Source organism: Columba livia, chromosome 13 (genome assembly GCF_036013475.1).
Source record: "Columba livia isolate bColLiv1 breed racing homer chromosome 13, bColLiv1.pat.W.v2, whole genome shotgun sequence".
NCBI classification, from domain to species: Eukaryota; Metazoa; Chordata; class Aves; order Columbiformes; family Columbidae; genus Columba; species Columba livia.
The window spans coordinates 19375206-19518917 of NC_088614.1; the positions used below are offsets into that span (position 1 = coordinate 19375206).

Genomic DNA, 143712 nt, shown 5'->3' on the forward strand with positions numbered 1-143712 from the left:
TGCAAAGATCTGATTTCAGTTTATGAGCTCCGGACTCTTTTCAGGTGAAAAACGAAAAGCTTTTTCATTTTGCTTTATTTCAGATCTCCCCTACAGTATGTGTCTGTATACACACACCCAGGGATGTCTGGGAGGTTCGCTGTTCGCCCTCCGCTGTTGCCGCTTGCAAGGGCGCAGCCCGGCACGGCGGCGGGTGGGTGCCGGACAGCGCGGCAGCGCCCGGACCCTGCGCACGGTCCCTGCGGGACGCGGGGGCGACACCTGCCGGACAGCGCGCGGCACCGCGGGGCCGCCCCGGGCCCAACGCACCGCCCTGCTCCGGGGCGCCAAATGAACGAGACCTGCGCACTTTCCAGCTGAAAAGGACAGCGCGTCCCTCGGTTGCTCAGGACGCATAGCTCAAGACTCGCCTTGCAGTCACAACGGTACCACTGATTACTGGTGATAACTCACAGAATCAGAATCACCGAATGTCAGGGGTTGGAAGGGCCCTGGAAAGCTCATCCCGTGCAATCCCCCCATGGAGCAGGAACACCCAGATGAGGTTACACAGGAAGGTGTCCAGGCGGGTTGGAATGTCTGCACAGAAGGAGACTCCACAACCCCCCTGGGCAGCCTGGGCCAGTATCTGGCACCCTCACTGGGAAGAAGTTTCTTCCCATATTTAAGCGGAACCTCTTATGTTCCAGTTTGAACCCATTGTCTCTTGTCCTATCATTGGTTGTCACCGAGAAGATCCTGGCGCCATCCTCCTGACACTCAGCCTTTATGTATCTGTAAACATGAATGAGTCCCCCCTCAGTCTCCTCTTGTCCAGCTCCAGAGCCCCAGCTCCCTCAGCCTTTCCTCACACGGGAGATGCTCCACTCCCTTCAGCATCTTGGTGGCTGCGCTGGACTCTCTGCAGCAGTTCCCTGTCCTGCTGGAACTGAGGGGCCACAGCTGGACACAATATTCCAGATGTGGTCTCCCCAGGGCAGAGTAGAAGGGCAGGAGAACCTCTCTGATCTACTGACCACCCCCTTCTAACCCACCCCAGGTACCATTGACCTTTTCATTCATTTCCAGAAGGCCTGTAGTTATGTGCAATAATGTCAACCAAGGAGCAGATCTGAAGGAGGAAGGAACAGGTCTATAAACTCCCCCCGAGTCACTCACGGACACATACAGCATGCACTGTTGCACTGTTGCCTCCATCTGTTGTGGCACAGGTGGCTCTGGTCACAGTGCAGTCATGGAGCTGTTGAGTCCACATTTCACTGTGCAACAGACAGGCTCTGTCCCCACACCCCCAAATGCAAACTGAAAATCCTCTCAGAAAATCATAAGCAAAAATCTTTTTTGGCTCACCGTAATATAATTTGGAAACTCACAGCAATGCCTCTCAGTTCGCCCAAGCTGGCAAAGCTCATCGGGAGCTCAGGAGACTCTTAAAATTATACTAACCAGAGAGTCAGCCACAGATCTAAAATACCGCTTGAAAATATACCTGGGTTTGGGATCAGTGTCCAGTAGCTGTTGAGCTATGGCCATGCCTGTCTCTCCACACTGAGCAGGATGAAGAGGAGGAAGCACAGAAGGACTGAAAATGTGTTCTCTTTGCTGTAGTGTATCAATACCTTTCTGGCGGATGTAATGCCTTTCCCAAGCACTTAGAATGAAGACAACAGGAAAGAATATGACTGTCACGCTTGGACGCAAAGGTACACAAACCTTCTCTCTCATTATTTAAGTTAGAAAGCCACTCTGGTCTTGATAGCTTTCAGAATTGCTATGCAAATCACTAATTCAAATTAATAATAAAAATAGTGAAAAGGTATCCAAGGAAGACTATATTAAAAAACAACAAAAAAGATAATACAATGACATCGTTAGCACAGGGAGCTGGCTAATGCTGTATCCACAGAGAAAAATGAAATCTATCAAGCTGAAGCCTCGCAACTTCCAGACAAAGTAAGCTAGTTAGAAAAAGACAAAGCATGAAGAAAACGGCCCAGAACAGTACCAGCAACCAGAGATCCATCACAGGCTGTAGAGGGGAGGAGACACAAGGTTCAGAAGCAGCTCACATACATGTCACACCCATCTTTGAGGAGCTCAACAGCTTGTTCTCTAAAAGCAGCCACAAATATCCTTCATCTTTTTCAAGGGATTCCAGTATAGAAGTTACTGTTGTTACCAGTAGCAAGAGCAGTCAAAAAAGAAAGAAGGCAATATGTATACTTTGTTTGCCTTTTGGATATGATGGCACATAACATCTTTGACTTGCTGTATTATATCATAATTTTCCTCTTGACTTCAGCTGTCAACATGCCAGACTGCTCTGATCCCCTTTTAGGCTTTCGTGACAAAAGCCCCCAAGAGATTAATTCTTTTCATTCATCAGTTTTCTACTTTAAAGTCTTCCGTGCCTTGAGGGAAGGAGAGCAAACACTAGAGGGTCAGTAGGGGGTTAAACATTCTTTGACCATATGAAACAAATGTGCAGGCCTACTAGTTGTCATAGGCTGGTAGTGGGGAAAATTGATTAGCGAATGAAAGAGACAAAATGGCTAACTAATTCTGCACATTTATCTGTGAAAGTTCAACACTTTAAGCTACATGCTTTCTCATAAAACACTTCTATGAGCTTTGCTGGTTTTCGCTGCTTTGATAGGCTTTGATTTCCAGCTAAGTGATTTCCACTTACTTGAAGAATCTATCCATATGTAGAAGCAGCAGGTGTTTGTTATTATTTTCCATGCGGTGACCTGCTGGATAGTTTTCTTTTGACTTCCACGGTATCAATGCCTCAGAAGTAGAATGCTTCTCGCAGTCATCAGTACATGGAAGAAAACAAAAAGGAAGCAGGATCCGAGAGTTCTTGCAGTTAAAACATTGAGTTTTAGAGAAACACATCAAAATATTCTAACAATCCAAGTCCTATTTTAAACTCCTCTGAAGGTTTGACTTTGCGTGAGAAATATTTCACACGGTTTCTTTCGGGAATGTCAACAAGCTACAGAAGCTCGGAGCAAGAAAACTCAAGGGAATATCCTTTACTGGCATTGCATTAAGAGCATTTTCCTTTCCAGATGACTGCAAATGATAACAGTCTGTATTTGGTCTGAGCTCTTGTACCAACTGAATGTCTTTTTTTCAACTTAGCAAGACTTAAGGAATCTCTAAAAGCTGGTACCATTAGGGAGTGCAGCTTCATGCAGGTTTCCACTTCATTTCCATTGGACCCAGGTTTAGATAAGATCATTGCTGTGATCTGAAGAGTACTTGACTCTCCAAACTCTGTCTTGAAGCATATATGATCTTAGAGATACATTCAGTGCATGGCAACTTAACATCCATTTTGAAGCGGAATCTACTGAAAATTTTGAAATATCGTACAAAAGTAAAACAAAGTGAAAGTGAAAAATACCCCTAGGTAATACATAAAAGTTTACGCAATATAACACAGCCTGCCCACATCAAACCCATTCCCCCACAGTACCTACCCAAACAGCAACTCAGCTGAGGCTGGTGTGCAGCAGTGAGTGCTCCTGACCCGCTCAGTCTAAATATGCAGCATCAACATAGTCTATGAACACGTGAAATCCAAGCACTCCAGCTGACATTTTCACCTAATTTATCTCATCACTCCGGTACCTTGCTTTCACCTTCTCTGCTGGTCCAGTTGATCGATAACAAGTATTACCCATAGAGAGGGAAGTTGTACTCTGAGCTGCTGCTGGAATTGCCCCACATTTGGTGGTGAAATATGGCAACCTCACCCGGGCTGTGGGACTTCAGAAAACAAGCGTCTCTAACCTTACAGTGGTTATGGCATTCCTGCTAATTCTTCCTAAGATGCCACAAGAATTCTTGCCTATTGATTTCAACAGTATTCCAGTTGAAAACTTCTACAGCAACACTGCAGCAGTGAACTGGAGTTAACCAGGGCCGAGCACCGCTCAGCCATTCAAAGTCTCCAGTATATCTGAATGTATACTTAATTGTAAGCAAATGAGTAGTTTCGTGGATTTCAAGGCTTAAGTGTGTGCTGCAGTGAGGTTTCATTTGTCAGGTGAATCCTAGTTTTATTTACAAAGAAGGGAGTCTATAACTATGCTTATTTTGCACAAAATTTCCAAGCGAGTGCACAGCAGTAGCAGCATGACTTTGTAACTTCCATCTTTATAGAAACACATCTGCTATGTACCACTAAGAGCTAAATATAAACACACACAATACACTTATTCAACTGTCAGTACGGAACAAACAGGCATGTGGGAACGCACTAGGCACTCGGCCCCCAGGCAGGCAAAGCAAGCTCTGTGGACAGCTGCAGCACACTGGCTGCAGCCTTTGATTTCTGGACCATCCTGCGGCTTGTTCTGCAAACTGCAGCACCACTCCTCAAGACGACACGCTTTAATGAGGTTTTGTCAGTATCCTGAACTCTCTGCATGTGTAAATTCTTTCTTGCAAGTCACGTGATAGGTAATAATTTATAAATCATGCTTTTAGCGCAGAAGTAGGATGTTTTCTTTCAATTAGAAGCTCACCAAAAAGGTCACAATAACTTTTCTTCTGTCCTTAGCAAATCCTTAAAATTCCAAGAAAGTTCAGCTTGGTGAAATGTTTATCTGTAGGGAAGCCTGTGTTTCTTGCATCCAGGTAAGTCAGAAGCCCGCTGTACTCTCATGCACTTCAAACCCTAGAAGCTGTCTGTCAGATTATGTTTTCACTTATAAGGATTCCTGGAGAGGAAAGAAGATGGAAGCTCATTCCCTGGTTTGGAATAAATGACGAGCTAACCTCTGTCAGAACACTCCTGGCTCCTTCTGGGCAGAGAGCTTGGCAAGTGGATGTTTCGGTGTATTTTTAGATTCTGTTTGAACAGCTGGCAAAGACTAAATAATTGACAACAGATGCAAAGTTAGAGAGAGGTAGAACTGAAAGACTCAGCATATGTCTGGAAAACATCTAATGGGGAGTTGGAGGAGGATGGGCAAAAGAGATAGAGCTTGATTCCTGGGACTGAGTTTCACGTGTATTTGACTGTTATATGATTTGACCTCAGACTACTTTTATTTCCATTTAACATCATATGGAGTGCCAAAACTGTAATATTTGCTACAGGCTGAATACTACTGGTTTGTTAAAAGGCTAAAATTCAAAGCCTTGAGTGGATGCTTTGAGAAAACCAGCCATTTTACACATGTGGACACAAGCTACGTAAAGACGTCTTTAGGAATTTAAGAGCAGGTCAGACTGAGTGACACAATCTATATCAAGCAACCTCACTTGTTCTAAAGTCTACGTATAGAAGACACGTTCAAGGCAGACGGACTCCATTTACTCGAGAGGTTCAAATGAAATTACTGTGGTTACTTTTAGTCTTGGGAAATTCCTCTTATGCTGTAAGCATTCATAGAGGAATATTCATACACTGATCTTCAGTTTTAATATATTTTCTGGCAGATCATAAATGAAATATATAGTGCCTAAACATGTATAGGTTTCTAATAGCAGAAGAGCCTATACAGATTGCCTACAGCTGTCCTAACCACATGAAACAATTGAACAAGCTCCAGTAATCTTATTTTGCTGTAAATTCATTCATCAAATGTTAGATGTTAGGCCATAGATAATGAACGGTTTGGCTGTGCAACATTGGCTTTTGGTACAATTTTTATCCTCTACAGCAATACGATCCTTCTTATAGGATGGATACAGGGAAATATCTAAGACTTGTTTTCTTGTGCTGCGATGGAAGTTCACAAGTGCAGATCATGTTAGGAACAGACTGTTGAAGAAATTGCCTTTATGTGGATTGATCTTCTGGTCGTCATGTAACCAAACTATAAGATCTATCAAAGCCCATCAGAGCAAATATTAGCAAGTATATTGTCTACACATAGGAATTGACATTGTCATACTTAACTGATAAGTTAACAGCTTGCTTTGTTTGGGACTGACCCCATACAAGTAAGTTTAATCTATGCAAGAATTTTAACTGACTTTATACAGAACTCACTCAATTGTGTTAATTATTAGCGAAGTGATTACTGAGTCTCAGACTCGAAAACATTTCCAGCAATTCAAGATTTCCAGAGTCTTGTGTCAAAACCAAAACCAAACTGAAAGCTAAATTTATTCTGATGTAATTCAAATGGAGGACAAATGTGGTCTCAAGATTCCAGATGATGCTTTGAGCAATCTTGGAAATGTCTCAACTTCTTTTTGTTTTATGATGACGGGTGTCTACGAGTGGCACCTTTTCCAAAATGTCTTCAGAATCATTCTTAATATTTGCCAAACACGTCGGTCTTTCAGTGAAAGGTGAAATGAAATGCCATCTTATTTGTGATTACTTTTCATACCAACTCGCACAGGGACCATGTAAGGCATAGAGCGCACTGGCCTACCCTGAGTCTGATTCACCATTTCTTCACCGGGCTAATTCTACTTCTGCCAAGTTTCACACTAATTTAACATTCATAGCAGTGACAAATTGTTAGAATAGAATGGTTTTCACCTGTATTAAATGGTTATAATGGACTGGTGAAGTTGCAGAAACAATTATATGGTAAATATGCATAACTTGTAACATCACCTATAAATGCAGACCTTCGTATTTTTTTGATTGCTTTATAAGTTTGAAATTAAAAATCAATGGGCAACCTTCCCTTCTGTGATCTTGAGCCTGCTGTTACGTACACACCTGTCTGCGGAATGGTTAAAACGTTAACCTGGCATTGTGCTTAGGCCAGTCAGAAAGTATTTCCCCCCAAACCCAAAATGTGCCAAGATGCAAAAGCAAAGTGGATTGTCAGCACGTCCACGCTGCAAGAGCAGGAAATACCAAAGCAGCGCACTTGTACTAGACTCACAGGGCATTCTGGTCGTGTTTTCTAATTGCTGTAACAGTAAAGTCAATTCACCGTGTTGTATGTATTTACAACTAACACACACACACAAAAAAAAGCTATCTTGCTTTCAACCATTTCTTAACCGTTCTACCTATTTACAACAGCTCCAGTGAAACAGAAATGCTAAATTCTTTGTAGCCACCACAATTTGTAGCAAAAAGGGAGAGGAAAGGAGGGCCATTTTTTATCCCTTATTTCTCTGTAACTTCAATGAATAATTGAAATTCTCTTCCTCTCTGCTATCCAGAAGTGTCCAACAGGTACACTTAGAAAGTGCTAGGAATTATTTTTCAAATGCTATATCTCACTCACACGTGTACATTATCCAGACTCACCTTTTTTGCAAGGTGAATCAAACTCCTTATAAGCAAGCGCTTGGCAGCCAGTTTCTGTTCCTGACTTCCCAAATGCACTTAAACAGCATTTCACTTATGAATTTGAGTAATTCAGACCAAACTGCAGTCTTGAACTTTCTCGCTTAGACACGTGCAAGCTCTGCTGTTATCATCAGGAGTTCCAGGGGCTTTTGACGCAACTGAGGTGGCAAAGACAATGAAACTCTTCAGACAAGACATAATTAAAGATATATATATACACTGTACAGCCATATGTCTATCAAAAAATGGGTGATTTGGCATGGAAGAATTCCTCATAGTATTGCCTTGGGGTAAAACGTTTGGGGACCCTTAAGTTGAAAATAATTCAAGAGCAGACACAGGATGGAACATTCGGAGGAGGCAGAACTATGGAAATTTCACAAAGGGGAAGAGGAAACCTCCTGTCCTCTTTGCTTGCTGTGTAAATCCACATAATACAGAAAAGCCCCTGCCAAAAGTTGTCAGGTGTCTTTTATTTCACCATTAAATTAGGCTGTCATTTAAAAGTGTTTGCTTTTTCTAAAATGCCCTTGTTATTCTTGAGCTCTTGGTGTTTGTTGTTGCAAAAGGCAATTACATCTCTCAGAGACAGCTTCGGAAATCAGTCCCATTCGGAGCTGAAAATGGGCACTGAAGAGTTCATCTAAAAGCAACCTCCCTCCTGGAATAAAGATGGCACAGCCAAAACTTGCAGAAGAGAAAAAGGACAAGTTTTGAGAAGGGAGATACTAGTTTTAAAGCTAAAACTACCTCTCACTAGCAGAGTTCATGAAACCGCTTGTGCAAACCCCTTCAGCTGTTCTGAGCATCACTAGGCCCAGGGAGAGCACAGATTTAGTCTAAGGATCAAGCAGATAGCTGTTGCTCAATGCCTGCTACTGCCCACTGTGCGAACAGCCCCTGATCTGAGAGCTGAACCTTATCCTAGGTACCTCTAGTGATAATATTCTGGATTAGTTGGGCAGGAGCTTTCCTGCAGGGTCTGTGGGTAAATGACTTAACTGGTTAAGAAAAACCAAACCAACCAACCAACCAACCGACAAATGACAGAAAACCATAACACCTGAAAAAGTTACATATAGAAAACCACATTGTCATTGTTTGTATTAACAGATAAAGGGGCCTAATTCAGGAGACTCCTTTGGCTCACTGTTCCTACATTCACGTTCTCACCACGCCACTAAATACATATCCCTAACAGCAAGTCACTTCACTTTGTACATCAGTGTCCACACGTTAGAACTGAAGTGGCCAGGCCATACCAACCCAAATCACATTTTGCAAAGCAAATAAAAAAAGCTGAAAAGTGCTTTGAAGTCTGGGAATTAAAAACAGAAAAGGAGAGGAAATATATACGGGCTTTGGCTCTCAAAGACACTGAAAAACTGCAATACATCTTAGCATCACATGTCATACCTACAAGAGGTGTAGGACAGGTAGGGTGTACATTTGCCCTAGGCAGGAAAACTATTGAAGTGATTGTATTCCAAACATTATTATAACTAGGTATCTGGAAATTAAACTTCTTTTTCAGCCAATCAATATTTATGAATGTGAAAACTGGGTACGATCCCATTCTCCAGTTTTCATGCATAGCAAACTGAAAAAGGCTCGACTGCTGTGATAGCATCTTCTAACCACTAAAGCTCATAATTCAGGGGTTTGGTCTATTTTTTCAGCTTTGAAGACTAGAAGGGGGAGGGGGTGGGTTTCTTCCATTTTCTCATCATTTGGTTGCAATTGCAGAGGTGAAAAAAATGTAGTGTTTTAGATGTAGCTCAGTCACAGCGTGTGTGTGAGCCTGCAATACCACTTCTGCGGTGCAGTGACGATTGCAAGCGCTTGGAATAAGCCCCTACTCCTCAACTGAGTTTCACAAACAGACTATGTGTACTCCTAGTCACCCCCAGTGCTAAAGTAAAATTTGATAGCTTAAATCATTTTGGCTTACAAACTCATTAAATTTGGGTAACTTGATGGGTTGTGAACATCCATACACATTCTATGTCCCATTTTCAAATATGTTCCGAAGATAATTTTCAACAGTGGTTAGGCACTTGGGGAGGCGAGTGGAAACCAAATGTGATGTTCAAATGCATGTTAGTAGATTGAATGTGTAATTAAAATTGAGAATAGGCACACTCAAAAAAATTTACTGTCTACATCCTAAAATGTCTGTAGCTGTCCCTGCTTGGACACAGGCTCCTACTCCAAATGAAAATGTTAGTCCCATCCAGCTGGACAAATAGAGAGTGAACGTTTCAGAGCAGAGTAACAGCAGAACTGAGGATCAACCCCAAACCAGTAACATTTTTTAGCATGAGGCTGTTTTAATGCTATATTCATACTAAATGCTTTACAGCTGCAATCCCCGAGTACGGATAAGCATAGAGAAGCATGGGGAGAGAGAGACGAGTTAAAATTCATTTCAGATAAACTGCTATTTCTCCAAAGGAAAAACGAATATACCTTATCCTGAACTCTCTGCTTTGCAGTACATAAACAGTCCTGTTGAAATATCTATTAGCAAACTAAGTTCTTTCTTTACCAACTAAACTGGTTTGGTATTGCCCAGCAGACCTACAGCTGGTGCACCTTTGCTTATATTGGTGAGATTTCTCTACCCAAAGTGGGCTTTAATCTACGTTCTGTCTCGGTTTGCTTGCACACCTTTGTCCTGCATGTCCACCTGCAGTCATACTTCCTGTGTTCATCTATCTCAAGGAAATCAGAAGGGTCACAGAGAAATCAGAAGTATAAAGATAGTTTTTGCTCTTCAAAGCTAGAACTAGCCTTTGACATAAGGAATACTAACAAACTGCATGAGTAGGTACATTGTGATCAATATGCTTGTAAAGAAACATATTGCTTAACAAGAAAAAAACCTGAAACATATTGCTTAACAAGAGAAAAGTCTTATTCCTCTCCCTAACACACTCTAAAGTGTGTACCACTGTTTTATGTGACACGACTACTTCTCACCATTCTTTGTCACCATCTCATGGACAGACAACACACACCCACAATACAGCAATTCATTTCAGTAGTTTGTGTCTTTTTCAAAGCCTATGGACATACCACCAGTCTGATACAGGAGGAAAGTAAACGAAATATACGTGATCTACAGCTGGGAGAGTATTTTAGCATTTTAAAGTGCCAGAAAATAGGGGACAAACCGGGGGGAAAAAGTGGCACAACCAACAAAATATTTTCAAATTATTAATTCAAAAAAACTCCCCCTTGAAAATTGTTTTGCAGTCAATTTTAGTGAACACAAACCTCAGAGTAGACAGGAATGGTAAAATCCTGACCCACTGTTCTTTGAAGAAAGTGGGAATCAAGCCCTGCAAGACTAAAGAAATCAAGGATGTGGGGGGGAAGCCCAAAATGTATATTCCTGGACTTCCTATCTGAAATCCAAAGGCTGCATTCCAGCAAAGAGACACTCATAATTGTTAAAGCACACTTTACCTCTATATTGTTCTTCCTAAACGCAAAGCAAAAGGCCAGGGTTTCACACCCGGCTCCATCCTGTGCTTCGCTCCTGCCCTGCAGGAGCCACTGCTGAAGCGCCGTGCAGGAAGAGAAAGCCAGAGCGTACTTCAGTCCTCGTGTGCTTCATTCCTCTGGGGCAGAATGGGCTCCCAGAGTATTTGACAGGAAGAGAAAGCCAGAGCGGCAGACAGAGCAACTGCAGGAGACAATTAAGGAAGAATAATGGAATTGAGTGGAAGATGAATGCTATTCATCTTTTTTTTAATCTTATATAAAATATCCTGTTAGTTCTGAATGAGGTCAAACACAGTTTGGGATGGAATACATATGACTGGCTTTCCTTTGTTTTCTGAATGCAATCATTGTTAAAAGAGTCGAAATATTTTTGCATAAAATGATTATGAGTTTTAAGAGGTGACATTTGAAAGAAGGATATAAATTATAGAGCAAACATCTAAACGTTTTCATAATGTTGAAATGGTTATTGTAAAAATGTATTTGATGTAATAGGAAGCATATGTTTCATTAGGCTGAATCCACAGAGAACGTTCTTTACAGAACAAATACATAATCATTTAGACTAAATCTATGCTGCTCACCTCACAAAAAAGTGCACTGTAGTCTCTTCCACACAACAAACACTTTGCTGTTGTAAGAAAAAGGAACTTGGAGCCAGATGTTTCTGAAAAGCTTTTGACTACAGAAGGGAATCTGCTGTCTATAGCTTCAAAAGATGCTTACATGAAATGCGCTGAAATAGAACTGTATGCCAACATAGACTTCGAGGTAGACATTCTGCATGCTCAAAGCTCACTTAAGCCACTGAATTCCCCCCCTTTATTTGGAATCCAAAAATGCCCAATGGCCCAAATTGGAAGCCTCTCCATGAAATTCATTGGACTTTGTATAAGCATCAGCTCAAGTCAACTAATATGAGCTTGAACTCACAGCATAATAAACCTAGGAGGATATTTTTTCAATAGCTCTTACACCAGTCTATCCTGATGGTTGGGATGATTTACAATCAAATGTTGTTTGCCTCAACCATGTAATGCTCTCATCGACGTCACTAGATCAAGATAACAGGGCTTGACCTTTAAAGATAATTTCATGAGGATGATGATGAAAGAGATTTTAATGAGTTCATGGTATATACTATTCCAGTTGCAAACAAAGCATTTTAATAGCTATTTGAAATATGCTGTCTTAGAAAACCATCATCCACAGAAAGAGAAGTACACTGCAGCCATCATGGCTTACTGTGCTTTGCCAGCATCTGGATTGGATGTGCACCAAAACCCTCAAACAAAACCTATTCATCTTTATTTTTAGAATTATACATCTTTCCAAACATGAACATTAATATAGGAAATGAATTTTCTCCTTGTGTAATGAATAATAAGCATCTAATAAGGCCAGTATAATGAAATCACAAAACCTACAGAATTACATACCCAGGTTAACTGCCCAAATGACCAGTGCTAATACAGCAATTTTCACAACAAATAAACTGACATCAGGGACAGACTATGTGGTATCTTTCAGGTTTTAGAAAATGAGGAGAGGAGAAGAGAAATCATCATAGAGATGGCAAATGTGTGGGCTGACTCGGGCTGTTCACAGTTCGGATGACTGAAGTTTCAGCAGAGGCGCCTGATGCTCAAATAATCATTTGTGTCAAAAACCTTGCAGAAATGAGGCCCTCTTGACAATTAGCACAGGATCATTTATGGCCCCCTGTTCAGGTAAGCATCAGAAACATACCATAAGTGTACACCCTTGTGCGACCAGCTAACAATTTAAAATGTAAGCACTAACAGAAGATTCCCTGTTAATGGCTTTGTGAAATGAGAACACGACAACTTCTTCTTGCTCCAACGGTGGGAGCAATCAAATGAAAAACAGAGGGCTCATGAAGACCTTAAGAAATACATAGACCTGGTGCCAACTTCAAAAGCCCTACACTCACCCTGAAGACACTGCCAACAGCTATTAATTGATGAGGGAAGGCTATCATTTAAGACTTGGTCTTGCATATTTCTGAGCAGTTTGAACTGCATTAGCACGCAGACAGAAAAAAGAAGGGATCCTAGATACTAACTAGAAGCACTCTACTGGACATGAAACTACTGACCCAGCCTTTTTCCAAGAAGTAGAATAGGTTTTTAAGTCAGAAATAGTTTAGACAGTTGGCCATGACTTTTCAGGGTCTGTATGACAAGCCCTGTAACTGCATCTCCTACGTGAACGTTTTAGTGGGTTCTAGAAGAGCACTTTGATTGTTCAAGAGAGACAAGTGCTGTGAAATCCCTGTAGCTGACATTCATAAGCACAAGTAAGCGACCACTGGCGTCCCGTCACTTACACCTGCCTCAAAGGACTGTCACTGAGCACTGTTAGTGAGGGCATCCACAGCGGCACCACAGCCTCCATCCTGCCTACCAAAGGTGTCCAGAGCTGAACGTATGAGCTGCCCGTGTTTAACTAAAAATACAAGTTCTGAACACAAATGGGAGTCAAGCTGTAATTTCAGTCCTCTGAAAATCAGCACAGATAGAGCCTGGAATGGACATGTCCCAATGGGGTAAACAGGCCCTTCTACAACTAAAAGCAGAACAGCCCTCCAAGTACAGGAATAAAATGTGACAGGCATGCACAATTTGGTATTACTCTAGCATTACTCTGACCTACCATCGTACTGCTCAATATTTTATTGTACGCTACCTCTGAGCCAAACCGAAAACCACACTGATTATTTTACATTAAAGAGTTTGCTTTATTAAAAAGCAGTTATGTGGGTAATCTGTCATTTTGTTAGGGATATTTTTACACTGAAAATGAACAGTCCTGTAGTGGGAAACAGTTTGTGGGCAAGAGTTAGGTGAGGGTGCTAAGTGCTACTGAAACCCAGTCAGAGTTGAAGAAACTGCCACATCACATACTGAAACTAGGTCACCCTTTGTATTTGGAATCCGATCCACCCCACAGCCAGACATCAGGAACATTTTTTTTTCCAAGAATAACTGTCTGCTGAGAAAATATGGGGAAAAGATGATCTGATACTCAGAATTAGAAGCAATTAAAACTGGGAGGAGGCAAGATAGGTGGCACATATGTGCAGAGTTTCTGGAAGAAAGAAGGCAGGACTTGCAGGCTAAAAGGGATGTGCTGAGCTAAGTTTTCAGCCAGCTAAGATCCAGGTCAATAGCTGCTTCAAGACATGGTTCCAGGCTGCAAAACTTGCCCAGAAAGAAGGCTGCATCCTTGGGCCAGCATTGAACATATTGCTCTGCAGCTGAAGTACGGCTGGCAGTGAGGTATCCATAACTTGTGCAGTCCTGCAGGAAATCCTCTCAGTATGGGCTGTTCAAAAGATGCCCACTCTGATCCACTCTGCCCACTTCTAACTCCATTTCCAAAGGCTATCTGCATTGGTCTCATGTGTAAGTTCTTCCTAAGAGAGCCCTCCAGAAGGTTCTCACAGAGTCTGCCCTACCTTCAAGGCTCTAAGATTCCTGCATATAAAGTTACATTTTAAATCTATGTAATGAGGATGAACTGGAAGTTCCATCCTAAAGGATGCAGAGTAGAAAGGAGGAGTTCCGTGCAATGGGTTGTATTTCTATACTTACCCGTAAGATCTGAGAGATACCAAGAATACTGCAGCCTAAAATGTTCCCAGGACTCAGCTTCACGTGTTTTTTTTCACACTGTCAAGCAACCAGAATGCAGACTTTCTACAGATGTCGTATGTCCTTCGGGTGAAAAATTCTGGGGTCTCTTTAAGAATGACATTGTGTCACCTTAGGCCTTGTATATTTGCCATTTGAAAGCACTGCCAATCCAGACAGGACAGATCAGGTCACCAGGCAAGGCACAGTCCTGACAGCAGGTCTCTACAGTAAAGGACTCCCTCAGTTCTTTCCTCTTTGGAGTACCAGCAGGGTCCTCACAAAGCCAATCTAACAGGAATTTCTGTAGGTAAATTACGTGGACAGATGGAAAAATTTGAGCTTAATCTCAAACTCAAGACTGCCTTTGCACAGCAATACCATCATACCATTTCATAAATTATCCTAGTTCCGTTGATTTCAATTTGTAGCAGTCAAGAACCTAACTTGGTGCTTTGAGCAATATCTGAGTGATTTCCTGTGTTAAGATAAGGGGCAGGAAAATATACCAGAGTTGTTAATTTCCACACATTGTTGGAGAACAATAGCAGCACAATCATCAGACTAACAGACTGCCTCATGGAATTTCTTGCCACAGGATGTTGGGAATTCTGGAAGATCACAAAGGTTTGCAGGGACTGAAAAATTAATTGAAGAAACATCAAATAAAGGCTTCTAAACACAAAGGTGATCCTCTGGCTCAGAAAGTACCTGAATAGAAGATTGTATCACTACGCTTGTTCTGTTCTTCAGCATCTACCAGAATCTTCCAGTTGCTGCTGGTTTTCTTTGAAACCATGAGTAAAAATAATAGATGTGAAAATTCTCATTGTAGTTGTGATCCTTCCACTAAGAGCTGAAGTTCCTCGGGAGGCTAAAAGCACAGGACAGCCCTTGAAGGGCTTGGGCCAGGGCAGAGCCCACGTGTTGGTTCAACTCAAAGGCATTTCTGGGTCTCCAGTTCCTGAAGTTACTGCCGTCATTTTAAGTTCACTGAGATGGTGTGTAGGGCTGGGAAGAGACGCCACCTGGCAGACCCCTTCCCAGCACAGGGGTTTAGAAATTAAGGCAGCTTGGACTTCTATAATTCTAATTTAGTCCTACAGAGGGCAAGAGTAAATGAAGCCTAGCGGGCTTTTGGTCTCACCTGACCGGAGCCCACCACACCACCACACACATAAGGAAAGGAGCTTGCTTTTTAAACCTGATGTTTGGAATTAAAGGGATATAGGAACAGTCTTGATTTATGCCATTCCTCTGGTGCTTCCCCCAGTGCTCAGCAGCACTCTTCCAGAAAACCAGGAAAAAGCCGTGAAATCAAAATAAAAATTGCATGGGAAAGTGATACCACGTCTCAGTTAAACAGTACGAGTTCGTGTTCCAGAACCCAACAAAGTGAAACAATAGTTTGGGTTTGGCATGGCAAAGATCACACCAGTTTTCACTGCCCTGAGGTTTGCTTTGATGTAGGGTTTTTACTAGAAAGTACAGATTTACTTTGTGTTCCACCATCCTTCATATCACATCCCTTTCCAAAGGTGGCTGACAGTCACTGACCCATGTAATGCTGAAACAGGCCACGTGTTACAGGTCTTTTCCTCAATTTATATACTACTTCAGATCTGGAGTTGACGTAACTGTTTTCAGCCAACTTGTTCCTTCTCATGTCCCCCTACTGAATCTTCTGAGAGGTCTAAGAAAACACCAAGCAACGTCACTTAAAACACTCTGTGGTATGTTACTACTTTTTCTTATTTGGAAGATTTGCAAGAAGATTTTTTAAAAAAAAGTTTTTCTCATATTTTCAGAAGAATACATTTTATAGTCAGTTCTTTACACATGGGGAATAATGCTTTCTGCCGTTCTGAAGGATCCTGAGCAAGCTTCCACCCTGTGCCTCTATCGCATTCAAGGCACACCATTCCATATTTTTATTCAGTTCACTGGAAAACTAACATCTGGAAATGTGAGGAAATTAAACTTAATTCAGACTTGAATCTAATTAAAGGGTTTACTTAAATCAAACTGTTTGAATAAAGAGCTAAGTAATATGTACTAGTTAAAAGCAAAAAATCAGCAAAACCAATGGCTACTATGCAATCATACGCATGATACCACATGTTTTCTTACGGTTATCTGAGACAAGCCCGGCAGTTTCCAGCTCTCAGAGGCTGACGTGGTTTGGCACTCACAGCAGCAACTCCTTAAATTTCACTGTCATGATGGGAGATTTTATTATGGCTTCAATTCTGTTCCTGAATATGGCACACAATATACTGTGCTAGCAATTCCATTCATTCGGAGGATTAACTAATCAACTTGAAAGAGTAATGAATTTTAAGAATAACATTGCAGCTTTCTTTTGGAGACTTACACATTTTATGAATGAGTTGTGCTCAGCGTATCATCCACGTTATGTCAGGGGCACTTCATCTAGTTTCGCATGATGATAAAGCTAAGCCATAAGATGTATTCCTCTACAGACGGGTTTTTATCTCTCACCAACAAGTCAAAATTTAGAAACTGAAGAAAAACTGAAGTCTGAAGAAAACACAGATTGGGCCCAGCCCTGGGCTTATTTATGTCAGCTGCCAAGTGGAAAAGAAGAAAAGAATCAGTGGATCACTAACCCTTTGGAAGGTTTCCCTTAAAACTGCACAGATGTTCTGAGCTGACTAAACACAGAGGACTGTTGAAAGGATGAAGTCTGCTTCTGAACTTACGTCTCAAAATCCCTCATTTTGGAATCAGCAAAGGCTAAAAGGTTAGAAAGGTAATGAGAAATTAGACTCAATTGGAGACACGTCTAGTTCATGGTAACACTTCCAAGAGGAGAAATGCTGCCTCTGATAAATGAAAGGTAACCTCCTCCCTCGCCTGTGAAGAGCACACTGAAAGGAGGCAAACCTCGATTTTACTGCAAAGGAAATGTCTGTGAAAACACAACTTTCTCTTCTTATTTTTCTTGAGTAGTTAAACCTTTCTTTTTGATTTCTCTAATCTAGCTTCTAATACAGTGGATGGAAAATATTTCACATTATTTAAGTCATAAACCACTAGTTCAGGTGGATTTGATTACCATTTGCAGGAGATGGCACATTTCCAACATGCTACCAAGTGAACTTACATGCTTGTTACTCGTGAATTCCTCATCTTATGGAATCTTATAATTTGATTTATGGACTGTTTGGGTTTATAGCTTTTAGACTTATGTTCAGATTTGTTTAGGTTTTGTCTTTTGTACTTTGGCCACTATTTATAAAAGCAGAGCTCTGAGTATGATTTGGGTAGCACACGTGCTCTCCAATGAGGCTGGGAGAAGGTTCCTGACAGGGCACACACTTTTCACTTGTGACCTGGAAATGCTGTGCTGTTTTCCAGCAAACATCGCCGGGAACAGGCGATGAAAAAACATGCTCAGTGAGGACTTTTCCCAACAAAACCACAGCTGTGGGACAACGCAAACCTCCAAGAGAAAAAATCCCCACTGACACCAAACAGCCTAAAAAATGTTAACCTGAATCCTGTGGTTTCTTGGTAAAATCAGTTCTTAAAAAGCCTCACAAAGTGAATGTCAGACCCTTAGATACATCAAATAATCAGTGATGGGGTAAAATTTAAAAGAATCGCTATATGATTTAGATCAGTCAAACCCTGGAAAGTCTGTGGGCCTAGAGTAAACTGGAGGAGATTTTACTGAATTCATTGCATCTTCTCAGATTTACTCCAGCTGAGGTCTGGCCCTTTTATTTATTCAGACATCTTGATGTTTTCCATGTCGCTCATTTCTCAATCTCTCCTCTTTCACGCCAAACCAGACCGGTCTCTGGTCTCCTGACCCAGTCATTCCAGTCCTTTGACCCCCAGCTGCTTCAGAGTGAAACCATTTTACATTTCATCCAGCAAGCATAATTCTCTTCCCCATCACCTCAGAAACTAAAGTAAGATTGGATTTTGCTGGTTAACACACATATGCACATACAAAAGCTTTGCACAGAGAGAATTATCTTCTTATTATTGATAATAACTTTTGGGTTGTTATGAGCATATTGATATTAGAATGCTTCATTCTCTGACTTAAACTAAAGAGGCAGCGGTGAAAGTGTCTGTGTATATGTGAGTGTGCAACGAGATGTGGGAATTCAGGTATTTCTGCCGCAAAACTGGAACAAAGCATTTTATCTTAGTCTGAAAACAGCAACTCCAGCTGATAGGCAAAGAGCAAAATAGTAGTCATTAACGACAGAATATTTTCCCAGTGGGAGGACATAGTTACACATACCACATGCCCTGTCTAAGCTGGATAGCAGGTAAATCCTGATATTTGCAGAGCCGAAGTGTTCAGAGAACACTTGTACACAAGTACACCGTTCCCACAGCCGAAGCCCCACGTGCCGTGCGGCTGAGGACGCAGTGCTGAGTCAGCACGCTGGGAGCGAACTCCGTCCTGAGGGGACGCCACTGCTCCCCGTTTGGCTTGGCAGGGAGCGAGACCAGCCCGCACCTGATCCTGTCTCCACTTTTGTGATATTTTTGCATGAATTCCACTCCGTGGTTCTTCTCTAAATGGTGGAATGAAGACTCAGCATAAGTTTGTCTCCTCTACCATTGTTTATTCTGGGGGAAAAAAGAATAAATTCTGCTCCCATACTATCTGCATAGATTCAGGCTTAAGAATGATTTGTGTCATAGAACCGCTATGACCCACTTTTAAACTGAGTCATTAGGCACAAAGATAATCATATAGCGAATGCTGATATACTGTCACAATAACACCTAATTTTGATGCTGTCAGTGCTAATACATTGAATATCCATAATGCCATTGGTACTGCTCAAAGCACAAATGCCTGCTATTGTGATTTGACATTTAATGGCCTGGTGAAACAGTCTTGCCACTGATTTCAGCAGAACCAGATTTTTATGCGTAATGATGGTAGCTCTTATATCCTACCATCAGACACTTTAGCTGCTGTAGGAAATAAAGCCATGTAGTTAAAATGCAATTGAACACTTACTGTTACACTGCATATGAAAGTAAGACCTGTCTCTATTAAAAAATGTGTGTTTTTCATGCCTGAAGCCAACGTTGACATTAGAGATTCTCATCCCATTATAGCGCCTTGGCTGCTCACCATCTGCTGGAGAGCTATGGTTAAGTACTCGAGAGCTGCTACACTCCAGGGAAGCAAACACTTCCAACAAAGACATTTTTATCCCATTACTCTTCTTTCAAGTATGACTCAAACATTTTATGCAGACAATACAATGACCTTTGGGGCACAGAGGCCAGTATAAACGCTCCACTACAAGCCCAGTTTGCAGTTAATTTCATTGGAAGAATGATAAAAATGTATTGTTTTACATGAATTATGGCAACGAGTTACTCAGTGGTGGAATCTACAGACTAGACATCTTGTACTGGGGCTTGTCACACCGCCAGCAAAAGCACTATCATCTATTTAACCACACTTCACTTCCAACGTTATTTTTAGGATCATTTTTTCCCCGTGCTAATTAACTGCATTCACAGTCATACAACTATAAAATACTGCTTAACTTATATTGCTTAATTTTCTTCTTCTCTAAGCATTGCAAACAATAAAAAAATTATCATATGCACAAAGGAGCTTCCATACTTTTTCTTGCTTTTGAGTTGTATCCAATGCAGTACTTTTGTCATTAGTAGTTTGCATTATGACGTCAGATCACCTTACATTAAGATCATCTGCTCACTAGCTAAAGACAGGCCCCATGCTGGAAGTTCACTGTCATCTGAGAGGAGGGAAAAGAAACTTCCCATAAAACAAATAATAATATCTCTTTGGATAGCTTAGAACTGACAGAAAAATTGGTCACCATATAAATTATTTGTTAGATATTCTTTTTCGTTCCTGTTCTTTACACACCAGTTTTGAAATTCTCTGCTGCATACATCATCTCACATTTCTCAGAAGGTGCTATGCAAAGATTCTCCTATAGGACTATTTCAATTTTGAAGTTTGCACTGATCTGCTAAGTCACAGGAGCCACTGGAAACCTGCCTATCTCCCAGCCCCCTGCTGAAATTATGTCTGGAATGACGCATTTTTCTTATATGGCTGTGTCTCTGGGCTGGCAGCACACCAAATGGAAAAGGGTTTTTGGTAGGTTTCTGTCCTCTGGGTCTGAGGTAGTGGGGAGGATCCCCACAAGGGGATTCCTGGGGAATCTCTGCGCTGAGATCTCACATTTCACACCACCTGCATGATGTCTGTTTTCCATTACCTGACCTATCCCAGGTCCCCACTATCCTGAACAATACACCTGATTGCACATATATGACAGATTACTCCATCACACAAAAAAAACTGGAAAAGGAAGGAATTTCCCCCCATTTTTTCTCAAAGGTTGTTGTACACAGACGCAGGATGCAAGAATTCATATAAAGACGCTGTTGTGTCCCAATTTCACAGTCTACAGAAGGGAAAAATCTATGTTACCGAAAGATAAGTTGGTCTTTTTCATATTCTTTCTGAATAATGATTAAAAAAAATTGGGATAGGAATATAAAATGACATCTCTGACAATGCTTGGGAGGTATGTAGTTCACTAGATACTTGAGAGATATATATGCTTTCTGTTAACTTTATGATGATGGGCTGTCTGAACATGCCTACAGTAAGAATAATTGTTCTCGTGCTCTTTCAGCAGACGTGGGGACAGATCCAAGGCAGCTGCCCTGCTCTACATCATGCCATTTCTCTCCTCACTTCCTCAGAAGATGCATAGCTGTGGAAGCATTTGATGGAAACTAATTAGATTCTTGTTAACCAATTCAAAGCCTACTGCTAAACCCGAATGGCTTAATGTCCTGCGTGAGTTTCTTGAGATTACTGTTTCCTCTATGGTTGAACAGCTATTGTGTGATATCGTAACTCTCTTGCTAGAGTAAATAAAACTTCTTTTTGCTCTACTTTTCCAGTCCTTCAGATATCTATTTCAAACATGCATTTCAAATAAGCTGGGTCTTATTTGTGATTTTCTCTTCTGTTACCTCCAAGCATGACTCTTCTGGGTTTCTTTAACAAAACCACCTCCTGCAGTTCGGGTTCCCCGGGCATGTGGGCCCTGTGTGCACCAATGGGCCTTACTGGCCAAGGCAAATCTCACCTGGGGCCTCCATCAGCACCCTCTGGCCATGGGCTCAGCAGCTCCATTTAAGCCTAGGACTGGGCTTTCAGTCTTTGCCAGATCTGTATCATGTGTGTACCTGTCTCCAGCTCAGTTGGATCTGGTTTGCTGCTGTGGACCTCCCTGGTCATCACTGGACCTGACCTGTGGATTGACTTCCCAGCTTGACCTTGGATCTGCTGCATCGGCACAACCTTTTCTGGTGATCTGGCCTCCTGGCTGACCCCAGTCCCACCCCAGGTCCGTCCTGTTCACCTCAGTCAGGCACAGAGGGACTGAGCCCTGCCTGCTGTGCTCCCATGCTAGGCTCCTTCTCCTTTAGGCTGCTCCCTGGCAGGCTGTCCCTCAGCCTTTTCCAGCTTCCAGATAGAAAACACAGCTTGAGATTACGGATTTTTTTTAAAAAATACATTTAAGCATAATAACATACTGTGTGTTTTAACGCAGAAGCCTTTGCTTTGAGCCCATTGACACAGCTGTGTGAGAGTACTATTATACCCCCTAGCTGTCCAAAACTTATTTTTCTTTTAATAGCTTGTCTTGTTTTTCCTGGGTAGACTCACTATATGTGCCATATTATCCATACAAAAACTTTGCTATTACAGCCTCTTACCGGCAGTGTATTTGTGGAATTTTTTGAACTGAAAATAGGAAGATCCCAATGCCTCAGTTTCGACCCAGGACACCCAGACAACCCTCCCTTCTGTCACTGCACAGTGCAGCTGTCACAGACATTCCTTTGGAAGATGAGAGGCTGCTAAGCTGCATATGAGATTCGTTCAGTTCCAGTTTAGTCCATGCCTGAATCATTTTAACTTCTTTAGTTCCGTGACTGAAGCCAGACTGAGAGCTTAGTACACGCCCAAAGTTAAGAATGGTTTTAGCTATTGCCTTCAATAAGAATAGTCCTTAATGCAAACTTTAGCGCTTCCCTAAATTGGACCCCTGCCGATTAAAATGAATTTTTGAAAAGCCAGTCATGGTGGATGATGTTTTAAAATGGAAGCTGTTTAAGAAGATAATTAAAAGAATAATTGCTATAATGAAAATTTAACATGTCTGGAAATGACCAAAATTATCACAGCTGTCTTCCATGAGTTTAACGTTCTTCTTCTCTGTTAGTAAAAGCCAAGATGTGAGAGACTTTCCAGCTTTACCATAGAGTGGTGCGTGTTCAGATCTGTGGCTAGACTGAGTGATCTTCAGCCAGCGTCTGAGCCCACGGTCTCACATTCTGGTTTTTCTTGATTCCCACTGCATCATTATCTCCTACAAAGTCATCTTTTTGGTTTTTCAGTCAGTGCTGGTTGGCACTTTCTGAAATACATGTTAACAGCAACGAGACAAAAAGAAGAATAAGTTGCCACATCCCATGAGGGTGACACACAATGTTACATAGGATGGTTCCCTCAGTTAACAGTTTCATGTCAGTTCTGACATACACTCAAATAAAATGCGGAAAACACCAGCTAAGGAGTGAAGAACGCATGCTGCTTGCCTTTGGTAATATTCAGCCATGCTTTGTAGCTTCATTATGACATACACTTGTGAATAGTTGAATGAAGCAAAAGCAGTTGCTGTGTCCACTGTGCCATAAAAACTCGCATGGCTTTTCCTTATTGATAGACTTGGAAGATCCTTTTGATGACATGCAAGCTTTCTGCTCCAAGCCAAGGTGCTTATAGGAGAGTCAAAACCAAATCTAACTTGTTCTTACTGAATAACACGCTCATTGTTGTTATGAGAATGAATAGGAACTCTTCACAAATGCTGAGAGTTACCTATCTAATTTGCTTAAATCTCTTAAAAACCTATCTGATTCCAATGAGATGGCTTCTAGCAAATATTCCAGATTTGGTCCTATATAGAATGCGTGGTTTTGCATAGAATAAATCAATATTTCACATATGACTTTGTATGACAGGAGATTTAACCTGTAACGCATTGTACAATTCACATAAACAAGGCTTGGCCTTGCACTAGGTCAGAATGATGACTTCAAAGGGAAGCAGAGCTGAAGACACTGCTTACAATGATGATTGTTTTCTTGCACCCTTTCTAAACGCTAGCAAAAGACTTCTGAAAGTGAAATAAATCAGTTTCAGAAATATCAGTGCTGACAACTCACCCTTTTTCAGAATTACTGCTTTTAAAAAAATTTGCCTAAGGAGGTGTCAGAAATTACTTTATTATTAACACTGAAGGATTTACTTGAGAATAATTCAAAACTAAACATAAGAAGCCTCCAGCGTAACATCTTTCCAGCTTCCTGTCTTGTTTCAGTAACAGCTGTCAAGTGGCATGAACAAGTGATGTTTACTTTTTAGGCTGGCAAAATACACATATTAAGCATACATAAAATCTGCTCATCGGGCATATAGGCTGTATAAGACTGAAGAAAAAGCAATTACCTGAATGAGGATATATGTGCAGGACAGAAAAGTGGTGAACTACTCTGAATCTCTGGAGGCTTTTGCTGCAGAGGCCTCCAATAGAAATAACTGAATACAGTAAGTACAACAATCCAATAATTCACACTATGCATCACAGCACCAAATAAAAAACAATAAAATAAAAGCAATATGTTAAATTATATAAACACTGTGTGATGTGCACTGAGGGCATAATCCGTTCATTTCAATTAAAGAAGGATTTTTATTGTCTCTAATGGCAATAAAAGTGAATTATATTGAAAGTAGATCTTGCTTATTTTTGTGTTATAGCTTTCCCTCGTAAAAGAACATGTGAGAGAAAATAAAATATGTTAGAAGAGGTCGGAAATTGTTGAGTGGAAGGAGATAATGAAATCAAAGGCAAAACAAGGACAAGTGTTCAAGGAGGAAGACACTGACCAGTCAAAAGCTGCCGTGAGCACAGAATTAAGGAAAGAGAGCCCTAACACTTCCCATTAAAGTAACTAAGTGATTGGAGGGAAATTGGAGGTGATGTGTGATGGGAGAACAGAAAGAAGGTAGGTGATGAAAAGAATGAGATTCTGCTTTTACAATGGAAAAAGCCATAATACTGCTACTTGTGAAATGCAAGAACCAGGTGGAAACTAGTTCAGTAAATAAGGTGACAGGATATTAGCACAAGCGAAGTTCATTACTAGAATAAGAGGAAAGAAACTTGCAAGGAGAGTGAAGGCATGAAATCTGAATGCTGGAAGTGGAAAAAGACCAAGTTTTCAGCAGTATGAAAAAGGTCTATTATAACATAGTGGGGAGTGTTCAAAGGAGGGCCATGAAGATGATCGAAGGGCTGGAGAACTTGCCCTGTGAAGACAGACTTCAGGACTTACGGTCTTCTCTCCCTGGACAAGAGAAGGCTCGGGGAGGCCTCATTCACTGTATTTTAATACTTAAGGGCAGTTCCAGCGAGGCCAGCAGCTCCGTCTTCACAAAGTGCCACATGGAGAACACAAGGGGCAACAAACACAAGCTGCACTGGGACGGGTTTCATCTTGATATTAAAAAAATAAATTTTTTACACTGCAAAAAATCAATGACTAGAACAACCTCCCCAGGGACTTGGTGACGTCCCCAGCACTGGAGGTTTTCGAGATGCGACTGGATGGGGTGCTGCATTATCTCATCTGGGCTCCCTTTCCCACAAAAGGATGGACCAGATGATCTTTTGAGGTCCCTTCCAACCTGGGCTGTTCTATGATTCTACGAATATCTTTACTAGGATTTACTGACTTTACAATGGTGCAGGCCCCCTATGAAAGTCAGATGCTCAGCTATAGAAACAGACTCCAAAGAGTCATCTATGCCATCAGGTTCAACAGGCAGTAACTGGAGTACTTTGATGGCCATCTGAGGAAGGAACCGAAAACTTGAGAAGCAGTAACAGGAGCTTTCTCTTTTTTCCTTCCATTGTCTTATCAAACTGTACTGACCAGCACTGAATTTCCTTTTTAGATTGCAGGCAAGCCTGCACAACCAGCCACTGGAATTTTCTATAAGTAAACTCAAGTGATAGCAGTAAAATCTTTCTAAGCAAGATCATACAAAAGTGTCATCTTCATTATTCAACATCTCGACAAAAGGCATTGGCAACACTGAAATAGCTGGCTTTATACAACTGAGATTTAGAGATGAGCTATCGTTATTTGAATGCAGTAATTGCATGGTATTTCAAAAGAGCACTTTTTTACTTTACCAAAATGCATAGTTCATATTTTTTTCACATGCTATTATGGGAACATGGCACTTAGCTTTTCTAATAGTCAAACATGGCTTTGCAGAACAGAACAATGTCATAATTAAAAATGGTGATTAGTAAAAACTAGAGGGAGGAATTTCAGAATATTTTAAAATGTGGGTTCGCTGTGGCATGCATTTTTATATTGTTTTAAGATCTCAAGTAATAGAAAAATCTTACAAAGGTAATACAAGCAATCTGAAATCCACTACATGCAGTTCTATTTTAACTCAGCAATTCACATCAAATTCTTTCACTGCACTAAGAATGAATTCAGGAAAATAAATATCCAGGGAGGAATATGGATTTAATTGTTATTGCTGTTACATCGCTAAAATAAAACAGCTGTGATCACACACTCAGATAAAGCCATTGTTCAACAAATATTTTTATTAAACATCTCTGCAGCGAGATGAGTCCAACCCCCCCGGGAGCCAGCAGAGCGCTTCCCGGACCACCCAGCGCTCCCTAGGTACAACAATCCAGCCGGGGGCTGGCGCTGGGGGAGCGTGAGCAGACACACTGAACACTATGGCGGTTATGAAGCAACTTGTGTTTGCTCACTGACATATTAAACCATAACAAATCTATTTCAACATTCAAGTAAACAGACCGCAATCTTTTTTCAAATCATTAATTTGGCCACTAGCTAATGACAGCAACGGTGTTTCTTAAATGGCATCTTCCCAAAAGTAACAATGACCTGCTAGCCCACAGGAGAGAGGCCTCAGAAAGCTAAGGTCGGCTGCTTCCAGGAGGCAACGGGAGGAAAGCAGGCGCGTAGGAAGGTCAGAGGTACAACAGGGGCAGTCAGGAAAATAAATTGGCCACTGTTGTACAGCAAATAAACTGTGTGTCAGAACTGCGAATAAAATCCAGAAGTCCCGACTCCTTGTCTCTCTGCTCTACTGCTCCAGTCCTAACCAGACACTCTCTCAAAATGACTTTCTAATAAAGATAGTCCAGGAGACTGAAATATTTTTCCTATCTACAAAACAAATGTAGCAAAAGGTATATAATAGTTTCCTTCACATAGTCTCTCCACCATTTATGTTACGGCCAGAACAACTTTGTTAATAAATATTGTAAATTTCTCCCAGGTCAACAACCAGAACGTTCGAGTCTGCACAACTTGTCATTTGTCTATTCAGGAATTCCTGACAGGGTATTTTCAAGAATTTTCCAAACTTAAACCCGAGTCACCTTTTACAGGGGTGTTTCCTTCAAGTTCTGCCATCAACCAGTCTGCGTTTGCTAGATGTTGGGGATATTAGAGGAGTGGTCAAAGCAGAAGCCCTTCTCAAGCACAACATTTATAAATATCCAGTATTGGTCAAGACTTAGATCACTTCTCTCTTTCAGTAAAAGAATAAAAATCTCATATTCAGACAGACAGAAAATCACCAAGGAAGGTATGGGTATGAAGGTTCATACTAATGAAAACTTCCATGTCAAAGAGCTACATAATCTACAGGAGTAGATATGATAAAGACTTAAAACTGTGCAATTGTTTCTAATTTCTAATTGCAAACATGTACTGTCTACCATGGGATGTGCAGTGTGGTTTTCCAAACAGCATTTTAGCAAACCAATTAAACAGCTGGTCTTATCTAACACTTAAAAATGACAAACAAAATAATAGATTTAGGATGGACTTCAAATTACTGAAGTTGAGCCATTTCAAAGGGTATTAATCAGGTTTCCTAATAGCACATCAGCCACTGAATACAAGTGCTCGGTTTTCATTCAGAGCTGTACCAGCCCCTCGGAACAGGGAGCCCATGGGTGAAGTCTTCAGTGGTGCAAATCAGAGCAGTTTTCCTGGAATCCACAATTTTCAAGGTCAGAACTGATCTAAATATTTAAGATGCCTGTTTTAAATTAGCTGGTTGTATTTGCATTTCGGTGAGATATCGGTATACTTATGAACTGAACACAGAGCTTCCTAGTCTAGAAAGTTTGCTTAATAAAATGTAGGTTTTTCTTCCCCTGTGGCAGTATTGTCTTCCACGGTAGAGACTTCCCTCTAGCGGACACTTTCTCCGATGTTTTCGGTAATTTAACAGAAAAGTTGTACAAAACATCCAATGTCATGTGTTTGTATTCTGGTTTAAAATAATTAAAAAGAAATGCCTGACAGGACTTAATAAGTGCCTATACAATGTTTCTTAAGGACCTTTAAAATCATTGCAGCAGTCTCAAGACCAGCTACTTCAAACTGTAATACAATGTAAAACTCTTTAACAAACTTAGGTATGTAAACAGGTATGTAAACAGCAAAATCATGTCCTGAAAATCTAATTACTGATGCAGCAGTTGAGGGAACAGATAAAAGGACAAAGAGCATGTTGTTCTGTATTGACTGGCTGCTGTTCTACCAAGCTACCAGCGCTGAGCTAATGAATCTCCGGTCTGTTTGCAGGGGTTACACTTACTGGCTCTTTCCGTCTCCTTTTATTAGAGGAGGGCAACAGATTGATACGCGACTTGCCTGGTGCACTGGTTTACTCGACACGTCTAACTTGGAAAAGAACAACTTGGGGCTCCTATATTGAATTATCCCAAGTGATATCAGCCAAGATCTGAAGAGTATCCCTAAGTCTACAAAGAAATGAGAAAAACCTTCCTTCATTAATGTGCTCTCTCTCCAAAAAAACACAGAACTGGGTGAATTAATATAATGTACCCGAGCTGGTAAGAACATTCTGTAACATGTTGCATGCAGGCTGGCTTTAGCTCATTTCATTAGTAGGATTAATTTTTGGAAATCTAAGATTTTCATGTTAATCCCAGATAATAGTGCAGTTTGGTACATTAAAGTAATCAGATTACAATGAATGTCAGCATCATTTGATTTGAAATGATGTGAAGCATGTTACTGGAACTATCACCCCCCTCATTTTATGACCTGGAAGAATGTCAGACAGGGTTCCCATGTCCGAACAGCTGCAGACCTCTGCTGCAAGTTATCTCTAAAAAGATGGCTTTGCTTATTCAAATACAGATTTTTTGACATCAAGCTAGCACAAGAATTTTAAAAACACAACATAAAAATACCTTCTACACATCTACCACTGAATCACCATCTGCTACAACCAAATATCTGATTGGTGTTTTCAATTAAAAAAACACTACCCTACCTAGACCTTCCCACAAATTTGATGCATGAGCTTCCTTTTCGCATCTCCCTCGTTCCCCGTACCTTTACTCTGATTGGTTACAGCAGGGCTCATATCTATTTTATTTCTGGTTAATCTGATTAAGTAAGAACCTGGGATTGTGATGTCAATGCATTAGTAGAAGGAAGTAATTCTTCCTGTAGGAAGGATGGCAATTGTGACCTTTCAGAAGCAGGTCATGATCTGACTGCAAGATGAAAGTAAAGCAAGACAAACTGCAGTAAGAATAACCAACTCATCCTCTGATAGCATAATTCAAGTAAGATTATGGCGCATGGACTGCAGGTAAGAAAGCACAATGCATTTATATTTGGTTATTGAATCGAAGGGAGCTTTGGGTGTGGGGAAAGAGGTTATCCTCAGCAAAGGTAGTAGAGCATTAGAAATACTGACTAATGAAAGGCCTTGTTTCTTACATTTACCCAGGAGAAAAACTGGCTTTCAGAACAGAGGCATCTTAATAGACTCAATACTTTACAAAATTACAGCATGATTTATTTGACTTTAATATAACTCTAGTAATATTCTTTCATTCTGTGCTGATGAAACAATACTTATTTATGAATCTCTTTATAATACAAAATTGTTGTAGTTCATTTTGTTGCTTTTTCACCCTTAAACTCAGAAACCTACATCAGTAAATGAGCAACAGACGAGATTGAATCTAAATTAAACAAATAATTCCTCAAGTTATAAGCTCATTATTTAAAAATTTAATGACTTTGTGTGATAGTTTAGTAGATTGCTTTATTATAATGTGATGCTGCTATATTATTTAGCATGTGCCACAATACAAATGCTTTTATGAGCCTGTAAGGTACATGCAGCATGTTGCTATGGTGATGTGGTGCTCGAACTGATGCAATCCTTAAGGTTGTGTTCATGAACCTTTCAGCAGACCTTAAAAAATCCTTCTCACATAGTAGCAAAGAAAGATATGAATGTAGTAGGCGCTGTTTGCACAGAAATCTCAATGAGCATAATTGTTAACCAAATAAAAGGTACTAAACTGCACCGCTGCAGTAGCTATAAGCAGTAATCACTATGAACACCTTATGCTTCAATATTAGCTTGATTCAATAATTACATTAACACAGTCAAAGCGCGTCCCTCACTTGCGCTGAACTGGTTGTGATGCCTCCTATCAAATGCAGCAGGGAGGGAAATCCATTGGCAGCAAGGCTGAACTTGCACTCACTGTGCTGATGAAAGCCCAATTTATAACTGCAAAAGCAAATTTTAAGGCTGAAACCCATTAAATATGGCAATGACTATCATGATTGGGCAAAAGAAAAACTGCTCAAATTACAGGTAGTGTAGTCATTGCTTTTAAGCTGCAGTTATGCAGAGTGCAATAGAGATGGGGATTTGGAAAAAATAAAAGGCACTTATAAAACTATTTATCATTTCAGTGACTATCCTTAAAGGTGCTTTTTCTGTACTCCAAATGAAAATTAAGCTTCTGTGTTCCGGGAGTCTCAAATAAACACTCTTTCGAATTTGACCAATGCTTCTAATTATACTCTATTGTCAGCGCTTCCTGTTGACAGTATCCCACTCCCCGCATGTGTGTTCGTCTGTCACCACTAGCAGCCTCACACAGGCAGAAATGAGCCCATTTCAAACTGGCCAACTGGGTTAATGTAACACTCAAAGAGCAGTTAGCAGTTCTGCCCTGCATTCAACCTGCTCATGGATCAACCAGCCCGATCTGCAGCTGATTCCAGGGTAACTCCCAGCACCTCTTCCAAGATTAATAAAGCACAAACAAACCGAATTTAAAAACAATCCTTCACTAAGCTTTCGCTTCACTGACTTCGGCCACAAAGAAAACAGTAACCAAACCAGCCAAAAGAGTAGTGCTGGCACCAGAACCAGTGCTCATCTGCAAGGCTGTTCTGTAAGTCTAACTTGGAACATCAAGGCCTCTCAATTTTGAGTGCTTGCAGAATACAGTTCAGGCAGTATCAGATTCTATATATGTTGCTTTGTACTGTGATAATCTGTTATTTGAAATTCTTGTTGACACCTGTGTCTGTAGTTTTATCTTTAAATGAAGTCGGCTATTTACAGTAACTTCAAAATAAATAGCAGTAATTGTGTTGTTTTGGGTTTTTTAATGACTTGATGGATGAGAACTTCTCTGATAATGACTGGGGCAAAGTAGTTATATATCCATTCGCACCTCTGATAAGCACACTAGCTCCTGAACCATCAGACAGATTGGCCTGTTCTATCAGAAAGCTCGAAAACTCTCAGATATATTTTTATTTTGACACATTATTGGGGGGATGGGGAGAGGAGTCTTTCTCTGCATTATCAGAGACTGGAAGGTTTTTTCCTGCATGGCTCTGTCTATTAGAGCTATTTCCCTTTCCCTTGCAGATAAGAGATGAAGAAAGCGGCTACAACAAAAATCTATTTTGTATTCCTAAGCATTATGAAGAAGATTTAGAAAGAGTTTTCATTCCTCATGGACTCATCCTGGACAGGTATGAGGGTAAACAACAAAGAGCAGTGACAGTGATGCCAATTAAGCATTTCCCACCAAATGAAGAGACTGAGGCCCTGACCCGCGTAGCCCACAGGAAATATGGAAACTCTGCAGCTGTAACACTTCTGTTCTCGAGTTCTATACAGGACGAGATTTATGGAAAGGATTCCTCCCAATTATCTCAAATATCTTTATATCTTATCTCAAATATCTTTAAACTCTCCTACCATGCTTTGTTTAAATACATGGATTAAATCACCAGTATGCCAAGTGGAGTAGGCATCATCTTGTGAACTGCAAATATCTAACTTTCCTATGTCTTAATATGCTGGTTTGCTGGTTATAAAAACCTAACAGCGAGACCAGAATTTTAACTTGAACATTGCTTAATGCATAGAAAAACAAATATGATACACAAAACGCTTTACAGTATTTGTGGTTTGTTTGGTTCTGTTTGTTTGTTTTTTCTTTCCAGGACAGAACGTTTGGCTAGAGATATCATGCAAGATATGGGAAGCCACCACATCGTTGCACTCTGTGTCCTTAAAGGAGGCTACAAATTCTTTGCTGATTTGCTGGACCATATAAAAGCACTAAATCAAAATGGTGACAAATCTGTGCCTGTTACTGTGGATTTTGTTAGAATAAAAAGCTACTGTGTAAGCAACTTCCTTTTCTTTGGGAAACGGACTTTCCTCATAGATCGATACTTTGAATACTGGCAGCTTACATGAAAACTCCACAAAACCCAAGTTTATGCATATATCCTGTTCAAAGCAACTCAATTTATTACATATTGAAAAGCAACTGATGTACTGATCTGCCCCAATGATCAGATATTGCATATTCACTGGAATTAACATAGAGCAGGACACCTGACAAAGCCAGGCTCAGGTCTCCAATGTCCTCTTCTCCAGCCCAAAGCTTCCACACAGGTTTTGCTGTCTTTACCATGGCACCCTTTGGTGGGGGGGAGTATGGAGAGGAGCTTAGCATCAGAGACTTGTTCATTGTCTCTCTCTACATTATTTTTCTTTAATTCCTTTAGCTAATATTGGAGAGATTTGTTTTCATAATCTATGTGTTGGGAAACAGGTATCTCATGCCTGAAACAATCACAGTTGGCCTGAGACAAATACTGTAAAGCACTTACTTGTGCTACATTTTTCTGTTTTATCTTCTCCCCTTTTTGAAGGCTGGAGCTCTGTGCACTGATCACTATTTACCCCATACTAAATACAACAATTTACAATATCCTATAATTTTTTAGTGGAGTTCTAAATCAAATATCTAGTAGAAAAAATAGCTGAAAGCAATGGTGTCTGTTCCATGAATAAGATGTACTCTTGTTCCACACAAACGTCTGTCTGCACTGATACTTAACTCTCTCCTCTTGCTTTCAGCTACTTAAAAGCTGTTTTACTGAAGCAGCGCTGTGTAAAATTGTGTCATTTGACAGACGAAAAACAAAAGCAGCACACCATTCACACACACACAAGATAACACTCCTGAGCATGTTTTACGTGACTTCCCTCTTCTTTCTCATTCTAGAATGATTCACCGACAGAAAAAATCAGTATTGTTGGTGAGGAACTGTCTACACTAAATGGGAAGGTATGAATTAGCATCTTCAGCTTTTAAGGGGAAAGAACAGTTTGTGTGTATCTTCCAGGAAGCCCAGCTTTATTAAGATTTTGATACTACCTATTCACAGCCACTCCATACTGATTTAAAATGCCATGCTTTGAAACAGTGAGCAATTCCCACAGATCTCAGTGGAAACTTGAAGTGATCAGTACTGAATGCTTCTAAAGATCCTACTCCACATTTTATCGCACAGCCCCCAGAAACAGACCATCTTAAACTGACTCATGCAGTATGGTTCTAGATTGCTATTCCTATACACAGAATAACATATAAAACCTGACATAAGTGGCTTTCTAGTAGCATTTTATGCTTCCGTAAATACTTACAGAAGGACTCTTGAGAAAGCACTAAAATAATATAAGTAGTTAAGTGACAAGCTCCTTTGAAAATCAATTGCAACTTACAAGTAACTCATGTTTGTAGCACAAACTTTTCCAGGCTGTATAATTCACTGAATGTTGTCATGTAAATATTTCCTTTTCTTTTTCTCCCTACATGATCTTTTCCAGAACGTGTTGGTAGTAGAGGTAAGTAAAGACTAGAGTGTGGAGGGAGGGAACAACACGGACTTTTTTCTCCCACTTTTGCAATACATATTGCATATGAAAGGATTGCTGACTTTTTTCATATACTTTAAATTAATCCACTGACAATCTGTTTTTTCTTTCAGACTCAGAGGATAATTTATTTTTTATCTCTTTCAGGACATTATTGAGACTGGTAGAACAATGAAAGCGCTGCTTTCAAAACTAAAAGACAACGAACCAAAGATGGTAAAAGTTGTAAGGTATAATGATATGGCCGCTTACTAACGTATTGTAATGAGAAGGTATAGCAAAATCATTTAGGTGAATAGTCAGTGTACGCTGGTGGATGTTTGATTTTGTTTAGTTTGAAGTTTTGGGGAAGAGGAAGTAAAAGCAGGAAGCAACCCCCACCCAGCTGGTGAAAACTGAGTATTTATTACACTGGGAGATTTACATACGCACTACCACCCTCATTGTTAAAACAAATAACAAGGCTCCCTAGCTCTCTTTGCATAGTCCATCAAGCCTGGATTCCCTGTTTTTTACCTCCTTATGTCTGAAAGAAATTCAGCTCTTTCCATAGGTTTCCTAACTCGGTTGCCTCAATATTTGAATCAAAACACTTCAAATTTTTCTTAGTATGCTCAGTCATACAGGTTTCCAGAATCTAAGAGTTTGCCAGCACTTGCAAGATGACTTCAAGTGCCATTCTAGATCTGCTTTTAGATGACCTGTAAAATGGCTTTTTGGGGAATATTCCTGTCTCTGTCAAGTAACCACAGTGCTTTGAGAAAACACTTCTTGTTTTATATACTAGTTATGGTCCTCCCAGTGACTGTCCAGAAGCTTCTCAGTTTCTTCAGAAATGCACCGGAAAAGCAAGAATGGATATCACTTTGTGGAAGAAATTGTAGTGCCACTGCACAGCTCGTCCTCTTCTCCCTCCCTCCCCGCTAAAATCTTTACACGACACTTGAACTTGCTTACTTGTCCATGCTATTCTAGTTTGTGGATACATTGCTACATGAAAAGATAACGATTTGGGATACAGAACTGAAGAGGACTAAACATAAAAGAGTAAAGTCACTTGGACCTTCAGAAAGAACCTAGATCGGAGCCTTTGTTTCTTCCTCAGTTATAAGGCTGAACACTATTCCTTTCTGTCACAATAATCTTGTTTCATTTAACTGCATGATTGTAGAAGCTTATGGGGAGGGGCAGGAGAAGTATGCAGCTTAGAGCAAGATATATTTAAAAAAACCATAACCTTCTCTGCTCTGTCGTACAGCCTGCTTGTTAAAAGGACAGGTCAAAGTCCAGGTTACAGACCAGACTGTAAGTACTGAGCTTTTCTGGTTGTCCAATATATGATCTCATAGCTTCACTTAACGTAGTAAGTCTGAAAACCGGCATGTGTGTTTCAGTAAGGCCAAGTATCCCAATTGGGATAAAATACATTAAAAATGTAAGCTGATGACCAGCTATACCATGCTGAAACCTCATGACCACCTTCTTTTTTTTCCCCCAGTCAGTCTGAGTGCAGGTTTGGCTATTTGTCACCAAATACCCAAAACAGAATCAAACCTTAACTTTGTGGTGTTTGGCTTTGACCCTAAAAGGCATTTGTTTTGACTCTGCTTTAAACTTGCCTTGTTTTCAGACTGAAAATCCCTACTGAGTTACAGTGCATCTACCTTCACACAAGTAAAACCTCACTCCCTGTCTCCCTCTCCCAGGACTACCTCATAAGTAGGTTCTAAATAATTATTTCGTTCTTAAAACGCATTCTCTTATACTAATTGCATTACTAACTGATGGGGATGGTATAGATTATAACTATCGTCATCAGTTTACAGCTCTGATTGTTAAAGCAGCATGCTAATTACCTCAAAAGCAAGACGATGTATTTGTTAGGTATTACTCTTAAAGAGCTGAAGCAAGTCTGGAATACAAACTGTGTACTTAAAAGCTATTTACAGCCTCCAAGTATAAAAACAACTGTATCTTGTTACAGATATAGGATTTGAAATTCCAGATAAATTTGTGGTTGGATATGCTCTTGATTATAACGAATACTTCAGAGATCTGAACGTAAGTACATACATGTGTGCCTCAACTGTTACACATATGACTGTTACCACAGGTAACCACCAAGAATATTATCTTGCACCAGGAGCTTCTCAACAATTAGCTTCAAATCTGACTAAAAACCTCCATTAAAAAGGCAACAGCATTATTAACATTTCAAGCTGATAAATCAATGTAAATGCGTAAGAATTTGTTTATTCCTTACCCTTTTATGAATCTGCTCCACAAGTCTGGTGGTCCGATATTCTGCATCCTCCAGGATGGCTGGCAGCACAGTGCTGGTCCTGTCTGAAAATAAAGCAACTTGTAATTTGGCTTTACCTTGATGTTTGTCTTAGTGAAATCCTGTGTTGCTCTTTCCTAGCCAGCTCTTTAGGATGTCTGCATGTGAAGGTTCCTTCTACACTGTATAACATCTCCATCAAGATCTTTTTCCCTCTGTTCCATTAGTCTCCTTAGACTGCACTGAGTACTAGACTGGGACACAACAAACCTGATAGAACAAGCTGTTCTATTCTTCCTTAGCTTTTAAAAGTCCTTTCTTAAACCTGATCAAGTGGGAAAGTTTTTCACTTGAAAGTCTTTTTAATAAGACAACCCAGTTCTGTTAAAGACACATATTGGATTTGTGCTGTTGCAAAGCAATATGAAGGATACAATAATTGAATAAACCTGACCTCTTCAGAATATACAAATCTGTAAATTACAGATGAGCCTGGAAGCAACATTATCACCTCAATTTTACTGCAAGTAGTAAGCTTGCAATCAAACTCGCAAAGACTACTGTTCTGCTGTGTTTTCCTTACAACGCTAGGAATAAGACTGAATGGTTTTTTGCATTTTCTTTGAAGGTAAAGATTGACTAAAGTTGTATTTTTGGTTTGTTTGGTTTTTTTTAGCACATCTGCATTCTGAAAGAGAAAGCCAAAGAGAAATATAGGATCTGACAGCAGCCTTCTGGAACAACAGTTCAGTGGCACATACAGCTGTGTGGACGAACAATAAGTCATCTAGTGATTGTGCTTTTTTCACTGAAAAACAACAACATTTTCTAAATTTACTAATCGATATATGTTTTCTGATAAAGATTATTAAAAACAGCTTAAAGGTGTTCAAGATTCAGTGAAACCTGAACAGAATACTGGCCATAAAATGTGCATAATATTCTGCTGGAATACAGGGGACACAGCTCAGACATGTACATATGCACATAATTACATTTTGGTTTTAATTTACTACTTGAAGTAATACATTATGCACATTGTACACGAACTGCATTTACTTTTACCGGTGAGCTTGTGTTTGTAAATATATACATGTACAATACAAATAGGCTGAAAAAACATTGAAGGACTTGAGGTTAATTAATTCAACAGTACAAAGTCCATACTGCGTGGAAAACACATTTGGTTCCCCAGCTTAACACAATGTAAAGAAACAAACAAATAAAAAGTAAACATTAAGGTAACTACCCTGGGTAGTTCTTACACATTCCATGTAACTTAGGGTGCTGTGTCTTGCTTTTTGAGGGACCACGTGTTGACTACAGCAATGTTACGCTACAGACTGGATGATAAACCACTATGGTGGGAAGTTACTTCTGCTACCTCAGTGTCCCTGAAGAGAACTGGGAGCTGGATTTTACCGCCCAGGACCAGCACCAGGCTGCAGGCAGTCCCTGACACCTCAGCTCTCTACCTGTGCTGTATGACTAAAGCTCTGAGACCTTGTAGATTTCCTCCTGTTGTGCACTAAGCTAGCTCTGTGTTCACGGGGGGGAGGCTGTTGACGTCCTTTAAATTTCAGGAGCTGTGCCGCGCCGCGTTACCCGCCCCTTACAGCGGAGGGATGCGGACGGCAGTGCCCGTACCTACCGCAGCGCCGCCTCCGCCCCTCTGAGGGCGAAGCCAAACCTCCCCGCGGGTTGCGGCTTCTCCCGGCTGGAGGCAGAGGCAAGTGGCAGCAGCGGGCAGCGAGCGCAGGCGGACTGGGCTGCCCGCCTCTGCCGCTGTCGCCGCCCGCCCGCCCCGCAGCGCTACACACGTGCCCAGCAGCGGGAACGCCGCGCGCAGCCGCCCCGTGACGCCCCCCCCGCGTGACCTGCCCGCCGCCAAGCAGAAGGCGGAGCCCGGGGAGATCGCGCGTGTTGATTGGAGGCCTCGGCCGTCGGTCACAGGGGAGGCGGGAAGCGGCGGGGAAAGTCCTCTCTCGGGTCGGGCGTGCTCGGAATGGCGGCTGCGGAGCAGGAAGCCGAACTGCACAGGTAAAGTCGGTCCCGGCCCTTCCTCCGCCGCTTGTGGCCGCTGCCCCGCCGCCAGGTGCCGGGAAAACCCGGAGGGGAGGCAGCAGAGAGGAGAGACCTTCCCGGGCCTTGCGGGAGGGACGGCGGTGTCTGCAGTGCCCCCTGCCGGCTGGGGGTGGACCCGGGCCGAGGTGCGGCCGGGTCCCCCGTTCGGTGCAGCCCGGGAAAAACGCCCCCGCGTTCCCCCTGCTCCGCTCCCCCTTCTCCGTTCCCCCTGCTCCAGGACGCGCGTACAGGAGCGGGCCAGGCTGCGCCTGCGGGAGTTCGATGTCGGCGGCAGATTCTCGCACTTGCCGCTGCCCAAAGCCTCCGTGCTGCTGCCGCTGCTGGTGCGGGGCGGGACGCTGCACCTGCTGCTCACCGTCCGCTCCATGCAGGTAGGTGGCGGGGCCGCCCCCGCACAGCCCGGCCCGAGGGGCCGAGCGAGGCCCCGGCGCGATGGCTGCCGGCCCGGCGCTGCGCAGGCCCGGCCGGGACGTGCGCTCCGGGGCTGCTGCGGGCGGGTGTGTTCGTACACCCGCGGTTCTGGTATTTGAGACCACACCTGGAATATTGTGTCCAGTTGTGGCCCCTCAGTTCCAGCAGGACAGGGAACTGCTGGAGAGAGTCCAGCGCAGCCACCAAGATGCTGAAGGGAGTGGAGCATCTCCCGTGTGAGGAAAGGCTGAGGGAGCTGGGGCTCTGTAGTTTGGAGAAGAGGAGACTGAGGGGGGACCTTATTAATGTTTATAAAGATATAAAGGGTGAGTGCCATGAGGATGGAGCCAGGCTCTTCTCGGTGGCAACCAATGATAGGACAAGGGGTAATGGGATCAAACTGGAACACAAGAGGTTCCACTTGAATTTGAGAAGAAACTTCTCCTCAGTGAGGGTGGCAGAGCCTGGCCCAGGCTGCCCAGGGGGTTGTGGAGTCTCCTTCTGTGCAGACATTCCAACCCGCCTGGACACCTTCCTGTGTAACCTCATCTGGGTGTTCCTGCTCCATGGGGGGATTGCACTGGATCAGCTTTCCAGGTCCCTTCCAATCCCAAACATACTGTGATACTGTGATTTGCTTGCCAGAAAAATGCTGGATACCCAGAAACCTGGGGCAGAATAGGAAGATTTCCAGATCAGGAAATTTGGAATGTTTAGTATGACTTTAATAATAAAACTGACAGTGCAGTGGCTTCGACCTGTATTTAATGCTGCTCTCCCTTTCATACATAAAAGGCAACAACCGAAGCCCTCACAACTGTTCTGGCAGCATTTTTTCTTTTACAGCTCTTGTTTTCCTCCCTCACAACTTGTTATATTTACCAGTAGTCTCTTTTAAATTCTAGCTGAGAAGATCACCAGGGGAAGTGTGTTTTCCAGGAGGTAAAAGTGAAGCAATTGATAAAGATGAAATTGATACCGCTCTCCGAGAAGCTAAAGAAGAAGTGGGACTCCAGCCAGAGAAGGTGGAAGTCATCTGCAGGCTTGTGCCTGGAATTGATAAAGTAAGCAATAAACTGAGCATACCATTAGGAAATAAGCTTGGGTTCTTTTCTTCTGTAAAGTTGATAATGACCTTTTCAAACCTTTAAATAACCACCGCTTGTTGAAGTGCACAGCCTGTGTTGCCACAGAGCGGAGGGTGAGATTCTTGCGCTGTACTGGGTATTTTCGATACCGCATTTGGTGTGATGTGTCAGTTATGGACACGCTGGTGAGTTTAGCAGGGAGCCACGAAGGTAGGATGGGGCCGGAGCACACAGAAGCGGCTGAGAGAAGTGCGTTTGCTCAGCCTGCACAAGAGAGAGCTTGCAGAGCGTGTAGTCGTGCTCTTCTAGTACCTCCTGGGTGGTTAGAGAACGTGATACAAGCCTCTTTTTGAGGCAATGGACACAAGCAGCAACAAAGGAGATGCAAGGAAAATACTCTTCACCGTGAGGTTAGCCAGACACTGGAACAGATTTTCCTGACAGGCTGTATGGTCTCCGTCTTTGGAGACAGGCAGAACTCATGCAGACAAGTCCCTCAGCAGCCTGGTGTAACCTCAGGGGTTTTCTTGCTCAAAGCAGGGTTAATTCGGGCGGAAAGGGGAGATTATGTGGGCTGTGGTTCCGTATGGAACTCCAGCAAGGAGACTTTTCTTCTAGAGGTGTCTCTGCAGTCTAAGTCACTGTTTGTAAATGAACAGGTTGCCCATTTCAATAACAACATCCAGTGTCACATAGGAACAGTGTGTTCACTGTGCAGAGGGGTTATTTTTTCAAAAGACTTGACTTGTGTTCTTCAGATAAGTTTCTTTTATGTCTGCTGTTTGTGTTTGTACATTAGCTGCTTTCTGTTAGTAATATCGTCCCCGCATTAAAAGCAAAAGAACGAGTTTTAAAATTGTATTGCAAAATGCATTTATAACTTCTTAATTTATAATTTCTGTACAGAGAACATTAAAGCCACATACTCCAGAGGATACATGTAAAAAGGATCTAGTTTTTATAACTCTCTTCAGTGTTTTCCAGCAAGTTGCCTCAGTCAATAGAAAAGATCATGTGGGTTTGGAGCACAAAAGTTTTACCTGTCAGTCTCTACTTTGTCTTCTTTATAGGAAAATATTTCTATATCCTAGGAAAATAAATACAGATACATGATAAAGCATAGGGGATTTGGAAAATTTGAATTAAAATCAGAACTCACCAAAAGAAATAAGGAAGACTTGTGAGAGAGCATGCATGATTATGTCTGTGGCACACTAACAAACCTTTTAAACTGCTGTGTGATGGTACAGGATGAACAGAGTACGAGTAAAATCATGTTTAACAAATACAAAGAGAAAATGTAAAATTGATTAAAGCATATTTAAAATCCAATATAAGTATCTTGCCATTAGAGGGACCGAATTGTATTACAGTTAAGAGTATTTCAGAAGTTTCTTATACTAATTTTGTAACATCTGATATTTTTTTTTAAATAAAGAACATTCTTTTCTTGGTACAAACTCAGTGTCTGGGTTTTCTTTGTTTCTTTTTCCTTTTAGATGAATCACTTGGTAACGCCAGTTGTGGGATTCATAGAGGATACATTCCAGGCCGCTCCTAATCCAGATGAAGTGAGCCATGTTTTTGTCGTGCCACTGGAGTACTTCATCAAGCCCTTACATTACAATACCTTGCCCTATAAGACCTCATCTGGCTACGTAAGCAGGATGCACTGCTTTACATATGAGGACCAGGAACATAAAGTGTCATTTAGGATATGGGGACTTACTGCACACTTTGCTGTATTTCTTGCTCTTGTAATTTTTGGAAAGAGACCTACCTTTGAAGTTGATTATGATCTTGACAACTTAATTTCATCTGCTGAGAGTAACTTCATGAATTTATATGCATCCGTACGTGAAAGAAAGAAGAGTAACCTATGACAAACTGGCCTGGCAATTAATTTTATAGTGGAGGAGGATAAAGGGCTTTGTTTATTCCCTCTGTATGTGTTATTTGATTGAATCTCACACTTGTATTTCTTCTGACTTGGGAACTTGTCAAAATTTATTTTAAAATAATAATATTTTTACGTTGACAAGCCCAAACTAGATTAATCTCGTTTTCAACTTATTTTAGAGCTGCCAAAAGGACACGGTATTTTTGATGGACTTAATATGCAGATTTGGAAAATCTCTTCCAGTTTCTGCCTTTGTTTTGTATAATCTAAGACGCTTTCTGTGGTTTGCCACCTAAGCAATAAGATAATACTGGTTTATCTACTTTGTGTCTGTTTGGATTAGAATATGAAACCTTCCAGGGGTCTGTCTCTTAGTGTGCGCCATACTACACATGGACAACATCATACATACAGTCTTTGCACAATAAAAATATAAAAGGTTGCAAGTGTGTTCACAATCTTGTTCTGGTTGGGCTTGTGGAGGGAAGAGGAAGGTTTCATTGCTCAGTTTAATGTTTCTCATACAGAAATTCTGTAGGCTATGGAAAACTTAGTAAACTTTGTTCCTCAGCATCTTGTTCACATCATTCTGCTCCTAGAGGGAGTCATTTTAAGCAAAGAGAAGTGGAGTTGAGTGTTCATGAGCATTAAAATCTGTAGTTGAACTGTTACCAGCCAACCTGGTGGGTTTTGTGCTGTGAATCCTTGTTTCCTCGGTCCTGGGGAACTAGCAGCTTATTCATAGTGGTCGTGGTCTTATTGCCAAGTGGTTACGTTTTTGAAAGCACAATCGACTTAGTCTGGGTTTGAGATGTAGTTTGCAAGTAAACAAGTCACCAGTCCTTGAGCAGCTGATGATCTCTGAGCAACAAGTGGGAGTTGAAAGCATTCAGTGTTTCCCAAATCACATGTCCTAGTGCTAACCTTGAATAAGGTAAGAACAACACTCAGTTGTTCCTCTGGGTGTTTGCACTTCGTGTCCTCTCCACTCACTACCAGATGCAAGTGTGATAAAGTTGCTGGCCGTTCCTATGAACTGTGCTGTAACTGAGCACAAGTCAGGTTTGTGCATTAAGCAGTTGCTGCAGTACACTTGAAGTTGACCGTGATGTTAGCAGAATGCATTATTTTCACCAAAAAATGTTTCCCAAGTATGGCTTGAATAGCTAATTGTGATTTTCTAGGAAACCCAATTCTGAAATAATTTTTTAGCTTCTCATAATTACATCCATAGCACTCTTGTGCTGCTGTGCTAGGACAGTAGCATTTAGGCACTGAAATACCAGCTTGTGTTAGCTTGGTAACTGCAGCATGGCCTTTTACTGAAGAAAATAAAGATGCTGGAGCTGCGCTCAGCTGACAGACGTGTACCAAAACAAATCAAGGCTAAAATCAATGCAAATCTTGCTAGGACAGAGCTTCCCCTGGCCTCTGCCTGCTACAACTCTGCAATGCTTACTATTTGTCTCATCCCAGAGATAATTCCGTGGTAGGTATTCTAGTACAGTATTCTGCCTGAAATATTCTTCATGCTGTGATATTAAAGAAGTACAGGATTGGCAATCAGAACACTGGGATGGACAAGTCCTCAGGAATTAGCCTAATCCCTTGTCACCTAAAGATGGAATCAGATACATGATATTCCAATAAATATCTAATTTTTGTTTAGTTTCCCTGGACAATCCATTGCCATCCTTCAGCCATCCTTCACAAAGTTTGTCTCACCTGGGAGATATTAGTTGTAACAAGGAACACTTCTTGTCCTGTGGGTAGCAGAATGGTGAATAGCTCGTTTCCTTAGTTACCTGCAGCACTCCCGAAAACTGCATCACTGTGTCTTCCTAAGGCATCTTCAGCCTTAGTGATCAGATTCCCTCCGTTTTTTTTTCCGAGTCCCATTTTCTGTACATCTCTTGTCATTTTTGTTGCTTTCCAGACTTGTCAGTGAACCTTTCTTCCCCATTTCACACCTCCCACCCCAAACAGGTGATAATCAGACTGGCCAGAGTATTCTAGTGAACCATTTCCTTGGGTCGGATAGGACAGGATTATTTCACAGCTCCTTTTTATATATCCCGTTGTGACTGCTGTTTGTGAAGCCGCGTGGTCATATTGACTCATATGCCACTTCTTCCACTAAGTTGCCTCATCCTTTTCTGAAAAAGCTGCCAGTTGTTCCTATTTTTATATTTATTGCATTCTGTATCTGAGCAGTTGATTATTCCTACCAAATGTAGCACTTTGCATTTGTCCTTATTAAATTACATCCCAATACTTTAAAAAAATCGTAATGATCTCCTACAGTGTTTTTCAGGCATTTCCATTTTGCTGTTAACCTCAAGTTTAACGAATGTGTTTTCTGTTCCGTTTACAGCTTTGAGTGAGCACACTCAGAACAGGCCTCTGTGGAATCCCCCTTGGTAATGGCCACTTTGACAATGAACTACTCACGACTGTGTGCAGTTTTCTAAGCAGCTGTGTAACATACTACTATTAGTTTCATACAGACCAAGCCTCCTTAGGCTGCACACAGGAGCGTGAGGCAGGCCTGAGGATGTATAGTTCTCCGTGTACACCAAGCCTGTTCCCTGCCCCACAGACTAAGCAAACACATTTGTCAAAAACGCTTCATAGGAAAAATATAACGGTTGCTACATATATCCTTGTTAATTGAAGTACTTACGTGAAGGGTATTTGTTCTGGTATATTCCCAGGAAGTGGAATGATTTGTATGAGTGCTCCAGTTCTTTCATGGTTTGCCTCTTCCCAGCCCCTGTTAGGGAAGAAGATAAAGCCCCCCAGGTTTCAAAGATCATTGTTCATACTGTGGACACTGGTTCTCAAGAGAACGGCTGCCACCTTGGGACGCTTCAAAAGATCTGACCAGCTTGAACGTTCTACCATATCGAAATACTATCAAACCTTTCATATTCTGCACGAGCTCTTTTGGTGCCTATGTTAATTACATTTGATATCAGCTAAAAGAGAAAAAGGCAATTCTTTTTTTCGACAGGAGGAAATCCTTGGAGAAGCAGTAGCCACGTTTATGAACAACGGCTTTATTTTTCATTATTAAACACTCATGGAATTGTTAAAACATTTTAGAAGCTTAAGTTTAAACTCTTCACCATATTATTCATATACTCAGTGGTTTCTCCCAATGCTAATGTATGCAGGAAAAGTAACTAATTAAAATAAGAACATTGTTAATTAAAATAGAGCAAAGCAATTAGGCCTTTGATTAGTAAACAAAACAGGTACCAAGAGACATAATTACTAATTTGTCGTCCTCCTCTGCTCCCAGCAGACTTTATTCTTCCTCATCTCCCAACCAGATCTGGCACAGGAATTGTACAAATTGTACAAATTCAAACCTCAGGTTGTTTTCATTTCTCCTTTTTTAAACATTGTTGTGTGGAACTGTAAGGACAACAACAGTTACAGCTGTTGCTCCTTTTAGCAAATGCAAATCTTGTTGATTTTTGAATCAAACCAACCATTTGAACTAGTTGAAAAACAAAACTCCTGAGTGACTTGCAGTAAAACCAATGGGGCTTCATGCTTCACATGATGCATCCTACATAATTTTACATTAGTTTTGAAATCTGGGAAGTGCTTTCTTAACTCAAAAACCTCATTCTTTATTTAGACATCTGTCTGGGATTTGAGTGCCCAAAAACACCCTTTGAGCACAAATAGAACAGAAGGAAATTTAAGCGCTTGTTACTAGAACTGCAATTCCGCACGTCCCACGTTTACCAATGAGGAATTGCTTCCCTGGGCAACCTTCAGATAAAATTCTTCCACCGTTCTGGAGACAGGAACTAGAAGGCGACTCCCTGAGCGCCGGCAGCGCCCCCAGCCCATCCGCGGCGTTGGTAGCTGAGTGCCCCAAGCAGAGTATCGAGTGTGTAGCCCTCACTCCCCCCTAAGCGCCCTGTGTAGTTAAACGGTGCACCGAAAGGGACTCGCGGCTGCTCTGCAACCTCACGTGTTTAATGCAGAGCGTGAGTGTGCTGTGTTTGAGATCAAACCCACAAAACGGTGGATCCTCCGGGGAGGCCAATCTCCCCCTGCGCCTCGGGCTGCAGGGAGGCTGTGTGAACCTAAAAGATCCAGCAAATATCTGTTCCGAGAGTTTCCTGTTGGAAAACGTTGGATTCTGCCCTTAAAGTGGCTCATGGCCTAGGACAATTAGCTCTCCCATTCATTGTATACAAGTTTCAGCATCAAAAAACGGCCTGGTTTGTGTTCCATGGGGCTTTGCAGTTTGACGCTGCAATGTTACAGGCCCTCGGTTCCTTTTCAGATCTGTCTTTAAAGTCAGGTAACAAAGCACTTACCAAGTGTCCCAGGGTTCTGTCTTACTGGTCCCATGTAATACCTGAGTATTATTAAAATAGATTTGTATCTACTTTTGTTTTGAATGTAAGGACTCCTTTACTGTGAATTATTGCAAATGCATTTATGCCTTGCTTGTTAAAGTATGCTATGTTAGTACAGGTTCCAATCTGAAAAGGTGTTTTATACATATATATTCACTCTCTGCACTTTTTGTTACCAAAAAAGTCACCAAGGCCATTGCTCAGTTGAAAAAAGGCATTAAAAATAGAGTCCAGATTACGTTCTCTAGCTATGGGGCAAGTAATGCTAGCACGACAGTAGAGTGAGTGCAAAGACTTGTATCAGAACAAGAAAATTACTGAAATGCTATAAAATTAACTAAAAATAAGTGGTATTCAGTCTAATGTGAGTTGTTAATCATTCTTTTAGTTAACGTGCAGTGATTCAGCATTTAACATCTCTATATTTTTTGAGTGCTCAAATAATCAGGCTCTTGGTATTTAACATTTATATGAACATTTGACATTTGTATATATTTGACATGTAAATTAGGATTTAAGAGTTATAACCATATTGAAAAAAACGAGAATTTATTTTAAAAGGACATAGTATACGCACTGGTTCACAGCGCTTGGTAAATGTTCCTTTCATTTCAAGTTCAGTGTCTGCCACTCAGTAAAACGCATGTCACTTGCACAGCTAGAGTTCATGCAGGGTTGCGGCAGCTATAGTTAGATCAGAATGTAAATATCCAAGAAAGGAGATTATTTATATTCAGACTATGCCTAAATCATACACATAAAATAGAAAATCTGGGGGTGTTTTTGTCTTTCAAGAAGAACCTCCTGTGAGTGCTTACATGTCAATATCTATGTGATGTACTTACAGTGACTCATTTCTTTGGTAGGTTTCCATAGCAATGCAGGTTTCATAACGGCACATGTTAAACCATCTCCTGTTAAAAATAAAAGGTATAGTAAAAAGGGTGATGAGGTGATCGCCCTGTCCCTCCAACCTTATCTCTTCCCAAACTGTAATCTAAGAAAAAGGAAGACAGAAATAGGAATCGCCCTTGTTTCTGGCTCCTTGCAGAAGCTATAATTCTATAGCCAGAATGCTCACTTAGTGTATGGGATTCTGAGTTTCAACATCAATTTCTTTATGCTTTATGGTATTAATTAAATTTACTGTACCGTATGGTTGCCTGATAGTTAGTACTTCAGATTTAGGGCAGGTTTTGTTTGGTTTTCAGAATGAAAAGCATGTATACTAGGAAGGAAAACATCCAAATAATAACGAAACATTAATGAAGAATAAGCATCGTGTTTGTCAGAACCTCCTGCAGACGAAAGATGTTCGCTGGACAGCAACAGACTCCGAATTTTGGCCACGTTTACCTGTTCTCATGCTGAATTCTGTAATCTTTCAGACTGTCCAGTCAAGACCATGTATTTACCTATGTCCGTCTTGCTCTTCACCCTTTGATACACTCAATTTGGACATATATTGTACTAAAGATACACCCCTACAACCCATCCTGCAGCTCTGCAGTACCTGACCAGCACAGCTGCTTTACAATATTTGCACAGCTGTTCCTAACGAGGTGCTGCCACCCCCTTTTGCGCCTGTCGTAGAATCCAGAACCGCTGGCCACAAACGGGAACTGTTCTTCAGAGGAACGTTAATTCGCCTTCGCGCCCTGCGGTAGCCGACAATGCTCCTCCAGGGCCCCGCGAGAGCCACACAGCCAGCTGGTGAAACCAACACAAACCATTCCAGGCAAAGAGCTCTCTATGTGTTTGAAGGACTAAGGACATAGTGAGGTAAATCTGTATGCAGATGATTTGTATATACAAACGAGCACCTGTAGAAAAGGGGTTGACAAACAGGACGTTTAAATAGTGTACATTTAATTCTCAATTTTAGAGAAAATGAATGATTTTCCTAATAATTGAATTGCTGCAGATCTGTAGTTGGCATAAATCACAATAATTTCATTGACCTTAGCGGAGCTGTGACAAAGTACATGCTCTGAGGCTTTAGCTTATGCTGCATACCTACTTTAGCTGATAATGTATATTATCTCTAACTATATTTTATCTTGACTCTTTCAATTATTATGTATTTTTTTAACATTTACGCACCAGGTGCTATCAACGGTTCTACTTAATAAATCAGTACTTTTAGAGAAGCCTAAGATTGTTTGGAATATATTGTTAGTTGCTTTTAAAATAGTAGGGTGTAATTCCAAATCTAAGAGCAACATCTTTTATATCATCTGCAGTACTGATTTGCAGATATTTATGGGAAACAAACCGAATAAGATGGGAGTGCTATAGTTCTCTGCCAGGCTTCCTTGATGAAAATGGAAGTCAGCCAGAATGCATTATTGGTGCAGTTCAGCTATTAACTGTTACATTAGAAATCCAGTAGCTGATGAATTAATACCAGATGTAAACGAAGGTTCACCAATGCTTGGAAAACTGGGAATGCTGTTAACAGAAAGAAGCTGAGGTTATACACCTGGCATCACACGGTCCCTTAGTTGAGGAAAAGAGAAAAGGAGTGTGCAGCGCATGGAGCGCATTCTCTGCCACCATCAGGCTGAAAAGAGCTAAAGGGCAGCACATCTGATTGAGACCTTTGTATCTGTGACAGCCTGATAACCCAGACAGAATTCTACAAGCCTGGAGGAAAGAAAAAAAGAGAAAAGAAAAAAGCAAGCAAACAAACACAAACGAACAAACCAAACCAAAACACTCAGAAAACATGAGATTATTTGGATGCAAAAGCCCAAGAGTTCTGTGACTAAGAGACAGAATCTGTCTGGTGAGGCGCTGCGGTTACATCTCCCTTCCGAGGAGGAGAAAAGACCAGAGACATGGAAAGGTGCCCAATGCCAGGGAGGCGACGTGTGCATGGAGAAAGGAACCTGCGGCCGGCGACCCAGCCTGCCCCGGGACAGAGCAAGCCCGGCTCACCAGCCCGGCTCACCAGCCCGGCTCACCAGCCCGGCTCACCAGCCTGGCTCACCAGCCTGGCTCACCAGCCTGGCTCACAAGGCCGGCTCATCAGCCTGGCCCAGCTCCATGGTCTCCGGCCACCCCTGCGTGCCACCGCTCAGAATCACGTTCCAGCGGCTGTTGTGTTCCATGGAACAGCCGGTTCCAGCCTTACCCAAGCAAGAGGATTTATAGCTATTTAGAACTGGACTATATTTGTTTATCTCCTCAGCATCACACGACTGACCACATAAAACTTTCTGTTTTGCTCACATTATGACACCTGGAATGATGGGTTTACTAAATAATTCTGGAAGTTGTTCTAATGTGCTAGAAATAATGATGTTCTGACTGCACATCACTGGCAGTGCAACATGAAGATACGCTCTAAGCCTGGATTCACGCTTTTCTTCAAGACTGGATGAGTAGCAGGTCTGAAATATCCATAACCTGCCTTGTTCGCTCTGTCTCACTAACCCGAAGCCATGCAAGTGAAGCCACGCCATTGATCATTTGTTTTCTTGAGCCCTGGAAATGAGTAAGAAAGAGCACTCTGCTATGACAAAAATTTCTCTCAAACAGAAGGAAAAAATCACTTTGCTTTGGGAACTGTCTTCCAAATATACTCCTGTTATTTAAATCTATAATACTGATTTTAACTATAAGAATTTGCTGTGGTGTTTACTCGAGCTTTGAGTAAAGATAACCAATCACCACACTAATTTACATGCGACATAAAACATTGCTCTGAATTCAAGAGCATCGGTCAAAATAAATGCCCCTGTGAAACTTTATTGAATAGTGTTGTTAGTGAGACTCTTCCCAGAAAGCCCAGATGGGGGCTGGTATCTAACATTGCTAATATACTACATTTAGATATATCCTCGAGTCTTAACTGTCAGCAAGGAAGCTCTGGACATCCTCCAAGTTGTGTCTTTTGTGTCTGAACTGGCTATTCATGGATGTCCAAGCTGGAACGTTTTAGGTGAACATGTTCACCAGTTCACGCTGTGAGTGTAACATGAAGAAAAAGCGAATTAAGAGTTGAAAGAAGGAAGCAGGGGAGGGTGGAAGATGGGGAAGAGGAACAAAAAGTGGGGAAAAAAGTTTCTTAGTTGCTTGAACTATTGATCCTATTAATTAATACGTACATTCTGTCCTGCTTGAGATATAAGCATCCTTCTGAACAGAAACAGAGAAGAACTTCCTGCTCTTGACACTTGCTCTTAAGAAACATTACTTTCAGAAAGTGTCTGGCATGGGAGGAGCTCCCCAGCCACAGCCACAGGGCACAAACGCAGCTGTGTATGTTCTGCTGGCCATTTTGCACTTGGCGACTGTGCAGCCTGCAGCTTGATTTCTGTAAATATTAAATATTTCATTTACTTATTAAACATTAAGGCTTATTAAGCAGGACAGACAGATGGCTCACAGTTTTGTGTGGTGGGCAGTCATATGGTTCCTGGAGATACACTGTGGATCTCAGGATATAAAGACATTTCAGTCACATTTAGGCGCTGGGTCAGATCTGCAGCTGGTGGAAAGGAGCACAGCTCCAGAGATACTGAGGATTTGTCGGCTGTCTGGAGCCGTTCATTCGAAAAGCAGGCGTGCTGAATTCTAGCTTTATTCAGTACAAAAAATGTGCTTTGTTCAAAAGTTTGAAGAAGTTTTCCCCATTCTCAATGGGGATCAGACCAATAGGACCAGAGCTCGTACTGATTTGGGAATCCGAGTTTTCCCCCAGTCCTGGCAGCGCGAGTCCTTCTGCGCTGGCAAGTCAGGGTGTTCCAGCCATCGGGGACTCAGGGTCCTGGGAAGCACAATGAACCCTCTTCACGATTCCTCATAACATTTTTGAAATTCTTCAGAATAGTCATCTGTGTTTAATTTGCACTCTATATAATTAAACCTTTTCGGAACTGAATTCCTTCAATGTGACACTTTCTATTGACTTTCAGGTATACGTGCCTGAGAACAACAGGTTCTGAATCCTTGGGATTCAGACTTTCACAGTAGTACCATGGGATGATGCACCTCAACACCGCTCATAAAGTATGGCTGTTCTCCTAAAGGGAGGGTTGTGTCTTAAGTAAATGCTGACTTAGTTCATCCATCATTCTCTGCTTGAATCTGACAGCTCAGAAATGTGATACTGAAAAGTTATCTTTGAGAATATACTGTTTAAGCTTAATATGAGGGTTTAGTGATGATTGTTGCTTGGATTCTGAGGAAGGAGTTGGCACTTATTCTCTATCCATGTGTTTTTAAAGCAGGAAAAGTATTAAAGATAGAATTATTTCCTTTTTCTAACTTTTTACAAATAACAATTAAAACAACGCCAGGTAAACTCACAGAGTGAGCCTGTTTAAAACTTCACCAGTTGAATCACCAGGGACTTGAGAGAAAAAACATCTCTCTTAAAAACTCTTAGCATTTAATTTTAGGCATGTACTTGTATCCCATCAGAAAAACACCAAGGCCAAAAGGGACAAAAGTAAGTGGCTTAAATGCTTTCCTGAATGAGATCCTATATGATATTCTTTAAAATTTCCACGATCCTATCAGACTCGCTACTGGATAAAATTCACCTCAGTGTAAACTGCTCTGCACAGAATAATCCAAACCAGACAAGGGCCACTTAGGTCTCTTCTTAAAATTCAAATGTGGTTTCGCTGAACACTTCCCTGGGCTAACTAGGACTTTGTCACAGATCTGATGTTTCTTTCAGGATCAAAAGCCAGTCTGGGCACTGCCAGGATGTGCCAGGGATGAAAATAATGATGCTGGTGCTAGCAGTTAAGATCAGGTGCTCTGGTAAGACCATGGCATGTACATTTGTGCTTTGTTTCCTTATTTCTTGTCCATCTTCCTTCTGGGTTATGCCTTACTTACCTGGGCTCTATTGATTGCTATTGTTAAGTCCTACACAATAATATTTTCTGACAGATAAATATACAGTAAGTAAAAGATGGAACATGAACATAGATGCTTTCAAACATAAAAAAAGCTCCTGGTGCTAGCTGATTGCAGGTGGAAGTTATCCGTTCTTTATACTGCATTTAAGGGCTCAGCCTGCAGTAACCTCGACAACTTTCTGATAAGGAACCTTTCCTTTTTATCTACTCTTTTCCTTGGTGCTTTGTGGTTTGAGGGAGGTATTGGAACAGTTACTCCTTCATGAAGCAGCATCACATTCCTGTTGTAGTGAAGGCAATTAAAACTTAGTCATGACCTGAGGATTCACTTAGATATGTCAATTATTCCAGAGCCCATAAAACTTTGGTGAGTGGAGCTATCTAAGTAACTTAAGTTGCTATGCTACATATTTCTAAAAGAGCATGTGTTACCAAAACCTGCTGGTTTAAAGACAGCCTCAGGTTGGCAGTCGTATTTGACTGTGCTAGATCTTTATGTAAAAACAGATTTTATTGGCAGGCAGGTACTTTACAGTGTGTTTACCCACAAACTGTCCCTTTTTTCTTTCATTATAGCGGAACTAGAAGCCAATTCTGCAAAGAGGACCTAATCAGCCTCAAGGGGAGAATGGAGAGGAAGATGCCAATGGCTTGTCCTGGATTTCTGCACCGTCAGAAGCAGCTACGCTCCTGTAACGATTCTCAGGAGAAGTGAGTGGTGCTGCATGTACCTCGTTTCATGGGAGGGGTGAGGAGATTTGCAAAGGGATGGGGAACAGATTCATTTGCACATACACTCAAAATGCTTTGTGCTGAGCTAAAGATGACGAAGAGGACATGAGCTGCGGCTGCACATAGATATGTTTATTTAGTTAATTGAGTTGCCACGGCAACTAGTTCATCTAAACTGCCACAGTGTATAGGTTGTCATTGACACCTGATGACTACACAAGCCTTTATACTTCCCAAAAAAATCAACAAGCTCTGTTTGGTCTACTTAAAATGAGTGTTAAAGAATGTAGCCTTAATGGAGAAAACAAACCAAACCAAACCATAATACTTACTTGTTAATAGTAGGTCACCACAGCTCAAACCTAGTGAGTTCAGCTTCAGGCTGGAAGCGCTCTTCTGGCTCCTCCGAAGAGCTGCCACTTCATCTTGTGACCCCAACATTTGAAACAACGGAGAGCTGCTCAGAGCCTACAAAATAAGCCAATAAAGAATCGTAAGAAACTGGTGATGCTCAGAAAAGCCTCTGAGTATATAATGTAGATGACTGACTGCTCGATGGTAAATACACTGCAACCCAAAGAAATGATAGAGCACTTTAAATGAGTCAAGAAGTAAAATACTATCATTTTCCATATGAAGTGAATATTGTTTCATCCATAGGAAGCTAGCATTTGTTGAGATAATGTTTACCCCTGAACGCAGTGCAACTGGAATATCCCTGTCCTAGCACAATCTGTGAAGTATTCACAGCTAGAAATCCACGTTCCTTGGCACAACTGGCACATGTGCAGTCAGTCAGGAGTTAGAAAGCTCGTGGGGATCCTCCTCTTGTGAAGCTCTGAGGCAAAGTGGCCCAAGTTGTCACGAACTCTGGTCACAAACGTCACGGCTGCCTGGTGACCCAGGAGGCTGCTGGAAGGTGTTCTGCTGGGCTGTTCCTCTATAACTCCTGCAGTCTCCTGCAGAGGTCAGCATCCGTACCCGAGAAGCTGGAGCATCGCTAGAGGAAGAATTGTTCTGTGTCAGGCTCTTGCCTGCAGTGTCTTGGACCACTGAACACTCATCCTGCTATTTAAAAGATTTCTTGCCTGTCTTAAAGGAACATCTTATTTGGATAGGGCACGCATTTTCAAAAGTAACTCACGAGCCTTCTTCGAACAGCTTCACGCCGATTCCTCTTTTGATGCACTTGCTTCCCATGAAATGACACCAGATCCTTTTGCTCAGGTGTGTCTGTAGGGCACTGCCTTCGCTCTTCATTCCTTCGTGTTTCCACCCACACATCTCTCTCAAAATACAGCAAGTTCAACACCTCTCCCCCTTGCCTCCAACCCTGTTAAAATTTACTGCGGCAAGAGGAAAATCCTGCAGTATTAACTTTCTGGAACACTGCTCATTTTTTCTGAGCCTAGCTAATAATTGTGGATAGGTTCTTGTTCTTCTTTTAACTTTATTAACCTAACATTAGCTTTATCTTTTCTAAACTGGAGGAATTAAACTCTTCAGCTAAAGACTTGAAAGCAGTTTAGGCCTCTTCACCTTCCTCCTAAGGAGGTGGTTCCAAGGTGACGAGAGGTCTGGCGTCCCACTGGAAAAATTCCTTGTTTCATAGTCTTTTGGGACTATACGTGCCCAGCAATCCCACTGATTGCAAGGTCACAAGGAAATTGGGGCAACATTCAGCAGAAATAATTCTGATGCTGCAGCTCAACCAAGATACTATTGGTATTTGGATCTGATTTAGTAACACAATCCCTCTTCTCTACCTGAGATTGCAGATCTAGTCAGCATCTCCACGTTTAAAGACGGATGCTGGCTGGTTACCTACTGTGAAAGGACATTGCTGACCTCATGGTTAAATATCAAGCAGAAAAGTTTCTGTTTATTTTTCTTAGGCAAAATACACATTTCCCTAGAAATCTCAATATTTTTATCCTGACTTCATTCTCCATGTTAGACCTTCCTGACTTATTTTTTAGCTGTAGATGTAGACTGGTTTGAATTATTGCTTTAAAGAGCAAGGCAAACGCCAGCGCCTGTGCAGTTCACCTTGTACTGCGATTTCACAAAGTGACTCCTGGCTGCATTCCAAACTCTTGCGTAAAATGTTTTCCCGTTTTAATTTAAATAAACTGATATATCGACCAGCAAGACTTCAGACATAAAATCGTCTCAAAGTGAGGGGGAATCAAACTGCCTGCTCGGGAAGTAGCTGTGGCCCTTTATTTTGCCCTGAAAGAAAAGATATTTATGCAGGTTTTCTTAGGCTGGACAAAAGATCAAGCAAATGATTGTCTACACGGATATCTAATTTTCTTAGGTCATACAAGGAGATATCTGGTATGATCTAAAACTTCCATGCAAAAGGCCATTTCACTGAGACTTCTAAGCCCTTTAACGATGTCTCAAAGAGACAGAAAATGTTGAGATGCACGATGACCACCATCACACAATGTGATTACAGCTTAGTTCCCACTTCAGCCCTTTAGTTGGGACTTCAGAGCCGAATGTCAATTGTGGCCAAGTTCTACAATTCACATTTAAACACTTTTTCTGAATACGTATTGCTGATAATTCATAAGTTACCAACACTGGAATCCATCTGCACAGTTTCTAGAAGGAGAAAAACATGAATGCTTCCTTTATGCAACAAGAGATGTTGTCTGCCTTGAATCTACAGCCATGGCCTGCCCTGCTGCCAAGATGGCTCTGGCCACACAGACCTGGTGCCAGTGCCAGAACAATGAGAAAGCTGCATGTTCTCTGGGCTCCCGACTATTTTTCCCCCAGAACTTCCAAACACACTTATAAAAAGTGGAATCCAGTGGACCAGATCTGATTTCTCACAAGACTGGAGCACTGAAGAACCATTTGTCTTGGTTTATCTAACATTTTGCTGGTTATTATTGAAAAGCACATTGGAAATTAAATCAATACTTCTTCAAAGCCCCTAAGAAATGGAATGGCACAGTCAGTCCTCTTCTGTAGTAACGCTGGGGTCAGCGAATGGGCCTCATTTCAGACGGCAGTACTTGGTTTCCAGTTGTCTTCCAGTGCTGTGAAATACAGCTACAGAAGCAATAAATCAGTCATAAAACTAGAACACTTACTCTAGCGCTATTATAAATATCAGGTCCAGTGCCATTATCAATAGTATAAGCTGACCTGAAGTACTTCACGGGTGCACTTAACTGCAGTCTGAGGAACTACCTCTCTAGCTTGAACAGGCATTAAGATTTCTCAAGCCTGTTTCCTAATTTATCTGTTTTCCCATTAAAATGACTATAAAAAGAAGCCAGCTGCCTTTTTGGCTGTGTTGTGGGTTAACTCCAAGAGGCAGATAAGCCCCGCACAGCTGCTCGTTGTCTCCCCTGCAGTGGGATGGGACAAAACTGAGAAAACTCACGGGCTGAGATAAAGATTAATGAAGCAAAGCTTTGTGTGCAAGCAAAGCAAAATCAGGAACTTATTCACTGCTGCCCAGGCAGGCAGATGTTTAGCCATTTCCAGGCAAGCAGGGCCCCAGCTGTAACCCCAAATGTCCCCCCTCCCTCCTTCTTTCCCCCAGCTTTTATTGCTCAGCACGATGTCATAATATACTACCTGAAGGGAAGTTCTAGCCAGGTGGGGATTGGTCTCTTCTCCCAGGCAGTCAGCAATAGGACAAGGGGGCATGGGCTTAAACTCTACCAGGGGAAATTTAGGCTGGATATTAGAAAGAAATTCTTTACAGAGAGAGTGATCAGGCATTGGAATGGCTGCCCAGGGAGGTGCTGGACTCGCCGTCCCTAGAGGTTTTTAAACTGAGATTGGACATGGCACTTAGTGCCATGATCTAGTAAACGGACTAGAGTTGGACCAAGGGTTGGACTCGATGATCTCTGAGGTCTTTTCCAACCCAGTCGATTCTGTGATTCTGTGATTCTGTGATATGGTACAGGATTCCCCTTCCACCAGTTGGGCTCAGCTGTCCAGATGTGTCCCCTCCAAATTCTGGTGCACCCCAGCGCAGCGGCTGCGGGGGCAGCGTGAGAAGCAGAGGAGGCTGTGATGCTGCGTAAGCACCGCTCAGCGGCAGCTGAGGCGCTGCTGTGGTATCAGCACTGCTGTGCCCACGGATTCAAAACAGAGCCTCACACGAGCTGCTGTGAAGAAAATGAACTCCATCCCAGCAAAAACCAGTACAGGTTCTAAGCCTTGCCTGCAAACTCACGCTTTTGTTCTGTGAAAATCCCTGTTTCTGCGGGCCCAAGTGAGCAGACCTAGGAGCTTTGTAATGAACCGTTCCATTAGCATCTTAAGGGTGCTCAGAGTAAATCCATCTCCTAATAAGCTGTTTTTTTGTTATGGGTATTTTTTTCCTCCGGAGGGAGAGTAGAAGAGAATACAGTGACACACTGTGTTTATTAAAATCAACGAGTTAGAATGCAGTAACTAGCTATGGAACTGAGGAAAGGAGACCATTAATAGAGCATGCTAAAACACTCCACAGAAAACACAATTATGCTAAAGAGCATCCTGTTCTTTCCTCCAAAGGGCGGTCGCAGAGGGCACAACCAGGGCGGTACCGAAGCTTCATCAAGAGTTTGGGGGGGAAAGGAGAATTCTTTGTATAGTAAATCCTATGGAAATTCTTGTGACAGAGCCTCACAAAAGCTGTAAATTCGTATAATGCCTGCAAGTTGAAACCCAAGCTAGAAGCATCACTGCTTCCAGAGCAGCAGCCCCTGTGTCACACGCTCTTAGCCCTCTTAGCGCTTACTTAGCTCAGCTTAGTAAACCCAAGCACGCAGTGTCGTTTCATTGAGCAGATCAGGAACTACCTGTATTATACTTACAAATTAAAACAAACAAACAAACAAAACAGAAGGAAAAACCCAAACAAACAAAAAGCCCCAAACAAAAAAAAAACCCAAACACAAACAAAACTCACCACAAACACGAGTCACAAAAGAGGTAAAATAGCTTGGTAAACTGTAGAAGCTAACTTCCATCAGAAATACAGTGCACTGTCAGATGTAATCAGTCTGGAAGATAACATTCCCAGGCAGATGCTCCCAGTGATGTTGTGCACTGTATTGTAACAGTGGATAACAACTGGATATAACCAGAATAATAGCTGGCACTGGTTAAATTCTCATTCTTCTGGACACTTCAACTCTGTTGCGAAGTTCAGAGACATTTTTTCCTAAGCTTCTAACAAGTTACTCTGGGTCCGTAATTACTGAGACCAAATTGAGTCAAAATGCCAAGTGGGATTACTCTTTCCCAGTGCATTGGAGTCACAGAGAATGAATAAGCACACAAAGCACTGTGCGCATCCCCGGATACGTAACAGTCCAATTACTGCCCACAGTACTTTCAACAGGAGATTTAACATGTGCAATCACTTTTAACTTTTGCAATTAATTATTTTAAAGAAAAAGATGCAAATAATGTCTAGAACCTGCTGGAATTCAGGGGTGGCATTGCACTATCCTAGAAAAAAAGCCAAAGGGTACTTAGCGCTTGCACAGTACTACGAGTGATCCGTAAGTGTGCACTATTAGTTATTATTTATACGGGGTAAACATGATTCACCTCAGCTTTAAAAAGAGGGAAATAAGCCCTAAAGAGTTGAAATGATGGAGTCGGGACAGTGTAGCCAGTCTGCTTATGTCTTGAGTGACACCTTAAAGCAATGTCAGTACTCGTGTGCTCATCTCCTCTCACTTTGCTGATTGTGATTCACTATCCGTCTCTGTAATTGTTTCCTGCCTTGTTTTTTCTTAATTCCTCAGAGTTGAAAAGAAAGTGAACGGTATTTTTTTCATTATACCACGTATTCAGTTAGCCGTACTATTCAAATGGATAGTACGGCTCTAACAGCAAATACAGAAATGAAGCTTTGTTAAAGGGATTATTTTGGTCTGTCCATCTTTGTCGATGACTATCATCGCTGTGATGGAAAGATTTCACAAACTATTTACATTTTCTTAAATTGTGTTATTTCTTGATCCACACTAAGGTGATCCAGTTATTTAATTTCTATTGTACCCATCACTGAATTATCTGAGCACAATTTCTGTACAAGGCAAATGAAGGAATACAATAACTGAGCAGTCGTGTTTGCCTTGCGAAATCCGGTGTGAATACTTTGATATCCCTTCCTCTTCAACTTAAAATGCAGCACATTTTCATTACTCTTGATGGTTCTGAGGAGCTTTAAACTCCTTCTCTCTACTAAGGGAACTGTACCGTTCTTTTCAGTGACTATAAACAGAGAATTGCTTCATTCCTCTATGATTCATACAGAGCTCCACCGGTAAGAGAAAGCCCCTGGCCAACATCAAATAAAACAATTATCTCAGTGTGAATTAATCTAAGGAAATAAGAGATCTCCTTTGTTTTTAAAAAATCCAAATAAATCTACCATCCCGTGGTCTTAAGAGATTTCTTTGGAAATGTCTGTCTTTGTTACTACATTCTGTGCACGGATACAGGGGGAACAGTCACTAAAACCACCTTCCTATTGGTAAGAGATATTATGGATTGTAGGTTATTACAACAGCTGAAACGGGTATTCCAAACATGCTCTCAGAACATAAAACACAAGATGCATCTTCTGTCAAGCAATATGGATGCTTTACAGCACACAAAACCGTAGGGAGAAGATGTTGAATAAGACTGAAAAGTTAAGAGACTCCTGTGAATTTGTTTTCAATCCCTGCACTAAACAGAATTTTACAACAGGAGACTGTAAAGGAAACAGTGTTCTGGAATACACCATATTAAAAGCTTCCCTGTTATGCATTAAACCAGCCAGAATATATATCAATATGATTTTACTAATGTTATTTGTAACTATGAGAAGAATGCATCATTTAGCCTAAAAATGTTTAAATACTTGATTCTCCAAGACAAAATGTGATTTATGTCCCAGAAAAAACTACTGAGATAAAAAATGCAGGATTATCCATTCCAGCTGAGGGTTTGGGTTTGCCTTCTATGTGTTAGTTCCTTTGAGCAAAGTGATTGGACATTATTCAGGGTCTTAAATGTTCCTGATAAGAAGGGAAACTGGTAAAATGACACAAAGTTCTTCTTGAACACAAACCTCATTGTTCTTCTTCCAAAACAACCTGATACAAAGTATATAACAGGCATCTAATATAGGATAGTTCTTTTCCACAGAAGTCCAAGGGTTGCTTGGTTTGGTTTAGTTTTCTTTGTGTCTACACAGAATCAAATCTTGCATTTAACTCATCTGCTTTAGTTTTTGATTGACGTTCCACATGGTCCGTGTTTCCAGTAACAACTTCTATTTCTCCAGCTATCTTAGTCCAAAAGTACGGTAATGCTCTGATTGATTTATCCTGAATGGCTGCTCCCTTCCATGAAATTCAGGCTCAAACCCTCAGAACAATATCTGTGAAGACGCCTGTTTTGTCCCTGACATAGGTTATTTTGCTGAATAAATGCCTATGTTCTGAAAACAAAGGATCAGGATCAGGAGGGGATGCTGACTGTAGCTGCCAGCAGTTATCCCCAAGTACACTGTTCCATTTTCCCTTTTTTTCTATATCGTATTTTTAAAAACCACTGTTGCAAAGAACAACAGCTGAACAGATTCCACCAGCTTCACCAGCAGAAAAAGATGGTGATCAAAGAACACTTAAGTCCCTTTTGCTGAGGTTCTCACATCACATTCATTAATATCGTCACCACTTGACTCCACCCATCAAATCAAGTCCTATTTTTTCACTTGACAAGTCTCATCCACCAGCCACTGAAGTCAGTGGAAAGCCACCATTAGAATTCACTGTGCTTTTAGTGAAGTCTTAAGTGAAATGAGTGGCCATCCCACAGCTTATTCCCAGAGTGGTAAAACTTCACTCAGCTGGCAGAATAACTCCTGGGTTTACCTCCCAGTGTAAGCTTCTGGACTGCATCATCTGTTCTTAAAGAAGATTTAAATCAAAATAATGGAATCAGGGTCACGCCAAAATATCTGCCATATGTTACCTGTTGCCACATGTGCAAGCAGTGGTTCTGCTGTAAGATGCAAGACATTATTGCCATGAAATGGCCATCCTTCAATCATCATGACATGCAAACAGTATGTGCTTAAATCTCTTTGGATAAATTACTCTTAGTTCAGGACCAAGGAAGAACAGAGATAGCTTTAAATCATTATGGGTCGGGTCAATTAGAAAATTAGCAAGTCATCAACATAAAACAGAACTACAGTAGCAGACAAAGCAATGCAAAACCAATGCAGTCTGAATGTCCAGATTCACTTCTTTGGATGTTTCAGACCACTGGAGTGATGCGAGTGAGCAGCCCCACGGCCTCTCCAGTATTCTGGATGTCACTCAGTTGACATATGCTATCTGCTTTACTTTCCCTAGTCATTCTGCATTTTGCCATTCATTTGAGTTAGGACTGTAATAAGATGCCAGCTGAGTGAATCATTCGGAGTCAAATCCATGTTATTCTTTATTCGGCTGCTGCCCGCCTGGTCATGCATTCAAATGGCTGGATCTAAAGCGACAGAACTTTGTATTCCCTATTACAGCACTGAATTAGCCCAGTGCAGGGAACATGGGAGGGAATATTCACGGTATTGCCAGGGGAGCAAGGGAGGAAAAAGAGCTTCCTGACCTTTAAAATGCTTGGATCCCTCCACAAGCTGTTATTCAGAACAAACTGAATAGCATCAATTTAATACGTCACATAGAAAATTCTCAATGGTGTTAATGAGCTGGTTTTGAGTGTTTGTCCAAAACGTATCTTAAGGACGGTGTAAGAGGTCTTTGAGGCATCAGACCTCACTTCTGATAAAATGTTTGAACTTCTTGAGATAATGAAGCTAGTGAAGCTTCCCGTGGCTAGTACTCCTTCGTAGTTCCTAACGTGTCTGTTTGCTGCTGCATTTATGATAGGCTTAGATGACAAATTCTCAGAAATCATCTTTAAAAAACATCTTGTCTGCAAACTTTTTAAACACTAGACAGAAAAACCCTCAAAGTGTTTCATACCAGTTATAAAGATACATGCAAACTCTATCCATTCCTGCACTATCTCACTTTGCTCATTAATGTGAATGAAAATGTTTTACCCCATTACTTATTATAGTTAAGACTTTTCCAAGTTTATTTTTGTTTGTTTGGGTTTCTTTTGCTTCCTCTAAATACAATACGCTGAGTACATAACCCAAGATGAAATAAATGAACATTGTGAAATTAAGGAATATTGCTGAACTCTGACTGCAACAAATCCACAACCCAAAGAGATGGTGGTGCTAATCCCTACCATGAGTCAGAAAGGCCCTGAAACTTCTCAAGACGAGCTCAGTTGCTGCAGGGGGGGTGATGGAAGAACTGTGTCCACAAAGAGGCCTGCAGGGACGCTCGCTGTGCACACAGCATGCTGCAAGGAATTTTGAAACTCCATAAATACATGCATAACCTTAGGCACTTGAGCAACAGATTTATACAGACTGAGGGACCATCAAACCGACGAATGCATCTGATACTGAACTCAACAGGCAAAATTTAGATGCTACAAAAGCACAACTAGCCATCCCCCAAAACGCACATGGAGCTGTCAGGTGCGCCTGCAGCCACCCGCCCTCGTTACCACAAGGTGAAGTGGCTGATGCCCGAACCTCCTTAGGGCCCCAAACCGAGCCAGTCCCAGGAAGCTGGTGTAGCCCTTAAAACACACGCTGCGCTCGCATTAAAGGATTAAGTTCCCTGCAGCAGCCAGCAACTGCCTGCAGCCTGGTGTTGATTGCCAGGAAGAGCCCTGTTGTACGAAGGTTTGAATGTGCGTTACAGCAGAGTTTCAAGCCTGGGTCTCTTGCTTGCAAATGCAGGTACGAGTCATGAGGCAAGTGCTCACCTGCATGTTCTTCCTGATGCCCAGGGGACTCCCTCGTTGGCCCGAGAACAGCCTCGGGACAGGGAACGGGTGAGGAGTGACTTTGTACACCCGATGACCCAACGTTGACCCAGACCTGGGCACGTTAAGAGGAGATTTAAGCCATGACGCCATTAAGCATGGGGCACTGTGGGATGGGGGGCCAGTTTGGTTAGATGGCCCCTTGCCCTCGCACACCAAGCTCCTGGGGGACGCCGGGCTGTGCCCAGGCCTCAGACGAAGTATTGGGGGAGATTTTCCGGTTTTGCCTCGCTGGGCTTATGGGGGCAACCCCTGCGACAGGGCGGAGGGTGAGAGGTGAGGATGTGGACGCAGGCTCCTACCTGCGGCTTCAGGCTCTCGGCTCCCGCTGTCGAGCCGGGCCGGAGGAGCGGAGCCGGGCCCGGAGGAGCGGAGCCGGGCCGGGGCGGCCGTCACGCAGGAGCGAGCGCGAAGCCGCCTCAAGGGCACTCCCGCCCCGCCCGGCCGCCAGGTGCGATTTTCGGCAGGGCGGCGGCCCCGGACGCGCCCCTCACGACGCCGGCGGCCCGGCCCTGCTCCCGCTCCCGCTCCGGCCGGCACGCACACGGGACCCGCGGGGGGCGCCGCGGCGGGGCGGCGGATGGCGCTGCGCAGCTAGTCGGTGCATTGCGGCGGCGGGCGGACCGAGGCGCCGCCGTGCTGCTCCGCGCCGCGGCCATTCCGCACGGCGGCACCGCCTCGCACAGGAGCAGCCGGCGGGAGCCGCCGCCGCAGCCATGGCCAAGGAGGGAGCGCAGCGGGCGGAGGAGACGGAGCAGATGATCGAGAAGGAGGGCGGCAAGGAAGCCGCCGAGGGCAGCGCCGCCGGCAGCCTGCGGGCTGGGGACACGAAGGAGATGAGAGCCGTGGTGCTGTCCGCCTTCGGCGGGCTCAACAAGCTCCGCGTGTCCAAGAAAGCCATGCCGGAGCCGCAGGAGGGGGAGCTGAAGATCCGCGTCAAAGCCTGGTTCAGTATCGCCTCTCGCCCTCTCTATCCCCGGGGCGGTTGAGGGGCCGCAGCCCGGCGCGGGGCGGGCGGGTGCGGGTCCCCGTGGGGCGGGCGGGCCGGGGCGGTGCGAGCCGCGTACGGTGCGAGCCCCGCAGCCTCCCGGGCGGCTGTTGAGCAACTTCCCTCGCTCGGGGTTCCCCTCGGTGGGGAGCGTCGCTCCGAGCGGCCGCTGCCGCCGCTTCCTGCCCCGCGGCAGCACCTGGACCCAGCCCGGGCTGACTCCGGGCGCTCGGCGCCGGGCGGGCTTGGGTAAAGCCGGGCGGTTGTGTGTGTCAGCAGCAGCTACGGAGGGAAGAAAAATCAATGATTTTTTCGTGGTACCAGCAGGGAGAAATGGGGGGAAAAACTGGCCAGCTGCGTTCAGGATTTTGTTGTTTTCTGAGAAATGTGGATGCCAGCTTGTGTGTGTTGCTCAGCACCTGTCCCTTTCCCTTCTGATGCTGCTGTTCTTTTTCTCCTGGGAATCACTTACTTCAGTCGTCATCATTTCTCTCCAGAGCGGGTGCGACAGCATAGCTGGAGCTGAGGGTAATTTACCGGTGTAAATTCCCGTGCCCAGTTGACAAGGGGCTGGCGATCTGGTAGCATCCCGAAACGAGCTTTCCTAGAAGGCCAATTTTTTTTTCCCAGGCAATTGGAGCAGACTGTTCTTCCTAGAGAGCTGCTTCTCACTGCACATGTTCCTTCATGAAAACACAATTATTTTGTTTTAAGTGGCAGAAGCAACTTGAGGATCTCATTACACAACGTGATGGGTACCCAAGACCGAATTTCGCGTAGGCAGGGATTTATCTTTTGCTGTCCTATTCTGCTATGTGAAAACATGGTACTTCCAAAAGATAAATTCCAAGGTGAAGGCCAAGTTGTTTATTTTAGAATAAGGCAGTGAGCTTGTTTTGAACTCTCTATCTAGTGGATGTGTCTCAGATCTTGGAACATCTGCGTAGGTTAATGTAGCTGAATGTTTCAGCCTGTTCAGACACTGGGCTTTCCATCCCATACTTATGGGGATCATAAGGCTTGTGACTTACGTGAGTATTTCCCCACCCCAGGGTGTTGTCTGTGAAAAATGGTGATATCTGTCAGTCTGAATGAAAACTAATAAATGAGGGGCTGAGATTTTTTGCATTCTCTTTTTTTTTCTTTTCTCTACTAGTCACAATGGGAAATGCAAGAAATTCCAGGCTAGGTGGATGTAAGAAATAATGGTAGCATAGTAGTTGTGTAGTAGCTAATTTTGCTATCAAGAACGGATGTAATGCCTTGTGGTGTTTTCTGAATGATGTTTTCCCCCCACTTTCATCTATTGAGTTAACAAAAGTTAACAGGCAAAGCTTAAAATGTTCTGAGCACATGGACATATCCCTTTAAATACCTGAGGGGTTCAAGGCACTGTCTGGTGCCTGTATGAATTCCACTTTCATCAAAGCAGAAGATTTGTGTGTATTGCAATTAACAAGTTGCCTGCTTGGCTGTAAAACAGAAATATTCAGCTCTCCTACGACTACAGTTGCGTTCCCGGGTTGCGTTATTAATGAGCTGTGCGAGTTACACACTTGCAGTTTGACATCCGTAGACCCATTTAACCGCTTTGCAGTTCCTGCCAGGTTGCACAACAGCCCGTGTGTTTGGGAAGTTCTGTGCGACCAGAGGAGCTGTGCAGCCTCTGCTTGTCCTGCCACAGGGCTGAAATGGGCTCAGGTCACCCAAGTGCACTTCCAAACAAGGCAAAATCGATTTGCCGATCTTCTTGACCCAAGTCTGTAAATACAGGAGATTGATTGGGATGATGATGGACTTGTGGTCTTGTCTGGGGGACTGAGTGAGAGCAATGTCTGTTGTCTTTGCCCCATGTAGTGTGCGTGTGGGAATGAGCGTGGGACAAAGGTGGGCTGTGCTAGTAACACATTGATGACAAATGATGCTTTTAGTTGAATCAGTTTTGCAGTGGATCTCTTTTAAGAGGAATATGTGCATGCATGCTAAATAGGATGTATCAGTAAAAAGTGCAAGTTCTCTGTGGTCTCTACATTCACCGGGGGATGAAACCAGGTGAATCATATATACATGAGTTAAATGGTATGTACACGTTTTGTGGTATGTTACTATAAATGGAGGAGATAGAGGATATATTGCTGTTAGCATGAAGGCAGATAAATAATTCTTTTGAAGGTCTGGAATATCAATGGTCCAAGTGAAAATGTGTCAGCTGAGATGAGTCATGTGTTGGCCTCATTCAGTGACTAAGACATGGAACAGCCATCAATGTCCAAGCTGAGTCACAGCTTCTGCATATTTCCTGAAATAATTTTTGATTGATAATGACGAAGCAGTTGAAATTGCTGTATTTGTTTGTATTGTAATTTGCAGTCTGCAGAGCACTAGTACACATATTGTTTGAAAGATGAGGCAAATAGCTAGAACAGACCAAAGCAGTATTTCAGATAGATGTGTGAATAAGGAATGGTGTCCTGCAATTACCTCCTTTTATTTTTCTTTATTGTAATTATTTCTTCCTTATGCTGCTATGCGTGTGCGTCATGAGGAGTGAGGCAGGAGTGACCCTTCTGGCTCTGTGACTGTGAGATAACAGCACTTTAAAAATCTGGTAACAAAGAAATCCTAAGTACAGAAGAGTAGCAGACAGCTTATCAGTTTTGCTCTCAAAGGCAGTCTGGTTCATATACTGTGGGTGTTTATGGATAAAAAGCATGAGATCTGATCACTTTAAACCTTTTTTTGTTTTTAATTATCAGGCAGTTTGCTGACCAGGGGTGTGAGGAAGGATTTTAAGAATGTAAAACTCAGTGGTCCTCTTCTTTTCTCTGTTGTATTTCATCAACTTCAGTAACTAATTTCAGTGGAGTCTTACAGTGAAATAAGAGAGATCAAAATCAGCACCTCTCCAAACCAAACTGTGAAGGATGGTGTGCATGATCTGTTATTTTGCACTGGAAAGTCCTGGGCATGGGACAGAGCAAGAGCCACCATGCTGACCTTCACTGCTCTGATGGCAAAAGAAGTCAAGACCACAGCTTTCTATCCACAGGACTTTCCAGACTTTAACAAACAAAAGCCCAAACAAAACCAAATACACACACACAAAGCCGCCACCACCACAAAACAAAAACCAAAGCGCAGCAAAGTATACACCACAAGTACAGGAAATAATATTCAAGATCCTCAGAAAGTCAGATGCAAAGATACTTCTATGATCAACTCTGCCTCCGGACATGCACAGGCAGTCCAGCCCGTGTCGTTCACACCACTGTCCCTGCCCTTTCACAGAAAGATTCTTGGATCCCTATGTCAGTGTGTTGATCTTGGTAATTCATATCCTTCCCTATCTTCATTTGCATCCAGCTCTTGATTTAGGATTAAAACCACAGGGCTGCAAGAAACTGTGCACCTTTTCTCACTGAATCGCTTTGCATTTACACTTCTCACTCTGTGTGTACCCCTAAAGTTCAGGAGTCGCGTTCTCCAGCTGCAAACCAGAACAGGCTTTGCTGGTTTGTACTGGTACCAGAAATAAATTGTGCTTATTCTCCAAAACCATCACTCTTCATGAGATATATTCTCCTGTGACATTCTGTGCAGCCCAGCTTCCCTTTGCCTGTGTCTGCTCCAGGTCAAATCTCAGTGAAGGACTTGGTAAGGTTGGGTGTCTCAGACATAGTTACTAAACTGGCCTTTTGTCTTTGGACCCTCCAAGTCCAAGTCAAAATGCTGATTTTTATGATACAACATAAGTGTGCTTTCAGGCCTACGGGTGTTGATAAGGCTTGTTCCAATTTGACAGGTGAGATAAACCAACTTATTTCTGTCCCTCTTTGAAAGTGGCAAAGAACAGAAGCAAACTCGTGTACCAGAGTGACAGGGATGTGACAACACTAGACCCAACAGAGATTAAAGATGAAGTGAATGAAGAAGAAATTCTCTAGAAAGCGGCTAGAAATTATTACAAATGTCAATCAACACTATGTTCCACCTAGTAATTAAAGTGATGAAAATATGTGACTTAGGTATTGCGTACGTTTTGTAGTGTTTTTTCTCTCCTTATCAAACCTGTTCTAGTATCAAGTCTTGTGAGTTCCTTGTAGTAGAGATGAACTTCCCTTTTTATTTAACGTTGCTGCCTTTTGTTATAGACGGATGACAGAGCAACAGAACTAGAACCAAACTGAACTGGTCATATTATGTCATTAGATGCAAAGCTGCAGATATGCCCTTTCAAAAAGTGACAAGTTATTTCGTACGAATGAATGTTCTAGGAAGAGCTGCAGCGGTGTAATCAAATGCCATGATCAAACAGCTGTGGTCTGTCTGTCACCTGCGTGTCGTGACGTCACAGTGCGTGTCCCCGCGCAGGCTCCCGTGTCGCGGGGCTGCCTCCAGCCGCCCTTCCCGCAGGGACAGAGCGTGGAAAGGTGGATCCAGATCATCACTGAAGCCAATGTACTCAGACAGTGGCTGCCGCCATATAGGTTGGGGGGTTTGATAGTTTGTTGTTGTTGGTTTGTCTCTCTTCTTTTTCCCCCAAATGATGGCTGCCTTGCAGGCCTGTGGTTGTTCAGAATTCCTCTTTCATTATCAACATCACAGTGGCAGCGTAGGGGGTGATCTGAGCTGCTGGATGAGGAGCGGCCTTTCTGAAATGACTGCAAAGCTCCCAACTTAACTTTGCCAAACCCCTCCTGACTCTCTAGATGGTTGATGTGATGAGCTTTGTGATGAACGTGGTGGTGGTGGTTTTGTTGGGGGTCGTCTGTTTGTTTCTAATTTGGTTGTGTTTCTTTATAATTTTAAATGTTTATCCTGAGTTTCTCAAGCTAGAGTGCTAAAATCATGTTTTAAAAAAATAATCTGTAATCTTACTAAAGCTAAAAGTTGTGAGTTCCGATTGCCCTTAAACCCTCTGCTACAATTACAAATCATTTACATTTGGTGGGATTCCCTTTTTCCCCCCCCGTGACCTACATCTCATGAATGCTGTCTTGTCTTTGTGCTTACGTTGGGTGTCCACTCTGTCTTTCCTCTTTGTTGGGTCTGTTCAATCTGCGTGTGTTTTGATTAGTATCTGACTAAAGCTCCAGCTCATAAACACTCGTGCACATCAGTAATCGTGTGTATCCAAGCCGTTGCTGGTACCATATGTGCGGGTAGGACTGGCTGTGTGCAGAGCTCCAGAGCTGGGGAATTAGGGGGCAGCCGTTCTGGCCAACAGAATATATGGGGCTGTGTTTTGGAGCAAGGGATTAATGCTGAAGCATATTTAGTTAGGAGTTTTACAGGTTTTAACTGTGTGTATGGCATTCGAGCCAGCAATCAGTATATGCACATCCTAGATAAACACGGTGCCTCTTCTGGGTTGTGTTTTGGTTTTGTGGTTTGTTTTGTGTTTGTTGTGGGTTTTTTGTCTGTTGGTGATTTGTTTTGTTGGTTTTGTTTTGTGGGATTTTGTGTGTGTATGTTTGGGTGTTTTTTTTTGTGGCTGCCTAGAAAACCATAACATTTTATTTAATAAAATCAGATAGCATATAAAACACAAAGCAAAGGTGCTTCAATACTTTTAGCAGAACTGCCGCTCCAGGGAAGACTGGTATTTCTTTCTAAGCAGCAACTCTCGCAGCCCCAAAAACCCAAGTAACTTTTTCAAAACTGTACAAAAGTGATCCAGGAGGAGCAGTTTAAAACCACAGCCTATCTGACACTGAAGGAGCTCATGCTAAAGTTTGCACACCTGCCTAGGATGAACACAAGATTAATTCCTGGGGTCACATCAGGCGTTAGAAGACTTTACATCAGGGATCAGGACACTTACATCAGGTTGTTCTTGGCCTGAAACATCTATAATGTGTGAGGTTTGCGGTTTTCTTCTTAAGCAGAACGGGGTTCCCTTGCTAGCTAGTATTGCACTCATAGAAATCATGTTTCCGTGTATGAATTTTTAAGTGGTCTTGGTGAATTTCTGTGTGTGTCTCCGAACAGCGCTGCAAGCCTTGGGGCTGCTGACAGCTGTGCTTGCCTTGCCCGTGTGCTCCGGGCCTGAGGCCGCGCAGCAGCTGCGGAGTCGCGCTGTTCCACCCGTGCGGAATGTGAATGTGTGCTGGGTCCTTCTGACCCCGTGGAGCTCAGCTTTTTAATGCTGCCCTGAAGCTGCCTGGCTTCCACATCGCTCAGGTCAAGTTTTCCTGCTCTGCTTTGATCAATGGTAATAGTCTTGATTTTATTTTCTTTCGTTTGTTTTACAGTGGTTTGAACTTTATTGATCTGATGGTGCGGCAGGGGAATATCGACAACCCTCCTAAGACACCACTTGTTCCTGGGTTTGAATGCTCTGGAATTGTGGAAGCTCTCGGAGATAGCGTGAAAGGATTTGAGGTAATACTTCCTTTGTTTGCAGAGCAAGACTAAATACTCACCAGTTCACTTGAGTGTGTTGTCCCTAATCCCTTCTGTTCTGCCAGCAACAGCAGCCTTCACCACCTTGTTAAGATTTGAAAGGGCAATTTTTCCTTGTTGCTTCCCAAGCATGAGAATGACTGCTTGAATTAGTTTGTAAAGCCACCACTGTCATTTCCCTCAAATCCTTCCTGAAAAGTCCCTTGTGCCATGTGTGTGTCTTGATGGCTGAGCAGCAACTGGAAAGCGTGATCAGTGTGCTTTAAGAAAGCAGAAGAAATTGAGTTAACTGATGAAGTTTCTGTTCTTGGCCATGTTTGCTGCCGTTGTTGCTCTGTTCCTCAAAGCCCATGCACTGCTGGTACTAGTTCCAACTTTTGATCCTGAGTTAAGGAGACCCCCATCTACAACAAGCGCTTTTCTTGCAGCCACATGTGTTCATGAGACACAGAGAAAACTGGGACTGATTCTGGGTATGTGACTTATTCTGATCACTCAGGAAAAGGGTCTATTTCACCTAGCAGAATAGTGATAAATGACAAATAGTTAATGTATATAATAAAGCTTTCATAACTGGTTGGCATAATGTACCCTTCGGTAGCTGTTATTACATATATGCAGCAGTCTGTCCTATCTCCTATTCCGTTATTTATGTTAAACATCTATATTCCCTCCAATCTTGCACATTTCTCCTAAGTAGAAGTTTTTATTTCAAAATCTTTTTCACTATTTGCTGAGTCAGTCATGTCATTAAGTAATTTCCAAATTCCTATTCGATCTTGATCTTAAGAAGGCAATTACCTAAAATATTTTTAAAGGTAACGTTTTTGCTCTTCCAGAAGAGCTGTAAAATTTCTCAGTTGAGAAGATAATGGCCAGTTTAGTTTGTAGTAGGGTCCCAGCGATGAGCTCTTCTTAGGCCATTTCTCCACCTTACCCCTCCTGCCCCATCTCTGCCTTGAAACAAGTCGTAATCTTGGATGCTTTTTGTGGCAAACAATAGCTGAACCAAAACCTTGGCTATTGGAAAAACTCTGCTGCGGTTGTTCCACTCTGGTGTCTGTGGTTTATAGTTATGCTCTGTACCAAAGAAGGTTCTGTGAATAGTGTGTAGAAAGTCTCTGCTCTAGGTCCGCATTCTTACTGTAAAATTCTTGCTATTTCTGAAGGGCATCATGAGGCTACAGCATATGGTCCTCGTTTGAATAACATTGCACCTGACTGCACATACTGGGTCTCTTTTAAGGTTATATCTTTGTTTTGACCGTAGAACATTGAAATTGAAACAAATTGTGATATTTTATATTTTGCATACAACCTGTATAGCCATGGTAGTGCTTGAGTGATCTAGAAGAAGAGTCAACACTCACCATAATGCTTTGCACAGGTATGAGCCCGCCAACAGGAGAATGGGCCATGAGGAAGATGCAGGAAGGTTCTCTTGGTTTCTTTTTGGATTTCTTTGCAGAATTAGGAGCACGCCAGGTGTTTGTTGTTGCCTTGACGTATGCTGGGACCCCTGTCCATAGCGATGGCAGGAGTGGCAAAGATTGCACCCTGTGTCTTCTGACCTTATTTCCCTTTGTAGATCTCTTTCAGTTCAGGTCACGTGGAAGTTGTGGGGATTTCATGCTATGGAAAAATGTGACTTATTGGTCCTTAGTCTGCACTACCTGAGATATTGCCAGCCATTTTTTGTCTTCATTTGCTGTAGTTGTGTTAATGTATGACAAATAGTGGCATTGAATGGCAGTCCATTTCGACAGAGATGTGTATGCACGTATTTTACATTGAAAGAAAGCCTTTTTTAATGGAATAATGGTGTAAACGACTATTCCTTATCCCATTAAAATAAAAAGCTGATTCCTACCAAGCTCAGATGTATCAGACCTGACATCTCTAGTTGTGGGGATGGTTCTCAGGAGCTAAGGCCTTATCTGACATGATGACTAGGCTCTGTACAGTGTCGTAAAATTGGTAATCGTTTATGTGTGTTTGCAAGGATATAGGACATAATAACAGCTTCACTAATTAATCCTAGCAGCCTTTAGATTTTAGACTCGACCAGCAAAAGGGAGCCACGGAGTGGTCACCAGTGATCCGTTGTTAATTTGAATGTGTGTTTCAAAAGGAGGAGGCATTTCAGTGAAATTGGAATGACAGTTCTATTTCAGCATCCTCATTCTGAAAGAGACAAACTCTTCAGAACTGTCAGTAGCACCTTAGCGTTTAGCAAACCCGCAGTATCACAAAGCTAAATCGATGACAAGTGCTTGGGAGACCAAAATGTGCTTGTGCTGTAAACATTCGCCTGAAGGTACAAGTGTTGTGCTTTATTCCATTGCTGTGGAACGTAGTTTAAATAGTCCAAGAACAAGCCATAGTGTTTCTAAAATGTTAGTGGGTATTAGTAGCACGTAAGATAGAGAATATCAGGCAGATAAGCAAAGATATTTAGGGGGGAGAACTTCTTTTAGTTTTACTCTAAAACATGCAGTCCTGAAGTTTCGTGCTATTCCTGCCTTATCACACTGCGGCTCCATTTAAGAGCTCCTCACATTGTTAAGGATGCTATTTTTGTTGGTGTGTTACAGAAAGGCAGAGAGGCGGAAGGCAAGGTAAAAGATGTGTAGGTGTTGCTGGGGACAAGGCATTTTCAAGCATTTGTAGGAGTCGTGCCTGTGTTTGCTCGCTGTGGCTCCCCATAGCAGCCCCAGCAGACCAGTGTCTGCATTTACACGCGTGCTGCTCTCCAGGTCCGGTTCTGCGCTGCAGGAGCCTCAGAGCTCCAGTTCCCACGTTCTTATTCTTGCCCACCTGTGCGGAGTCACTGTCTCCAAATGTATGAATATGATGTGCCTGGACCTCTGAAAGGTTCCTATGAGCAGCCCCCTGTATGTAATACTAATATAAAATCTTCATTTCTCCATAGTGAAATACCTTTTCACTGCTATAAATTTTCCAAAGAAATCTAGTAGAGAAATGTTGCATTCAAAAGGAATATTTCATTGCTCCTTTAAATCCTATCGAAATCACTTTGTAGGCTTAGTAGTGCCTCAGGATCCAGAGGTATATTTTTGATGTTTAAAGGTGGCTTATTTGAAGTTGCAGGATCAGATTCTGCTCTGACACATGGCCGTAGAAATGGCAATCACGGAAATGTATTGGGAGAATCGGTTATTGAGATAATAAAACTGCAGAGAGTGGATACAGATGGTGTTATCTTCTAAACGACTGTTTCCTGAACCATTTCATGTGCTCGGTCTGGCAGAGCACAAGGCCTCCCTTTCTCAATGCACAGAGAGGAAGAGGAGCTCTGAATTAATGTGAAGACTGAGAAAGCAAAATGAAACTTATCATGGGTGTACAGCCCCATTTGTTATTTGGGAGCTCTACTAGCAAATGATGATCTGTGTTGGCGATGATGAAGACTGCTCCATCGGGGAAGCAGTATAGCAAGAAAGAGGAGGTGGCTTTAACTTCAGGTATTTTTGTTCAATTGAACTTTCACTCTTTTTAATTGTGTTTATCTGAAAAGCCCAAAGCTAAGCAGGTTAACTGCTATTTTGCCGAAGATGCAGAGCATCATTATCATCACAACAAGTCACTGACCCACAGCTTGAATGGGAGAGTTGCACGTCTTACAAGTTGCTCTCTGCAGTTCCAGTTGCAACCAGTATCCTCAACGTTGTTTTCTTCCTTGTTTGTAGATTGGAGACAGAGTCATGGCTTTTGTAAACTACAACGCATGGGCTGAAGTAGTATGTACCCCAGTAGAATTTGTCTACAAGATCCCAGATGACATGAGTTTCTCGGAAGCTGCTGCGTTTCCCATGAACTTTGTAACTGCCTACATGATGCTGTTTGAGGTTGCCAACCTAAGAGAAGGCATGTCCGTGCTGGTTCACTCGGCAGGAGGCGGGGTGGTAAGTTGTCTTACTTTTCTGTCACCAAGTAGCTGAAGCAGTCTGCGTCCTTATTTCTGAAATGATCCACGCTCTGCAGTTTGGTTTGGTAGCACACTCCTCTGTGCGAGGGATCGCGGCGGGAGGAACTGCATCTGTTTTCCCATAAATACACCGATTTGGATGGCTGGCAGGAGCTTTTGGTGAAATAAACATGTTCTGACTATAAACTCTACCCAAAACCTCCTAATGGCTTGTCAGAGATCAAGGACCAGGTGACATCCTGAACTCATGCACATTGTACTACTTCTGTGTAAAAGGCTGTAATGAAAGGAATAAATAAATGAACCTTCCCCCCTCTTCCAGCTTTGTTCTAGAGGGGTTGAAAGCAACGGAAAGCGTTATCATGCCAGTGCCAGGGAAGATGTGCAAACGCAGAGTTTGAGTCCGTGGCGGCTGCTGCCTGTCACAGGTTGGATCCTTAGTGAAGAGGTGTTGCGTTGCATGGGGAAAGCAAGAGTGGAATAAATTGGGTGGAATACCAGGTCATACAGTGGAATAATAAGTCAGTGTTTTGTGTTGCCAATTGCTGGAGGAAAATCTCTTTCCTTTACAACATATTTAAGCTTGTGCAAAATATGAAGATACCGATAGTGGACTTTGTTTCTATTTGAAATGATGCAGTCCTTTTCCATAAGACGGATTTTGTGACCTGGGAACATCAGCAGATCCCAGCCTTCCAAACCGGAGTGCCTCTTCCCTACTCCTGTTAGGCCTTATTTATGCTAAACTAATAATCTGTAGTCCGCTGGGGTCTGGTGGGCAGTCCCAAACACCTTATCCCTAATTCTATGTCCTTAGACCCTCTTTCAGATTCTAATACAAAAGGCTGCAATCAAAAGAATAAATTCATGAGTTCCCTGTACAAAGTATTTTTAGTGAACGATAATCCTACTTGCAATAAATGGTCCTCTTGGAATACTTCTGCAAATGAATGGAATTTATAATCGCATTATACTTTGGCACACTACAACCTACAGCATTATGGCTGACTTTGTTATTCTTTAATATTAAATCTTTTCGTGTGGAATTTAGGACTGTTAAAGCAACACAAGGCCACACATTCACGGGGACTGTACGTTCTACAGGAATCAAAGGCTCAGCTTTAGTTGTAAGGCCATTTGCACAGCTGACACTAGACCGAATTAGCAAAACACCCAAAAGTAATCTTTGTGCATCTGCAGGTGCCCAGAGAAAATTAACTCCTTCTCCTTATTAAGATAAACTGTCCTTGCTACATTTCTTTATTTCTTTCTCTCTTTTTCTAACCTCTCTCGCCTCTATTATTTCTCTCTTCTCTTCCTGAAGCACTGTTAATGCTCTACCAGCTCTCACATAGTCTTCTTCACGCGTGTGCAGCCTCTGTGCTAAGAACTGTTGGCTTCCCCGCTTAGCGCAGGTGCTCAGTGGGCAGCTCCTGAGTGCTCCTCTGCCGTGGCTGCGGGGGAACCTGGAGCTAAAGCCAGGATGGGTCAAGCAGGAACCAGATCCATCACCTGCTAAGTAGTTAAATAAAACAGGGGCTGCAGGAAGGGCGGCCGAGGTGGCCAGTGGCTGATGTTGGTCCATGTGTGTGACCCAGGAGACTGCACGCAACAGGGAGCTGGGGCTGGTGGCCTGCGGGACAGGGTGCTGGTGGCTGTGTCACCAGCGAGGACACCTCGTGCAGCCTGTTGTTCCTCTAAGGGAAGAGCATGTATAACTAGAATTGAAAGAGAAAGGCTTTTCCCGTTCCTTGGTAGGTCTTGCAGGTAAAATATCACTCTGGAGATGCATGGAATTTTTTCCTTTCTACCGACCAGACGTAAAGATTTCAGAGAGGTCTGTATTACTTTTTAAACCTCTCTAATAATCTGTCTGTTAATCCTTTGAAAAATTTAGCAGCCTCCGTCAAACAAATCACTCTCACAAATTTCTTAGTTAATTTAAGAGAAAACTGGCTCTGAAAAAGCTATGGGAAGAAGTATTTCTGTGCTGTCACTTTAATAGATAGAAGGTCCATTCCCACTTTCAGCAAGTAGAAAACCTATCCAGTTTGTTTCGAAATGTCATAGAAATTCCAGAATACTTCAGTGAGACAATAGGCTCCCTGTGGGACTAGAAGTTTGTCATTGTTCCTTTCTCATTATGCAAGATCATTACTTTAGCTGCTTCAGGCAGTTTATGAAAAAGAACTTGTTGCTTCAAAGGTGCTTGTGAGGTTCTTTGTTCTGGCTCCCCAGTCCCCTTTAATAGGATCCTGCAGCTTTTGCAACAAACCGAGTCAGGGGAAATTCTCTAGGACCATTGCTTATGTATTGCCTCTGTTTATGTGGTCTATTTTTTGTTTACAGGTATTTTTGGTAGTGAGGTAACTATAGCAATTGTCTTCCCATCTGTGCCGGTGGAATGACAGTATCCTTTAATGTCTGGCAGGATGCTTTAGATAAGTCAGATTCCTTATATCCAGAAGTTGCAGGAGGCATCAGAAGCTGATGTAGAGAAAAAGGAAATGTACCAAGATGATTTATCCTGAAAAAAGTGTCACGTACCTGTCTCTCATGACAGAGACTTGGATCCTGTTCCATACGCCAAACGCGTACCCTCCCTGCTGCCCATCAGCTGAACGGTCAGGGCATCGTGCGATCCTCTGTGTTCACGGTAGGAAAGCTGTGGGGCAGCACCTTGTCCCCTGAACCAGGAGACAGGTGGACACTCAGGCTCAGCGCTGACACTGTCGGTACATCGGAGCGTCCCTCTGAAGAGCAGGACCTGCTGCAGCGCTTAGAAAGGGGGCTTGAAAGAAGAGATTGTGTTTGCTTTTGCTTCCTACGGCCAGCTTGTTGATCTGGATTGTTTGGAAAAGGGGCTGCTTTGGAGGTTGCTTTGGTTGTCCTGTCTCTTTGTTTTCCCTCTAAAGCTGGGGGCGGTTAGGAGAGCCTGACCGTCAGTTCTCAACCTACACAGGGGAGCAGGCTGGAGAAATTTTAGGGGCTTTCTAAGCAGAATGGTGCAGGCTCAGCGTTGCCATTGCAGGATTCAGTCAGACTTCGGTGAGAATTGAGAGCTTGCAATGCATTCTGTTGTCATTTCTGAAGCTGCTGCCGGCCAAGATCTGACAAGGGTTGTCATGGGCTCTGTCAAGCCTCTGCTTGGAAGGATGCTTAACACTGCTGCTTAAACCGTTCTATTGAAGAGCAGGGCAGTTTGGTAATTAACAAAAGAGATGTATAATGCAAATGGAGTTCAAATGCTTAAGTGCCCTTCTGAACAGATTGCTAAAATAAGGAGAAAGGCAGCTGACACTGAACTTAAGAGACTTCCCGAAATTAATCCTCAGAAATAAGAGTTTGCAAGAACGTATGACATACTGTAGGACACTTATTGGCTGTAATTAATATTCAAAATGACTGTAAGACAATGGTAGAGTAGCTCCCTTCACAAATACACTCTCACGTCTTTTTTCAAGTGAAGCGAAGTGGAGACTGAAGAGAACACACTGAGAGAAGGGAGCAGTAGCGTGCACCCAGCCGGACTGGGCTGCCGTGCCCAGCCAGGACTGAGCTGCCGTGCCCAGCCAGGACTGGGCTGCCGTGCCCAGCCAGGACTGAGCTGCCGTGCCCAGCCAGGACTGAGCTGCCGTGCCCAGCCAGGACTGGGGTGCCGTGCCCAGCCGGACTGGGCTGCCGTGCCCAGCCGGACTGGGCTGCCGTGCCCAGCCGGACTGAGCTGCCGTGCCCAGCCAGGACTGAGCTGCCGTGCCCAGCCGGACTGGGCTGCCGTGCCCAGCCGGACTGAGCTGCCGTGCCCAGCCAGGACTGAGCTGCCGTGCCCAGCCAGGACTGAGCTGCCGTGCCCAGCCGGACTGGGCTGCCGTGCCCAGCCGGACTGAGCTGCCGTGCCCAGCCAGGACTGAGCTGCCGTGCCCAGCCGGACTGGGCTGCCGTGCCCAGCCGGACTGAGCTGCCGTGCCCAGCCAGGACTGAGCTGCCGTGCCCAGCCAGGACTGAGCTGCCGTGCCCAGCCGGACTGGGCTGCCGTGCCCAGCCAGGACTGAGCTGCCGTGCCCAGCCGGACTGAGCTGCCGTGCCCAGCCAGGACTGAGCTGCCGTGCCCAGCCAGGACTGGGGTGCCGTGCCCAGCCGGGACTGGGGTGCCGTGCCCAGCCAGGACTGAGCTGCCGTGCCCAGCCAGGACTGGGGTGCCGTGCCCAGCCGGACTGAGCTGCCGTGCCCAGCCAGGACTGGGGTGCCGTGCCCAGCCGGGACTGGGGTGCCGTGCCCAGCCAGGACTGAGCTGCCGTGCCCAGCCAGGACTGGGGTGCCGTGCCCAGCCAGGACTGAGCTGCCGTGCCCAGCCAGGACTGGGGTGCCGTGCCCAGCCAGGACTGGGGTGCCGTGCCCAGCCAGGACTGGGGTGCCGTGCCCAGCCAGGACTGAGCTGCCGTGCCCAGCCGGACTGAGCTGCCGTGCCCAGCCGGACTGGGGTGCCGTGCCCAGCCAGGACTGGGGTGCCGTGCCCAGCCGGACTGGGCTGCCGTGCCCAGCCGGACTGGGGTGCCGTGCCCAGCCGGGACTGGGGTGCCGTGCCCAGCCGGGACTGGGGTGCCGTGCCCAGCCGGGACTGAGCTGCCGTGCCCAGCCAGGACTGGGGTGCCGTGCCCAGCCGGACTGGGCTGCCGTGCCCAGCCAGGAGTGCTTCAAAATGAAGCCTGTGGAAGTCAGTGCATTCAGTGCAAGTCACAGCACGGGCTTGTGTGACATTATAGACTTGCTCTTGAACTTGTTGATATAAACTTGTTAACTGTATCCTGGATTAGCTGAGTTAGTATGAATACAGGACTGCTGTATTAAAACAGACAAACAAAAAACAACACCAGAAAAACAAGGCAAAAAAACTTTAGGCTCTTCCAGCTTTAATAAATCCAGACTCTATCCTTGTGGTGTCTACCTGGAAAATCAATTCTCTCAGGAATTTAGATCTGTGAGACAGCCATTTTGCCCATTTGCTGATTTCTTTGCTTTTTATGTGTTTCCTATTCTGAACATTTAGAGCATAAAACTTCCCCAAGATTGTGTAAACACTTGAGTTTCGCCACTTAACCCTTCAGCTGCAAGGCAGATTAGCCAGTTCTCTAGTATTTTCTTCTTGCAGAGGCTAAAATGAAGCTGCCGGTCAAGCAGAAGCCTCGATTGCCGTCCCGAAGCTGTCATTTGACCTTCCTTTTCAGGTTCAGCACAAGAAATACAAGCAGAGTAAGTTACAGATCCAGCTCTCATGTTTGGATTTGAAGGATAAATCTGAGGCAGTAGCTTTAGGTCGTCCTGGCAGGACTGGTTACTGCTTGGCAGGAACCTCCTTTTTATATTGTGTCTCCCCTGCATAAATTGCAAATACTTGAGGACACATTCCAAACTGAATCACTAAAGTGGTGATATTTTATCTGACAAAGAACTGGCACTCCTTGGTAGATCTAGTCGCCTGCTATCACAGGCAGCATGTAAGAACACTTTCGAGAGAAATAGCTATTTTTTTAAGAAGAAATTTTATATGTGTTTATCCCTTCAAATTCTATCTGCTCTGACTTGCTTGTTGAGAAACTTTTGTCAATTTCCAGACTTTCATTTGTGGCCACTTAATGTATCTTGTTTTCTTCTGCTGGTGGTGTTCAGTAATTAAAATTAGCTATTCTTTCCTCTTGGGGCACCTCTTTCAGATCTCTGCGGTGGGATGTATTTGTGTATGTGGCTAGAACGAGCTCAGAATCAAGCCTGTCCTTGGCCTGTATTTTTCCGACTGAAAGTGGGTTTGATTCTTCGTGACCCTTTTCTGTAAGGTCAGATATCTGTTTCCTTGGTCACACATTTCCTGGGCTCCGAGCTGGCTGGCAGCAAAGCAGCAGTAAGCTGGCATGAAAGCCAGAGACTTTTAAAATAGGTCTCACAGCATTCCTGGTCCTTTTAAGCATTGTATGGGTAGACTGAATTTAGGTCTGTCTGCACCTCGCAGGTGGGAGCATATTAAATAGCACTCTTGTGTGTGACTCAGTCCTTCTTGAACGTGAATAATCAGAATTTACTCCACTCTTGTGATGGTTCTGGCCGGCACACTGTACAATGTCATTTATACTTCCCACTTTGTTGAAATCTTTACCCGATACCTCCCAGGACTGCACTTGCTATTTTCCTATTAGCAGTTCATAGCCATTCTGCATTTGATGAAGTGCTTTCCTCTTATTTCATCTCCAGCAGCCAAGGAAGGGAATAAAATCAGCTCGCACAGAGCTCTGTGGAACCGAGCCTAGGCTGCTCTAAGTACCCAAGCCGCCTCGCATCAACCCAGGCGGTACCTGCGCTGTGCCCCGGGCGCTCTGGGGCGCTGGCCGTGCCCCCGCAGCAGCTGGGGAGGGTCCCAGCGCCAGCCTGGAGTCTGTTTGCAGACGCTGCCTTGGAGCATCATCTGTTAATCAAACACAAGCAGTTTCCCTGCCCCACGGACTCTGAAGGCCGGTCTCCTTCTACTCCACGGGGATGTGTCCTTTACCTGGATCCCCTGCTAAGTCACAGCACAGACAGGCAGCGCTTAACTCTTCCATGGCTGTGCTGCCTTCTCAGGTAGAGCTGATATCCTCTGGGCCAGCGTTAGGGAATACAGCCGGGATCTCAGCTGTATGTTGTAGTTCCACTAAACTGAAGAGGATTTATAGCGGGTGGAGATGCAGCCCTGAGGTTTGGATGCACCTCAGCTGCACAGTTGTGCAAGGGGGTAGGGAAAAACACACCCCACTAACTGTTGCAGAAAATAGGAGACTTTGAGGGTACAAGAGATTGTTATCTCATGGTGACTCTTTTTTCCCCTCTCTGTCTACTCCAAAACTTATTTGTGGCGCACTGACTGCAGCAGATGCTGCGTACGCTTGTTCGAGATTCACTTTTCAGTTTGTCCACTCTGCAATGTTCATCTTAGCGTTTGGTTTCCCATTTCCTCTGCGGTAACTGGAAAAACGACACCTTCAGGAGCTGGAGTGCTGTGTGTTGTGGACTTCTAACACCAGAGGAAAGTTTTCCTTGATGCCAGATTAGTCGATGTCTCCTCTCGCAGTTCTCTTACTATGTTTGTGTACTGCGTGCCACCTCCAGATGCGGTTGTGTGGCATCAGGGCATTTTGGAAACATGCATTCTCCTCACGTTCAGCTCCAGACAGGCTTCTGGTGCAAGACTGAGTGGGGATGATTTTATTTGAAATGCTGTAGCACCACTGGGCTGCACAAATATGTCATAGAAATGATAATCTTTTTACTGATGTTACTGGTTCTAATAGATGTAGTTCTACAAAGTGGTATCCTTTAGGTGGTTCATTCTCTCCTGCTATAAAGATGGGTTCAGTTTATATATAAGAGCAAAACAGATGATTTCTTGAAAGTATGCCGATGTATTAACAGAAGTGCTGTAACTCGGTGTGCGGCTCGCACGTCAGACTGGGGTCTGGCTTGTGCCTTTAGGTCAGACCCTTTTGGAAATCCACTGACTTACACCCCTTATTTATATTTCATCCAGTGAAATTGATAAGTATTAATAAGCTAATTCAATTAGTAATTTTTCTTCTATTTATGCTTTCTATATTGACTTTTAAACCTCAAGTTGGTTGGTTGGTTGTTTTTACTTTAAAATTGTTTAAATGCACATAACTGTCTATTGCACTGTTTCTTCTTAAAAAGGAAAGGAAAGGAAAGGAAAGGAAAGGAAAGGAAAGGAAAGGAAAGGAAAGGAAAGGAAAGGAAAGGAAAGGAAAGGAAAGGAAAGGAAAGGGAATATTAGTCTTCCTAATGGATCTAAAACTACTATAAGCCTATCCATTTATAATAAATTCTGTAATAATCATATGTGTAGATTAGGTTCAACACAGGTTTTATAAATTGACAGGATACCTTGAAAAAGAATCCATCCAACAGGCTTTGAAGTTAAAGAGACATAAGACTCCTGGGCCAAATCCAGTATTAGGAGATGTTTCATTTTCACAAAGTGCTTTAATCCAATTTACTAATTGCTTTGAGGACTCAGCATGTGGAGTTCTGCATGATAAGTAGTATATAAAAATATATATATTTTAAAGGAGATTAATTTCATTTTAAGGGCATATTTTTTAACTCTGCCTATCCCTTCAATGAAGCAATTTATCAGTTTTTTCAAACACTGCTAAATTAGTTGTCCAAATGAGTTATTTTTTACCACTTATTACTTTTCCCAGGTTCAGGGAGCAAGAATATAGTCTGTACTTATATGTAGAAATTTACATCATATATAAAAAATCAGATGTGTGAAGAGTTTATTTTGATTTTCCGAATCATGCCCACCTAATCAGACACTCTCTGGGAAGGCTTTTGCGTTCACACGCTATTTCTGATAACATTGCGCCCAGCTCCATATCCACGCGTGAGAGCCGGTAGGGGGGATGATGTGGCTTTGTCTGGGCAGGGAGGAGACACAAAGCTCACTGCTTTACCAAAAAGGAGGAGAATGGCTCTGGAATCCCAAAAGGTGGGACAGGTCTCGTGTGTGCCCGTGAGCAAAGGGGACGCGTGCGGGGACAGGGTGGTGTGGGCAGCCTGCAGGCGGGGGAGGGATGTTCTGCCCCCTTTGCGCGTTTCCTTTGTCATCTATGGATGCTCGGAGCTCTGGGGCCTCACATACTTGTGATTAAAATGTACAGCCCTCTAAACGCTCGCTGCTAATCCGGAGGTAGCTGAGTGACTCGAGGGATTAGAAAACAGATTTAAGAGTGACTTGCATAGCCACAGTGCTGGTTTGCAGCTTACTCGAATTCCACAGAAATTAGTGAAATGGTTGAGTTCATAGGCTGAGTTCAGTTCTCCCGTTTTGGTGGGAAGAGCAAGGAGGGTCCCGTATCAGCCTTTATGCCAAGATTTCTGAAATACAAACACTGAGAATATTTTGCACGAAAATAAGTCAAAGTCAAGATCAAATAGATCTTCAGAAAGCTGTAGAAGAATGTTTTGTGGAACTGCCTCAAAATACTTCAGTGATGTTGTTCATCCAATTATAAAAGTCCTGGCCGTATGAGTCAGTGTTAGGCTTCAAATTTCTCCAGAAAGCTGGAAAGTATTGTGATCTGGGGTTTTAGATAAGCTTATCTCTATAGGGGCAGGGAGGGGGGTACTAACGAGTTTGAGTCAGAAGAAAATAGGTTATGCACATCCTGGGGTTTTTTGTGCATTTCTCCTATTCATCTGACTGTCAGTTTGCTAAATGTTAATCGTCTTCTGCAGGATAAGAATCAGCGTGTTTTCAACTCCTAATATTTGACCTTTTAAACATTCAGTGTTTTTGATTCAGGATATACTCATTATCTCTCGTCTTCTCAAGTAAGATTGAAAATGCAGAAAACTAATTAGAGAACAGATCAATAATGTCAGAGTTTCACTCAACTAGCATACATTATAAAATACCGAGTTACCTAAATCACTATGGGTGATGGTTTTCTGGGAGACACGGGAGGTGAGAGAAGAGAATTGCTAGTGAAAATGACTAATAAAAGGAGAGAGAATTTTCTGTTACAGGCCAGGCTGTAACCTGGGCTTCAGAATGAGATGGTAGGTAACAGAGAAATGCGGTATGAGAAGAGACATGACATCTTGTAAGGTGAGGCCCCTCAGGAAAGGATTTTCCTGTGATTTCTGAGAGATTAGGGATTCCAACCCAGGAAAATGGTGGATGATTTTAAAGACAAGAGGTCATTTATGGTTGGTATTGGATTATCATGCTACAAATCGCGATTCCTGCTCTATGTGTCTCTGAGCTGTCGGACAGGTGGTTCAATTTGCTGTGCTGTTCCTTTTCTTATCTGTAAAGAATGAGAGTGAATCCCTTCTCCTACTCCTGTGTGTCTGCTCAGAGGATCACCGAACCTGTGCCTTGCTGTGCAGCTGTTCACTGGCTGACCTCGCATCTGGAACTCCTGGATGCCTCCATATAGAAATCATCATATCGTCCTCTTGCCATGTTCAGCTCAGAGGGTTGTCACTAGCGATTATATTCGGCGTTATGTGTGAGGATGCCAAGACCCCCAGGCTATGCAGGGTCAACTCATTATTCTACTGTAAATAAAACCCGAGCACTGATTACTGGTACTTACGTAATAACAATCAGCATTTCTGGTTGGAATGAACAGAAATATTTTCATCCATGGATGATTTTACTGGTCATGCATGCAGTTTACTAACAATGTATTTTGGCTGCAGATATAAGTAAGAATCCGCTGAATTCCATCACTTGTTATTTTTAGAATGGCAGTGCCATTTCTTGCTTCTGGGCATATCCGTGTAACTCTGCCAGCTCCGGCGGAATAATGGGGTTGCAACAGGAGGCAGAATTTGGGTACCAGAAGTCTGTCTTCTGTTTGTTAGTGTGTTAAGAGTAAAACAAAACCCAGGGCTGTAAAAGGGTGGCCTGTTAGTGTGACTCATAGCTATTCCTGCATTTTGAATAATCAGTAATAATTATTAATAAGAGGTAAACCAGGTTTGCGTTACGAAGCAGCATTTGTTACACCAGCTTGCAGCTGTAAGAAAAGATGACTGCGTAGTGACGTGGTATAACGGCACGCTGTATTGGGACCCACTACACCAGATCCTTCTGTACTCATGCTGCAAGAACCTCAACAATAAAGCCGTATCTGAGTACCAGAGGAGCCAGGTAGTTTGGCATTGTGGGCCAGCATCCTGCTTGGTGCGGGTGCTGCAGGGCCTCCTCCAGGAGGTGCAGAGCAGAGAACGAGAAATACTTCTCATGTGCTCTTTGAATAATTGGGTTTGGTGGTCCTTGTAAATTAATGCCATTTCCATTAAATTATATTGCCATTGTTAAAAGAGCAAAACCAACTCTTTTCCAACACAATCCTTGATAGATTAAATTAATATTATCCCTACGGTTGCTTTGTCTTCAGCATATACTTTGGATTCGAGTGTATTTTTCTTGTGGCTGAACTGCATTGCACTGTAAAGAAAGGAGCTTGGGAAGTCCTTGTACGTGTTTGGTCTTGGATTTTGCTGTCTCATGAGTGAACTGGAAGTTGTAAAGTCTGTCAACCAATTCCTATGTCGGTGAACTAACACATCAATGTGTTTGCAGGGTCAAGCTGTTGCTCAGCTCTGTTCAACTATTCCCAATGTCACTGTTTTTGGAACAGCGTCTTCTTTCAAACATGAGGCAATCAAAGACTCAGTAACTCACCTGTTTGACAGAAATGCAGACTATGTTCAAGAAGTAAAAAGGTAATATTTTCTTATCCTGAGTAAGGGTTGTATAGTATCTGGCAAAATACTATGAAAGACACCAGGCTGATCATATTTATGGGAAGAGATTACATTTTTGAGTTTGGGAACTGTAGTTTATTCCAGATATTCCATCTGCCCGCTACAAGGGTCAGGACAACAAGCATCTTCCTATTTCTTCATAAGCAACATGAGCTTTGTTAGCCCATGTTCGTACTTGGACATCTATTACAAGCAAAGTACATTAAGTGAAAAAGAATAAAGGATGTACTTAGCTATGATCTGCATATGTGGTAGCTCGCTGTAACGCACCAAGACTCTTCAGTAAGTTATCCAGGTTTTGGAGTTCTCCGGTGTTTTTCCATCTGCCTGGGTTTTTATCTGCTGCCGGGGATTGATATCGGAGCACATGATGTCTGTTTCAACTCCAGATCCTTAGATTTTGTTTGTTTGCATTCAGATTAGAATCATCCTGTTGCCTTTTGAAGTCATCGTGTGTGTTTCTATTCACATGCTTTCAAACACTTTGTTTCCCAGTTTGTCTAACTGTTTTTAGATATAGATGTTGACGCAGGTGCTAAATTTTAGAATTGATAAAAAAATCAGGAAAAACTGTCTTTTTGATTTTACTTGTCAGACAGATAAGAATAATGTTTTCCCTTCGTCTTGTGTCTGTCAAAATACCAGGTGACGTAGCTGAGTCTAAACCAAGAACCTCCTGAAAGCAGCACCCCAGGGTAGCACAGTTGACGGGCTTCCTGTCAAACTTACACACTCCTCAGGGTGACAGGCCAGGTCTTGGAAGGTCTCTCGGTCCGAGGTCTCCAGCCCTCTGAAAGGGCCTTCTGGGCACCGCAGACCATTGAGCGGTTAGCAGAGCAGGCTGGTGTTGGAGGAGAAAGCAGCGTGTCCTGCTGCTCTTTGCGGAGCACTCCAAGGGCTTAGAGAACCCTTGAAATGATCCATCACAAAGAAAGTTTTATATCAAAGGAAAATTGTTCCAGATGGGAAGTTTTACCAAACAAGAGAGCACTTGTCCAGCAGGTGACACCCCTGCCATTTTCTTACAGCTCAGAAGAATTGCAGCACGTTTCTCCTGCCCTTTGATAGACTTTCTCGGGGGGAACTATACACACCTAAGTGTTTTGTTGCCCCTGGAAATCTGCTGTAGTGAGAAGAAGGCTGAATTGTAGCAATCCTCACTTTACAAACATTGTTTTGGCAAGAAAGAACACTTGAAAACTTTAATCAGAGTTCAGCGCCAACCTTAATCCCAACTCTTGGCAGGGGTGGCGGATCTGACCCAAGCGGTATGTGATGTGGGTGCAGATAGAACAGAAAGTGGTGTTTAAAGAAAGGAATAAAGCTCCTTTAACTTCTGATGGGTTTATGATTACTCATAGTGTTGGCTGCTTCTGCCCTTCACCAGGACAGTTCTTCCTGGGGCAGTTCCCTGACAGCAGCCCTGGCGCTGGGTGACAGACCGTAGCGACTGAAACCACAAGGAGACTGGTTATGAAGGGGTGGAATTCTGCTCTGTTAAGTCTGTTCAAATCCCTTTTGGTGATCCTGCATTTTCACCTATTTTTTCACTTCTCAATAGACCAATGAGGCAGAGGACCAGTGGGTACAAAAGATAAAATGTAGATGCAACGAGCTAGTTTGTTCTTCTTTCCTGGTGTAGAGGTGTGTGGTGGTAGCACAATTGATAGTCCTTTTTGCAAGCTAGAACTGGCACCCTGTAGATGTTAGGAAGATGTTACCGATCAGCCCGTGTCACGCTGGCTGACTGGTCCTCTGCATCCTGTTGTACAGTGACATTTCTTTCTTGCTTTTTAGAATCTCGACAGATGGAGTGGATATTGTTTTGGACTGTCTGTGTGGAGAAAATACTGGGAAAGGCCTCAGTCTTCTCAAACCACTTGGGACTTATATTTTATACGGTAAGTGGAAAAAGCCAGGTACATTTTTCAAAACTAAAGCTTTTCAAAGCTTAAAATCTCTTAAAATCCCCTCTTAAAATCTTTGGGAAATGGAGGCCGCCACATTATACTTTTTCAGTTTGGCCATTTCCAATCAAGGATTTTACTGAAGCCAAGCATGAACTAAGTTATCGAGAAACAATACGTAATACAAGGGCAATTTTAAAAATTAAAAAAAAAAAAAAAAAAATTCAGAAGTGAAACTGAACATACATTCCAGATTGTTAAACATTTCTGGGTGACACAGGAGAAGTGTAGGAGAAAGCGTGGATCTCTCATTCTACACACCATGGGAATCCCAGCGTGGCCAAGGAAACTGTGCTCTAGTTCTACAGATACAGTGAAAGGACACCTAGTGCTGATCGCTGCTAAATAACTGTGTGTCAGAGACAAATGGCATTGTACTGCAGAGAAGGAGAGAGCTATAGGAGAGTGTTGGTGTCAGGGTGCCTAGTAGCACTTAACCCGTTACTGGTTTTGGAAGATTTGACAGATTTCTGTTGTCATCTCACAATACCTATAATCTTGTAGGGCTCCGTCAGCTTGGCCTCTTTGTTATTTATTCCCAGAGTATAAGGACATCTACCAATCCCTTTTAAACCTGGGGAGGATGTTTTTTTCTTAAATATGAATAATGGAAATGATTTGATGTATAATAAATGGTCTGCTTGTCAGCATGTAATAAGTTGTGTGTGAATGTCCTCATCTTTTACAGGTTCATCTAACATGGTTACTGGGGAGACAAAAAGCTTCTTCAGTTTTGCAAAATCAGTAAGTGTCCCAGTGCTGCGCTTCTGCTCTTTCCTCTAACCTCAGTCTTTTCTGTAGCATTTTCATCTTCGTACTCACCCATCTCTACTAAGTTGTTACTTCTGATGTTCCTGAAGAGAGCGTTTCTCTGACTGCAGTGTGGCCTGAGGTTTTCTTGTGGTACAAGAGCTGGGCAGGAGCTGGATCTGTGTGCAGTGCACATAGGAATTGTTTGCTGTCGGACGTATATCTCTTAGCCGAGTTTGAAGTTTGATTGCATTACTTATTTACTTATGGCAGAGTATCATATCCGTAGATATGGATAACTATACCCTGTAGGCCCCTCATATCTGTCAGGACAGTGCAATGAATTAAAGGAGATATTAAAGGGATATATCTCTTCAGATGGTGCTTGTGTCCAGTTGTCTTCAGCTTTTCAGAAGTTCCGTATGGAAACGCGTTTTTCACTTCTCCATGTTCATGTCAACTAACATCAGAGACGATGATGTTGCCTTTGTTTCCTAATTGATGATGTCAACAAGCCCCAAATTCAAATGTTCTTTTTTTTCTTCAGCTTCCTACAACCCCAAAATTCTGCTCAGAAATCACGGCTGTAGCAAGAAGCTATTCTGTGCCTCCCACGTTTTCTTAATGGTTGTAGCAACACAATCGTTGTTATTGTTGTGCATTTGTGAACTAAAACAACATAATCTTTACTATGCATCTTTTTTACTGTTTGTATTAACATATCCAGATGGGTGTAATTTGCAGGCAAGGTTGGCCCAACAAAATCAGTTTCAACTGAAGTGTTTTTCAGATAGTACTGGTATTTATTGACTGCATAAATACTAAATTGGATCAGTTTTAAAAATAAAAGTATAACCAATTTCTTTATGTAATTATACTGTAAAATTAACTCATAAAAATTGTATGCAAATTTTAATTAAAAATTGACCCATTCAAATAAAATTTCCGAGGAAGTGAGATCTCGGTCTCAAGGATGCTCTTAGGCTAAATGAGATAAAATAATTTCATTAGACATTATGCAGCTTGTTCAAATATCACAAACAATAATGGTTGAAAAGTAAATGGAAGCTTCTGAGCAGGGTGTAGTTGCCTTGGTTTTGAGCAGCAGGGAGAAGAAGGGAGGTCCAAGTTCTTCACTTCTAGAGCCATGTCCTAAACCCAGATCTGTTGCTGTTCTAACACGCAAATCTTATGCAACACAGGGTTGTGTTCTCTGTCCCCACGTCAGTCAGCTGTATACATTTTGTCTTTTCCTAAATACAGTCCCTAGTGCTTCTCTTGGCTGGTGCTTCAGCTCTGCCAGATGAGTCGTGTGTCACATCTGCCCCGACAGTTCCCTTGTCAACTTTTCTGTTCACTTCTTGAAAGACGTTTCTCTAACCCTGTTGTTTATTGCTTTCCAGTGGTGGCAGGTTGAGAAAGTAAATCCTATCAAGCTGTACGAGGAGAACAAAGTCATTGCTGGATTTTCCCTGTTGAATCTACTTTTTAAACAGAATCGAGGTGGTCTGATCAAGGGTGTGATGGACAAACTCCTAAATCTCTATACCACTAAGAAGATCAAGCCTGTGGTTGATTCGTTATGGGCTTTGGAAGAGGTAGGAGCAAAATTTCTTTCCTTTTTTCTGAAATATATGGAGTGTTAGATGTAAGATTAGATTTAAATATGTTTTATGGTTGTTAATGTAATCTCCTTTTTAGCTTGTGCACAAGTCATCTCCAAAGCCCTTGCTATTCAAAAACTCCATGATGCAGAGTTATCCACATGTTTCTCTAATATTTCTGGAGTTTAGAATGCTCTGTGCAAAGCTCTTGAAAATACTACTAATAATCTTGCCTTTTCAATCTTAGACAACTGTTTCTGTTTCCTAAGTGCATGAAACATGTGACTAACAAGCGCAGCCTGAAACGCAGACATTATAGTTGAAAACAACTTAAAACCTATTCTGAGCAAAAGATCTAATATGTAAGCTTTAGTTTCAGTGTTATATGTGTGCTAGCAAACCTTGGAAGCCTGGAGGTTTTCAGGAAGTTACTGAAAACACATTGCAGGCAGTCAAATCAGGAATCACTTTGAAAGCAAGTTACATTTGTGGAGTATGGGGGTTTTGGCTCTTTTTTCTTTCTAATTGCTCAGCTCTCATTAAAAATCTGTAAAGAGGCTGACCTGATCATAGCCTGGGCAATTACAAGCTTCTTGACCAAAACACTGTTTCCTAAGACCTTTTTACTTAAGATGCTAATAAATGAATGCAAGTATTTTTGGACATGTGAACAGACAAGACATGAATGTATATAGACTCTGCATGATTATAGTAGCACCGTCAGATTAATATTTGTGGTTTAGGTGTTTGTGAAGCGCGCTGAGCCTGAGACGACTGAAGATGCACCATCTGCTAAGAGCTCTGCTGAGTGTGAATAGAGCTCTGCTGAACGTGAATTGCGGTCCTATCATTGTGTGGTTGCTATTCAGAAGGTGCTGCCACAAAATTCAGCCTGTGTTCGAACACATTAGCTGGTATTAAGCACGGATCCATGACGCAGTAATAACCGTCAGGCTTAATACACTAATAATATGTATTTTATTAAGATTTTGAATGCCCTGCGGGCAGGGTTTTGAGCTCAGCTTGTTGTTCATTATTCAAGTGGCGTTAAAGCAGCACCGTTGCCACGGACACAAGTGGGATAACTTGAGTTGTGTGGTGAGACTCCACAGCCTGGGCCAGTTCTAGGAGAGGGATGCATTGCATGTTCACTGGGGCTTGCACGTGCCTGGGCCAGGTTATAGGACAAGGCTTGTTCTGCCTCAGGTTGCGCTGCTGTGGGAACTATATGTCTCTTTATGCTATCCCTATATCTGCCCCAGCGTCCCCCACCGTGCTGCTTCGTGGGGTACAGCAGATGCAAACGGTCCAGTGCGATGTGGGCTCCGTTTTTTCCTTTCCAGCAAAAGAGAGAGGAATGACAACTTCTTCATGTTCTCTCAATGGCCACCTGAGGCCACACTGTCACCGGTGGCAACTGGGTGGGACCCCACGCTGTCACTGGTGGCAACTGGGTGGGACCCTGGGGTTTTAGCAGCCAGGGGTGCATCCGCTGCCCCAGGGAAGTCAGATGTTGTGATAAAGAGCAGCTGGCTCAGGCTGTTCTCTGCTGCTGTCTGAAAGGAGAGCACTTTGAAGAGCAGTGTAAAATGGAAATGGGATCAGATTTAGGTTTTTGATGTGTATTTAGTTATTTAATGAGCTTACAAAATATTTTAAAAATGTAAGGTGCACTAGTCTCTAGATACGTCATTATGCAATTTCTTTGCTCATGTAAATATGCACTTCTTTTTGTGTATTGGTGAGTAAGAAAAGTATAATTAAAATAGTAACAATAGCTTAAAAAATCTTGATCAAGGACATAGCATGAAAAATTACATGTGGCAAGCTGATCTTAATAGTCAAGATGATGGGAATTTGTTGGGAGACTTCTGTTTGATAACATTTCATCTAACATTTGGCAGTAACATGCACCATCCCTACCGTTAGATTGTGAAATATGTAAATACATCTGTTAAAAAGCGCAGTCTAGAAAAGTACAGCTCATTTATCATGCCTGCTCACTTGCCGTGAGCTATCTGGTAATTTGCAAAGGAGATGTCTGGCTACTATCTGCAGGGATGTAACGGTGCTAGAGATGTCCCAGCCGATTGCCAAGGATGACTGAAATATTACTCATTCAGGGCATTGTCATTTGGGGGATATATTTTTGTGGATATAAAAATAACTTAGGGCTGACTCTCAGGTTGATATGATACACAGAAAAATGTGTCATAGCTGAGGACTAAGCGGAACCAGACTGAAGAAACGTTGGTTTGTATTTTTGTTCTTTTTTGGGAGATTTTTAACTCCGTAGCACTAACACCTTATTCCTTCAGAGCCTGACATCTGATTGCTTTCATTGCCTATCGAGTGAGCCTGATTTTCTCCAAATATCCGCTTTCATTTAACCATTCTCAGTAGGCTTCACTGGAGACTGAACCAATATGACCAGTTTTTACCACTGATATTTCCTGAGGAAATTTCCTGACCCATAAGATTACTGAGAATAAATATGTTTAACTAGAGAGTGGCAGAAAGGTGGACTCTCTGTGTGGCATTTGAAAAGGAATGATTGAATAGTTTCCTATGGAAGAATATCACCCTCTCCAGAGGCTCATGGGAGAATCCATTTGTCCTCTGACTAGTCATTGTGCCATAGAGCTGAGCTTGAATCCATTACTAGAAATTGTGCCATAGAGCTGAGCTTGAATCCAGCAAGTGACATTCAAAGTGAAACCTGGTTTTCTTCCAAAACTGTGTTACAGCACAATTTTTTTTTCAACCGTGTATCAGTTGCAACAGCCATCTGAGTATCGGAGCTGAAAAGCATCTTTGGAGCCTTAGAAGATGAGGAGTTACATCTATGGTGGTATCGCCTTTTGCTGCTTAGGGCTGGGTGGACAGGACCACTTCCTGCATGATGACCCCCAGATTGAGGGCTTTACGATCTAGTGCTTTTGAGAACAGCCAGAGAAAGGTTTTGTGTCTGATTTAACAGGTCTCTGTGAACTGTGTAAAAAAGATTGCATTGTTCTGAAAGCCTAGTATGGTTCCTTGAGCAGCACCTAATACTTTCTGCAGGAGTACACCGTTTGAATGTAAAAGAATATATTGAGTAGATAGTATTGTAATTGCACTGAGATTTTGCATTTTAAAATGATTCTAGTGACAGCAGTACAGGGTTTAGAGAAGGTTATTAGATTCCCATTTGTCTGTCGTGTTGTAGTGTGTGTTAAGTGATGTCTAGCTGATTGTCAAATAATATTCAAGATAGACAGACTTAGCTGGATTCTGTTCCTGTTGAACAGTGAAGGTTTGTCTGAGTGTCAAAGAGACTATTCGGGTTAGGATATAATCCCTTCCAGTGTTCTGATTTCTCTGTTTTAGGGCCGCATGCAAAGGCCATGGAAGTCAGTGGAAGGACTCCCAGTTTCTCTGGCCTTTGTTTCAGGATGACAATGCTCTGCCTCTTCAGAGCAGTCTGCTTAACTTACTGGTCGACCAAACAGAGAGTGGGACAGAATTTATTCTGGGTGGAAACTTAGAGGTGACTCAGTTTTCTTCAGTGCATCAGACTATTGCTGACACAAGGGGGTCAGGATCTAGACTACTGCTATGGAGCAAAACTACTTCTTGTATTATCTGTTGGCTTGGGAGGGTAATTTTTATCTCAGCTTTACATCCATAAATCCTTATAAAGTCAAGTCTGTTCTCAAGCTGGCCATTAGAGCCATTTTATGGTGTTAATGCAAGAAGGATTCAGCTAAGAGAGACAGTAACAAAATCTGTAGATACTTTAAAAATGTAATTCTAACTGGGGAATTCTTCATCATGAGATGAGTGAAGTCATACCATAAATTAGCTGCTCTTGAGATGTCTCGCTATTTTGCAGCTATTTGTTTATGCATTTGAGTGTTTAAAAGATGACATAATTTGTACATGGTGCGTGCTTACAATACTGTTCTGTAGTAAAAAGCTGATTGTTTGGTAAGATTGCATTTCACTACAAATAGTACAGTTTGAAATAGAATCACTATTCAGTGAATATTTGTTGAGCTTTGTGATTGTTTCTTTGTTAGTAACTACTTATCTATTCCTTAATTTGCAGTTAATCACTCTTCTTCGTTCTGATTAACTTGTAGTGTACGTTTATGCATTAGCATTCTCCTCAGGGTCTGTGAATCTTTGGCTTTACACCGTAGACAATTCTAGATTATTAAGCAGGATAAAAATGGAAGGTTCTCAAAAAATCCGGAGTGTTGAATAAAAATGCATGTGTTGCACCTTTCTATTCTGTTTCTTCAGCTTTTTGTAATCGCAAAAGAAAATATATACTCACAATAGAATGGGTTATTGACACAAAAGTTACATGCGTCTTTGTTGGTGACTTACAGCAGTTAAAAGTAGCACTTGAGAGCGTGTAAACCAAAACTCACCAATTCTTGCACATGAACTGCCAGTCAGGAAGGTGACTGCAAACCATGGCCCATGTCATCCGAATATCTGCATGCCCCTTTCCCTCATGCTGTTCAAAAACAACTCTGTGTGTCAGAATGTTTTCAGACTTGGGCTATTTTGGTCCATTTGGGTGACCGGTGAGATCATGGACAATCGTCCTGACTGCAGATCTGTTTTCTGGACCAAAGGATTCATTATGTCTTGTCTCTCAAACGATTCAAGGAGTGCACTGTAGCATAGTAGTAATGGTATCCAGGACCTGTAGGGCCAGGAAGAATCATGAAGATACTGAAACCTGTGGAATGGAGTTGCTACTTACTCTTAAAAAGAAAGGGGGTAATGTGATACCAATATGACAAGGTCAGGCCAGTACCTTACAGTAAGCACTGAACATCACCCTGTGTCGTTGGCTTGCAGTGATAATGTAATCATGTCTGTATCAACTCCGTACTTCACAAATCAGAATGCAGCAGCTGTAGCCAGATCCAGCAATACGCTTTGCCACTCGGCTGTGATTGAAATCAGTGGAATCAAGGCACTAAATACACTTATGGTCAAGCCTTGTGGATCTTGATAGAGGTATCAGAGGACTCTGATGACTCTGCGTGTGGTCAGTGCATAGACTGTTTTTGACTGGAAAGAGCCCTGCTCCTTTATTTAGTTTGTAAAGATCAATGCATCATCAGTCACAGGGTGGTTTGGTTTTTTTTTGGCTGCATCATTATGAGACATGTTGCAGGTCTAGCTGCAAATATGATTTTCATATAAGTGAGATTCCTTTGTCTTGAAGCCAGAGCTTTTCTTTATAGCAAACTGCTAAGGAAAAATCAAGCTGTGTTTAAGAACCTGAACCTGAAAGGAGTGCGGTGCAACTGATGACATTATGGTATCATTATGGAATACCTGCTGATACCATAATTTCCTTTAAAAGAAACATTTTCTCATAAGTTGCTGTTCTCACGTACTTTCTGTGCTCTGCATTAGTTTTCAATATTATCAGCATGCAGACACCTTGCAGCTGAGATCCCGGTGCTACCAAGTACCAATCCAGTGATGGGAACCGGAGGAAGAACATTCCCATGCAGGATTTGTAGCGTGTTTTGGGGAGGGCAAAGCCACCACGATGTGTCTGTTTTAAGCACTGCTCTGTGGCTTCAAAGGATTCAGGTACTCTCAACCTGGTTTTTTTATCCACTGGACTCATCCTCTGGTATAAATTATCATATCAGCGTATGCTTTATATATCAATTATATCAACATTTGGGGGCAAGGAGAGAGGAAATCTGTCGTCTGTGGTAGCTGAATAATAACACTGACCCCCCTAAAGCAGAGACTTCATTTCATCAAAAGCTATTCTTGCCCTTTACTGATCCAACCTTTAGGGCAAAGAGCCTTTCATCTGTCACTATAGTAAGATGTAGAGAAAATTGACCCCTTAGTTACTTTTAACATAGTAAGAGGGTAATCTAATAATATCAGATCAGGCTGCTACCTTGTTATGAATGCTAAATGCCATCTTGTGTCTTTTAGTGTGTGTGTGATAATGTAATAATGGCATGTGCAGGTTTTTCTCCCTGTTTTGGTTTAATGAGATTATTCAGCTGAAGGAATGACACCTGTTTTGAAGTCAAGTGACTTCTGTAGTATTTAAAACCTGCATTTGTTCTTCAAAATACTCAAGTAACATGATAAAAGTGGAAGTTAATTTATAACCGAAGTACTAACCCACCTTGAAATACAGAAAATAATAATTGTTCCCTAACAATAAAACCATTTACTTTGCAGTGTTATATTGTAGCAAGAGGGAAAAGTAACTCCTATGAAAACGCCCCCGAACATGCTGGTGTCCCCTTTGCTGTGATTGCTCCTCTGGTGTCTCTGTGCGGGATCTGCTGGCTCTGATGCTGCAGATGTTTCTGTGACAGTACTGGATTTGCAGCTGTCCATGAACCACTCTGCATAGATACTGTCCTGTGATGCTGCCACAGAACAGTCTTTGTTCATCCGATGTCTGAGATCCTGTTCCCTTTGACTGTATAAAATGAACATCTATAGTTCAAAGTAAACGTAGCTGTTGTATCTGTACCTCACCGTTGTTTCTTTGCATACAAACAAGTTTAATACAAGCTCCGTGCAGCTGTCAAAGCTCAGAGAAATGCAAGGAGCTGTGTCTTACCGATGTAGCAGGTTTCACAAGAGAGAGGTGGGGGAAGCAGACTGAGAAGCAACACCTGCATAATTCAGGGTAGCTTGCTTCTGTGTTAACATTCAGATGATACGCAGTTACAGGCCAATATATTTCCCCTCTAAAACATTGTGCATACCTGATTATGGGATCCTCCCTGCTCTTACATGAATTATTAAATTCCTACTAAATGCCTATATAACTTAATTTACATTTCTTCCCCACTGAATGCTGTTTAACAGGACTTCATATCACATCATAATTCTACCCTTCCTACCTTTGTCAGCAAGTGAGGGCATAACCCAGTGATGATGACAGCGATGATGGCAATGTAGCAAGATGATGATTCTATTAAAAGAGTGAGATAGAAGAAGCAAGACAAGACGGGGATGTAGGTGCTGTAGCTATATAATAAGCCCTCAGATACATGACATTAGCTGTGATTATTTAGCCAGATCACGTTGGGTAGATGAGCTGTTTTAAGAATCTCAGACTTCACCAGTTAATTCTTTTAAGTATGTAAGCAAAGTCAATTATTTTCAATTATTCATAAACACCGCATAAAATTCAAGCTACATTAATGAATTTAATTAAACAAGTAAATTATTTCAGCTCTGTGCTTTCATTTATTTTATCATCTTTTTGGCTTCTGAAATTGAGCTTGTTATATCTAGCCTGCCAGTTGAATACCTGTGTTTAAACTAATTTGTCTTTAGAATGTTCCTTTGTGCATGCTAAGAATATTCACGCTATCATACTCGTTTAATAGACATGGAAAAGTATTTGGCAATATTTCTGATGAACATTGTGGGGTGCGAATGTTGCTGTTACAAAGGTTAGAAACTGACTAGCGTGAGACTAAACCTCTCTCAATTAACATAAATCAAGCCTGCAGCTACAGCGCTTTTCTGATCTACTTAGTAAGCACTCTGCTAAGAATTAATTAGTGATGGAGATGCATGGGCAGAAAATGCTTTTCTAGAAGGCGTGAGACGCTGAAGTGGGAAGTGACTCATGGTACGTGTTTGTGGGTCAGGGCAGATGGTCATTTCTGCTTGCCCTGGTGTGCCGCAGAGATAATCCCTGACTAACTGCAGGCCAGAGAAGAACAGCGTGGAGACTTGGCTCCTGGGGACTATGTGAGCGTGGGAGGAAACAGGCAGGAAAGTAATATAGGAAGCACTGAGAGATTCTGCTGAAGAAAGCGTGCACTGTTAAAGATAAACTAGTCACGTGCTTCCAGTTCATTAAATTAGCAACAGAACATTGTATATGGGAAAAACTGGTTTGTCATTTGTAAGAAAAAATAAGAATAAACCTGTTACATGGAGGAAGCTGCTGATTAATTACTGTGAAGAAACAGTATTTTACAAGAGTAGTCTTCTTACTGAAATATATTAGCTGGCTTTTGAGTCCTTAACGGGAACGCATTCCTTATGTATTGAACTGATATGGTGATACTGACCCTTGCAGAAAAGAACCAGACCCCTGGCCAGGGAAAGCTTGACCCAGGCAGAGGGGATATACTTCAGACACCTTTAAAAACACTAGTGTGGATGTTTAACTCCAGGACAGAGTATATTTCTTCAATATTTACCTTGAATGTTTGACTCTAACATGTTTTCGTACATTTCATTTTTACTGTTTGTGTCATCAAATTGAAGCTGTTCTCAAGAGTCAGGAAAATAGGGGTTTGTGGAGTCATTTCCCTATTAAAAAACAATTTCTAGGCTCTCAGGAAGCACCAGAGAACAAAAGCTACTTGCCTTTTTAGCCTTGATCCCAACATGCCTGAATTCCTTTTTATTTCTACCTGACAAGGCACTGAAACATCTGTCTCCTCCCACTCTTGCACGCAGGTTGATTCCATATATGCCAATACATTACATTCACCAGCAGAAATAATTTGAAATGGGTTCCAGCAGAAAATATATCTTGTGTTCCACAGAGCTGGTTGTACCACTAACTGTCGAGGACTTGTTAGGATTTGGAACAGTGAGTGTTTTCTGTCACTCACGGAAATAACTACTGAATGCCATAAGTGAAAAACACTAAATAGTCACCAAGGGAAAACTAGTAGAAGTTTTCAAGGACACGTTTAGATGCTATTTCCTTCTTGTGCTATGCGCTATTTGTGTGTGGAGCTTGAGTCCGAGAGCCTGCGAATGGAACCGAGGAGTCTCCTCTGTCTCAAAAGACTCGGCTCATGCTGCTTTGTTAATGGGTTGGCTGGTTGGGAAAGGGGCTGCCCCGTGTTCAGGGTGCACTGGCAGGGGCTGCTGACGTGAGCGATTCAGGGCATCGGGAAGGAGAAATCTGAAGTTTCTGTTAACGTTTCCTAGTGATTGTTTTCATTCTGTCAGAAATGTTTTTCAGTCTCAATTCAGATTTTAAAAGGCCTATTTTCCCAGGTGCTATGGATTTTAAAAAGCCTGAGATGGAAATAATGAAGTCTATTTGGTGATAGTGAGAGAGCTGCGAGATGTCATCCTGTATGTCAGGCACCATACAGAATACAAAACTCCTTCTGCCTTTGACGCTTTCCCATTTCCAGACTGGGAAGTGATCCATGATTATTTTTGGATGAGGTTTTGACCTCTGATTTGCAAAAAGTCAGGCTAGTTTGGTTGGTTTGTTTTTGTTTTCTGGCTATAATCTGTGATTCTAATACTTCATTAATCAATGAATGCCTAGAGAGCCATCCAAGGAGTCACTGAAAGAATCCAAAAGATTAGGAGGTAAGAATAAGGACAATATCTCTATTTAAATCTGGTCGGTCCATTTTGTCTAAAAGATGCTACACTGGCAGCACTGGTCCCTGTGGACCATCTTCCGTGGTGGACAGTGAGCAGGAAGTTTACTGGAGCAGAAGGGAATGAGATGCTTTCAGAGACTGCAAAATCACTGTGGTGAGAAACATCAACAGATACTGTGCCTTCTGCATTTCCACTGTATATTCTAGCTCACATTTTTCTGCTTTTGGGGATTTGGGGTGCTTGGCCTATGGAGAGAGAACACTGACATAAGCTTTTAGCTATAGTAGAAGGATGTTTAGCTCTCAGTAGACACAGAACTCTGGTAGATTATATGAGTTGAGCCTTTTTGGTTTTAGAAATACCTTTCCTTCAGGAATCTGCTCATCAGTGTATCTATGTAACTACAGCCAAAGAAAAAGTAAGTGATTAGTTCCATTAGCAAAACTGAGTTTGTCTCTCAGCAGCTAATCATGTTGATGGCTCGTTTTAGCAGACCGGTGGCATTTGTGGAGATCTCATGAGCAGTAGCACAAAATTCATCTCCTGGGTGGTTGGTTTTGGTTTTTGTTCCTGTTTTCATACTAGTATTGTATTTAGGTTACAAGTTTATTGCAAGGGTGACACAAGTTTTGTGTTCCATTTCATGCAACTTTGCCAATATAATAAAAAAAGGAATTATTATGGTCTTATCTACAAGGCTTATCGACAATTTTGTAGTTTTGTGTAGATAAACTTGTACATATTAACCAGATGATTTTATGACACTTCACGACATTAATGCATGCTGTGCTTAAGCTCTCCTTTTCTAAGTATAGTGGGGAACTTAAGTTGGAAACAAGTTTACTCTTCTGGTTTATATAATTTTACCCTGATCGAAATGCAATGATGATATCCAAAAGAACACTTTATTTTAGTGCATAACAATCATTAATCAAGGTAAATGTTCTCACCTAATGAAAATGGTTCATATGTTCTTTTCAATCATTTTAAACACAGATGAGTTTTAAAAGCAAAATTACTCTTGGGCATAAAGACATCTCTTAGCATAATATAATCCAAATTTAATGTGATAATGGAGAGTTTTATATGGTATTGCAGTTTAGTAATGATATTATTGCTCATTACAGATAATGATATAAATTAACACCAAGGCAGCAAAGCAGATACATGGTCGATACTAAAAGGTTCCTATCTATATTAGCCTGCTGTGAAAGATTGAACACAAAGATGTTTTGTAGGGCAAATCTGTATGTTATGATAACCAACTCAGGGAAAGCAATACTAAAAGGAAGCGGTATCGTTTAAGATTTTTCAAATGAACAACTGATTTTCTACTGTTCTGATTTTACTGAATATGTCAGTTTGAATATCGAAGTTCGGGCTTTGAAGGTGGTATTAAAGTGCACACATTTGAAAATGCAGGCCGTATCTATAAGAAATCAAGCCTCAAGCATTACAGGCAGCTCCAAATCTTTGTTTAAATGCATCCATTTGAGTAGAATAAAGGTTGTGTAAAGTGAGTTCTTAACCATCACCAAATTCCAACCAGCTGAGAAGAACCTGAGGTTTTTTCTATGATATGCCGTGGTTATGTCCTGACTAAAATATCTTCAAGACCTTATACCTTCCAGAGGAAAACGGGCGTAGCTTTTGGATTCTTTAGCAGAAATAACACAATGCTTTATCTTTTCCTTCTATTTGAAGGAAACATCCAGTGTAATTCTAAGAGTCCCTACAGTTAAGCCTGCGTTAGCCTAGAGCTAAATATGTGTGTTATTAAAGTTCTTGCCTATTTTTCCTGAATTATTTGAGCTAGCGTACATGCCCTTTACTTTTTTTTTTAGTGCATCTACACATGCAAGTTTAATTGAATTAGATTAGAAACTGTCTCAGCTCAACCAGTGATGTCCTATCACATGAATGCTTCTGCTTTGGCTTCCCTGCTACCCATTACAGAGCAATTTGATTTCAGTCAATAACAGTGCAGTGCTCTGTATCCACACATGAGCATTAAACTTTTAAACTAAATCAATTTTTGTAGCAATCACACTGGTACAATACTTACGTGGAGTTAAGATCTTTCGTATAGGCTTAGAATGAGATGGTTTTTAACAATGCTAGGAGAAATATTAAGTAATGAAGGAAATAGGACTGCAAAATATATGGTAAAACTGTCAACTAGCAAACAAGATAAATTCAAATACCTTTCATCTTACCTAGACAAACAATTTCAATCTTACTGTCAAGTGGTGCAGCTCCAACTGAGCACAAGGATGAATCACACTCTCTAACATTACAATTTAATATATCGGTGGGTTTTGGTTTTGTTTAAGTGTAATTTGAATTAAGTTACAGAGTGGCAGCCAGTGGTAGGATCCGACTTGGAGAGCATCTTGAATAATCAAAAAGCATGGTGCTGACTTAGGAATAATGAGATTTGCAATCCTCATGGCACTACTTCTCAAACAAAAAAAAGTCGAGAAATGAAAGGAGAAATATTTTCTCATTGGGATCTTCAGAGACCTGTGGGATTTACCTTGATGAGTTTCAAGAACTTACATAATTAGTTTGCTGATTAAGGAGCGATTTTATTGGAGTGAATCCATTGTTATGAAAAAACATGGAATTTTTTTTTCAAAGATACAATATTAACGTGCTCTTGTAATCTGATCCTAGTTAGGGGATTTGTATATAAAGCTTCTCAGACCTTGGGAATTATAGTGTCAAGACTTTTTAATGATTATGTCTTTACTATCCGGAAGGCTGAATGTTTAATGTATTTTGTAACCATTAAGTTTAGTTCCCGTGGTTTGGAATAGTGGGTCTGGCACAATTTCTTCTCTCTACAACTACCTGAAAGGAGTTTGTAGCATGGAAAGTGTTGGTCTCTTCTCCCAAGTAACAAGTGATAGGACAAGAGGAAATGGCCTCAAGTTGCACCAAGGGAGGTTTAGATTGGATATTAAGAAACATTTCTTCACAGGAGGGGTTGTCAAGCACTGCAGCAGACTGCCCAGGGAAGTGGTTGAGTCACCATCCCTGGAGGCGTTTAAAAGACATATAGATGTGGCTCTTAGGGCCATGGTTTAGTGCCAGAGTGAGGTTGTGGTTGGACTTGATGATCTTGAGGGTCTTTTCCAACTGAAACAATTCTATGATTCTGATAAAGGAAGACAAAGTTCCTTGGGATAAGTCAACAGGTAGTACAGGAATTTCTAATTTTTTATTACTGATTTTAAGATCCTATATTGTGAAATAAAGCTCAAAATAGAGCTCAAGGAAGGGTCCAAGGAATACATAATAGTAGAAGGTCTTTGAGAGTAAAATTATTTGGCTTACTTGAATTGTGTAGAAAATGTGACGAAAAGTTACAGTGACAGAAGTCATGTTGGTCACAGGTTTTGTGCATGACTGCCCAAAAAATCACCTGCCGTTTGGGAAGGGCAGAGGAGGAAGCTCGTGTTTGCATCAGGCAGGATCTTGTTCCAGGGTTCCCCAAGTGGCAGCAAGCGAAGCACAGCGAGCGACCCTGGAGTGCAGGGCAGGCTCAGGGACGTGCAGCTTGAGATGCTTTCAGTCTGGGTTCAAAAGCGCCGGTGAGTGATTCTGAAACAATCACTGGTGCTGCTGAGCTATGGAGAAATCTCTAATAAGGAGATGGTAGAAATTAGTATTTTATGAAGATCCGATTATCAGCTGGTGGTTCTGGTGGATTAGAGAACTGAAACAAGCCTGAAAGACTGAAGCGAGAGTACTATAAGCCTTCAGCATGGAGTGCTGGTCAAATAATATGAGATAAAGACCTTCCTTTTGGAAGCTTCCCATAGTTTTGCAGCTTCCTAAAACAAAGCAGAGTTAAGACATGGATTGACTTGGAACACACTGAAGCTCGTTTGCTTAGAGGCAGTTCAGAATATGGTGTCAAAGCAAAGATTCTTCTGTCTTTAGATAGTGTCCTGCAAGTGTCTAGACAGTCTGTGTGAAAAGCTGCGGTTCTGGAAGTGTTTCAGCCTCGGAGTTCTCGTGTGGCTGTTCCAGAAAGGCTGGCTGGTCTTTCACTGCTGTCAGCAGGGCGATCCCTGGCTGCCAGATTCCCACACAGAAGTCACCCCACAGAACTGCCGCTGCAAGGCTGTGCAGAGATCAACAGCATTCACCTTCTACTGGCTGGGCATTGTCGTTAGAAAGACAACAATGCAACACTAAGCAAAGCAGTACGCTTATAATTAAGTCTGCATGTTCTGGGGGTGGAGGAGGGCGGGAGTTTAATGACGCTCTAGCTATTAGAGCATGCCTATGTGAAAGAGAGCGAATGAGACATACTTGTGGCTTGGTACAGTTTTTCTCCAAATGTTCTTTCAAAGGCAGCACAAGGCAACATCGCTGAGGCAAAAGTTTAAAAACTGATGTAATGGTACTTGATAGTCAATAACAACATTATATATATATATATTTTTTTTTTTTTAAATTGCATAATGATGAATGTAATAAACTTTATTTCCTGCCATAAATTTTTATAGCAGACTGTGATGGAATACAGGAATACACCAAACTGAACGTTATATTTGAATTCCATTTAGGCAGGAGACTGCTGCATCTTAACCAAATTCAGAGGGCCAGTTTCTTTTGCATGTGGCTGCCAAAACTCCTTTGCAGGCAGAGGAGTTTTCCCCAGGGCGGCTGCTGCAGATTGAACCAGCCTCACTGGGTCGGAGTCTGAACCGCTACACTTGTGAATACCCCAAGGCTCAGGAGTGTCTGGGGCATCCCTGTGCACAGCTGGCTGCAACATACCATAAGATGCATTACTGCTGTGAATTAAGAAAGGTGCCATAAAGGTAACCAGTTCTGAGCTCCTCATGGCTTTGATGTGCTGAAAGCCATCCTCCTGGTGGAGATTGGGACCACGCTGTCGTGATTTCTACCAGCAATCCCGAAGACTGAAGACAGCAGCTGGGAGGCAGTGAGTGGCTCACGGGATGTAGCAGCACCAGCAGTGTGATGGTGGAGGGATCTGCCTTTGCTCAGTGGATCTGAGGAACTTTTTCACTTTATCACAGTCGTTCTGTAGCCCTTCCACACAACCCTGTGCTTGTCCTCAGGCTGGGCGATCTCAGTATAGAGTCAATAAGATTGTGTTTGGGCTGTCAGCTAGGCATACTGCTGCAGGAGATTGGGGTGCAGGAGTTCTGGCTTTATTGGTGCTCTAACAGAGATTCCAGCTCAGGATCCTGATTCTTCCTGATGTGGCTTTTCTGCTTCAGTGTGTTCCAGGGATTTCTTCACCACATCTCTACCCTTCAGAAACAACCCCTGACTTTTAGAATAATAAGGTAATTATTTCCTATGTTAATGCAGGAAAAATTCCCTTTTCCTTCAAGCTTATTTTGCTAATAAGTGATAATGAGAAAAGCTGGACTGTGCCAGTTTAAATAAAAAATAGCTTTCCTTCTCACTCCCTGCAGGTTTTTCTAAGGTAATACACATAGTCTTACAGAGATGTTCTTTCTATAGCACTTCACTTGAACCAGAATGCTGGTCTTTAACTGTCAAAGTGCTGGGTAGCCCTGACCGGTCCTAACGTGCTGGAAATCTCTGTGTAATGGATCAAATTTCAAGGCATTTTCTCCTCTTTTCCCATGCAGGAAAGCTCCCAACCAAATTGATAATCTAGGCGCTGCTGCTTAGTACTTCTAAATATTTAATTTGATGTTGGTTCTGCCTTTTTTCTGCTTTATCCCTGTTGACTCCGTAAGTCAAAGCTGGCAAGATTTGTCTCAGTTATTCTGTAATTACAAGGCTTTAAATCTCTTTTTCTTTGAGTTTTACTGAGGCAAAACAAATACTCATTGACGTCAGCAGGACCTTATAGGAATAAGGAAAGAGTGAAAACAGCACAGTTCTGCAGCTGTGGCTCTCCATCTAAAAGATGTATAACTTAATAGATATCTTCAGTAGCCAGGGGAGGACTCGGAGTCAGAATTTGCCTGTAGCGTCAGTTTTTATTCCTTTGACATTTTTCTCATCTTGGGTCTGGTTTTAGTCTTGCTGCCATGGCAACAAACAGCGAAGCTAAAAGGTATTCTAGAGAAAAGGTCTCTCCTCACTGACAGGCAGCAGAAGGGAATAGGGACGGAGCTGCTGTTTGCAGCTGTGAATAGCAATGGAGGAATGAAAGGGATTTAAAAGCGATTTTCTATTTGCATGTATGCAGGCAAAACCTTTAGTGCAAAAGTGCAGCCTAACAGAGCGTGAACAGGTGAGTCGGGTAAGATCTTCTTTGCTTTCAGGTGGATACTAGCAGGATGACGGCAGGTCAGCTTCACAGCAAGGACACAGACTCCACCACCCAAGTGATTTCCCTACTCTTGTCTCTAAAATGCTGTGATCAGATAAAAATCTTTCCTAACAACACTAACTTTTTAGCACTTGAGCAGTTCATTTTGATTGCATCCGTGTTTGCCCCAGGCACTTTTTTTTCAGTAGGTGTTTATGAAAATTGGACTCCAAATAGACTGAGTTTTATGTGTCTTCTTGCATATGTTCAGTGCTTGATTTCTGCATGTTGAGAGCCAGCTGTGTTCATCATGGACAAGAGTAGAGCCCTATTCAAAACGCTGCTTTTCTGTCTATCTTGCGAGATGCTGCATACCCTCAGCCTCCAGGAGAACAAAGAATTTGGGAATTACTGGTGTAGGTGAGGAGAATCAGCCTGGGAAGGAGAGGCTAATCCAGGCAACTGCAGATGTGGGTTTGCAGCCTCCCATCTGCCCGGCTCCTGTGCCAACAGGTAGAGGATTTTGTCAGAGCAGTTTGGTTGATTAAATACTAAAAACACTTTTCTACTAGCTATTCTGCTACACAGCATATGGAAAACATTCCTATCATGAATGCAGATCATTCCCATGGAAGTGTGTTGTGGGCAGTACAGGTTATTCTATTTGCTCCCAGGGAAACAATCCGCACCAGCAAAAGGATGGTTTTGTCTGAATTCCTGTGTGTGGGGTAGGGTAATTGTCAGTGACCACAGCCAGGCAAACAGCTTTTCTCCAAAAGCTTGTATGGAGGATGTAGCCTGAGAAAAGAAAGTATTGCAAACTCATTTAAAGAAAAAGAAGCTTTGGAAAAAAGTCAGCATGTTTCCCAATGCCATATTACTCCACTAAGTCACGTTGCATAAACACGAGAGAGACATTTGAAGATGAGTGAGGAGGAGGAAATCTGCCAGCAGAACAATTGGGCTAAATTTTGGCAGATGTCACTTCCGAGAGTAGAAGGACAGTGGTTAGCGCAAAGGAGCCCAGTGACTGCTCCCTGTGTGTGTCACCGGGCAGCCAGGGAGCCCAGGTCCTGTCCCTTCTCTTAGCCCCAGGCTGTGGCAAACGTGGCTTCAAAGGGACGTTTCCCTTTGCTCTGTACTTGCCATGCCCCAACGCCCTGGCAAAGCCCGCAGGGAGCAGCAGAGCAGCTCACCTGCCCCAGAGCTGCCCGCAGGCTGCAAAACTGCTGTCCTTGGGTTTCCTCCCTGACACAGACCAAAGCTGAACCGACAGAAGACAGAGACAACACGATTTATCCTCATGTGGAGTGCCGTGTTCAGTTTTAAACACCATATATACCAATGCCATGAAAGAAAACGTCTGGTCTGAGAAGAGCATCTGCAATTCTAATTCTGCTCACAATTCACATTAAAGACAACATAGCTTTGTAATAGACCACAGCAGTGAGTTTGGTAATAAAATCACGTTGCCTCATGACACTAATGAAAGCTATAGTATTAAAGCTTTGTTTATGCGGCCTCTCAGCTAGAATAGACTGCAGTATGCATCTTTTTATTCATTACTGCATACAAATGATGCTTAAATAAATATTATTGATATTAGTGTTTGTAATTCTAATGGAGATAGCTCTGGGCTCATTGAAATAGCGGCTGTTATGAACAGAACAGAGCCAGCCCCAGAATGAAAAATGGGCAAGTTTTTAATTCAGATTATTCTTTCATAAATCCAAACAAGATTCGGATCATTACCTGTGACACTTGGGTTGCCAAAGTAACCCTGAGTAGCCAGCGGATGTTTGCAGACCGCGTGACACTGTCACCATGGAGATCTGTCCATGTGATTTTGCAGACATGATGCAGTTTCAGGCTTCTCAGACACACGACAGTGAGCAAGAGAGGAATTAATTGTTGGCGAGGAGCGCTCTGTGTGTCGCAGAGCCTGCCGTGACTCTGGGCTGAGCTTTGCAGCGCAGGTTTCAGTGGACGAGGGGCTTATGTCATGGCTGGAGGGGAAGAGTCTTGCCATGCTGGAGGGCTGGGATGTTTTCCGTGTACAAACAAGGACAAAAGGAGATTCTCTGAGACGGTGTGTGAAAATAAACAGCAATATTGAATCTAAAGGTGTGGAACTAACGAGAAGGAAAATTTATGGTTGTAGATCATAAACTAAATTGATGTTCTGCTCCACGGTGCCCATCTGGAGCTGAGGGACATTCCTTTATTTGGGTGCTGACCACCTTTTTGACAACACTTGATGATACAGCACTAGAATGACTGGCGAGTTTGACAGATTACACTACCATAATTGAATTAATCTCCCTTCTAGCTTATATTAAATTTGTAACCTTAGCATAAGATTCTTTAGCCTTTCATACTACAGTCTGATTTACCAAAGAGAGAGGAATGAAGTATTCCTTTGCTATAAACAGCAATCCTTTTGTATACCTCAGGAAAAGCCACTGTCACCACTGTGCCTCCATCCAGAGAGCAAGGAGGGGAAGCAGTTGTCTGCAAAAAGGAACCTGTCGTCTGTAGCTGCCAGTTTGTACAACAAGCTGCGTTCAACATCGCGGAGTTAAACGAATATCCACTCTGCTATTGCACCAGTGTCTTGCCATTATTTTTTGGTTTTTTTCCTGAAGTAACGTGTAGCTTTACTAAAAACAGTTGATAAAATTCGTGATATACCTGAGCCGAACAGCTTCATGTAGGGTGATGAAAGCATCATATTTTGACATTTCCACTAGGAGGTTTTTCCATGGCACGTTCCCTTCATTGTTCCTCTCTACTAAACAACCATTATAACGTGCAGCTGAAGCCCCCAACGTGTTACATTGGCATCACAAGCGGTTTAGTGTTCCAGCTTTGCAGTCTCTCTCACTTTACTCCTGAGATCAGTTCCATATAAGAGCCAAATACAGAAATGGATCATTATGTTTAAAATAATATCCAAAAGCTTCAAAATAGCATCCATTTCTCAGGCAGGCTGCGTTTATCTTTCACACCACGAAATGGTGCAGCAGATAATTAGAAATACATTTTCCATTTAGCTTTTCCTATATTTATAAAACACTAGACTGATTTTGCTATATTCTAACAACAAAATGAAGTTCCAGAGACAACATAGCGTCAGAAAGCATTTCTGAGTACCTCAGCAAGGATTACTGTTGGCTCTTGATTTCAAATGCAGGACAGCCCAGAGATTAGCTTGAAGTAAAATGAGTGAGAAAGTGGCGGCTTGACCATAGCATTACACATTTGAAGCATAACTGTTTGTTTCAGGCATATATTATCTATAAGGGTCAGACTTACGTTCAGGAGAACGTCTGCGTTCAGGAACTTGGGTGGGACACGACGCTCCCCACTCGGTCTCGCTTGAACCGCCGGGCTCAGCGCCGTGAGCAGAGACCTGGAATGAATGACTTCAGATGAAAAACCAGACAAGAGATCGGTTTTACTGATTTAATCTGAGGAAAACATGGTGCTAAAAACAAACAAGAAGAAAACCAGGGAGAACACAGGAAAGAAACTCAGGCAGGTGTACGAGAGGCATTTCAGGAAAAAAAGCCTTGTAATCAATTCAAAATGGGCTGGTTTTACACGCTCCCATCAAAAGCTATGAAAAGCCACTGTAATCAGAAGCTAACAGCAAACATCAACATCTGATGACATGTTACTTGCTTCATTTGGAATATTCCTTGTTTTCTATGATTTTGAATGTGCAGAAATTATGTAAGTAAAATATGTTTTGTGGCTGCTATTTTTCATTTCAGTATGAAGATCCTTTTTCTTCTCTGAGTGGTTCCAGGTATTAACATGCTTCACTCTGTTCTTTTCTACATATATTTCTCACAGAGAAGCGTATTGCAAATCAGTGAGGAGTGCTGACAGAGCACTTTGTTCAGCTTACACAGGTCATTTGTGGATAATGTGATTCCAAAAAGAGCTGGGTTCTTAGTTGCAGTATTACCACTGTATTATTACCACTCTGTGGTTACTAATACTGTGAAGTTAGTATTGCTATCAGCTTGCTAATGGCAGAATGGCTACAACAAAATCACACCACGTCCCCAGCGCACGCGCCGCTGCTGTCATCAGGAAAATAATTTGTGCCGCTGTTGTAGCGTATTTTCTTTTAGTGAAATAAAAACTTTGCAAATCAAATGCTCTGCCATATGAGCTAAAGAAACAGGGAAATCTGCCTTTTAGAGCTGCTCTATCAATTTAGCCAATCGTCGCTACAAGGAACAGGAAATCTGTTGTATTTCTAATACCGTGTTATTTCTCTTCAATCTCCAGTGCTTATGTGATGCTACTAAATTAGCTGCTTTCTTAAACTGAGACTATGTATCTCACCGGCAGCCTAGTTGAAACCTTTCCATTTGCTGCAGCGATAACTTCTTTTTTAACAAAAAGATAGTAGGTTAAAATTGCACAAAGAAAGTTTAAAAATGATTTAATTTTTGTGTTTTCTTTCTTGGCTTATTTTGGTTATAGGTAGCACCAAGACCTAAGTAGCAGTAATTTCAATGTACACAATCAGTCTTTCTAAAATGATAAAAAGATCCCCAAATCTGATAGAATCAGCAACACTGAATGAATCATTATAGCAGCCTGTTCCATTTGAAAGATTCCTTTGGCAAAACCCACAAAGTAACAACCAGACGCATCGTTTCCCCATCACAAAGCTCAGAAATAAACACTCACCCAAACAAAATACCCCAAAATACATACACCTGCCCAGCTGAAGCACTGTCCTGATGTGCTGAGATTGCCCTGTTAATTTCTTTGTGTTGCTCTTGTATGAACTGGACAGGGTGACAATATTCAATGGGGGAAGGGTGAGCAGAACGGTGTGTGTCATTACCCCGCTGTGACATCCTTCCTGACTTTGCAAGCAGCTATTGGCACCGCCAGTTACTGTTAAAGTTCTCATTGGGAGAAAACAAGTACTGAGCTTTCTCAGCCCAGGTTTTAAAAATCAGTCAGACCCACCTGGAATTCCAGACTTATCCATAGCTAGAATTTCCAAAATCCTATTTTTTACTGTATATCATTTTGTGCATTGTCTTTGGAAGCTGAAAGACGAGGAGGTAAGTGGCCCTTGAATTGAGAACCCAGTGTGCCTGCTCAGTTTGCTCGTCCTTGTTTTTCTGTTTGTATGCAGGATTTTTAAAACACTAACTTTTTGCAATGCTTCTCAGTATAGAAGTTCTCAGGCTGAGGCCTCGTCGTTACAGCTTGTTTTTGAAGACAGAAAATCTAGTCTGGTAGGAGATTAAGGTATTAAACAGTATTCTGAAAATTACCATTGTTGATTAAGATAAGTGCCTTGGCTTGATCATTGGAAGATTTGAGGCTAAGATGAGCCTATTTGAAGCACAGTAAGATATTTTAAAGAGGACACCATATCCAAAGTTCCTGATACTTTTGAGGAGCAGCCCAAGAGCGACACTACAGCGGCGCTGGATGGGTGCAGGACAGCCGTCAGAATTTAGGCTTCCAGAGAACGAGCTGTTGTGACACCTCTTGGAACAGTCCCCGACTGGGGACGTGGGGGCATTTCTGCCCCTATTGACAGTAATTGTTGCTCTTCTCAGTGTGACACACAATGCAGATGGACAGAGCTGGCTCTGATCCAAGAGAAGCTCTGGGATCCCAACTCTAACATCGCCTCAGGAAAGTACAACTCAATATGCTTTTTCTCAACAGGCCTTCTTTGCCAGCTTTGTGATTGTTGGCCTTTACTATCCTGTGTTTGTACCAAGAATCCTCTGAAGAGTTCTCTTGGTAGCATTGGTGGAAGAACACGTCTTTAAATGTGCAGGTGTAAGTTAATAGATTAAAAGTTTCTAGGAAGTGTTAAAGCTGTTAAATTGCATGTAATGCGAGCACAGTGCAATGGTTCCGTACGTTCCCAAATGAGCTCTACATAGTTTATATTCCTTGCCTCTCTTTTGAGTCGGGAGCAGAAAGAGTTCGATGGAGGCTCAGAAATTCTGCAGCACTTGGAAAGTTAGGATGGAAACTGAGAATTTGAAATATCTCTCACAGGCATCACAAGCATGATTTGTAACGCTGGTTTTATCTTTCTAGACCATGGGTTTTGGTTTACGGGTGACTTCATTATTGCACAGGTAGTCTTCATTTCCAGATTCACTGTCATAGCTGAAACACACTTGAATGAGGATATGTGATAACATATCCATTACCATTTGTACAGCTGAAATACTTGTTCAAAATTGTTTTTCCAATTACAGAAACATATTCCCTAAAGCAAATGCAAATTGTTTCAAAGTGCGTTAGAAAGGTCCTTTTCCCGTGTTTGTTGTCATTTTCCATGAGACTGAACAGATAGGGGAGGGTGATTCTGCTCTAAAGTGTGCTTAAAAACAGTATGTCAAACTAAAATATGAATTAACGCAAAAGTGTGCTTGAGGGAGAAGGCAAACGTGGAATTCCTTTTATTTCTCCTTTGCTATTGATCGTTTTCCCCTGCGCTGCCTGGGAGCGGCTGTGTCAGGTCATCAGCTGGACAGCGTTCTGGGCCTTGCTTGGTTTTCAGCAACTGGTTTGCCAGCTTCCCTGACATAAATAACATGGCAAGTAGAAGCAGTTTCCTCTTGTCTGCTCACATGTACGAATAGTTCCGATTCCAGTGCAGAGCTCTGTGGTACACGTTGTGTCAATTGGGGGCCTCCCAAGGCTAAAATCTGTGGTTCGGCGTTAGTTTAGACACAAACCTAAGGGCTGAGCTACACTGAAAGCAAACAAAAGCCAACAGAAATGTTGTCCTTTGTTCAAATGGAAATTCTTTATGTTAGTAAACACCCCCTTGCACTATTTCCAACCCAAGAGCCCTCTTGCTGATGATACCACACAAGAAGTTGTTCAATTAGCTTGTCCTTGCAAACCAATAGAATATTGGTGAACAATAATTTAGGGATGTGATTCTGTAAGAGGAGGGAACTGCTTTGGATGCTTGCTGCTGGAAGGGATATTTATTTTAAATCAAACTTGAACCATTTCAGAGAACCTCCAAGAAATTCCAGGGTTTCCAAATGCCTCGCTCTACTACCGGTTAAGCCTGGCTCTGGTTGTAACCAAGTGCAGGGGATTCACTGTCGGTGTTGGTTGCAAACACTCGGACTTGGCACAAGCTCCTCGCGATGCTCTGTGGGAGGCAGACTGTGCGCAGCACCTGACAAAGCAAACGCTTTTATATGCTCTGCACAGAACTGGAGGCTTAACCATACTTGCATAGCTAAGAAGGTTTTTAATACTCTGCCTTCTATAAGAGGGAATGGTTTTAATATTCAGGCACCTTGGGAAACAAGTAGTTGCAGTCTTTGTTGAATAAGTGGACTGTTAGCAGCCATAAACATAAAAATTACTCATTTATAAATTAGCTCATGGTCCCTTAATGCAGATATAGTGTACTGAATGGCATTGCACTAGCACACAATTTGACTAACTGGGTAGGTAAGTTGCAAATAACACTAAAACATACAGATGTAGCATCAGCTCTTCAAACTTGTTTCAGTTTTGTATATATTTTTAGCAGCTCCATCTGGATCCCATAGCCGCTCTTACTGTTGTAAGTTTTATTGTTCCCCTTGCCTCTGTCTGTTGTTTGCGTTTCCAAGCTGCTTGCAAGTGTCCTGGAAACAACTCCTGAACCTTTCTCCAGAGTCTTAAACTCGATACGGTGCACATGAAAAATGCAGGGAGAGCACATTGTCTCAAATTTGCCTTGCTAAATATGATATGGTACCAATTAAAACAAATGTTGCATACCTTGCTTTCCACATGATGTTCTGGTAATAAATTCCAGTGGACAGGCAAGTGTGTGTGCTGATTTCTCCAGTTCTGTCACATCTGTGTTGGTTATTGATACTGTGCTATAGACTCCTAAAAGCTTGATTTGGCTAATAAGTTTTGTAAAAAATAATATAGCTGCCGCTTCTTCAGAGTCCTTGTTGGGTGTTCTTAAAGGGATACTGTTCATAGTGCAGACAAGGTCTTGTACAATACTTAAGTATTGTTTATGCTGTAAAGTAACTTCATACAAGTTATTGTGATTTTGTGAATTACATTTAGAGGTCAACCTTCTATCCGGTGGGATTCATAAGGTTGTGTTTTCCAAGGTTAATTTACAGTTATGCCCTAAGCTAGAAAGTCATTGTGTTTTGCAGTGCCATTTTTCTTTTGTTCTCAGAGGTTTGGGGTTTTTTTGAGTTTGGTATTTACTGATTGAGGGAACCACTTGGCAAAATTCACGTTGTAATATTGAGTTCACCGCTGCCAGCTTTCAAAATAAGGCTGACAGATGGCAAAGACATTTTGTGCCCAGCATCCATTTAATTTAATTGGAAGTTGAAAGCTGTATTCACTTGGTATCTTTAATACAGAAGGAGGTATGAGAATTTTAGACATTCAGTAACGATCTTAGGTGCCTGAACCCCAATTCAGGCTTTAAAATGTACTGTGGGACTCGCCTATTCCCAAGTTAGCACATTGTTTCAAACTTCTTAAAATATTCAATAAAACTATGTCACAGATGGTGGATCCTACTAACATAAAACTCCTTCTTGTCTCAACATATCCTGCTATGCCAGCAAAAAAGTGCGATGAGGATATGAAACAGCCTTTATGTGTACATTTTCAGTTCCTGAAGTTTCCCACCATGAAAGCGAGGAAACCTTTGACATCTTCCAACGATTTGATAGTGAAACCATTCCATGGAGTGTTCAGCACAACCCCTGCGCAATGTCAGTTCATCAGCACCGACTCTCATGAGTTCTGAACCTACATACACCAAAATAAGCTCCTCCCCAGTGCGCTAGCAAGAAGAGGTTTTTGTTCCTTTCTCACGTGTGCAACTGTTCAATGTCTCGCCTTAGCGGTATCTGTAGGACACCACTTATTTCAAGTTCAAAAAAAGTGAAATAAAGACTCACTTATACAGTGAGAGCCACAGTATTGCAGTAATCACAGCCACTGCCAGGATACCACATTCCCTCTATAGGAACACAAAAGAAATTGATTGAAAAAAAGCACAGGTCATGTAAAAACCATTTCATGCTTCCAGTGGAAGTAGGGGTTCTTGACAAATACTCTGCAAAGAGAGAATCTAATGAACAACCTGTCACAATTAACTGTATTTCTCTCTGCATCTCAACTAACCATTACTTTCATACCACATTAACATTCCGTATTACACCATTCAGAAACTGTCTTCAAGACTCACATCCCATTTTGGCAAACACAATGCAAAAATCAGGCCTTACAGATTCACTAAAAACGTTTAACTCTTCATTTTGTTTCAAGCAGCTGTTTGAATGACCTTGCGCATAGTACGCCTTAAATGGATTGCTGGTTTTGGAAGGAGGGAATTCAGGCTTCTCTTAGTGTGTGCCTGAAAGTCATCGGTGGGTTATGTTATGATCTTTCTTTCAGGTGAAGGAGGCCATGCAGAGAATCCATGACCGAGGAAATATAGGAAAACTCATTCTGGATGTGGAGAAAGCTCCCACTCCCCTGGTGAGTGAGAAGCTCTATGTGCACAGTCACACTGGTTAGAGCACGGTGGTGACCTTGGGAGAAATAGCCCTTAAGATTTTTTTTCCACACTGTTTTCTTCTCAATCCACAGCCCCTAAATACAACCAAGAATCATAATTTATATTTTTAGCCCAAAGTGAAATGCGATTGTACTTCCTAGAGTCCCAGCAGTCAGTTTTCTACACTGAACACCCGTCTCCCTCTCCAAAAAGTGTCTGAAAGTCTGAGACGAGAGTAAAACTGTCACATCTGTGTCTGCCACGATGATGGAAAACAAACATTTCACATAATACAAAACTCCTGTATTAATAAGTGGGTTGAATAGAAAAAAATACAGTCAATATTACTTCAGCATACAAACACAGAAGTGCCTTCTGATTCCCATACAAGAGTTGAAGTAGGAATTTCTTCAGTTATGATATATAAAGTATATTATCTAAATACTTCCTTCTAGAACTGTTCTGAAGGAAGATAGCTGTGGTGGGGCTCTGGTCCGCCTGGCTTGGAGCACTTCACGTGGTACTGAAACATCCCAGAGAGCAGTGGGAAATCAAAGTCGGGGTCGGGCCCAAATGTTCACTGATAATGTAGGAAAGAGCAGTAAAAAAGACAGAGAAAAGCTGACTTCAGATCAGTACTGATGTATTCAGCCACATTAATCTATGCTGTTAAATATTAGCACCTGTCCAGTGAACCAGGCTCTTGTTTAGCCTCCAGAGACAAGTCGAACTGACAAGGTGAAGTACAGGAGAGTCTTGCACCTTTCCACAGCTTGTAATAAGTATTCCCATGTGAAAACAAACAACAACAAACAAACCAACCCAAACAAGATGTGCTCCTTGAATGCTGTCTTGAACTACACATTTCTGCAATTGCCTAGAACCTGTACAAACATATTTAAGAAAATACGGAAACGCAGTTTCTCCCCACTCTGTGATCCAAGACTTGCACTCTGTCGTGGGTATAGTCTACCGGCATCTACATAGACCCTGCTTTCTAAGGTTTCATTGGGTTTTATATAGAACAGTTGCTCCCTGGGTTTTGATGATACTACGCCTCACGTGTGACCAGATCCCATCCACTAGCTGGCATTACAGAGAGTGTTATTCATTTCTGGAAGAGCAGATACAGAGGGAGTTGTAAACCAGAGGTCTCACACATTCTAGAGCTTTTTACACAATCATATTTCCTATCTGAGAGCTTTAATATCGGTTTGCTACAAGTGCACAGATCAGAGTCCGCTTGTGCAACTGTCCTGCAAAGCAGCTTTCTGTTAGGTAATCCGCTGTAAGCCATGTGGGAACAGCTTACCAGTTTAGCTGGAAGTGGTCTAGTGCCAACACATCTTTGCACAGACAGATGGTTTATTTTCGTGTTGCAACCATGTCGTCTTTCATTTTTAAAACCACTTCATCAAATGAACCAAACTGAGATAAGAATGACAAAAGCAAAGTGAAAGGCGCTCTGATGTCCTTAATCTGTCACCCTACAGATGGCCAATGACAGCACAGAGACAAGTGAGGCTGGGGAGGAGGAAGAAGACCATGAAGGGGACAACGAGAATAAAGAGCGCATGCCGTTCATCCAGTAACAGCCGGAGGTGCTGGGAGCAGAAAGATTGATGAAGTAGAAGGGAACACGACTGGGAAATCTATTCTGTGCATCAGTGAACAAATGCTGTAGTACAGTGTGTGTTGTATTTGTCTGCAGTCAGCTGAGCTATGAGCCGTTGATCATTGTTGTTTTGAACTCAAGTGCCATCCTCATCCAGTGCAGTATTACGACATTGCTGTGTAACACCCCGTTTCCCTGTAGGAGTCCCATGGATTTTTCTGTTCCAGTTTAAAAGCCTTATTAACTTACTGTGTAGTTTTAGATGGGCATCTCTTTCATGCAAATTCCAACATTTTGCATAAGGGGGGGAGGCTGGGCTTTTTTTGCAAGTTGACAACAGTAAGAAGACAATTCCCCACTTGCTGTCTGGCACGTTCTAGTAACTGGAGTGAGGATTTTCAGTTTGTGGATTTTCAGTGTTAAAGAAGTTTTTCTTTTATGAACCACAGATAAAAGTTGCAAAACAGATAACTTCTCATTTTCCTCAGTCATGCTTTATCATTTTATAAGCAATCCTATTTTCGTTTTCAAAAATACCTCGTTCGCAATTGCCAAATCTAAAATTGTGCAAGAAATCATTAATTGAGAGACTTCGCTTAGTATCGTATAATCATGTTGGTCATCCACAACAGTAATTAAACATTTCATTCAGAGTGCCACCTATCTTGTCTCTCCTGTTGATCTGAGCTATATGTTACAGGCAAATGAAAAGGTCAGTGAGCTGCTCTTTTTTGACCCAGAACTTCATTTGCCTGTAACAATGAGCATTGTTATTGACACATCAACATTTTCCACTAAGGACACATGGATTCGTGTGTGTCCAAAATCCAAACCAATCTTAAATTTCATTTTTAGATTGTATTGGTTAGGATCACTCATCAGTATGTGGAAAGAAATCTGTTGGTGAAGTTTACTGCTCTGAAATCACTAATGTGCTGATTAACTACCAAGCTGGACCTGAACTACAGAAGTTAACCCTGTTGAAAGTGAGATTTAGGCCTTAATCCCATCAGAAATTCTGCACGGGGATAACTTCAGGTGAGTCAAAAGCTCTGCTCCATATGTACAGTTATGTTCGTAGTTATTTGCGGGATCAAGTATTCAAAGACCAGCTAGTCCTATCTATCTCCCACCAGTGGAAACTGTATCTAAACATGACAAATGTCACTATTTTTTCCATGTCTTTCACCTATTCAAGCAGCAGCTGCTCAGGTCCTCAACTGTCTGTTAAAACAACTCTTAAAATTACTGCAATCACCTAAGGTAGAAATGCTGAAGGAATGTCAGAGACCTTGTATAATGCCATATAGCTTTGAAATAATATATTTTTTTCAAAAGAAAGTATTTCCCCAGGCATGGGTAGTTGTTCACCTGAATCTACGTGTATCCTGTAGTGACAGACGTTAAAAATTAATATAGAAAAGTGGAGAGGGAGGGCTTCTCCGTCTTTTCCCAATGTGAAAGGACTTGTGGGTCTGGATGACTTTTATGTGTGGTTTTAGAAGATTCTCTTGTTTTTTCCATCTGTTTCATCTTGCTGCCTGAGCATCAATGTCCATCTCCTTCCACTGTACTCGTGAAGTTGCTGTTCTAATACCAGATAGTTGTGCAGAATGTTCATTCTGAAGGAGTTTCCCTTAAACAAATTCAAAAATAATGAGAATAACTGTGGAGAAAGATTCAAAAAAGCTTTTGAAATATTAACCAAACCAGAAATTCAGTTTTCTCTCGGTGTTGATGAAGAACTTGACTAGAGCCGATTTTCTTTTCAAGCCTACACTTCCAGTGCTGTATCAGGCCCGAACAGGGACTTTATCCACAGGATAAAAATATATATATATATATATATATATTCAGTGATGGGTTTCCATGTATTGGGCTTGCCAGTTGGGCTTTTAGGAAAGGCCATTAAGTTTTCACAACTCATAAGCTGACATTGGTAGGAAATACGCCCAGTTTTGTTTTGCAGTTAGTGTGATGCTGTTGTCCTGCAACAAACCTTAACATAACTAGGAATTTTGATTTGATGCCAAAGTGAGCAATATTGCTGGTGACCTTTGAGCTGGCAGTAAAGCGGCATTCTCAAGGCCTTAAATTAGTAGGGCAAGCAGAATAGCAAATCCGTTCTTCTGTTAGAAACCGCAGTATGGTTGGCTCTACGGTTAAATTCCCCTTCTAGACAAATAAGGTGGGTGATCTTGGTCATGGCCACAGACACCATAGGGTCAACAATCAAGTGAAATAATTTTGGCTAGTTCTTTCTGGTTTTGTTAGCAAGGCAAAAATACTCTTCATGCTGATTCATAGCAATTTTAGGGCCATTTTCTGGTCAGCAGAATGTCAGGTAATGGCAGTGAATGTGAAGGAATACTTCTGGATCTACCTGCGTGCAGCACAGATGAGCATTACCATCAGCAAGCTAAATTTTACTCTGTGTTTTACTGGTATTAATATGGCAAATATGAAGGTTACTACTGAAATGAATGGAAATGTTGCGGGTATCTATCGTGCAAGCAGGATTTGTGCTAGCAGAATTTGGCCCACAAGCCCTAAGAACCTTTTAGAATATCACAAGCAGTAGTATCGCGTCTGAAGTAGTAGAGGGCACACTACACAAAATGACGATGCTGAGACTTTTTACTGACCAAGTCTTACTGTAGTAGAAAGGAAGGTTTGTGCTTACTACTGACAGTGTTGTTTAAACAGCTCTTAAGACAATTGGATAGTTTTTTCAAGTGAAACAAATTATTTCTCAATTTGCCTTAAAGGAACTGTGAAAGCTTCTCTTTAACTTAAGCCTGATTGAAGTGAACTGAAACACTGTTTAATTGTATTTGTTGCTTTAGAGCTTTTGTTATATTGTGCCTACAAAGCAAATTATGTTTACATAAAAATATAAATAAAATATTGAGCATAGCATTATCCTTGGCTTACACGTTTTATTCTAATATTGTGGTCACGTTGGGGAACTGACTTGGAGTTGGTTAAGAGGAAAATTTTAGGTCTTTTCCATTTTGGGCACTGAGGGATATACGAAGAATTTTTCATTATTCCATAGTACATCAAGGTTATGAAAATGGCTGGTTGTGCTGCTTTACAGAACATTAGCAATTTCAAATGTTGAATGTTGCAGTTTAAGAAATTAGAAGCATTTTCCAATCACCATTCATGAAGTGTTCAGGGAAGCGTGTTCTGATATGGACAGAAACTAGTTTCCAGAATGGTAGCACTCGGGTTGTGCTGGAGATGGACTGACACACGGGATGTCCTCAGAGACCGTTCCTTTCAGAAACAAAGGTACACTGAGGGAATTATCTTAACTAAAACAGCCACCACCAACTAGCGAACAGAAAGCAGGAAGACATGATTTAATCTAAAAAATCTCGCTCTGCCTGGGTCTTGCTTTTAACTCAGGGCTGCAAAGAGCTGATTCAATTCATAAGAGGTCTTAGATTACCTCTCCTGAAGGCAATTCTTACACTTTTTAATTCAAAGAACTGGTTATGGTTACCAAACCTTACAGGTCATCTCCAGCCTGTACTTGAGTACGTGGCTCTAAAGATCTCCCAAGCATGACAGGAAGAAAGGCTTAATCTTCAGTTTAATATCTAATCACAGAAGAAATGTTAGCTTCCGTTCATTCCAGTCAGGCAGGAGATGCTCTAAAGCCTCTAATGTCCCTGGAAAAGCTCACTTCAGTAGTTACTGCATCTGCCCTGTAACCTAAAAGCTTATATGAACACTTGCAGGTTGTGAAGAGGAGCAGAGTAAATTTCTGCCCTCAGTCTTCAAGTCTTAATATGCAAATAACAATCAGTGCATCCCTAATCACCAGGTCAGATTAAGGCTGAAAGCAAACAGCCTTTCACCAACTCTGTGATCACTACCAAAGCCCTTCCTTCTACCAGCTTTCCCACTGGGCCACCCATACTGGACCCCAATACAGTCTGACACACAGGCTGCTACCAGGCAAGCCGGGCTGCAGCAGCTGCCTTGGTGTGCATACGGCCAGGTAAAAATCAAACCTAGGATACTGCGTATCCCTGGGCCTCACCTCATCCTCCGTTTTGTGCTTCCCTTCTCACGATGTGAGCTTAGTGGTCAATCCTGGTTGGTTTTTGTGTGTGCACATAACACACTCAAAACCTCCAGCACCTAGAAGACTGTGGAGGTTCCTCCCCCCGGCAGCGCTGAAGTCCCTTAGTGCGAGCTCTGCTTAGTTTCACCGCAAAAGGAGCCAAACCAGCCAGCAGACTGTAACTGCTGCCTGCATCAAGGCACCTTTTTTTCCCAGTAATTTGTAACATATAGGCAAACATCCTAAAGTTCTCCTTTTAGATAACAGGTTAGAATATAAATGCAAATGTAACTTTGTCTCCTTAGTCTGAGCTGTCATGCTGATTGCACTCAGTTGATCCTAACTAAGCTGAACATTTGCTGATTGTAACAATGCCGTGTTTGGCACCTCACAACTGGAATGCTGTGCTGAAACTGGGAGCTGTTGTAAAATCAGTGCAAATGATGAAGAGTTAGAGGATGAATGCATGAAGGAAAATGAATCATGTATGTCTCTGCCCAATAGTAACAAGTGGGTAGAAGTTGTAGCATGTTTTCTGTTGACGTATTTGTAAGCTTGAAAGGGAGAGTGTGGGGTGGTTTATTACAGGTGTGGGGTTTAGTTGTTTGCTGGTAGCACTCTAGGAAAATTACTACTTTACCTCCTGAAGAATTCTAGGTCACATCCACTTTCATCTCCCACAGAGAAACAGACAAATTCCTAGTGGCCTTAATATGGGTAGATTAACCCTTCACATACAGAAACATTTCTTCTCTTCCACAGGCATTTTGGGCAAGAAAAAGAAGCCAGGAACAAGCATGGTGATTGTCATGTCTCAAAAACTGAAACACCTGCCATCATAATACAAGATGGACATTCCTTTAGAAAGGAATGTTTTTCACAGTTGTTGGTAAAAAGCTTTAAAACGGAACTAAAACATAACCTAAAAAGACACAGGAACACTCTTTAATCTTACAGCTTCTGAACACTCCTGATGTTTAATGTTTGGTACAGACACCACGAGCCTCCCAACCACCCTACGAAGTTGCAAAGCAAGCAGCCAGGGATTAAATGGATGGGCTAAGATCCAGCACTGACATTTGTTAGTTTAGCAACAGCAGCTGCCAGCTCTAAAAGAGGGAAGAGGGTTGGAGGGTGGGAGCCTGCTTGTTCTCTTTCTGAGATTAGGAGAGCTTTGATCTGTCTGAAAGAGCCTTTTTAAATTTCTTTTTTTCTTGCTGAGATGCTACAATTACCCCCAAAGAACTGAGAAAAATTACAGAGGGAAAACCTGTCCTACAGTGAGGGCTGAGGGGTCGGGGAGCAGGCGGTGAGCGCTTCCCGGGGGCAGGTGCGCTCAGAGCTGCAGCTCCGAAGGGCTGACACCCCCCGGGCCGCACGCCCCAGTCCCTGCCGGGCGCAGGGCTCTGCACACCCAGCCACAACCAGCCCCCCGCTACCTACAGCCCAGCTGGGAGCCGCGCTGCCATGGGCCAGGCTGGAAATGTGCTGCCTTCTGCCAGGCATCAGCTGTATCCCTGCCAAACATCATTGTCCTGATAAGCTGCAGGTTCCAGTACAAATCATTCGGCGCGCTTCTGCTGGGTAATCTCTGTAAATACATTTCCCACATGGAGAGATGTGTTTCGCTGGATAGTGAAGCAGTAAATGATGCAGCATCTCAGCCACCCTACAAGAACAGAGCGAGATGGCAGATAGGCTAGATGCATTATTTATGATAAGGATTTCTGTACTTTCCCTGAAATGGCTAGCCCTTGGGCTGGCCAGGTGCTGAGCTGATAACTAAGCTATATTTGTAAAGGCTGGAGGGTGCAGTTGGCAGAACAGTGACTGGGGCATCTCCTGGTGATACGTGCATCGTGTGGCCTGCAGGACATGTCAGATCAGTGATGTTTTCCAGAGGCTTCTAGCAGAAAACATTTCTTTTGTTGCTGACATAGAAGAGAGATGATAAGTGAAGTGTTCTTCTTTAAGTCAGTTTGCTTTGGCAGATTATTTTTCTGTTTCTCCAGTGCTTTTTTTTTTTCCTTCTAGTGTCTGCATTTTATATTAAGGAATATTTTTCCACTGTAAAAAAAAAAGTCAAACCAAGTCTCCTGCAACTTGCCAAATGTCTCATGGGGTGCATAAAAGTATCATTGTGAGTTCCTGGACCATTTCTGTTGTAGACAGGAAAAATAAAATTAAGTGACTTGTCCAATGCTATATTATTGCCACTTAGTTTAAGGACTTATGGTTCTCTGGCATTTAATTATCCACTTACAGAAGGAATCCTGATTAAACTTAGCAGCTGAGCTGGAAATTTTGCTTCCATAGCTGAAAGCTGTGTCTCAAATCAAACCTGCTCCAAAGCAAAGGACACCCACAGGACCTCGTGGTGAATAACCTTAGCAGAGACCCCATCAGCAAAGCCCCATAGAAATATACGCAGCTGAGACACAATAGTCTAATTTTTCTGTGCTTTCTCATCAAATACAATAGCTCAGAGCCTGAATCAACACTGAATATGGCCGTTATAATAATTTTCTACTATTTTCTTGGTCATCCTCCCCACGGGTATCTGCATAGTTGCCTCTGGTAGGGCATGGCAGGGAAAGGAGACACCCAGATCCCTGAACCACCTTTTTCTGACAAGCAGTGCCGGGCTACAGACCCCCGTTCTGGCTCATCCTCACCTCATGGGTGGAACTGGGATGGCTCTGTCTGCAGATCAGATGGGAAATGGTGTTGCACACCAGGCTGTAAAAATAAGTGCCATAACGAAGTCTGACTGGCAAGAGACGCTGGACCCTGACACCAGTGGTGTGTCTGTGCAGCTCAAGAGGGGCAGTGCTCCAAGACCCAGCACCGCAAGAGGAATCTTCTTTAAGGTCTCACCTGAGCGATCGATCTGCAACTGCTCACCTAAACGTACGAGATGCCATTGGCTGTGCTGCCTGACACTTGCTTTAGCCAGTTCTCACAGTTCACATAATAAGTTTCATTTCAGCATTGTCTTTCTTCCAGCACGTTCCCTGGCATTGTGGGTTAATTTAATAAAGCATACATAATAAGATTCATATGGGATTTTTGATCTGTGTTTTATTCAACATGTCAGTGATGTATAAAGTTATTACAGAGTGTTCTGTTTACTAATCACCAAGCAAAACAGGATAATAAAAGGATAATTGCTGCAAGCTTCCTTCCTTATTCCCATTAAGATGGTAAATTCAACTCAAACTGGAATTAAACAGGAGTTTTACCACTGGCTTCGATAGGGACAGCATCAAGCTGATTAGTCCTCTAAACAAACCTAGTCACAGCTGCAGTATTAAAAATTCAGGGAGTAATACTGATTTCCATGTCAACTTTTTTGGTGGTGGAGAAAAAAAAAGGTTTGTTTGTTTTTTTTAATCCTTACTCAATTCTCCATATTAAAATACAATATACACATTGCCAAACCAAATTATCTTTCTTGAGGATGCAGCATTGGTTTATACTGGTTTTATGGAGCCATTGGAGCAAGTAAATGAAGTAGGAAAGGGGAAATCCCTGAGCAGAGAATACAGCTGCTCCTCCGCATTTGCAGCTGGGCTGCTTCTGACGCTCCGGGGCCTCTGCCCCAGCAGCCATGCTCCTGCATCGAGCGCCAGGTTGTTTAAGCAGCTCAGATATGTGAAGCAAGGTCCCGCATTGAGAGATGAATTTTCTAGCCTTTCTTTGGAACAGCCGTTGTGTTTCCCGGTCACATTGGATCCCTTGCAGAGGGACTCCCTTGATAGAGACCATTCTCTTCTTGCAACCCAGGGAGCATCTGCATCAAGCAGCAGCGTGCAGTGCCAAGGTCCTTGAACTAATGGAAACCCAAGCTGTCAGTTCTACGTAGCAGCATGTAGCCCTGCACAACCTGCCAGCTCATGTCTGGAAGCAGCCTTGCCAGCTCAGCAGCCCAGACTACCTTCAGATCCAGGGCTGCACTGATATTCCTGGCTCGCTTCTACATGTCCAGCTTTGGTGACCTGGCACCACTTTTCATCTGCATGGAAAGATGGTCCCTGGCTGTTTTGCCGTTAATTATCAGAGGAGTAAAGGCCTTACACAGGCAAAACTCAGTCACTTTTAGTGAGAACAGAACTCAAAGGAATTTCCCCTTACCCATTTTGTGGGCTGAGAACCTTCCGGTAATGTACAAGTCTGTTGAGCTTGATAAAGCCATAAAAAAACTCTCACCACTATTTGATTGTCCAGTGAGCATGGGAGGGGAGGAACCATGGCACATGGCTGCAACTTGAGCCTGCACTTGCCAGCACTGCGCTGCAGCTGTGTGCAGCTGTGTGCAGCTGTGTGCAAAGAGTGAGGTAAAGCATAAGACTTGGGAGGTCCATGTTAGCTGAAGGCCTCTGTGTCAGCAGGAACCTGGCCCTGCAGGGAGGGGTATGACAACTCCAAATATTTGTCCTGTGGCTGGGCAGCCCCCAAGAATGGACATAGGCAGCAAATGCCAAATCTAGGCAAAGTTAACCTGTTTGCCCTCCCACTGCAATGAACTGGTGTCAAGCACACACAATCCTGAGATTCAGAGATCTTTAGAAGAGGAATCAGCCAATTTAATCAGTCAGATGCCCATGTAACTTGTGAAATTATGTCACCTTGTTATGTAAACTGATTTAATCCAGGTACAGCCCATAGCATGATTTTAGGAAACAATATTGACAAAGCCAGGACAAACAACCTCCCATTCCTTTTGAAACCCCAATTGTACAAACATGTTTGAGCTGGTGACTGTCTGTCTGCAACTGCTCTTCCTACATTAATGGAGCATCTAGAAAATGTACAATCAGACTGAGCCTGATCCTCCTCTGGGTAACGCTGGTGTAAAGGTCATACAACAAAATAGATTTTCTACGAGTATCAAGCAGACAGAGGAGAGCCTGGTCATTTTTCTTTTACTTTGATGGAGAAACAATATAAAATCAGCACTCTCCTAATCATTCCTAGGGCACTTAAGACATCTGCTGGAAATGAGAATAAACTGCAGTAAGACTGTACATGACAGAATGAAAAATTCTGTGAAATTTACACAGTGTCTAAATTACCTGGCAAATGCCAGATTATCTTCCATTTGAAAGTATTATTGGACAATATTTGAATAAATAGCTTGTTTTTTCCTGCTGCTCTAGTTACCACTAAGGAATCAAATTTCAGTTTCAAAAACTTCCAGTCTGAATGCAGTGTCTGAACTCCCTTCTCTGATGTGAAACGTCACGCAACAGACATTCACGCACAATAGGCAGCATCACGTGCTGGGACTGAAGCACAGGCCAGGTTTCGGGCTTTGGGTGGATGTGAGCATCAGCTGCCTCTGCAGGTGCGCACAGCAGTTCACACAAACATCTTTTTCCCCCTTTACTTACAAATCTTGTTTAATAATATCTTGCTTACAAATCATGTTTTGACTCCAAGTCCTCTCTAAAGACCTTCCCAGGACATTGCATAGTTTGTCAGGTGTGTGACCCTGCCAGCTGCACATCCCCAGCTGCTTAGTCCCGCACTATAAACCGCAGCTCAGGTTCTCTGGCTGCAGCTGGCTTGTGGGGTCCTGGCACAAGCAGGGGACACCGCACGAAGCAGGAAGCGCGTGGGACACAGGCTGATCTGGGAGCGTGACATGAGGTTCACACATGCCCAAGCAGTGCACACAGAGATACGCGTCTACGGCATCCGCCAACTCTACCAGAGGAATCTCATTTTTCAGGAAGAAAACAAGATGAAGAGGAGATTTGTATCCCCCGCCTGATGACCAACAGCCACTTCTAGCTAGTTATGTTATGACATGAATTCCTTCTGTTCTGAATCAAAGGATGCTATGTCCAGACCCATAAGCCCTGCTTCTGAAATCCCCCTAAAGTGCAGGTATAACTCACGTATAACTGCAGCCACATTCTTACCAATTCCTTTAGCTTTCCATTTGAAAACTCTGGGGTCCTCCTGAACATGTAATGCAGAAGTTGGAACATCCCTCAGTTTCTGAAACAGGCTAATGCTACTCGTTATATATTGCCAATATCTCAGGGTCTGTCTGCATTGTAGACATTTTATCTGGACAATATCAAGCTGGCTTTAGTGCTATCAGCAAACAAGTTACAGAACATATCAGAAAAGACAGGTAAACACACGTTTTGCTAGTCTGCACTGGAGGTGGTGCTAGTCTGGCTACAATACCCATGACATGCACTGAGATTTCATGTCCTTAAAGACAACAGCAGACAGGAAAGGTGGATATCATGCTCCCTCACCATGATTCTTTCTGCCCAAACTAGAATTCAACAGGGAAAAGTAACCAAGACTGCAAAAAAGCCCTCACAGATTCCTGTATTGTAATTAGGAAAATATTAGAGACAGTGTTTGAAACAACATCTGGTACAGTGACAGCATACAACTCATCTGAGTATCACCAAAACACAGGCTGAAGGGCAGAGCTGGAGATGCAAAGGGGTGCTATACTATCGACCTTTCACAAGAGGGCAGTGATCCCAGAAATGAATGTTATTTCTCAATAGATATATTGTGCTGTTACTGAAAAATTGCACTATATAGGTTATTGTTTTCCTTTCCCACTTTCAGCACCCTTGTGTGAGCATCTCCCAGTAGGTGATGTGTGGTTTGCACTTTCATCCCATCATGCAGGGACATGCACAGTGTGCAGCAGTAGGGCTCTGCAATATTTATCTCTGCCCCCAGCTGCCCCTTCCCCAGCCTCCAGCAAGGACGTCCCCCAAACATATACAGGTAGGTGCTTTTTTCCCCTCCTGACCTGGCAGCGAAAAACTTCCTTTACATTTTAAAGAACAGTGTTTTAGTTGGACTACATCACATGTTTTCCAACCCTGGGGCCTGGTGCATGAGCTGATTATGCCTGTGCATGGGGGTAGCGCTGCTCAAGACACAGCCAAGCAGGGTCAGCTGCTTGCAGGTCCTGTGACAGCCTGGAACTGCAGAGCTGTGGTTTGGCTGCTCTCCCCAGGCCAGGCTGGCAGCCCCAGCTGAAGCAGCTCCTTGTCAGCGGGCAGGCACACCAGCTGGGGGGAGCGGCAGCACTGGGAGGGTCCCCAAGAGCATCTCTGGAGAACGGCCACAGCACAGCAGTTGGGGACGGACCTCAAGGGTTACCTGGCCATACATGAGATGGGAACTCAAGAGCAGCGGCCTCAGCCCTCAAGCAGAACCTTCAAGTCCCCGGTGAAGCGCAGCCACAAAGGAGGGGCACGATCACACTCCTGAGGGCTGATTTTCCACCTGGTATAGGAAAATCCTGCAAACATCTACACAAGCCAAACCCTAATCCTCACTCCGGCTGGCCTACTGGCGGTACGCAAAGCTGCGCTGTTGGTAACCTGCTGTCAACCTGCGAATGTGCAGGTCGGACTGTCTGGAGAGCTTCACGGCGCCTAAATCAAGGCTTTGTTCAGACCGTTTTGTCTGGCACATGTAAGGATAAGCAGAACCTATCAAAGTTATATTAATGTGAAACTGGAAAACCTCGTATTAGGGAGAATGTGATGATAAAAAATAAAATATTTAAAGGGAGAAATTAAACGCTTAGGATGTTTTCAGATCATTTCCAGGAAGGAAAAAAGACAGCACACATTACAGAAGGAAAATTAGCCCAACGGGTAATTTGCATTTACAAAAGAGAGAGCCATATTCTCACACGTATCCTGAGGGCTAAATAATTTGAGCTGCTGCCAGTAATTCCCAACATGGAAACTTTGCCAAGCCCACAGAAGCAGCATTTTAAAAGACCCCATTCAACTCTTCTATTTGCACCTGGACTGCAGAGAAGCTGCTTTACATTTTCTCCTGAAGTCCCTTATCTTTAGAGATGATACAGCGTCAGCTGAGCTGTAAACAAGTCACTGTTTTGAGGGGAACTATGGTTTGCTCTCTTAGCACATTTTGCATAGCCATTAAAACGTTTACCTCTAAATAAATAGCTGTGTCTTTGAGGACCTTCCTGCCTAAAGAAATAAGCAATGACAGCAAAAAACCCAGCATCTACTTATTTTTGCTGCTAAAGACTTGAAGTAAAAAGGACTTGGCAACTGTACCATTCCTTTGAGATACCTGAACACTGTGAGAAGGTACCAATGCAGAGCAGCATCAGATACGTAACCAAAAATAGAGCTCAATGGCTTTGCCAACATTGCTTCATGTTGATTGGGTGAATCTCTTCTGAATTCTGACTCTCTTCTGACTTCAACAAGCAGTATTTTCTCAGCTTTACAAGCTACAACCTATATTCACTGCTATTACAAGATAATGAAAGAACAGGTGAGAGTTCTCATAGACAAGATAATGATATTTGCCCTAAATATGTGTGGTAGATGTAAGACAAGTCTTTCTGCTGCCTCTTGCAAATTGTTAACCCCAATCTCTGATTGCTAAGGTGAGATGCTTTGTGACAAATAAGAGGTACAAAAGCACTCATTCCAGAAGCTCAAAATATTGCCACAATTCATCTCTTTAGTACACATCCCTTATTTATATCTACAATTTCTTAATTTTTTGAAGCTGGCATTTACAGCATGGGAAGGGAGTAGCACCAGGCCTGTAGGTTATAACAGCTGGATTTGGAACTGAAAAAATATCACCTTGAGAGCCCTATTTATTGATCAATCAGATTATCAGTGCCACGGTGCTGGGGTGAGGCAGGCATTTGAGCTAGCAGCATCCCATACCTAAAGACAGCATGAATGCCCTAATTTAAACACTCAGTGACCTTCAGTACAGGTCACTGGTGGGCAGCCTGGTTTTGCAATAAACCTGGAGTCTCCTTTAATTCTAATAGACAGAGCAGACCGCTTGTAACCAGAAAATTTCCTTTCGAAAATTTCCTTTCAAAAGAGCAAATTAGTGTGACAGGAAAAAACTTGAACTGACTGCAAAACCCAAAAATATCATTAATAAGTTTCACAGAACCTCACATACCATAAGGTCAGCCCTTCCCTTTCCTAAACACACAGTTTGTTTGCACAAATTTCCCCAAAATAACCTTGGTGTTGGAACGTCAGCCATAATCCCACCTCATACTTGGCTGGACTGAGATCAAATCCTTAAGACTTTGCAAGGCCAAAGAAACCAAGTATACAGTAATTTTCCAAGCACAACATACTCTGGGACTAGCAGAATTTTCTAAATTTGTTACATTTAGTTGAAACAAATGAAAATCAGCCAGTGGATCTCATCTACCACTCAAGAAAGTCAGAAAAACTGATGCATGAGAGGTGTCAAACGTACTATCTTGGTGTTGCCTACTTCTGTTGGCTGTACTGCCTCTTTGGTTTGCCCCACTTGAAATTCCTTAGCCTGGCAACAGCGCTGATCAGTTTTCATTTTCTCTTTATTCTCTAACGGGATAACAGTTACCCCCACCATAGAAGCTTCTTTCCCTCTACCACATCCTTTGCTGGGTTGAGTTTTCCACAACTGAAATGCTGCAAAAAAAAGTTTGCTGCGATTCTAGTAGCAGATAGAGCCCAGCAGTTTCCCATTTGGCCAAACACAACACAACACAATTAGCCCTGAAAGCCAGAGCGGGCTGTAGACCTCAGTAAATCACAGCCAGTCCACTAGCAACACGTGAGGGGTTCTCCTTTCAACAGACCAAAGCAGTAGCTTTCTTTAAAGATACTTTTTTCACAAGTCGTGTTTAGTTGTAGCTCTGCTACTTTGGGACATAAGAAAAGGACACTATCTCTCTACATCGGGTATTATTTCACATAACAGGAAATCACTTCTGCAGCCAGACCTATTTCAGGATCCCAGCCCAGCATCCAGTCCTCATCTCACACTGACTTCTCACACCCTGTGCCCAATTGCATGTTCTTTCCACAAACCCAGCGGTGGCTGAGAATGGAGAGGAAAAACCAGCTGTATGAAGAGTTTTTCTGAGGCAGTTTACAGGAGCATATAAAGGTAGAACTGTCTGTGATGGGAACAGACCTTTTACCTTGAAGAGCCTCTGTGGAGGAACTGAAATAAACCTTTTACCAAAGGATGCTTGTGCCCTGAATGGTTCCGTTGTCTGAAAGCAAACCCTGTAAGCTGGGGGGATGGGAGCCATAAAACCAGGTGCCTGTGCAGTACAGCAGCAATGGCCTTCGCAAGAAGTTTCTTATCAAACAAAGCATTTGAAGAGTGCTTCGACGTGAACTGAGCACTTCCAGAGAAACCATTGTTTTGTCTGTACACAGAAGTTCTGCTATGCTGTGTGAATAAAAAGTGAAACCTCATGCTAGTCTGGATGCAGCAATAAAAGTATGAAACTATTGTATTTGTGTAGCACATTCTGATATAGAAAGAGAAATAATTTCTCCCAGTAAAAATTACTTTATCCACATATAACTGTGTTTACTCTCTGTGTTTACTAGCATATTCTATGCTAGTAAAAGCCAAATTACAACTTGAAATGACATTGTAATGCTGGTTTCAAGACCATACACAGACCAGGGACTCACTTCAGAGAGACTCTAGACCTCCGGTGTGGTTCTGTTTCCTACTTCCTCACAATAGCATGGGGAGTTTAAGTCTTCTCAGCAACACGTTGTGACTTTTTTCTGACCCTCATGGCCACACACTGTATACAAGAAGTTAAACTTGCTTCCTCAGTTGCTATCGATTAGTCATAAGTGTGAAACCTATTTCTCAGGTGCTCCAGACAAATCCTATAGTCTTGTGGTCTCTGACAACAGCTGCAAGGACAGCTTTGTGATTCAGGTTTTAGGAGCGAGGTCCAGCTGAGCTACTTGCAGACTGCTAAGATGCTTAGAGAGACTACTGAATGAGAGGGATGAAGCTTTCAGAACAGTTTCATTTTGTTCTTAAAAGGACATAACATGGCACACTCCAAAGAGCACAGGTTTTTACTCAGGCTCTTGGCCAAAAGCTCTCAAAATACCCAATCTGTGTTCTCTTAATCCTCCATTTCTATTAGGTTGTGTGCTTGCCTCAGCAGAGCACAAGCCTTTTTCTGTCAGATTCATTTCTCAAAAAGAAAAGAAAGCCTGTGTTAGAAAACTCATGTTCTGAGGATCATGAACAAATACATTCTGGCGCAGAGTCCTTAAACACCAACACAAACGCTTGCTGACCCCAGCCACTGGTTCTGCCTCTCAGGGCCTGTGGGACAGCTCAGCTCCATGTGAAACAGCTTCCAGGGTTTGCAGTTCCCTCATCAATGCAACCCAGAATTAGCATTGTTCAATATGTCAGGCTACAAGCTGCACTGGTTCAGGATCAGCTTCATGTGTAATTCCACAACCTCTGGGAATGAACCATGCGGAAAACTAACTGGAGGCAGTTATTGATTCAGCTGCCTGCCTCTAATTAACATATTGATGCACCAATATGATTGGGATGAAATATGGATCAACCCTGAACTTAGGGTTAGTGCTAAATGACAGATTAAATCTTGAACTAGACCCTTGCAAAGCTCCTTGTTTTCCTCTGTGACAGCTCTGTTTCAGTTCCTGCTGTGCTGGTTGGAGTGACAGCCCTTTCCACATTGAACTCGGGACCAGAATGTGCAGCTGTGTGAGCAGGACCCTGTCAGAACCACCTCTGGTGTGCTGGGCTCTGCAGCAGCACTGGGGTCTTGCATTGCTGACCCGGGGGTCTCCCTACACAATGCAACATCAATATTTGGGAGCATGACCACTGAAATGGAGTTTTATCTTATCAGGATGCATTTATGAAAAGTTTATTGGCTAATGCTTAATACACACTTACTAGTTAAAGATTATTAGGATATAGCTAGTTGTTTGAATATATCCAAAACAGATTCTATAGTTGTGTTTTACATTATAAGTATTGGGGTTTAGACTGTATGTGGGGGCTGGAAAAAGCCAGTATGCATTCATGTCTTATAACAGCATGTCCCTAAATCTCAGCTTTCATTTAATAAAATAATAAGTCTCTTGCTATTACCATTCTGAAAATAACCTGGTAATGTGAGCAAAATGTAACCAAGGCAGAGATGGCAAAGAGGTATCTGGAACAACAGCTCTGAGGCACATGAGGTGTCCCTGCCAACACCTCATCACCCAATGGTGACTTCAGTGTCAGCATTTTAAACAAAACCCCTCTTGGAGGTGGGCAGCAGTAGAGAAAACACAGGGTGAGAGCAAGCAGGTGAGGCAGGGCAAGTCAAAGACTGTGATCAACAGGCACATTGTTGTGACAATTTCATTTGTCCACCAGAATCAGCAAGATGTCCTGCTACTTCAGCAATCCCAGTTAAAAGGCAACCCCACAAAACTCAACAGAGCCCAGGGCAAATGTAAAAGATTCAAATGCAAAGTGTGCCCTGGAGTCCAGAGATACACTGTCCTGCTTCAAGCACCTTGTTCTTTATTATTCTTCTGACCATATGGTCTGGACTTGGGAACCTTTGGAAGAGTATCGCTGTCTTTTGTTCCCCTGACTAGACCCTGCTGATAGAGCATACTGTTCCTAATCAGAAATGCACTTGTATTTATTAGGCATTTAGTAACTCTTCATAAAAATAATTCATAAAATAATAAATACACTCCTCACATAACATGATTTTAATGTGTATATTTATCTCTGTGTGTAGCTGCAGTGTTTGCATTTACTCAGGGGGTGACACTGTTTTTGTTTCAGTGGAAATAGGATCATGACCGTTGTCATGACTTAATCAGCTTGGGACAGAGCCATGCTGGCTGAGCCTCTCACCTTTGTACAAGTCTTTTGGCCGCCCCTCCAAGAGGCTGGCACACAAGGTGTCTTTGAGCATCCGTCTGCTTTTCCATACATTTCGGGCTTCCAGGTTACAACAAGAAGTATGGCGGTCATTAGTGGCAGTCCCTGCACTGTTCAGTGCTGGTACAGCTTCTGTAGAAGCAACCTGTGCCAGCCGAGCTCAAAACGGAAACAGGAATTTCAGATGAGACGTGAGAACAAGGGGGTGCCTTATGCTACAGCCAGCTCGAGTATTAAACACATTCCGTAAGCAAGGAGTGCAGCCAAGCCTATCACCACGCTTTTATAAAACTGACCCCAGTCAGTCCCTACTGAGATGTGTCTGTGTGACTTGCTCTTGTAGCTGCTAAAGAGAATCTCTTGAAGCTTCTTGTTAAATTCTTTAGAAGAGATATGGCACAAACCGGACTTAGGATTTTCCTACTCATAAGCATACTGCTGCTGGATCAGACCATCAGCCAGGCTTCCAAGTTCAAAGCCAGGAAGCACAGCAAACGTAGAGTGAAAGGTACTGGGTTTTAACTGGGAGGATGGATAGAAGCTTACAGAATATGCAAGTTTACTGCCTACTTACATAACACTGCATGAACCAGAAACTAACATTATACAAATGCTTATAAACAGTTGCGTTCGTATTATATCCAGTCTTAAAAGATTTTTGTGTGAATTAGCAAGGCCAGGAATGAGTTATGGACGCAGAACTGTAAAACACTTGCTCTGTTTTGCCTGGTCGTGTCTGTCAACATCATTTAGAACTCGGGCACAACTGAGAGGACTCTGGCTGATCATTCTTAGTTGTGCACTTATGTTGACCAAGATGAGAATAGTGGAAATTCATGTACATCTGGTGAAAAAGAGCAGGATAAAATATTCGGTCTCCTAGGGTTATTGTTCCGATTTTACTATTCTCTAATTTTAACAGAATGTCTAATATTTGTGAAATATTCTCTTTACCTGTGTGAAAAGTACTGTGAAATGGCAAGCCAAACTAATGAGAAAAAATTAGCAGAAAAAGATAAGCATAAATTCACAGAGTGAAGTTTACAGAGCAAATATAACTCTGGTGAATGTTTGCAAATGTCTGTATATTTAAATTAAAGACTTCTTTCTAATAAAAGAGGATGTGGAGGTTACACTAATGGCAAATATTTAAACTCCTAGTCAATGAAAAAAACCTCACAGCTTTGATAAAGCCATTGTACAACACAATGACACTGCTCCAGGGTTATACGGTTATATATACTTCTCCTTTTGAATCCCTGTGGTTTTAAGCTCAGTGTCCTAAGGACAGGCTGCTTACATGTCTGTTTTTCCAGCATGTTTTTCTGTCAACCTTCCATTAATAACTTATGAACTTGCAAAAAATTAGTGTAAGAATGGAGCTCCTGAGGATAAGTCTCCCAATATTTTATGAAATTCAGAATGAGAGTGAAAATAAACAAACAAGCAACAACAACCCAAACCTGCCTTAGTGTCCCACTAAAAGCTGCAGCAGGAACTTGGCTTTTTCTGGGTTTTTTTTCTTGCTTCTTTTGAAGTAGAGGGACATGGAGGGGCTGCTGTGAACTGAGACTTGCAGGGAACGGGGAACCGGGAGTCCTGCGCTGGGAAAGCAGGGAGCTGTGGAGCTCGGGGGGTTATCCCCATGGAGAAGAGATGAGCTTTCTGGGGTGCAGCTGGAGGGTTAGGTGATGCAACACAGAGCTGTAGGAACTGTGCTTTTGTTAGTTCTGCTACATGTGAAAGAGCTCGTTTATTCCTCACGTTCATTACTGCAGCTTCTGGAAGGTCTGGTTACTGCTACAATCCAATTGTCATCTTGTGCAATGGAAGCTTGCCTGCTAGTTGTTCAATGGTGGTGGAATATTATAACAATTAAGAAAAAAAGAACGGAAAAGAAGATACAAAAATGGAGTTATGTGCAAATTAGCTTATTTTCTTGCCCCACCATCTTGTTGGTGCTTTTGCAAGTGCTACAAAATGGTGATTCAGATGCAATTTGTGTGACCCAAGTCACCAGGCCCTCTCTGATCTGATGGAGAGAGAAAGGGGAGGGAAGGGACATTCCAGCTCAGCAGGCTTGTCCACGTACACTCAGACTATGAAGCTGGATTATATTAGCTGCTCCTCATGGTGTTAAGCAAGAGTTGTGTGCAACTTTTATGCTTATAGAAATAACATTCCTTTGAATAAACACAACTTGTGTTCTGCTATTATTTGTATGTCATTATGCATACACCATGGTGCACAGGTTCAAAAGTAAACAGGAAAATTTCCCTGTAAATTAGATGCTGGCACACTAAATAACAACTAGCTGCAATAATCCATGGTTTTCAAACAGTTACTAGGATACAGTCCAACTGAAAATGAGATTTAAACTATGAGGGTGAAAGGTAAAGGTGGGTTCCTCCTGTTTTTTGTGGGAACCCTACAAAAATCCTTTCGTTAAGGAAGAGTCTTTAAAAGAAATCAGAAGATATCTCAGCAATGTGGTATTTTGAAACAGCTTTTAACATGTGTGTGCGCCTATCTTTTAATCTTACTACCTTTCTTTTATTTAAGAAAAAGATGACCTAAAGACACAGATTGACAAATTGTGGCGAGAAGTAAATGCTCTGAAAGAAATGCAAGCACTTCAGACAGGTAAAGCGGCTTACGTGGGCCAATGTCTTCCCAAAGTTATCACTGCCTTTGCTCCCTCCTCCACTCCCATCCCTCTATGATGGGGATTAGTGACTGGGAAATACAGCTCCTTAGGAGCGGCTGGGATGGTGAGACAAGTGCTGAAGGAAGCTTTCCAGGAAAATCAAGTCTGAACTAACAGCATACAAGTGACAATTCTTCACCAAGAGCAAGAACTAATCTGGAACAAGAACTGCTCTTTTGCTATGTCCAACCTCAAGCTGTGATTTTAGGTAGGATCAGACTAAAGCACCACAATGGGAATTGCTGGGTTAGAGAGTTTAGATGGTCAATGAGTTAGGTCCCCAGCTTTGTTATGAACACGGGCCAACTAGCAAGGCAAAAATATTCATGAGAAAGGCAGAGAACAGCCCCAAAAAAAGCTAAAAGGACCAAGCCTTTTTAAAGTGTGCAGTTTGCAACATTGAAATGTGAATGTTAACACAAAACTGAGAATACCCACTGTGGGTTCAGAAATATCCTGTACCGATGCACAAAGTCCTTTAAGTATTTAAATACCCAGATGGAAATTTCCAAACAAAATGAGAAGGGTAAATACATATGCACCTACTAGACAGTTGTGCTTTTCCACAGCTGCTGACACAAAACTTGGCATTTAATCACGTACAAAAGGGCACTGCAGAGGAAATTACATCATTCACATGAAACAGAACATTTTCCTTAGGGATGTTAATATCTGGGTTGTCCTGTTTTCCATCTTGGGTTACACAGAGCTTTTTGAGCTTTACAAAATGTTTTTATTTTAAATTTCTTGTAAGGAGACTTTAGAAGTTTCTCAAAAGAGGGAGCCTGTGCTAGACAAGCAACTCTTGTTTAAAAGTAGTTCTTGTATTGCTTCCAGAAGGAGCTTGACAGTGAGCATGCAGTGGCTTAGAAATTAAACCAGAGCCAGAGATTTTCTATCCTCTAAACTTATTTTGAGCTGTATTATAAATTCAGACCCCACACTGTTGAACTGGATTCCAAATTTGGCAAAAAGAGATCTATCGCCCCTCTAGCTCTGACTGTGTTTATTAATGGACTTCTGATACTTGAAAAAGGAGTTTTTTAAGCTATGGGTATTTCCAGACACACGTTACAATCTAACTTAATTCGCTTGGATTTCCTAGTTCCCCTTTCTACACACCATGAAATGTTGCCACATGCCTTTTAGCAACACACAGCTTCTCCCTAAAGAGGGCCAGTCCGCATCATTACTGCAGCATTGCTGAAGTAGAGAAGATCTCTCCGATCTTTCCCATTAATATAATTTTGCTAAAGAATTCCACATTTAGCAAGCATGTTCATTACTTTTCCTTGGCCATTAGCAGTTGGAAAGGACAGCATTTGAAGGATAAACCCTAATACAAAATGATGACCCTGAAAATGCAGCTAAGACATACAACGAATACCACAACTGGAAGTATTCAAACCCTGAGACATGAAGGGTAGGGTCCAAAGTAGACTTCCATATCCTGTTGATCAGATACATAATATCTTTTTTTACAAGAAGAGATGACAGGAATTAAAAATAGATTACAGAAAACATCAGGACAGAAGATGTTCATATTGTTTTATGACATATTTCTAATACAAGTACAAGATGAGTTTAAGCAATAAGTGAAATAATCTGGAAGCAGTCACATGAAAGATTCTAAAAATAATTGTTACAGGGGTGTATTCAAGGCCCTTGCTACCTTCCTCAGCTCAGAAGGAACACTCCTTCCATGAGGGTCTGTTCTCGTAGGTATTTTTCTTGGGAGAGGCAGTTTTCCACATAACTGCATTAGGAGAACTGGGTGACAAAGTTTAAGGATCACTGCTGCAACCAGCCCTCACAGACCTTGGCCTGGAAGAGCTCTGACAGCGGCTCTGCAAAGCGATTCCAGCTACACAGCGTATGCCAAATTCATGTTCTAGCACATTTTGACTTTGCATCAAGACTTCCCCGATCTGTTCCAATAGAACTGAAAGCAAACAGATCTATAAATGCAAAAGTTTACATTATTTGGTTCAGATTGTCACGCAAGCTTAGTAATATGCATACATTTTTTTTGTGTTTATAAATGTAAGTCACTTTTCCTCATTTAAATTTAGAGCTTGAAGGGATATACTTTGCAGAAGAGACCAGAAACTAAGAACTACAGAGGCAAATGTGTACTCTTCTGTGGGTGGCAATACGTATTTGTCAATCATCCAGACAGAGATTTGCATTATGAATTTAAAGTCAATATTTTTCTGGTGAGCAGGACATTTAAAATAGCACTTTTCTGTCCTGCTTTTGTTTGCTAGTGAATAGACTTAGTTATTGCATAACACTGTACTTTGGCACTTAAATATCGTAAATATGAAGAGACCTTCAGAGCTGTCTCCTTACTATAAAGCCAAATATATATTTCCTGATGACCAGCTCACATCTGCCAACAACAAAAGCCTCCATACCTCATCCATTCCATCAGTTTTAAGACAGATGAAATAAGGAAAAGATGTGTGAAAGCAGGACTATTTGCTAGAAGAAGACCTAAGATACACTGACAACAGGCCTGGGTTATATTTGAGTGTTCTAAACCAGCAAAATAAAAAAAGGCCTTGAACTAATTACATTGCTGGAGATAATCTGGGGCTCAAGAGCATGACTCAGGTTTATCAGCATAAACACAGGAAGTATTCTTCAAAGCACTTTATAGTCTAAGACCACAGCTGTCTGTCCTTGCTCTCAAGTGTCTTTTTGCTGGAGCGAAGATCATGCTCTGCTTGTGGCGTCCCTTGTAGTCGCCAGCACTTTGCAGAACGCCTGTAGCAGCCTGAACATGGCCCACCGCCCTGCTGGCTGCACACGGGCTCCTGCAGGAACAGGAGGAGTCGCAGGCAAGTCTGATCTGGCTGCTTCTTTTGGGCCCACCCTGAGGAGGTAAGAGCCTTTCATTTGCTGAGGGGCTTGTCTGTTTAATCCCCAACATACCTTTGGAATATTATGATTTTAGGAAGCATTATTCGAAGCTCTAGCCCAGGCTTTTACTGAGCATGCAAACAAATATCTATTCACAGTCTGTCTTCGTGGGACAAAGGCCCATAAGAAGTGCTACCTCGTATCGGAAGGCACCAAATATTTTCACGAAGCCAATGAAGACTGCATAGCCAAAGGAGGAACACTGGCTATCCCAAGGAATAACGATGAAACAAATGCTCTTCGAGATTATGGCAAGAAAAGCATACCTAGAGTGTCTGAGTTTTGGTTGGGTGTCAATGACCTGATAAACGAAGGGAAATTTGTTGATGTCAATGGCATGGCTCTGCAGTACTTCAACTGGGATCGCGCCCAACCAAATGGGGGGAAGCGGGAAAACTGTGTCTTCTTTTCTCAGTCATCACAAGGCAAGTGGGTGGATGAAGTCTGCCGTACTGCCAAAAGATACATTTGTGAATTTCTGATCCCATAACTATATGTACAAATGGCCGTGACCATGTTTTGGGTTATTAACATGCAGTGTTGCTTGTTAGTAAAACCTCCCACTCAAACAGCAGCAAGTTAAAAATATCCATCTTCTGCATTGTACTCATTCTTTTCTGAAACAGAAGTTCTCTCTATTAATTTATTTTCTGTTCAGATGCTAAAAATGTTTACTGAGTGCTCTTACTATGTCCAGAGATATATATTATGTTTTCACCTACATTGTGTCATATTTCAGCATGTTATTTCAACCTGATGTTCAGGTTGCTGGAATTTACCTCCTATTTCTGTACTTCATATCTCCATGGTAGGATAGTATTGAACTCAGAGCTCCAATGAGTTTACTCCAAGTTTACAGAGGATTGCTGTATGGTGACATGTGCCAATATAAGGTGTAGGGATCCTTACAGTTTAGTGTTTAAGAGGGACTCTGGGATTACGTGAGCTCCTGTGAAAAATGGCCACCATCCTTGTAGAGTTTAACAGGATGGATCTGTGACCGAGAGCTTTACCTATGGGTTGAGGAAGCCAAATGAAACAGAAATCTGATGTTAATTTTTAAACTACATGGAGCTAAAAATGATACATTGATAGAAAAAGGGGAAGTACCTCTTCTAAAACATCAGTTAGTCTAAGCATGTTTGCTTCTAAATGTCTCAATTGTGGTTAAATATTAGATGTCATTTGGAACGTTCCCATAGATGAAAGCAACCTGGGATCACACCTCCACCATGTAATGCCTTCACAAGATGTGCAAAAGCCGTCTCTCCTGCAGGATCGGAAAGGGGCTTTGATTTCAGACAGTAGCATTGCCCGAAGGCACGAGGACGGATCCCCTTTCTGAGCACAACCTCCCCGCCTGTTCCCCTCTCCACACAGCCGGCGGGACGCCTGACCCACAGCGAGGAGTGGGGCCAAGCCACGGCCACATGCAATTCTTCCCCATTTAACACACCTGACATTTGAAAATGAAGTTAAATGTGCTGGTTATTTTTTTTTTTGCTTTTCTTAACCTCCCAAGGAACCTTCATGTTATAAACTGCGGTTTCTCTCTTGTGTGAAGGAATTTTGTTTAAATATTTAAATATATTACTGCTTGAAGACTAATTCCTACTTTTCCTCTTTTAGTTGTACATGATTTTCTCAAATTACGCAATAAATTTGCAATTACTGGTATTTAACTGTATTAGTATTTTTGACAGCTTACGCATCCAGCTGAACACCATCCTTTCCTAGGGCTTTGAGGGTTGAAAAGGGGTACTGTCCTTAGGCATATTATATATATATATATATACATATACTGTGTGTATATATATATATATAGTGTGTGTATATATATATATATACGCACACACACACACCTTTTATTTACTAGTGTACCTACGTGCCACAGGCCAAAATTTCGATCCCTGCTTGCCCAAGTGCTGTATGAGATGCAACTCTTCAATGTATCACTGTCATGTGTTGTAATTTAAATTCCCAGCACTTAATGCATTGTAAAATAGGCCTGATTCAGAATCCTTTTACTTATCTCAAGTTAAAACAAAGAAGTAGTCCCCAGATATCTCCAATTTTCTTTCAAAATCTACCAACTTTTACTGAAGTTGTGAAGCAATTCTCCTTTTACCTACTTTTCAAGGTGATTACAAGTCTGCATTTATTTCTCCTGGCTTTTTTGCCTCTGGCTTGTCTGAAACAGTTTGATATCTCAGCACATCCTTACAGCTGCAGTCAAATTGAAAATTCACCACAAACTCAAGACTTGTTCAGCCAAGAACTATCAAACTTTGATGAGTTTATAAACTTATACCCTATTCAATCTATTTAAGCCATGCCTATGAAGTTCTACACAGGAATTAAAAATGTTTATAGATACTATTAGTGGACATTTATCATCCAGTGGATACAGATACCAGAGAAAGATAGAGCTACTCATTTAGTAGTGATTTGCTTCCCAAAGGCAAACCTCACCAAACAGAACTCAGTAATGAATTTGAAGGTTCCCAGCCAAATGCTAAGTACAGAAAAAACAAAGGGAGATGTAAATAGGAAAATTGATGGAGGAAAACCAGGTGGATGGGAGGGGTGTGTTTGTGTGGAGGGGGAACTCCTCCAGAAAGGCCAACAATGGGAACAGGACAGACAGAAAAAGTAGAAAGGCAGCAAGGAGACAAACTCTCTTGTCAAATTAACTGCCACTAACTTTCCTCTCAATGACTGAATGTGCCTGTGTGAAGTGAGCTCAGAGTGAGGAAGAGTATCTGCTGCCTGGTGGGCCTGCTCTGCCCTGCTGCTGCACTAGTTCTTGTCCCCAGACCTTCTCTCTCTCCTGATGACATGGTATTGCCCATCTTTTCCATCCCAGCAGTTTAGGCTCCCTTCTCTACCCCAGTCTCCTGCAATTAGTTTCTGAAATCCTCTGAGGTCTCCCAGTGACATTTTCCCTTCAAATTCCAACTCTGGGTTCCTCATCTCTGCAAAGGTCACACTGAACTGTGCTGCAGGGACTCCTGCTCCCCAATGCATCACATTTAGCTGGCAAAAGGGATCCAAGAGCCAGGAGTTTTGCTCGTGATTCCTGAGACTGAACAGGCTGGATTAAAGTGTTTTCCCCGCTAAGCACTGCTGTGCTATTCTGCTCTGCAGATGGGCCCTGTATCGTGGAATGGGCAGTCAGTGATTTCCCGTTTGCACTGGACGCTCATCACAGTTCAGGTGGGAATTGCTGGGGCAACCGTGAATTCAACGGGGCCACACTGCAGCAACTTTCCTCTTCATTGCTGCAAAACCAACCACAGAAAAAGCTCCAACACTCACACCTAGTGGCATAAGAGGAGAATGCAGGATTTACAAAGTTTGAAGTGCCATTTGAATGCAATTACTCTAACAAATACTGCTTCTAGTTCCTTCCAATTGCTCGCCAAAGGAAATAGGTCCAACGTAACATGTGTGAACATCTGCTCGCATGTTTGCAAGAAAACAGAAAATATGTATTTTTTTAAAGACTTGATACTAATTTTCAATAGTGCTTAACATTCAGCTGCTAAACCTACACTTTTCATGATAAAGATTACCAAGTTTTCATTTTGGAAGAAAAAAAAAATAAGGTTTTTATTGTTGTTGGTTGGTTTTTAGCTCAAAGTGTTTTGCGCACTCTATCTTGACAGACCAAGCAGTCATTGTGATAAGAGCCTCAAGAACAGTGCCCTGAATATACGATAAGACAAGATACAAAACCTAATGCATTACAACATCCCAACAGGTTAAGTAACAAATGATTTTCCCCCTACTTATTTCATAATTATATTTGTCCTCCTACCTCACATGTGATGCGTCCACAGATTTCCCCCTCCTTTGCTCCACCCAAGGGAGAACTCATTCTTTCTCCTTCCTGACTCAAAGGAAGCCAAAGCTGAGTGTGGGCACCCAAGTGAGAGTTGCACTCCAACCTTTATAACTCAACAATAGTAGATGTAACACTCAAGTTACCCTGTAGAGTGGCACAGGGTTAGGTCACCATTCCCCGCTCCATCCCTACACAACTGATCTCCTACTAATTCAAGAGGTTGTCCATTGTAGCACTCAGATCACTTTACTTCTGCCTTACCATGTGTTTTAGCAGCAATTCGTTCCCAGCATAAGAGCTGGTAGTTAGAAGAGGTAGTTAGAAGGAGAAACTCTTTCATCCTGTCCGTTACGCATGATATACCCCCAGTATCATTTGGTCTGGCTTCAGTTCCGCTACATCTCACAGGGTTTTTAACAGGTCAGCTACATTCCTTTCTCTCTCTTTCAGCTCTGCCCACGTATATTAAACCAGAATGAGCTCCATCCCAGGGAGCTGCTGATGCTGCCTGCCAGCTGGGGAGAGTCTGAGGCGGAGGACAGACTGCCAGCACCAACACCCATCCAGCTGGGAGCTGAGCTGGACTACAGAGCTTCTCGGTCTGTCCCTGAAGGGAAAGCTCAGACAGCAGCTGAGAGCATCTCTCAGGCTTTTCACACTGTACAGCAGAGCCCAGGGCTTGCTGATTCACCCCCCAACCTTCATTAGAGAGCTTAGTGGGCAGTATGAACTCCAAGTAGAGCAGTTTGGAGCAGAAGGAAGTTACAATTCAAAGCCAAGCCCAGAGCTGACCCTACACACACAAATTTAAGCACAGTGCTTGTATTTACTGGTATTTTCACCTTTTTCCACCTTTCCATCTTAACTTATTCCATTTATTTTTCTCCATGTGTTCTTGTCCATAATCTTTAAGCATGCACATTAACTCCCAAGAAGAAAAATTTTCTAGGAGCAGAGAAATTTGCTTCTGTAGCCAGGAATATAATTTAAAAGACTTTAAAGTTCCATTTTTGAGTACTCACCATAGTACTCATGCAAAATTCAACCTTGTTAAACTCCTTCCATCCACCAGCATCCTCAGCAACATCCTACTACCTTGTGGGGCACTCCGTGTTTCTGAGGCACTGATGTTGTCCCAGGAAGCCCAGACCAGTT

General features: G+C 42.4%; 4 protein-coding genes and 1 long non-coding RNA gene across 9 annotated transcripts; 4 read left to right on the forward strand and 1 right to left on the reverse strand.

Annotated features, from left to right (window-relative positions):
- Positions 1-27283: 27283 nt before the first annotated feature.
- Positions 27284-37253, forward strand: LOC102088328 (hypoxanthine-guanine phosphoribosyltransferase). 4 transcript variants are annotated; one of them, XM_005507111.3, is made up of 10 exons: positions 27284-27671; positions 28252-29293; positions 31394-31500; positions 31978-32161; positions 33054-33116; positions 33659-33676; positions 33854-33936; positions 34965-35011; positions 35691-35767; positions 36664-37253. In XM_005507111.3, exons 2-10 carry the CDS (start codon positions 29276-29278, stop codon positions 36709-36711), a joined length of 645 nt encoding a protein of 214 aa, XP_005507168.1. In that variant the 5' UTR covers positions 27284-27671; positions 28252-29275; the 3' UTR covers positions 36712-37253. The 4 variants fall into 4 exon arrangements, with proteins under 4 accessions (XP_005507168.1, XP_064884601.1, XP_064884600.1 ...); XM_065028529.1 differs by lacking the exon at positions 36664-37253 and having other exon boundaries at positions 35691-35902; XM_065028528.1 differs by lacking the exons at positions 27284-27671; positions 28252-29293 and having other exon boundaries at positions 31112-31500.
- A 618-nt stretch (positions 37254-37871) lies between these two features.
- NUDT7 (nudix hydrolase 7) lies at positions 37872-41913 on the forward strand. The gene is made up of 4 exons (XM_065028532.1): positions 37872-38027; positions 38290-38443; positions 39389-39547; positions 41071-41913. Exons 1-4 carry the CDS (start codon positions 37993-37995, stop codon positions 41452-41454), a joined length of 732 nt encoding a protein of 243 aa, XP_064884604.1. The 5' UTR covers positions 37872-37992; the 3' UTR covers positions 41455-41913.
- Positions 40335-62902, reverse strand: LOC110362323 (uncharacterized). 2 transcript variants are annotated; one of them, XR_010465839.1, is made up of 6 exons: positions 62715-62902; positions 61762-61878; positions 52800-52935; positions 46702-46770; positions 44155-44244; positions 40335-40658 (listed from the first exon to the last, which is right to left on the reverse strand). It is a non-coding gene; the product is annotated as an uncharacterized LOC110362323 (long non-coding RNA). The 2 variants fall into 2 exon arrangements; XR_010465840.1 differs by lacking the exons at positions 61762-61878; positions 62715-62902 and adding an exon at positions 57401-61514.
- An 83-nt stretch (positions 62903-62985) lies between these two features.
- Positions 62986-119163, forward strand: VAT1L (vesicle amine transport 1 like). The gene is made up of 9 exons (XM_065028509.1): positions 62986-63358; positions 69655-69784; positions 73516-73731; positions 84898-85040; positions 86880-86983; positions 87738-87793; positions 89203-89397; positions 114524-114607; positions 116120-119163. Exons 1-9 carry the CDS (start codon positions 63129-63131, stop codon positions 116216-116218), a joined length of 1257 nt encoding a protein of 418 aa, XP_064884581.1. The 5' UTR covers positions 62986-63128; the 3' UTR covers positions 116219-119163.
- Positions 119164-133357: 14194 nt separating this feature from the next.
- CLEC3A (C-type lectin domain family 3 member A) lies at positions 133358-140392 on the forward strand. Its single transcript, XM_005507112.3, has 3 exons — positions 133358-133586; positions 135641-135721; positions 138809-140392. Exons 1-3 carry the CDS (start codon positions 133472-133474, stop codon positions 139198-139200), a joined length of 588 nt encoding a protein of 195 aa, XP_005507169.2. The 5' UTR covers positions 133358-133471; the 3' UTR covers positions 139201-140392.
- The last annotated feature ends 3320 nt before the right edge of the window (positions 140393-143712 follow it).

What these genes read in the sequence shown, in the direction of transcription:
- NUDT7 (XM_065028532.1), top strand. Translation starts at nt 37,993, where the DNA reads ATGGCGGCTGCGGAGCAGGAAGCCGAACTGCACAG. An exon ending in TCACCGTCCGCTCCATGCAG is followed by an intron (nt 38,444 to 39,388) that starts GTAGGTGGCGGG and finishes TTTAAATTCTAG; the next exon opens with CTGAGAAGATCACCAGGGGA. An exon ending in TTGTGCCTGGAATTGATAAA is followed by an intron (nt 39,548 to 41,070) that starts GTAAGCAATAAA and finishes TTTTCCTTTTAG; the next exon opens with ATGAATCACTTGGTAACGCC.
- CLEC3A (XM_005507112.3), top strand. Translation starts at nt 133,472, where the DNA reads ATGGCACAAACCGGACTTAGGATTTTCCTACTCATAAGCATACTGCTG. An exon ending in CAGCAAACGTAGAGTGAAAG is followed by an intron (nt 133,587 to 135,640) that starts GTACTGGGTTTT and finishes CTTTTATTTAAG; the next exon opens with AAAAAGATGACCTAAAGACA. An exon ending in AATGCAAGCACTTCAGACAG is followed by an intron (nt 135,722 to 138,808) that starts GTAAAGCGGCTT and finishes ATCTATTCACAG; the next exon opens with TCTGTCTTCGTGGGACAAAG.
- VAT1L (XM_065028509.1), top strand. Translation starts at nt 63,129, where the DNA reads ATGGCCAAGGAGGGAGCGCAGCGGGCGGAGGAGACGGAGCAGATGATC. An exon ending in TGGGACTTATATTTTATACG is followed by an intron (nt 86,984 to 87,737) that starts GTAAGTGGAAAA and finishes CATCTTTTACAG; the next exon opens with GTTCATCTAACATGGTTACT. An exon ending in CGTTATGGGCTTTGGAAGAG is followed by an intron (nt 89,398 to 114,523) that starts GTAGGAGCAAAA and finishes TCTTTCTTTCAG; the next exon opens with GTGAAGGAGGCCATGCAGAG.
- LOC102088328 (XM_065028527.1), top strand. Translation starts at nt 31,136, where the DNA reads ATGGATGAGAACTTCTCTGATAATGACTGGGGCAAAGTAGTTATATAT. An exon ending in TTAGAATAAAAAGCTACTGT is followed by an intron (nt 32,162 to 33,053) that starts GTAAGCAACTTC and finishes TTCTCATTCTAG; the next exon opens with AATGATTCACCGACAGAAAA. An exon ending in AAGATGGTAAAAGTTGTAAG is followed by an intron (nt 33,937 to 34,964) that starts GTATAATGATAT and finishes TCTGTCGTACAG; the next exon opens with CCTGCTTGTTAAAAGGACAG.